The sequence below is a fragment of the Anser brachyrhynchus genome, assembly GCF_964034855.1.
Source record: "Anser brachyrhynchus genome assembly, chromosome: 14".
Taxonomy (NCBI): domain Eukaryota; kingdom Metazoa; phylum Chordata; class Aves; order Anseriformes; family Anatidae; genus Anser; species Anser brachyrhynchus.
Genome location: NC_137709.1, coordinates 3,763,035 through 3,892,152, shown reverse-complemented (window position 1 = coordinate 3,892,152; position 129,118 = coordinate 3,763,035). Strand labels below are relative to the sequence as shown.

Below are 129,118 nucleotides of genomic sequence, written 5' to 3'. Positions count from 1 at the left end.
ATTGCCAAATTAGGAATTGTGTCTGAGCCCTACCGAGGTCTGAGCTAACAGGCTGGCTCCTGAGTCCCAGACAGACCCTTATTATTTTAGCCCCGATGGTACTAAAAAAACACCACCTCAAAAACACAAGGCATCCCACGGCATATTTTAGGACAGCAAGTTAAACACACGGAGCAGCTCTACTCCTTCAGTCCCGTTGTTACATACAGAGAGGTATGGCATGCGTGGGATAATACTCCAAATCTTTTGTGATATTAAGTGAAACAGCGTAAAATATGCAGCTTATCGAAGCTCAGTGTATAGCAGCACGCTGCCTGAGACGCAGGCTACCTCGAGCAGGGCCGAACCAAGGGCCCGAGCAGAGCACACCTCAGCGGTGCGTGTTGTGTTTTCAGCTGGAAGGCTTCCCCGGCCCCGGGCAGGATGAAATCTGGGGCTCCGCCAGAACAACCTGGCAGCCAGGTCATCGAGGAGGTTAGAAAGTTGGGTCACGTCCCTTATTTTGAACCGTTTTGGCTCTGCAGTTTTACGTAAGGCTGAGCAACCCCTGGGAGCCCCCAGCACGGCACAGCCTGCTGCCCCGCGGCCTGCTGCTTCCCGAGAAGGGCATTCGGCCTCCCACGGCCCTGGCACGCCAGCTTTGGCTTTGAGAAATTTTTCCCTTTCTGTGCACAATTTTTTCCACATGCCTCAGTTTTCTGTCACACCAGAACGAAACCAGCAATGAAAACCTCCAGGTTCCCGTGGCTCTCAGCGGCAGAGGACACCCCCGCGTGTCTCAGGTCAGCGCCCTCCTACACGGGCCGCGTTGCTGAGCAGATGCTCGAGGCCGCCAGGCCAAAGGCAGGGGCCCAAATGTACACACAAAATCTGGATGAGAATTTGCACCTGGTGGCGGTCTGGGCGTTAGTCGAGGCTCTGCTCACCACCTCCCCAGGATGAGCACCGCTGAGCCCCAGGCGCTTGTTCCACAAGGGGAAGGGGCCCAAGGGGAGACCTGGAGCCCCAAAACCCTGCAGAATGGGGACCCTGAGGGGCTGAGCACAATCAGCACATTGCAGTCGCCTCCAATAAACAACAGGTGAAAGGAAAAATCAGGAGAAAGCAGTCGATGCTGCAGACCTGGCTTGTTTACTGTCTTTCCTGAGTAGCTCCTTTATTTATTTCACGTGTCGGGAATCAGCCCCCAAATATTCAGTTTTATTTTCTCTTTCTACCTTATTCCCTTTGAATCCATCAGCCAGGGTGATTAGTGGTGTCCCAGGAACCAGACCTTTCTGCTAAATCCCTTCCAGATGTCCAGAGCCACAAACACGTCAATCACTGACAACAGCCTAATGACGAGTTGCTCCCTGTTCGTTAGCGATGGCTACTGTTTCCTGCCAGAAAAGCTTGGGTTTGCCCCCAGCAGGCTCTGAAAGCAGATTTTGCAGGACGGGGTTCTCCTTCCTTCCCCGGACAGACTGCCCGCGAGAGCTGCTCCCAGCACTGCCACCAGGCAGGCAGCACCAGACCGTGGTCGTGGAGGCATTTGGGGATCTGCAGAGAAGAAACGGGCACCAGAGCTGGACACAACCAGGTTCTCCACCAGCCCGGTGGCATTAGGCAATGTTTTTTCTAAGTTGGCACTGCCAGCCCCAAGGGCTGGTTATAACCCCCAGGAGGCAGCAGGGTCGGGATGGCTTTGGAAAAGCCAAGCAGGCAGGTCAGAGGGCTTTTGGGGAGCAGTTCAGGATAGCAGAGGGCAATCATCCAGCTCCTTGCGCCTCAGCAAGGCGAGCCGTGTGGACAAGGCCAGGAGCTGCACATCAAGGAGCTCTCAAGCCTGGGATGCAATGGGCTTTTGGATCCAAGCCTGGAAGCCAAATCGATCCTTTCCTTTCTGCTTTTGCACAGACATCTTGTGATTTTCTCAACCTGTTGCAATACTCACAACATTAAATTTCACCCCAGTCTTCAAGAGCATTTTGAGCAGTCCATGACTGCTGTGTTGGATTTGTCCTGTATCCCCAGCTCCTCACAAGCTCAGGAGGTACTTCTTGGGGCTCAGTCCATCTCAGAAAAATCAATACTATTTATTATGGTGATTCCTGATATTTGTCTTTTCCCCTCCTTTCCATTTTAGTTAACGGATACAATTAAAGTGCAGCAGGCCCAGAAAAACTGTTTCTTTCACAGAAAGTACCAGTATCACTGCTTGGATGGGTAGGCAGGATGGACTGATGCAACATCCTTTGCCTTGCTCCCAACCACCCCACCACAAGGAAATGATATTCAGCAGCTCATCCCACCTTGGCACAGAAGCTGCAGTGAGATGCCAAGCCAAAATTTGTGCTGAAGTCTCCGAGAACTGCTTGTTTAATGTAGCTGCTTATTAACATGACCCCAGTTGGGGAGATTTCTTCCTTTATCCTTTGAATTACAAAAACCATTTCAAAACTTGATCCCCACAAAGTTTGGGCATCGCACCAGCTTTAAGAAGCTGAAAATAGCGATGGGTTCTTTAGAGTGAGCAAAAAAAAAAAAAAAAACCAACAGTCGGAGTCTGTCATTTGGATTTATGAAAGTAAAGTCTGCTCTTTTGACATAATCTTCGTGATTTAAGCTTGTGGTTTCTGCACACAGTTTCCATTAACATTAATGTAAGTCATCTGGGCAAATCTCTCCCAGGTTGACAGGACAGGCGTTTTAGGTTCAACCCATGGAGCTTTGTCTCTTGCTCCTGGGCTCAGGGCTCACCTGTGCAGGATCCAGCCTGGGCTGCAGCCTCCCATCCATGCTCAGTGGGAGCTTCTGTGATGGGGCACGAGGCGCCTGACCCAGCCACCTGAATCGCCACGGAAGGTTTGCAAACGGCTCAGGGACCTGCTAGGTGAAGCACAAAGCTCGCCTCTTGTGCTGCAGGTGCTGGGTTGATGTGTTCTGCCTGGGGTGAGGCCAGCTCCAGCACCAGCATCGCTCCTGCACCAACATACTGCAAACAGGGGAGGTGGGAAATGGAACAACTCGGCTAAACCCCGGTGTGGGAGGTTTGGTTGCAGAAATAGGAATAGGTGCTCCAAGAACCGAGATGTCTCAAAGACATTACAAAGAGATGTCTCAAAGACATTGTCTCATTGTAAGTCAAACAATGTTTTACAGAGGATGGCTCACATCATACCCATGGGAAAAGCAGCTGGAGGCTGCATCCTGCCCACATTCAGGTCATCCACACAGCCACCAGGGCCAGCCCAGGCAGCATTGCTTGAGGACCAGTCCTCCCAATTCCCCCAGACAAAACCACCAGAAGATGTAGCTTTGTGTGACAGCAAGGCCACAAGTGCTGACACAGCTCGTGGCCTCTCACACAGGTCCCAGAGTGGATTTTTTCCCTTTTTCTCCAGTAAAACCACATCCTTGAGTCCGGGAGAGGACCGCTGGCTCTCTCTAAACTGAGAGCTAGCTCTGCTTCCCAGCACGTTACACACAACACTCGCCGGGCACACAGATGTAGGGTGCCTCATATTTCCCTGGAAGTTTGGAGAATCCCATCTCCGGTTCACTCCTCCACCAAGCCCCCAGCCCTGCCCCATGCCCCCCATTCCCTTCCCCAACCCCCATGTCCGGCACCTCTTACGGAAATTGTTCCTTAAAAACAAAAAGATGTAAAAGGAACCCACCAAGCCCCCTCAAACCCACAGCTTGAGGCTCTCGCTGCTGGCTCAGCTACTGCATCTCTTCTCCTTTCCCTCCAGCCCCGTGCATCCCCATGCCTGCACCCAACCCTGTACACCCCAGGCCTCCTCCTCTTCCTCCCACAGCTCTTCTCAGTGATGGCGAGAAATATGGAGCTGTATGGAGACCCAGTTTTATCCTGAGTTGCAGACAAGTATGGTGGAAAACACAAAAGTAACCTCATTCCCCCCACAAGGGACAAAACCATGCAATTCTTCTCCAGTAAGCGATCCCACTGGTCCAGAAAATGCAGCCCTCTCCAGGAGGAGGCTCCAGTTTCAGGAGCAAGATAGGATGGAGGGACAGAAAACCAGGGGGAAAATGAGACAGATGAAACCAGGGAGCAGAGCTCTCTCCAAATGTTTTGGCACTTGTAACAGTGGTTACTCATTTTTCAGTAACTTTATACCGCTCTTAAGCAAAACAGTGCAAAAATGGCATTACAAGTACTCAGGCATGTACATGAAGTACACTTTTAAGAGTGATTAATTAAATGAGGGAATTTTTTAATACATTTTTTTTTAAAAATATTGGAAGGCTTTAAGTTACCTAAAGGAGGAAAAGGGTAGGGGATGAGAGCAGCAATATTGGTTTTACCAGAAGAATAAGTCCAATACTATTAAAGCACAGGAACAGTGGGAGGAGAGAGTGGGCAAAATACCACAGCTGCTTGATCCCTCTGGGAAATGTAATTGTGTTGCATATCTGTGTTGCATCTCCCATTCCAGATCTCGCTGAGATCAGCAGTGTGACATCAAGCATAAGCCTCAGGCTGCCTTTGCTCAGCAGCAGCCTTTACCTGGGGATATGTCCCCATGCAACACCTGGAATTAACACATTATGTCCATCTGTTGCCTGCAAGCTCAGACCAACCCATGCTCTGCCACGAGCAGGTTCACTGCAAAGCAATTGGGCTTCTTCACAGAGGAATTTTCATTTATTTGGAAGAGAACATTGAGCAGAATTTGACTTTCCCTTTTGGTTTGGTCTGTCCACTGGGAAAAGTCTGGTGCTAGCATTAGTCCCTGATGGTATTGCCTCATGTTCTGCTTAGACTATAAAAGCAGAAGAAAAAAAAAATGAAAAAAGGAAATGTGAAGGGGGAAAAGTTGTGTGTGGGGGGAGCAGAGTCAACAGTGTAAAAAGCAATGGGGGGAGAGCATAATGAAGGTGAAACCTAGTCCATAAGACACTCATCAAGAAAATTTCCTGCTAAGTCTTAGCTCAGACTTCTCTTTATCCAGACAAACATTTTCCTTCCTTTCAAGGGCTATCACATTTTTCAGAATAAAAAGCAAATGAAGAGCCTAATGTGAGGAATTTAAGCTACTGTTGTGAGCACTGTAAACTCTTGGAGACATTTGGTGGTATTATGTTAAGGTAAGTGATTCCATGTAGTCCAAAAGTAATCTGTACTCTTAGTTTGGGGGTAACTGTAGGAACAAAGAAATATTGTGCGTAAATCTCTCCATGACCTTTTCATATTAGAAAAATGATGTGCAGTTGGTTTTGAAGATCATTAGAGTTCGTTGTTGTTTTATTATTATTCACGTATGTCATGCAGGAATTTGGACAATAAATGGCTTGTTAAATGTAAGAAATACATTTGTTGGCATTATAGTAATAAGCAGGATTTCTATTCCATTTAGATCAGTGCTAGCTAATGTATTATTCTTTCATGTGTATATATATATACACACACACATACATATATGTTTGCAACATGTTACCATAAATCACATGCAAACGCAGAACAGATGTTTTATAGTAGCTGGGATTATCGTGCCTGGGTTGTGCTTCCATGGAAAACGACCCGCAGCGGGCTCGGCAGAACATGCCTCGTGCATGGAGTAATGGGGCTGCTTGAGAAGGATATTTATACGTGGGGCTAACCTAGGGGTTTTTAAGTCTGAGAGGTGACTCGTCTTATTAGTCTGCTCTCAGATGAGTCAGACTGCATACAGACGGTTTCATTAGAAGAATATTTTCCAGTAAGCGCTCGTTTGTAATTGTCTGCACATCCAGAGCCCCGGCTTTCCCAGCCGTCACGATGAACCTCCAGAGCAGGGCCACGGGGAGAGCTGGCCCTACAGATCCCCGGCGTGCCCCAGCCAAGGGATTTGTCTGCTTCCCCAAAAGGCAGCCTGAGGGAAGATCGAGGTAATTCTTCTGGATAAACTGCTCGCATTGCACTTAGCTGGCTGCCTGGATTTGTAAGGACGGTGCAGCGCTGGCTGTAGAACTGCACCGCTTTGTGATCGGTGTTTTTCTACAAATAAGGGACACAGGAACAGGCTGCCCCGTCCCGGGAGGTGTTCAAGGCCAGATCAGACAAGGCCCTGGGCAACCTGATCTAGTGGGTGGCATCCCTGCCCACGGCAGTAGGTTGGAACTGGGTGATCTTTGAGGTCCCTTCCAACCCGAGCCATTCTATGAAACAGAAGCTGCAGAGACCAAGGTCAGCACAGAGAGTGTAGAAATATATGGCCCTTGGTAAGAAACCGAGGGTTAATGCAGCAACAACCTCAGCCTGTCGCCCTTACCGAACAAAATACAGAAACAAATGCACCTTTCAGCAGCGAGCAGAGCACCTGGGGGGCAATAGCTCCCTGTTTATCACACCCTGAAACCTCTTGCTGATGAGTTCCTCTCAAGCACGAGCACTAAAAAAGATCTAGGAGGAAGGGGAGAGCTGGCGGGCAGCTGCCAGGGGGGCCTTGGGGATGATGGCTGAGGCACAGACCTGCCTGGAGAGCAGGTAAATCTGGGCTGCAAAGAGCATGTTTTTGCAAGAAGCATGGCTGGGAGGTGGCAGAGGGACAGGGACCAAGCTGAGGGACAGGATGGGGAGCAAGCCGAGGGACCCCCGCCTCAGCAGCCCCCACAGTTTGGGCTCTGCAAGGATCGCCCATCTCAGCAAGGTGACGTGGGACCACAAGCGAAACGTGGGAGACATAGCAACGTCCCCACAAATATTTTCCACATCTCAGAGCGGACTGTCAGCGACGACTGAAAAATTACCAATTTCACATGCATACATGTTTTTGTTTTGTTTTAAAGCAAAAATAACACCGCTTTCTATATCGCGCTTGCCAAGGGGCAGCTCTAATTCATTCCTTTGGCCATCTCTGTTGAATTTTCCTCTCTTCAATTTGCTAAACAAACAGATTTCCATGGATACTGCTGCTCGCTACTGATACGCCTCAGGCATACCGCACATTTTTGCTGGGGAGCCACGAACGGGGACACCGCAATGGGGGGGTCCCGCAGCCACGGCCAGCTATGGCAGGGACTGACCCCAGCCCAGGGTGATGGCAGAGATGGCACTTGGTCCTTGCTTCTCCAGGAGGTGCCACGCAGCCATCTGACGTGGCTTTAAGCATTCGGCACTGCCGTGGGATTGTGCCATGGGAGCCCCTGGCTCCCTGCCCCTTGTACGTCCCCCAGAATGGGGCGGCGTGGCCAGATCCCAACCTCCGGATCTTCCTCTGGTTTTGGCACACAAAAAACACACCCAAACACACACACGTCGTGCCTGCGGTGGGCTCATAGGGTAGAATTGCTAAGTTAAATTCAGATTTTTAATAAAATATATAATTTTTATAATTAATTTCCACTAAGATATGTAATATTTTCCTCCTTTTGATGTCTAATAAGCTAATTTCAATCAAGATGTCATATAATTTCCTGCTTTTGAAGTCTAATGAGTAAATTGCATGGAAACCTCCATAAAGCACAGAACTCATTAATAAATGTATAGTCCCTTTGTCCAGGACTTCCAACTTTAAATCAAATGCACAACAACCAGATGTTTTTCACATTACTGCATTTCAAGATTTTACTGGAAGTGATCTCATCATACATACTTAATGTAGGTGTCCAACTGTGCATGTTATTCGTATCACGATTGAGACCTTGCAGCTTTAGGACACTGTGTGGCAAACACAAGTATTGTTTAAAGTGGATAAAATTTAAGCTAAGCTTGCCACTGGGATATGAAGGAGACCAAATTGGACGCTATACACTGATTTTGACGAGTGTCAGAAGTGAGGAAATTATATCACTCAAACATTTGAACTTATTGTTAGGAAACACTGAGCCACTGTTTCTGGGAAAGATATTGAATTTAGCCAATCTAGTAAATCAAAGACTTCTCTGTTTTTCTTTGAAGTAGGCAATTAACTGCAAATGTAAAAAAATTGAGACCAGAGCAGAGAGAGCTGAAACGAGAAGTATGTTTTTCAAAGAAAATGAAAATGATGGCTTGCTCGCAGGGAGGGGTGGAATAATATTTCAGTAGGAAAACATTGCTTCACCACTTTTGAAGAAAATATATACAGTTAAGTTAGGATTTGAACTTTTTGTTAGGAAGCGTGGCGAGACAGCAGTGCGAGGCTTCCTTCCCCAGGGGGATGGAGAGCGCAGGATGCAGCCCGTGCTGCACGCCATGGCTTTTTGATCATTAGGGAAATGCCCACTATGGACTCTGGCCTACAAGTACTAATTAGTCCCCCACTAATTACCAGCAAGGAGCATGCTGAAGGTTACTGTGCCTGTTTTCCATTAGAGCTGAGCAGCGGGCAGCCCCTTGCCAGGGGCAAGCTCACGCCTCCAGTTCGCTACAGGAGAGCCCACCTTCCTACCTGCAGCTCCCCTCCTCTCCCTCCGTGTCTGAACAAGATTTTCAGTTTGCTCAAGAATGTAAGAAACCTTCGTGCTCTTTTGGGTTCTTTCCCCAATGGAAGTGCCATGGGAGCTCAAATTGTGCAGAGGCATTTAAGTACCACCAAACCAAGGGGCCATGAGAGGTGAGGAAGAAGGAAGACAAGCGTTTGCTTAGAGAAATTGGTTGGATAATCTCATCTTGCCCTCCACACCAACTCATCCCAGCCTTCTTTGGAGATCACGTTCCTCTGTGCTGCTTTGGCACAGCTTTCTGGGGTGTCCTCAAAGGCAAAGAGGGCTCACAGCCTTTCCGCAGAGGAACACCCCTCAGAAGCGACAGTGCTGCCCCTTCCCGTGGGGCCAGCCTTGACTCACATCACACGTAACGGTGAAGCAAGAATTTGGTTTCCTGTCTCAGAAATGTGCGATGTCCACCCTATTTCCCAGCCTGCTCACTGTGCAGGAAGAGAGGAAGCAGGAGTGACTCATTTTTTCTTTCTACCACAAGAGGAGCACCAAGGAGCTGCAGAATGTGCGCCTCGTATGTGCAGACAGGTTGTGTGAGCAGGTTCCATAGAAGTTGTCTAAGTCCTGGTGTAAGATCAAGGATCATGTTGGCACATATGAACACAAAATGTCACTTTTAAATGAGTGGGGTTTTTAATTTTTTTTTTTAAAAAAGAGAAATAGGCTTTCCCAACACATTAGCAAGCCCTTTAATGCTATCTGGAGATAGCTCAAAACTCATGGACAATCACAGAGACACGAGCAGAAGAGCAAATGGTCCCCGCTCTTACTCAGACCTGAGCTGAGGTCCTTGGCATGGCCCAAAGACATCAGTGAGAGCAGTGGGTCTGAACACGGGAGCTGAATTGCTCCGTGCAGTTTCTGTAGGACTTCGATCACTTTTTGGCCCTCATCAGGTGAATACACAACAGCAGCTGAGGCAGCAAGGGGTGCTGTGCCCCAGTGCAGACAGCACGCAGCATCACCGAGGGCTTGGCTCTCCTCCTGTGCAAGAGGGATAAATTTGGCACAAGGCTCTCAACCCGCTCACCAACACCCCCTCAATAATCTCGGTAAGCAGCATGCAGCAAGGAGAGGTTGCAAATATTTTTCACAGGGAGCACAATTTAATTTAGATCCGTAGCTCATTATGAAGAGAATATAGACTTAAATTAGGAGACTGCATCCAATTAGGCTGCGCTGAGTTACAATGTTCCAGGCCTTAAAAAGACCATGAAATCCCATTCTCATCTGAGATGTTCTGTTTGCATGCGAGATATTTGGAAAGAGGAGATTTTGCAAGCCATCAGATGATTTTTGCAGTCCTCATTATTCCCATGCCAATTGCTGTCAATCATAACTGGCACCATAAAATGAATAAATCCCCACTCCGCTGCAAAGGGGTCGGGAACCTGCTGGAGCTCTGGCATTTGCATCGCACGGCTCGCCAGCGGGTAAACTCAGCCCAAAGCGCTCACCGCTACGGGAATAACAAGGCCTTGATCCACTCAGCCTTCAGCATCAACCCTGGGTCTGCAATCTGGGGAAAATATCCTCTGCCACTTTTCACAGAGGCAGTAATGTGCCGGGCAAGCATGCCATGAGGCAGCCCAAAACAGACCAGTGGTGCTTCTGCCCAAGAAAGGGCAAAACACCTGCTTTTCTCTTTCTTTTTCTTTCCTTTTTTTTTTTTCCCCTCCCCTGGACCAGCATTTGGGCTTGGAAAAGAGAAAAGAAAAAAAAATAGGGTCAAAAGTGACTTTGCTGGCCAAAGCAACTGCTTGATCCCTGGCAATTCCCCAGCAGTGTTTAGCTGACCCTGGCAGCAGAGGAATTATTCATGGGTGGTTGGTATGAGGATCATAACCAAGCAACTTCTGAACCCGGTCCCACACGGGAGGGCTTCACACCTGCAGCACCAAGTCTCTCCTGCCCGACCCCACGGGCAGCAAGGGCACGGCCTCGGATCCTGCCCAAGCTGCAGACACTGCACAGTGCACCCCAGAAAGCAATGACAGTTTTAAGAACCCCAACACAATTTGATACATAAGGGATTGCTAAAAGCATATCAAAACATAAAAGGACGCACAAGCCTCCTGTCCTCTCCTTGCCCTGTTGCCTATTTATAGATGTTACACATGGTTGTAAATCAAAGAGACCTCAGAAGGAACCGTAATACTGTTATGTTTTTCTCTAAAAGTAACTAGATTGTTTTTGATATGGACATTAAATAATTTTAGTTTTCAGACAGCGAAAGGCCCCTTCAATCCCCCTGCCCCCCTTTTTACTTATTTAAATAAAGGGAGGTGAGGGCTGAAGTCATCCTTTCCCTGAAAATCAGCTGGGCAGACACGAAAAGCTACTGCACCCTCTGCTGGAGCGTGCTGAGAGGAGACATTCAGGCAAGCTTCAGACAGGCTTCATGCAGGACAGGCCTTGTACAAGAGATTTTATTTCCTAAAAATCGTCTTTCCAACGACACAGCACAGATGAAGTCACGACGTGCCTTACGGCATCTCTCATCCCAGCCAGAGACAACCACTGGTGCAAATTGTGCCCTGGCCACCAGGAACAATAAATCCTGCATCAGCCACGACTAGGCGTGAATGGGGCAGCTAGCTCTGTTTCCGGCAATAACTACAAATAATTATCTTTTATCCTATCTTTGAGAGGGGCTCAGGGGACAGCCGGGCAGCAGTATCCAGGAGCAAGGCACTCCTAAAGGTGGGACATGTCCAGGGCCTCTGCTCTGTGCACAGCTGGCTCAGAAGCACCCCAGAGGGGCCAAGGAGCACCCAGCACCCACCCAAGGAGCCCAGGGCTTCCTCCCTCCCCCCACAAAAGTCTGAGGGATCTGAGGTTTTCCACAGCCACAGCACTCCCCCGTTTCACACCACCACCACCATATCTGTGTCCAAGCAGGACCTTGCAAACAAGCAGGAATTCCTTATCAGAGCTGTGGGAGCACACAGACTACCTGCAGACACTCGATTGTTTCCTAAAAGTAAAAAATAAAAAAAAAATCCCTAGCCTTCATTGCATCAAGGCTACAGAGCCTGGGGAAGTTTTAATTAACCCTCACCAGCCAGCGGAAGGAAATTGCACAGCACGACAGACTTTTCCAAGAGAAGCCATACAGGAAACCTATTAGCAGCCCAAGCGATAAGATACGGGGCAGGGAATGAGCTGTGGAGTTAATGGGACAAGAGGGAGCTGTTTGCAAGCCGCCTCTTAGTGGCACAGTAGTTATCATACCATAACACATAGCTATCATACCTGAGGCACACACTCAGCAGAGGGGGCTGACAGGGCTGGAATAGCCAAGGTGTCTCCAAGCAGCAGCCTCACCTCGAATGCACCCGGCAGGACCCCAGACGTGCTCAGGATACCTTCAGCCAGAGGCTGGCTGCCCAGAAGAAAGTCGCAGCCAGATATTCATTGGTGGTGCTTATGCTAAACGTGATGTTCTTTCTAGTTGAAGCGAGAATTAACTTGGGTGGCCTCAGCAGTCAGCTCTGGCCGTGACATTTGTGTCCCCTCACTCCGAGGAGCCCAGGACCTCGTTTTCTGGCCTGTCGAGGCGAGCACATCCCTCCTCTCCCCATTTGTCTCTCCCCTTACCTGTGCTCCAGGCCCAGCGCTCCTCTGTGCAAACCCTGCGCCAGGAGGTTGGGACAGCAGCAAGGAGGGAGGCTCCCCCAGCACACATTTCAGCAAAAGGTTCATTTTCCCTAATTGTGACCACAGCGTTCAGGAGGGATCACTTGGCCTAGAGTCAGCACTTCTATCCACCACCACTAAAATACCTTCGAACGAGCCACGGAAATACAATAGCTTAAACACTTCGCAGCGCTTTAGGCTAGACAGTGGTTTACGATTATCTGGTTTCCATTCTGAGACCTGCCAAGGGGCCATCCCCAACCAGGCGAGGTTATTTCTGCCAGGGCAGGGCTCTGCCAGCCCCAGGGTAACGCCATCAGCCAGAGCCACCCCGGCTCCTGCACCAGGCTGTCCCTGCAGCCTCCCAAAATCTGGTGATCGGCCCTCTTAAAAAGTAAAAGAAAAGCTGCTGGGTACGGGAGAGTAACAGTCACCACAACAGCTGTATCCCTTGGTGGTGGTGGTGGTTTTTTATAGTTGTCATCCTCCTGAGCGGAGGAGACGCCAGGTGCCCCAACAAGGCTTGGTGTTTCAAAGTGAAGGCTTTGTGGTGAGATAAATGGCTGTAAGTGAAAGCAGAGCTGCTGGAGCACAGCCCCATGCTGCAGGGGGCACAGGGACATAGCGATGTGCAGGGGAGGAAAAGCAAAGCGACTTTTCCATTTCTGCCCACGGAGTCACTGCCTGCAAGCTCCTGTTAGCAGCAGCAGCCAGCTCAACCCTTCCCATCAGGTAAAGGGCACTTCCCTGGGGGAGGCAGGGGACTCAGGCTGTGCTGCACAGCCCTTCCTCAGCACGTAGGCAGGGCATGCAAAGATGCAAAATTAAAAAAAATAACTGTAGGGGACCTGTTATTCCCAGTCCCAGAGGGCAGGTGGGCACCCCGTGAACATCAGCACTTGGACCAGGTTTCCCTTCATCGGAAGTGGAGAGCTGGAAAATACCAGAGAGCTGAGACAGTGCTTTGTGGGGTTGGATTGAGCAAAACAAGGAAGAATGCAAAAAAAAATTATATGTATATTATACACACACACCCATTCTTCTATCTCTACACACAGGCACAGAAAGATGCAGGGAGATGAGGGAGGGCTGCTCGGCAGGGCTGCAGTCTCCTGTTTGCCATCAGAGGGCAGAGGCAGCCCCAGCAGCTGCCCATAGCCCCCCCATGAGCTGCCTTCCCTGGTCCTCCCTCCATTTCCTCTCCTAGCCCCGCCAAGGAGATCTCTTGCCCAACATTTTTGGGAGGAAAAAATAATAATAATAAACCCAGGATGCTCCCAGTGTCATCAGTAAGATGAGAGCAGAGGTGATGGAGAAGGGGCAGAGGGCAAGCATCCCCCTGGGGACACAGGGAGCCTGGGGACGATGACCTGATGTCTTTCTGGGGGTCAGACAGCTGTGAGGGATCCAGCGCTTTCAAAGCTTTCAGGGGCTAAATAAAGGCCCAGCACAAATCCTCACGAAGGGCAGGCTGCAGAACAGCTGGAGGCAGCCTGCTGGAAGCCCGCAAAGCTCCAGAGACTCCAGAAAGGAGCAAGGTTTCATGGGGGCACCCGACCTTCGGTTGCTGGCGTTAACCAACAAAAAACCACCGTGCGTTTCCACAGATTGAAGCAAGGCTTCTTGAGGAACCGCAACACCCCTCTCTTCCACAGGCTGAATGTTTCTAAACTGTTTCCCACAAAACTCTGCAATAAAGTCTCTCTAAATTACACTCATTAGTTAACTTGGGTTTCATTACCATCCTTTCCCTCAGTGCCCATTACACCAGCTGCATGGTGCATTTCAGGAATCCGCTACACGTTGGAAACAAAAATGTTTCCCCTAAGAAAAAAAGAGGCTTTTTGGTGACAAGATAATTCTTATTTCTTTAAAGGTCCCAGGGCTCTATCAGAGACAGGAGGCAGATGAAATGACTGCTTCTGGACACCAGAGTGCTCTCTGGCATGCCCTGTTATTCCAATGTCTTTGTTTGCTAAACAGAATTAACAGAAGCAGTAAGTTATCATCATGGACAGCTTTCTAACTCAATCCCTCTTTCCTGTCCTCAGGAGTCCCTGGGAAACTCAGGAGACACCCAGCAAGGGGAAGAGCAGAGCTGACAGGGGGGCACGCAGCTCAGCACCCCTCGGGCAGCTCACACGCAGCATCTGCCTCCACCAAAAATAAAAGGGAAAAAGCCACTGATAACAAACATCTGCAGTTCCATGCCTTGGGGCTTACTTCCCTCAATTCCACATTAGAAATTCAGCTGCAATAGCGCCAAAAAAAATAGATGTTTAGGTAAGGCTGACACCTAGGTAACCAAGGTGCCCTCTCATCTTTACTGCAATCTGCCTCTACCCTGGGATTTAATTGTACTTTGATCTGAAAGTCTTTCAAACATATTTAGGTGTTTCAAGATGTAATAACTGATAACCAGAAGAAAAAGGAAGGCTCCTGTCTGTTAGTTTGATATGCTGAGTAACTCCTGTAAAGCAAAACCCAGTGTGCTTGTGTTAAACCCTCCAAATTGCAGGTTTTAGGGGAGAGGAGCTAAGAGCATTTTTAGTATAAGCTAGTTGGGCTGAGAACTCCTATCCTTCAGAGCATCACCGACAAACTCAGTCATGCCTTGGTACTTGGTAAAGCAGAAATAAAATTATTACAGCTATTTGCATGCCTTCCACAAGGGAAAAAAAACCCTCATCTTGCTAAATGAGGGGCTGAGTCAAACACTTCCTCCTTAATGAAAAGTTTATTAGATCCCAGCAGGGCTACAGCTTTGGAAATTGCTTTTGGTGCATTTGATGAGTTTTGGGGACTAAGATTTAATGTTGCTGCCATTTAAATTTGATCTTACTTGAATTACACATGATTTGATTGTGCTCAGTTGCATGGGGAGCAGATCACCGCTTTGCTACCGATCCTCTCCCCTGCAGGAGAGGCCACCAGCCACTACCCACCCAGCCACCCACCTCACCTTCTTCTCAGCAGCTCCCAGCACTACAGGAGATGAGGAAAAGCCTCACTCACCTGCCACAGGGACTCCTGAATCCTTCCTCCTTCCCCCAGGGAGCTCCTCAGAGCCCCCACAAGCACAACCCCCAGCCCTGCTCCCCCTCTCCTTGCTTTAATTCTTTCACACACCTGCAAGCAATGCAAAATTAACTGCCAACTGCTGCCACTTTTCGGGCTGATTTTATGCAAAATAATAACAGCAATAATAATAATAATAATAAACTTTGGCTACAGCTAGCAAGAAGCAAAACATGAAGAAACTGGCAGCTATTATGCAGTGCTTCGGTCTTCGCAGCGTTGCTCACACGGAGCAAGGCTGCAGTTCCCACCAAAGGCAGTGCTGCAAACGCACGCAAGTCAAGCGAGGCATCAGCTGCTCTTGCACAGCTCACGCCAAACCCAAGTTAGTCATTCTTTACCTCTCTGATCCTTATCTGAGGGAATAACAAAAAATGTCAGCAAATAATTCAGTCTTTGCCGTGTTTAATTCACTCAGTTAGCTCTGCTGAAACTTTCTAACTCAGCAAAACCAAAACAAAGCCAAAGGGTCTCACAGAGGGGCACGGGGAGCCTGCCTTGCAGACCACAGCAGTCTCCCTGGCAGCACGGCAGCAGTTTATTAAGACCCTGGAGGAACAAATATCCCACCCGGGAATCCAGGTTTCCAAAAAGCTCTTTGTGCAAACTGCGTGAAACAAGGGCAGATGCCCGTTTTGTAAGGTCTACGTGCCCAGGCACCGGTGGCCCCCCTACCAGAGGGTAGGTGCGGGAGCCAGCTGCTGCGGCTGCTGCCTTCTGACTGCAGGGCAATGCCAGCAATGGAGCAGGTCAATGGCCAAGAGGGCTCGGGGTTGTGTTTGGAGAAGCTGGTGGGTTCCCCCGCCATGTCTCACCATGGTACGCTTCCTCTGTTGTACTATACTGAGCGTGCAACGTGAAACCAAGGGGGCTGAAAAAGGGTTTGTTATCCCTCAGGATATTTATTAGCAAGAGAATATGGAGGGAAAGCTGGTTTTTAGCTTCTGGGAAAATGCACAACATTGCTTCAGTCATTCTTTTCTCCTCTTTGACGTTGATTGGTAAGTTGCTAACAAAATCAGAAATTAACAATCTGGATTTAAGGTAATACAAGTTTATCTGACATGGTTTAGGTATGATCACATCTCAGCATTCGGGCTGAGAGCCAGCCCTGACCCACAGCCACGTCCAACCTGGGCACGGGGTTATTTCTGCACAGAGAAACCAAAGAGCACGCACCGGGCAGCCAGAGAGCCAAGCAGATAACAACTTCCAGCTCCTGGCTATAAACCAGGTATCCCACTCCCTCCTTTCCCAGAAACAACTCTGGAGCTGGCCTTGTTCATGCTCCGCTGCTCCCTTCTCCTTCCGTTTCCCGTAAATTTGCTCAGCCACGATATCACAGGGTCCTGCACTTTGTCCGTTCAGGAACAGTGAAGGTTGTAAACATCGCCCACGCCGTTAGCGCTGCAGGTTTGTCATCATGGACAAAGCAATATCTGGGATGCATTAACGAAGGAATGGGGATCGGGGGTCCCGTCTCATGGGCTGCCTGACCAGAGTTGGGACACACAGAGTTTTTCCTGCATAAGGCACGGAGCTGTGCCCACCTGCCTGAATTTCCTTCCAAGCCACGGTGGGACGGCAAAGGTATATATATTTTTTATATATTTTTTATATTCGAGTTCTTTTCCCCCTTTCCACCCGTGGCATCTTGCTAAACATCAGGATTGGGCAACAGGCAGGAACGGAGAGAACTAGTTACAAACTGTCTTTAATGTTTGGTTTTAAAATTCTTCTTTTTTGTTGTAAACAAAAGCAAACAAGAACACACAGCTGGTGTTGCTAAACGGGCTGGAGCCTGCACACACCGATCAGCCAGGCTGGGGGTGCAGCCCATGGGCTGCTGGCAACTCTTGCTGCTGGCCCCAATCTGCAAGCAAAAACGCTGATGTCATGTAAATTTTCTGATTGGCTGGAAAAATCGGGATACAGCCTCTGTTGGGATGTATAAATAGAAAGCAAAGTGGTTTGGACCTTTTGCTGTGAAAGCAGAGCTCTCGAGGTACATCAAGATGCACGGAGTCACAGCACTCATCCTGCTGATTGCCATCTCCAGTGGTAAGTTAGCTCAATTGCTGTAAACGCATTTTCTTCTTCTCTCACACTCTCTCTCTTTTCTTTCTTTTTTTTTTGTTTTTGTTTGTTTCTTTATGAAGTCTAGGAGCTGATTTATTCTGTGCCATTTTTTGCTTTTGAAAATCACTTGTCTCACACTGCATTGAAACCTACATCGAAAAATCCTTTTTAGTTATGGTAGAGAGTTGTAGTAAAATTTTGTAGGAGAACTAACACTGCTTGAATAGAACAGAGTCAGCTGAGGCGCACCCGTCGCTAACAGCACGCATTTTTTCTTAAAAGCCTTTAACTCAAAGGTCAGCCTGCTGAGCACAGGGTGTTCCCAGAGGTGTTTGTGCATTTAATGTCATCACCTTTGCTTCTATAAAGAATACGTGATTTGTTAAAATAAATGAAGAACACCTAGAACAAAGGGCTGCTTAGCTTGAGGAAGGCATCAGAGGTTTCCTGCACCTTTTAACACCAGTCCTTCGGCGTATAATTTCCCCATTTGTGTATGCTCCCCGATGCCAGCAGGGCTGGTGCCTGCGAGGTGTTGATGCACACAAACAAACCCCAGCCCGCTGCTTTTTGCTATACCGGCCCTGTTCTCCAGCCCCAAAGAGCTTCACTTGGGCACCCCGTGTGCTTTGGTGGGGGAGGCTGGGGCCCTTCGAGGCTTACAGAAGGTAAAGGAGGGCGCCCCTGTCCCCCCGTTTCCCCTACAAAGCTCTTCCTCTCTCAGGTGAGGCTGGGGCTGTGTTATCAGCAGGGGTTTGGCTGTGGGTGACGACAGCGAAAGCTGGATCCGTTCTCCATCACCTGGGTGGTTGGACTGGGTATTGAAGGTTTTTTCCAGCTTAGGTGGTTCTGCGACTCTGTAACTGTTTGTTCTGCATCTTTGCCTTGAAGTCACTGCTGCAAGTACCCTCAAGTGTCATTGCACAGAGCATAAAACAAAGATATCTCACAGCATCCCTAAAATTAACTTCCATTAAAAGATAACAAATTATCTGGTTCCATGAACCTGAGCCACGCTTACAACAAAGTCCAAAGGGACTTTACTGTTAATTTCAACAGACTTTCAACCAGGCCTTTAGATTTTCAGAGCTCTGCGTGGCACTTAGCAATAGCAGGCGTTAAACAACATGGGTGGGGAAATCTCCTTGCTAGCTGCTGCCTTTCACCTTCTCTTCTCTTCTAGTTGCCGCAGGCCAATGGGGGAAAATCTGCGCAGGTCAACCCTCCAACAAAATCCGAGGCTGTGACAACCACGGCTGCGGCCGCTACGACGCCCCCAGGTCCGGGCCACGAAGACAGGACAGCACTTGAAGCTTTCTTAATAAAAATAAGCACAAAATAGGGGTGGGGGGAGCGGGGTGGGGTGGAGGAGCTTTGAGATTGGAGCTCTGGGGCTGCTTCCCTGGAGCTCGGGGCAGGGCAGGGTGATGGGGGGCAGCAGGAGAACCAACCCGCTGCTTGCTCACGGGGTCTGCTCTTCTGCAGGGGAGGGAAGAAGCACAAAGGGGTGGACGTGGTGTGCACAGACGGCTCGGCGGTGTACGCGCCCTTCGCGGGGAAGATCGACAAACAGGCCAAGCCCTACGGGAACGGCAACGCCATCGACAACGGCGTCCAGCTGTCAGGAGCAGGTAGGCAAGCTGAAGGATGTGCGCTTGCAACCCCTGATCACAAAACGCTCCCGGCTGTTTATCGGATTTTAAGCGGAGCCCCAACGTGTGACCCCTGCCTGAGCTGCAGGGTGTTTGCCTGTTAACGAACCCAAACAAAAAACGCATCTTTGAAAGCCAAGCTCTGTTTATGCAGGAAAATTAGTTGATGCCACGTTATGGCATTTCACATCTGTGAAAAAGGTTAACGGATGGAGCTGGCCCCTTGGCACATTTGGGATGATTAAAGGAAGAGCCTTTTATTGCTGATGCAGTTCTACCCAACTTAATCCCCTTCCAAATCTCCTCCATATTTAATTATCTCTTTTCTTATTCTCTCTTCCTGATGCTCTAGGAACATCACAGCATTTTCTGCAATGTCTCCTGCTGCTGTAACTCAAATCATTTTATTGTCATTTATATTTTGCTACTGAATGTTATGACTTTGCCAGGCTTTTATACCACTGCATAGGAACAACAGTTTCTCCTCTTCTCTCCTCCCTCTTGCCAGGATTCTGCATTAAGATGTTTTACATCAAACCCGTCAAGTACAGCGGCACCATCAAGAAGGGAGAGAAAATCGGCGTCCTGCTGCCCATGCAGAGCGTCTACCCAGGGATCACGTCCCACGTCCACATCCAGAACTGCGACTTAACAAACCCCACTTCCAACCTGTAAAGGGAGGCTGCACGTCCACGCAAAGCTTTCAGCTCCTCCCTTGGCTGCTCATTAAATTGCCTGGGCATTGGTGGCTGCTCTAGCAAAGTGGAAGCCACTGAACCTTCTCCATGGCTCCATAAGTATTCATAAGCAAAATGCTGGTAGTTATCCTAACACAGATACATAACACATGCTTTAAAGCTATTTCTGTACCCTGCACATCGCGGTCGCAGCGTGCAGCGGGAGGCACGGAGCCTCGGGGACCTCGCCGCGCTGTGCCACCAAACACCAGCGGTCCCTCACCAAGCCAGAAACCTCACTTTGCTCACCTATGGGAAAGTCTTATCATTAAAGGGCTGTTTCGCTAGAAATTGCTTTGAATCTCTTCGGTGCCGTCACAGATATGGGTTTGGTTCTGCAGATGGGGGGAAAAAAATGGATAAAGCTGAAACTCAAATCTTTCCTGGGGCCCATCACAAAAAAGTGTAAAACAAGGTTAATGAAGTAACTCTTTCCATTTCCCCAGACTCCTGCTTCGGGACTGCTTTGCCAAGCTTAGGTTTCTTTTTGTCCAAGTGAGGCATTTCTTTCCATTAGCAAATCAGCTGAAGCCTTTCCCAAGAGAACAGAGTCCTGTTAACAGCACAGGGCTTTCCCGGGCAGTGCTACCAACCTGCTCCTGGCACTCAACAGGAGCTGTGGGCACATGGATTTATTAAAGCCACTGCAACCTTAGGTAAGCAAGGGAGCTGCTACAGTGGGAGCTGTGTATGTCCCAGCAGCAGATTTGTTTTTACAAGAAGGTACAGAAAGACATGTGCTACATCTGTGAAAAATTCTGAACCCGCTGTGTCCCATTCCCCTTCCCCAGGAGCCACTTTAGCTTTGCCATGAATAAAACATCAGCACATCCAGATACATGTATAGCCCAAACCTGCAGAGACACTGAGCCACAACACCCAGTTCATATGCCCGAGTCTTCTGTGGAAAAAAAAAAAAAAAAGAAAAAAAAACTTTAAATGAGAGTAGAAACATCCCGGCAAAAGTCCTCAGTGTTCTCCAATTTAGACCAAAATTTCCTTTTTTTTTTTTTTTTTTTTTGGTAGGAAGTTGATTTCCCAGAGAAAGGAAACGTTCCCAGTTAGGTTTCGCTTGGCGAACATCCCATTTTTTAACCCAGTTACCAGCTTCTCCCATTTGCAAAGGGAAGGCCCCCAGCAAGCACCGACTCGCCGTGCTTTGCTTTCTTTCATGCTTTTCTTTCTCCAAGCATCAAGGGACTTTTGGAGGATTCAGCCAGAATGATGTCCTCGAGAGACAGGGCATAGGTAGAAGAAAGGTTTTCTTCTCTGTTCCTCCATTCTCCGTGTCAAAACCTAATTTGGGCTTAGGAAATATACCAATAAAGGCAAAATAAATCTGAGGGGGAGTCTTCAACCGGAGCTGTGCACCAGCTCAGGGCTTTGTCTTCAGCTCAAGCTAGCAAAGAAAGGCGATGTACTCAGATCTCCTACGGCATGACATGGATTTTAAATGCCATGGCCAAACATGCCTTGTGGCTGGCTGATCAACGAGCACAGCCTGCTGATTTTCCAGCAATACTACAATTAAAGCTGTTTAGACAAAGCTTATTTAGTCATTGTGACCAAATCTCTCTTATCTCAGCCTGCTCAAGTGATCAGAAGCCTGATTACACAGTGAGAGCAATTTGGTTCACATTCTGCCAGCTTGATTTTCACCATGAAAGCCCACACTGCTAATTGCACAAGTAAATTCTTCTGTCTAAATTTTAAATTATACTTTGATTGTTAACGATTAGAACAAAGTATATTATTTATTTCCCAAAGAAACAGTCTTTAAGGCTCCTTAATGACACATTGTACAAAGCTGAGCCAGAAGGAAAATGCCCAGCACCAATTTGTTCCTAGGCTCGCCAAGAAGGGCACTGTTTTGTAAAACAGCTCTAGAAAGAGAGCCCTACAGCTGCAACACCCGCACCTAACCAAGAAATAAGACCTGCAGCGCTCCTCGCAGCCCCGCGGGCGGCTTCCCCCCACCTTCGGGCCCGATCCCTGCCGCCGGGAAGGAAGTGGTGCAAGTGCAGCTCCCGGGGCTGTGCAACTCCCTGATTGTTCCATATCCTTCTGTTAGGGTGTGCTAAGTGCCCAGACGGTTGCTTTCACAACTGCACCTACCGACTGTTATATTGACGTCTCTGTTGCCCAACACGGGAATCCCACGGGCTTTGGCTCAGAGCTGCCTCAGGCCCCAGGCGACAGGTCTGCACCTTGCAGCCCACCCAGCAAGGACAGGGAAAGCAGTGAGAAACCTAAACTGCAGCGACACATGCATGACAACTCGTTTTTTTTTAGAAGGATGCTTTACCAGACATCTGATAGACATGTTATTGTAACAAATGGCATTTTGACATGTTTTAGCGAGAGAGAACAAGACACAATGCTGTTAAGATCGCTCGCAAAGAAAATTTAATAAACATACGGAGCTACAAGCAATTTGGAGTAAATTCTGTAAGCAAATGAAATGGGAAAAAAAAAATGCAAAGAACAGGTAGCTGAGAGCAGTTTTATAAAATACCAAAGCAGGACTCGGAGTAAAGCTTCTTCAGTGCCTCTGCTCCGATAGCAGCTGCACCTCTGTGCTCCTGCCTAGCAGTCGGGCTGGCTGGCTTTGCCCCCGGCCTTCCCTTTGCAAGACTTTGTAGAGCAGATTGAGGTGCTGTAAATTCTTCCTTGGGAAAATTAAGAGTTCACAAAACCTTATAAAAATCCTTAGCTTTTCAAAGCAGGTCTGCCGCAGGTGAACTTTGCCTAATGATGTATCTAAAACATGGCGAGTGCAAACTGACACCTGGGAGCCACACCAGGAGTAAGATCTGACACACCACCTTGCTTCCTCATTCATCCTTCTGTCTTCTGAATAGAGCCTGGGGGCCTTCAGGCGTTACACTGCCTTTTTAGAGGGGTTCTTGGCTCTTTTGGCCTCAAAAAGGTGACTGGGGACTGAAATAGGTGACAGGCAGCAGCTGTGGAAGTGAAGTGGCATGCACAAGTGTTTTACATGGACAGTCGTAGCGACTTTAAAGCATGCTGGAAGTTCAGAGTAGTTTAAGAAATATATGCAATCTAAGATCCAAAAACTTTAGATGACATCTCAAAGTGTGCTGAAGTCGAAGAGGAAGTGAGGGACCTGGGTCATGGAAAAACATAATCTGGCTCCTAAATCTCAGGTCATTTCTTCCTGGCAGGATGCAGCTCTCCATCTGTGCAGTGTAAATAGCTTGAGAAATGATGGCGAATAAGCCTGGAAAGCTGGAAATAACGTATTTATATAAATACTTGTTTGGTGGCTCTGAGTGTGAAAAACAGCAGTTCTTTCTGGCAGGATAGGGGAGAAAGCAGCAGGGATAAAATCACTAAAGCCGCTTGTAATAACTCCAGGGAGGCCTAAAATATTGTTTGGGGGTTAAATATTGGCTGTAAAAGAGCTTGGAACCACAAGGCAGGAATTTGTCTCCAGCTGCTTGTTGCAGGGAGTTTCTGAGAAAACACAATTTGCACTCTTTGCAAACCTGCAGTGCAGCAGAGACATCTGTTTCTCCTCCGAAGAAAATGTGCAGGGCTTCCAGAGGTTACTGTAGCTTGGAGTGTTGGATAGCTTATACGAAAGCTCTGTACTTATTTAAATTTCATATTAAATAAGATCTGTTCATAAAGAAAATCTAATGCTTTTCTATAAGTAGTGCAGAAAAACTGGCTGGAAGGAACAATAAGATGTTAACTAGCTTGCTTAACAGCTGAAGTCAAGCAAATGCTAAATGAGCCATTATAAAACCTAGATGATTTTTTTAACTCTGCGTCAGTTATGCAATGCGACTTTGGTTTGCAACTGTTTGCTTCAGAATTTGAAGATGTTTTAACAAGCACTTCATTGTCAAAAAGCAGGGTTTCCGTTAAAAGACTTCATGGATCTATATCCAGACAAGGAGATAATTTCAGATGAACAGGAAAAACAGGCTGCCGTGCAAAAGCATCTGCATTTCTTAGCCTAAGCGAGTATCTGTGCTACACCAAACATTACAGCCTCATGCGTTCAATGTTAGAAAGCTGTAAGGGGCACATAAACCAGGAGAGGAGGTACTGGAGCAAGCAGTGAAGGACACACAGGTTGTGCACACAGAAGACAAGACAAAACATAGACTTTCACCCTTCTTTTCCCACCAGCTGAATCCTCTGGATCATATTCTTGGTTCCCACCATTTTTGGCCTACGTGTGCCCTTACTTGAGGAAGGGGAAGAAAAGGTGTTAAGAAATGGCTCAACCAGAGCTTCCTGAAATGTGGGATTGTTCATTTCCATCTGTTACTGTGTGCTAAGAGACCAGTTATTTTATCTGCCTTTCCCAACCGGCTCTAACTGCTGTATTTTGTGGACATCCTTAGCGCCTAATATGGCAACACCGCCTGCTCCGGGCTGTAATACTTTGCTCAGGGCTGATTGCCCAAGACAACAGATGTATGCCTTCGAAAACACATAAATACTAAAGGCAGCTACCACACGACGTCTTTGATTTGATCGAAGAACACCGGGGAAGCGGCCACACGATGCCAGCTCTCAGCCTGATCGCCCTGGTCAGCGTGCTGTCCGCTGGTGAGTTGAGATCACTCTGCTGCCGCTCGTCTCGAGTTTTTTAGGCAGACACTCATGAATTTTTGAAATTCTCTCCGACATAAATAACGCTAAGCTTTTTCAATCTATTTTTATGAAGAATTATGGTAATGTGTACTAGCATAATTATTATAAAAAGTAGAAAAGGGTGTGCATTTAGAGTTAGAGCTGTACTGAAGTGTTCTGGCTTCACGAAAAAAGTGAGTAGTTGGAATTATTTCAGAAACTAATATTTGAAATGTGTATCTAAATCTTTGCTTTATTTTAGTTTCTGTATGTTATAATAATTAAGACACAAGGCTTCCAGGAAAGGGATCAAAACCTTATATATATATATATACATATATAAAACAGGTTGTACAATGTTCTCATAGATAGAGTTTGTGAAATTACAAATGCTCATGAACCATTCGCACATCTCCCACTTTAAACACTGTGTGTTGCAGCTTCATTCATTCTCTTGCACTGCACTAACAATATGGTTTTTTTGTTTGTTTTGTTTTTTTTTTCTATTTTCCTCTTTTACACGTGAAGTTTTCGCCAAGCAGCTGGACGTCCACCCTCCCCAACAACAGCACAGGCACTGGGCGCAGCTGTGCAGCGGGAATCCTTCCAACAGGATCCGAGGCTGTGACAGATACGGCTGTGGCAATTTCGGCGCTAGCAGGTAACCCCGGCGGGCACCGGGATCGTGGCGCCGTGGAGCTTGTTGTTGCCTACCTAAATCAAATTCTCACAGAGAAAATAGGGTCAAGTTTAAACATATTTCAAAAATCAAAGGCTTGCTACTATTTTGCCTTCTTTCACCAAGACCTAAGCAGTACATAAAATCACTGATAGCATCTTTCTTTTTACCATTTAATATTTCTGCCTTTTTACCATTTATTAATATTTCTTTTACACTTTGAATGAGAGAAAATGGTTTTCTGTGTGATCTCTTACTCATCCTTGGGACATTACTTGGCAATCTCGCTGAAGTACATTATTATTATTTTAACTAACAGACACAGGGATGAAGAAGTAAGACTACTACATTTACTAGCAATAATAGCAGTAACAGTAATGGAAAATATTTCAAGGGCTAGTGTAATTTATTCTTGTTTCTTATAGACCAGATACTTAACTAGCATTCATCAACGGAGTTTATAGGAAGCCATGCAGATTAGATTGCACAAGCAAAAATCTGCAGGCATCGATTTCTCTAAGTAGGCACCTCATAACAGAAAAGGCTACGCTGTCCTAAAAGATGTTCAGGCCCTACAAAAACTGCCCATCTTCAGCATGAAATTTATGAATTTCTAAATGAGAAAATGCCAGACATACAATTCTATTTTACACCGACACAGATGTATTTTGGGGCAGAAGCGGGGTACTTTGCTGTAACAGCTTGAAATGTCCCGTGAGTTTGTTAAAATTAAAAACAGGCTTAAAATTTGAAATTTTGTCCCTCTTTACAGCAGGACAGATTAATACAAATATTTTGCAATTAAAAAAAAAAAAAGATTGAAGCCACTAACGTTTTCCACTTTCACTGCAGATATAACCATTTAAATTTTTAGACATGCTTCATGTATTGTGCAATCCAACCTACCTATACAGAGCCTGACAGATTGCATAATCCCGTATTTACATTTTCAGGCAGGGCGGTAAAGGAGAAAGGCACGTGGGCGTGGATGTCATCTGTGCCGACGGCGCGACAGTGTACGCCCCGTTCAGCGGCCAGCTCTCCGGACCCATCAGATTCTTCCATAACGGAAACGCCATTGACGATGGAGTGCAGATCAGGGGGTCAGGCAAGTAACAGCAGCAAACACATCGGGAGGCAGGCACAGGCAATACTCTTATTTGCTTAAGACATATCTGCGGCTCTTCAAGCCAAGCAGAGTGCTGATTTAGTCTTCTACCCTCTCCAGATCCTATACTGAAGCACAACCACTCTGCTGCTCAGAAATGCCAAGAGCACCAGCAGGATACAGGCCTTTCCCAATGCTTTTTTTGGAGAGGAAGGAAGAAAGGAGTTGAAAAATAGATAACAGAAAAACAATACCAAAATAATAATAATAATAAAATAATAATATTTTAAAAAAAAAAAAAGAGTACAAATAAAGTATCAGAAGCCCTCAATTTTGCTGAGGGGATGTTTTCCTCTCCCTGTTTTCCAACTCCTTCATTTCCCTTTTTCCATAGCAATCTAAATCATTTTTATTTCCGGATCATTGGTACCTTGACTACATTTCTGCCTCACCCTTGCAGTCTCCAGTAGCAGACCAGCACGGAAGATTTCTTACACACCACAAGAGCAGAGGCAGCCGATGTTTCCTGACCTCGCTTCCTCTCCCATCTTTTCCAGGTTACTGTGTAAAACTCGTCTGTATTCATCCCATCAGATACCACGGCCAAATCCAGAGAGGGCAACAACTTGGAAGAATGCTGCCAATGCAAAAAGTATTTCCTGGTATCGTGTCTCACATTCACGTTGAGAACTGCGACCGCTCCGACCCTACTCCTCTCCTTACACCTGGTAAAAGCAACCAACCAAACAGGATAAGTTGTATGATGGATGGAAGGATGTTTAATTGCAAATAAGGATGATACCAAATAGCACGAGTCTCTGCCTAACAGTCGTCCTAAGGGCAGCATCCAAAAGAAAGAAAACTTGTATTATACATATAAACAGGACTGTAGAGCATGTTATAGGAAGGAGAACTATTTTTAGGAGAACTGTTATTTAGTAACTATTATTAAGTTTTATTTCTCACTTCTCATTGCCCCCCCATGACACAGCAGCATCAGGTCCCAGCAACAAACTAAGTCACGCATCTTTTTTAACCTTCCAGCTACCAGCAAGGTTTTCAATATGACATGTCATCTAGCTCAGACTTTAGGTTGATTCATTTCAAGCACAAATTTAAAGATTTTGGTGTTGATGTAGAATAGGAGTTAAGGACTCCAAACCCATCAGCCTGGGCAAAAAAATAAGAAAGAGAGCTGAGTCTTTTCCCAACTCTCAGTTTATACACTAGTTTACAACTGTGATAATCCTTTATTATTTTTTTCCCTTCTCTTTAAAGTATTTTCTTTATATCAGCCAGTCCTGATTAAGAAACATTAAGATGTAGCCTGAGGTGCACGCTGTACCTACATTTCCAAAAGGGTGACAAATTTTGTGGAGGAAACATCAATTGCATGTACGGAATGTAACTCCAGTATGTTCCTACCGAATACGAAAATGTAGTAGTTGCAAATATGAAATACTTAAAAATGAACCTAAAAGTTAACTCTGCTTTCCTGTTTTTGTATCCAGATGTTCCAGATGTTCCACCATTCCCACAACAAGATATTCACTGGGGAACTGTATGTGCTGGGAATCCTACAAATGAGATAAGGGGCTGTGATAACTACGGCTGTGGATACTATGGGGCTCCAAGGTACCCTTAAACACATGGGTTGTTGCTGCTGCTCTGTTGAAATAGAGCTGAACTCTGCTCAAGCTCTTTAAGAAATACAGCTCTGAGGGTTTAGGTTGGTCAGGAAGTGTTTTCATTACAGGGGTAATGCAGCACCAAAACAGGCTGCCCTGGTGCTTCAGAAAACCTCTGTGCTTGGAGGTTTTGTGGCTGAGGCAAAGCCATGCCCGAGCTGGCGTTGGGAATGGCCTTGACTCAAGCTGAAGGTTAGCCTAGGTGTCCTCTCCGGCTCCTTCAAACCAGTACTTCTGTGACTGGACTGTTCTGTTTCAAAGCTAGTGAGAAATACGTTTCCCTCCCCCCCATTTCCAAAGCTACAACTTTAACAGACCATAGATAACAGACCATACATAATCTACCCAATTTTAATAGATCCTTTTGCCACAGTCGACAACATCAATGCTATCTTAGTGCTAATAACCTGCTTTCGGATCTTGCTCAGTGACCTCTCCCTACAAAACGTTAGGCCTGGCAGAGACTTCTCTAATTGTGTGGTCGTTTTCAGACGCGGTGGTAAAGGAGGAAAGCACACGGGCGTGGATGTCATCTGTGCTGACGGAGCAACGGTGTACGCTCCCTTTTCTGGCGAGCTCTCCGGACCCATCAAATTCTTTCATAACGGAAACGCCATTGATGATGGAGTCCAAATTAGGGGATCAGGTAAAGAGCTATTTTTCATTTAGTGTTTCATTTTGTCTTGAGTTCACGTAAGATATGATCCCTGACAGGCAGTCAACTCTTTAAGCAAAGTGCATGTCTCCAGCCATCTTCCATCCATTTACATTCAGAAATTTCTGCTCCTTTGTTCAAATGCAATATAGGACACCCAGTCTCAAGTACAGTGAGGCAAGATCTCAATTCGATGACCCATTATTTAGTTCTCCCTCTACAACTACTGAAGTCAGGGTCCAAATTGCAGGGGAAAAAATAATAATTAAAAATAGGGAGCCTGAGTTCCACAGAATGTCTTTCAAGCTCTTCTCTCTACTAAAGGAAGATTTCCCAACTTCTCCATGCCCCTTCATCCTCCCTTCTCTCACAAGCCAGCAGCTCTGACCACTATCTACATTTTAAGACCATAGTATAGTATCTTTGCTATTTTTGTGTTTCCACTATTGCTGCCTTAGTGAAAAGGATAAGTTTTTTTTTTAAACAGAACAAATTCATGTCATCTGATTTTTTTCTTCCTCTCATTTTCACCAGGGTTCTGCGTAAAACTACTCTGCATCCACCCCATCAGATACCAAGGCAGAATTATCAAGGGACAGGTCCTTGGCAGGATGTTGCCAATGCAGAGAGTATTTCCTGGGATCATATCCCATATTCACGTTGAGAACTGCGATCGCTCCGATCCTACTGGCAATCTGGAAAAGGGGAAAGGGAGAAGAAAGTGAAATGGATATGTAGGAAATTCTGAATAAATACATCTCAGCATTCAGAAGGTGTTTTTGTTCTCACATGGACAGTCTATGTCTGAACAGTAAGGAAAAAGGCACGTTCCATACAGAATAAAAGTTACATAGTGTGCACAACAGCAGCTTACATTGCTGATTCGATGCTTTGGGCCTCACCTAATACTGCAAGGCCCTAACATTACCATCTGTGCCAGCTATTAGCTTGGTACTGTTTATTAAGTACCAGGAGATGTGGGAATATTTTATTTTAGGCTAATTTACAACCTTTACTACACCTTGGCAAACAAGTTACTGAAAGCAAAATTACTTCAGCTTTTAAAGGTGCCTGAACTGAGAGGTTACTGGAACACTCCCAACAGGCCTAAAAGATGCTGTTTGGAGGTGTCGTGCCACTACTGGTTCCTCTACTTGACGGCAAAGGCACACCACAAAAGCAAAGAAAGCAAGTTTTTCTCGGAATTTGCATTTGCGAGACAGTCAGGAAGGTAGCAGCCAGTAATGATAAGCTTTCTCCAGGAGTCAGCCAAATCCACAAGCCTGGAGACCAGCTCACCCCCTCATGCGGTAGAAAAGGTGCATTACTGCAGGCTTCTCACTGAAAGGGGGACTTTCTGGAACGACCCCACAAATCTTTGCCCTTCAGGGGCAGATTCTGTACTTTTCTTTGTGGGTTTAGCTATTCTAACCTCAAACTGTACGCTTGCATTACGCACTGAAAAAATAGGGGTGTAGAAAGCAGAATTAATGCTACTTCATGCAGGCCAGTAGTTTGATACTCTCATACCACATGGACACTAAAATCTAACACAAACTAAAATTCAACATTAACATCAGAAATTAGCTTCCCAATTAGTTAGCTTCCTATGCTTGCAGTGAAGAATCGGTATTTCAAATGGAGAGTAATGAATCATTGTTGATAATTAATTATAAATTCAAATCAGTTGGGTCTTGTTCAGATAATTCACAGCAGAATAAACACACAAAATCACATCAGAACTCCCAGCACTATTAAATGCAGGCCCATTTTTCAAGCAGCTTGGAGCTGGGGTAATCTAAGATCTATAGCTTCACAGAAAGGCTGCTCCAGTAACAGAGGAACAGAGAAAGGAACAAAATTCAAACAAGCATTTTAAAGTTCCTCCCAGATTTCATTTCTGTATGTAGCCACACTGGTGGCCGATTCAATAATTCTGCTAGGTTGACTACAGACAAAGGACTCTAGAACTTGCCAACGCTCTACAAGATTTATCCACTTTGCATTTCACAGTTTGAGGCATGAACATGAAAGGATGATAACTTACTCCCTATAACTCACAACAGTTCCGCTGCCTCTCTCTAGGTTTGTCAAGTTCCTACAGGACAGAACCCTACCTGAAGGGAGGACAAACAGTGACACAGACAGACAGGAGTCTAATATCAGTGCATGTATTAGATCTGTTTATTATGTTTACAGTTACAGCAAATCACACATCTTAAACCAAGTACCATTTGGAAATACCTGTCTTTTGTTCCATCCCCATGATTACAAAGCAGGTGCTTGGGTAATCGGTGTTAGGAACCAGAGCCAGATGCTTCTTTCTTTAATTGTGCAACAAGCAGTAATACATTATTGGTTCAGACAAGCATTATATATCACCTGAATTCCTTTAGCTTATAACTGTGAATGAATCATAAAAACATTCTGATCCATACAATGGAGGCCTTTAGCCTTTTTTTTTTTTTACAGTAAAAAAAAGTATAGCTGTGGAAGAAACTATTTGACTCTTTATCTGATGTGACAAAAAAAAACAGTAAATTAAATTACATTAATGTAGACTTTCATTACAAACAGGAATATAGAACTGCAGCATGAAAACAAGTAGAGAAAAATATATATACAATGCATTTCAGTTCACAAACTGTGCAAAATGTCATCACAAAAATACATACTCTAGTTCACATCAGCTCATCGTTCCTTTCCATGGTGAAAAAAGTAAAGAAAGTCGTCTTCCTCAAAATAAGTATTAAACAGTCTTATAATCCCTCCTGAACCAAAAAAAATCAGTATTACCTCCAGCAACACACATTCTAGAAATCAGGGCTGACAGCACAGCAGGAAAGGTAAGACTACTACAGGCCATTCTGGCCTCTAACTGGCAAATAAGTTTTTGAAATGCTCTAAACCCTTAATTCCAGAAAGTGATTGAAAACAACTGTATTCCACTCAACCCTTCCTTCTCACTAGCCACATTTATGGGATCCTTCTTATTTCTGAATAACGAGAGACGAGAGTCCGGAACAGCCTTCAGACATCAACCTTTGTAATCAAAGATACGAACTCTCAAACCCAGAAGCCATTCCATATACTCTGGCTGTTTCCAACGTGCTTTGCTGTTCTTCCAAGCAATCTACAACTGAACTTTTAAATTCACTAACTTTAACACGATGTCTTTTCCATCCACTTAATATAAAAGATAGAAAAAACACTGTACAACGCTGTCTCTACAGTTTAAGTCGCTCTACCAGTTTACCTAAAGTGCAATTTAAAATCTTCCAGACTTCTTTTTGGTAGCGTAAGCTTATTTACCACAACATTTTAATATACTGGCAGGACTTTATGCTAGACTTGAGTAACCTGGACTAGTGTAAGTATTTTCATGTGCAAGCTTTTTTATGTATAACAAGACTATTTTGAAAAATAGCTGCATAAAACATTGTGGCAAATAAAAAGTCTTCCTGAACTCCAAGTTGTATCCAACTTCCCACAAGATTTGAGTTGCTCAAGGAGAACCATTTGCTCTAGGCCTCTTCTGACTGCTAAAGAAAGACTAACAAAACACATGGAAAAAAAAATCTTAATGTGAATAGAACATCAAAACTGGAGCTCAGAGAAGCCTAAGTTCACTGGAGGATGAAGCACCTGTAAACAACAGGCATACTTTCAGGAGTGTTAAGTACACTTAATCTAGTTTCTATTTCAACATACCATTAACGTTCTTAAATATTTTGCTGTAACGCTACTAAAGGTTCACAAGGTAAAAAACTCAAATCTGAAAATACATTTTCCTATTTCCTTTTTAAGTTCTTTATTTGCATAGAAAGTAACGCCATGTTTCTACTTGTTTATCCAAAGATGAAGAGAGTTCACCACGTTGGCATCATATCAGGAAACCACATTCTTCCAAGGTGTTTGGAGACTTCCAAGTGAAGTCGATCTAAGCTGTAATCATTATCCGGAATCAGTACCTCCTCCATTATAGAGAGCTGGTTAAGCCTGCCTCCACACACCTTTACAAATTCAATAAAACCTCTGCAAGTTACTTCACATTCACCAAGTCCCATCGCTGTTAAGTTCTTACAGCGCTCAGCAATCTGAATAAGTTCATCGTCCAAAGGCTGAAGTCCATTAGCACACACAACCAGCTCAATTAACCTTGGGCAATTCATGCCAATTCGACCCAACATTGCTTTGCTTACTGCACGACCAAAGTAAAGGTGGGTAACAGGAGTTTCCTCTCTGAAGAAAGCATCAAATTCTTCTTCATATAAGAAGAAATACATCACAATGTTGACATTGGGGGAGTGTTTAACAAAAGCATCCCAGCTTTGCTTTTTAATGGTGTGAAATTCAACTTGTCCAGGATTTTCACTCACGATGTCTATGCGAAGGTGTTCAAGGTCAACATGTTTTTCACTTGAAAGAGCCAGCAACAGTTCATCACTTAATATGTAGTAGTTCAAAGCCAGCTCCTTAAGTCCATGACAGTGGTCAGCAACACAAAGAACTCCTGAGAAACGAACAAAAAGAAGTATATTCACTATTCGTTTTACAGAAAACAGTTATTTGCTGCAAAGCTCAAGCAACTACTAAGTCTATTGGCTTGAGTATTCATGTCTGTATCCAAAAAAAAACAAAACGTAATTGAAGTTCTAGGTATCTACATCCTTTTGTGAGATTTTGGACAGAAATACTTAACAGTAATAGAAGCAAACCTAATTAGTTGCGTTTATCTTGGATATGCTTTTTTTTTTTGGTTCCTCTTTGCCTTTCCTTGTCCAGAATTTCCTCAGCAAGAGGAAATTGAGATCAGGTAAGATCCAGCTGAACTTGCCACTGTTCCCTTCCCTTCCCAAATGCTGAAAAAATCAGCATTGATCTGAGTACTCTATTTAAATGGACACCAGCAGCTAAGTTTAACAGGTAAGCTAAAACAAAACTTTGTATCGACTACAACTTAAACAACACACTGCTCTTTATCTGTTGGAACAGAGTACACAGATTAAATCACCTTTTGTGCACTCTGGATAAGAATACAGGACAGAGACTAGACCAGCACTCCCTTCCCCTAGCTCCGGGGGTTTCAGGCAAGGAGTGAGTGAGAAGGGTCTCAAAGGTCCTCTGAGCTTTACAGCAAGCCTGTATTTTCTAGTGCCCTTAGGTGGAGTGAGCCATTCACCAACCAATACTTAAACGAGCAAGTCCATGCTACCAGATCTGGACACAGGAGGGCACTACAGAAACTGAAAGACTCTGCTCTTACACCATCAGCTGTTAAAATTCATATACTCCTTAAGGTGTTTTGTTTTTTTTTTTAAATACAACTTTGAAGTATAACACTTTTGCTCATTAAGTTAAACTAACAAAATTTTGCAAAAACCTTTATGGAGGAACTGCTTTCACATCCTTCATCCCACCAACTAGTAATTGATTCATAGGTCTGGGATTTTACATGTGTATTTCCACAAAATACCAGTTAAGTTTACAAAGCTGCACATATAAACTGCCTGTATATAGTAGATCAATAATTGCTTCAAAAGTAGGTCGTAACTATTGTTTTATACTGCTATTCTACTATGTTTTTCATATATATATATTCACTACTCACCAGCAGGTGATAAATGAGGACAGCTGCTCATTTTTAGCAGTTTTAGAGTATCGCTATTGTTCGCAACAAGAACCTTCAAGGACGGATCATCAAGTGGTGTGTCATCTATCTTGATTGATGATAACGACTTGGAGTTTACAAAAACTACAGTCAGTGCTGAAGCAAAATGAGCCTGTTTGGATAAATTGGAGGGAAAAAAAGTCGTATGAAAGATAGGCAGAACCTCATCTAAACCTCAGGTTTTGCATATGCAGAAAGTACGGTTATCACTTCTCAAGCAACTCCTTTCTTGTGTAAAGCACAAATGCTTATCTTAGTGTTTTTTTTAAATGCCGCTATGTCACAAAAATTAAGTTTATACTCAGTAGTCAACCCATACACTCAATCTTTCCATTGCAATATACCAGTGGAAAATGGACACAGTGACTAGCCTAACATATCTAGAATTTCTCTACAGAAAAAAAGGAAGTTGCGTTTACGTAGTTTTCCAGAAGCACTGCTGTGAACCTACGGAGTCAAAGAAAATCTCGCAAACATCTTACCAATACATCGCAGCATGTGTTTATTATATACTTTAATCTAGAAATGTGAGGACTCAAGCCTTTTAAACAATTTCCCATTTCTGTACTTCTAATTATCAGCACTCCCACTTTTAATGAACGGAATCAACATTCAATTCCTTTCCCAATACTAATGGATTCCACAAAGTAAAGACAATGTAACAATAGATAATTTCACAAAAAACAAGTGAATAACAATTTTCACAAGTCTGTAAAAGCAGTATTAAATATTTTCCTATGAGCAACAGCATAAGAAAAATCCAGAAACACAACGGAAAGGTTAAAGTAATTAACAGTGCGTTACTTTTTCTTGAAAAACATTTAATTCACTCTTGCAAAAAGCAGTTTGTAGAACACTACCTTAGAGACATTCATGAAGCTTGGTTTTGCTGTAGAAATTAAACCCAGTGTCTTGATAGAACAGTTAACCAACTGAGAAAGGATGTCACAGGCTGCTTCTGCTGACTCAGTGCTACTATCAACCTATAAAAGCAAATTAAAAACATTAAGTCATTCTTTATTATATTTTAGAAAACAGTGGTACTGATACTCAAGACTTCACGGTCCACTACCACTTCAAGCTGTACTGCACCAAGTTTCATTTACCACAAAGACAAAAAAAGTAACATTGATTAGAAATTTCAAGACAAGAAATTTCAAGAGTTCAGGCAGGTTACTATTATAAAATATTCTCAAGCATGGTTATTCCCAATATGGACAGACAGCTCAGATCTAGGCCTTCTCTTCAAGTAACCTCATGCCTTCCTAAGAACTTAGTGCTGGTACAACAGACAGTGGTATGTATGTACTTCAAATGCCAATTCCAGAATTTTAGAGCTGAAACAAAAAGACTTGAGAAGGCCTAGACGTACTCCAATGTTGTAATCCATTTTACCTGCAGGGACAACAGCTTTGTGTCTTGAATACTGAACTTATTTCCAATTCATCTGTAAGATCATCTATAAGACTGATGGCTAACTTTGGACAAATCACTATTTCATCTCTCCTTCCTCCTCGCTGACAGCTGAAATGATAGACAGCTTTTCATCAACACTTGAAGATCTATCTTAAGAGCCTAAAAAAGCACACAAGCTGCACAAATAGACATTATATTGCCAATTTATTACCATCAGTTATATTACACGTAGAAGTTACAGGTACTTAATAACTGATTAACCACATGCTGCTACACAACCAAATCACAGTATCTCCAAATGTAAAATTGCTAACTCTGCTGACAAAGGGAAGCTTCAGATTTTAATCCTAGCTTTAGTATCAGTTCTTTCTTTTTCTTTTCCTTCACAGCTTAGAACTATGACCTCTGCTAAGGAGAAGTGACTGTAAAACATTAACAAAGCACCTGCAATTGAAACTAACTTCTCTGATAAACTATTAGTGAACCACACTAAGTATTCAAATGAAAGAAGCCCAAATTTATGCAGTCCTGAGACTACAGACATAGCCTTCATTTAAATCAAGTTTACTGTTACTTCATTACTTCCTGAAGTGTACATGTGCCTGCCTGTACAGCACCTCTCCCCTATTCACGAGTTCTAAAATGTCAAGACATTCTCCACTCACTCTATAATTTTGCAAAATAGGGCTGTGCATGTAAGATTTAAATTCACTTCCTTGAATTCTTCCAGGTGTAAGAAGTGTTTGTCCACACAATAATCTGCTGAGTACTCAGATTGCCACCAACGTTGGTTCACAAAAACTCTGCAGGATATTCTTGAAACGTATCACCCAACCTTCAGTGCTATACCATATAATGTTAGCTCTTTCTTTATTTTTGGGGGAATAAAGTGTAGAATCAGAAAGAAACAGTGTGCATGTGTTGTAAGTTGTTGCATAGCTGCGCTTTTAAATATAAAACTTTCCAGGTACAAGACTTGAGCCAACCAACAGAAAAGCTGCATACATTAGGCACAGCAACACAACAAAACAAGGCTCCTCTCATCAAAGACTTTACCTTGAAGCTGACATACTGCAGATGATCAGCGTGCTTCTTGATAATCTGCTGAATCAGATCAGGATGAGTAGACTTTAAGTAAGAAGTAGCTGGCTGGGTAAGTTCAAATTCAAATCTCCTCCAGAGATCTGGGATGTGAAAAACTTCATTCCACCTTCGGCAAACAGAAGATGCCCTGGCTCGATCTACTAAAGGTAGAAACTGGAAAATGCACAGAATAACATGGTGTGGAAGGCTTCCCCAGTCCACCGAGGCAAGGGGGTCAGATTCACCAAAGCAAGTTTTCTGTTTTTTGTTTTTCTGTGATGTTTGAGGAATTTGATTTTCAGCCACAACCTTCTGCCTAGCTCTCTTCATCATGAAAGTTTCAGGCGCTGGAATAATCCAATGTATTCAAGCTGCACAAATTTCTTCAATGTTCTCACATACAGTAGGTCTCTAGAAAACAGCACAAAAAAAGAGTCAGCAAGTGGAAACAGTAAGAGATAATGGATTAGTAACATGCTATATTTACATTTTGCCATGAAAAAAGTTACATCCATGTGTCTTTATCTACTGCAGAGGCATTACTAGCAAGGACCTTGCTTTGCAATACCATTTATTTTGTACAACTTGGTTTGAATGTGGAGAACCCAGCTTTTTATCTTACCAAGTGCAGATTCATCTGTTAATACCTCATGGTATATCAAGCACTTTGTAGAAAAAAGGTATTTTAACAGCAAGAGAGCAAGTTCTGTACATTTAAGTTTAAACTCGAACTACAAGAATTCTATCAAATACGGAAGCCAATTCATAACAACTCCCTTTAATCAACAATGAACTTTGAACACACGTGTCCAGAAGAATCCAATTCAGAAGTCCTGCCCACCCCCCGCTCCATAAACTTTTTTTAAAGGGTGAAAAAAACCCACACTGGCCAAGCACAGGAAAAGGTATTTGTACAACTAACAGTGAAAACAAACTTCAGGGGCCACTTAGGAAAACAGGGCAAAGTGAGGTTCACATGCTGTTTTTCAGCATGAAACACAGTGACCCAAGAACTTAGCAAATTCCACAACTCTATTGCAATGAACAACCTTTGCCACATGAGTCAGCAGGGAAAAGAGCAGAAAAGCTCTGCATTCTTCAAGAATCACCAGAACACATTGTATATTTTTAATTGAACCGTCTTTCCATGACAACCCTCATGGCACACTTTCTCTGGGATTCAATTTCCTTTAATATTATTTTTCCCTCTGTAAACATTAAATTAGATAAAGAAACATTAAGAAATAAAAGATCTGACATCTAGAATTAAAGTTTTCCATAGCATCTCATTATGGTGGGGGGAGAACACCTGCCAGTACACAGACCACCCTATCAGAAATTAATCTGACAGCTATCTTTCCCTGATACATCCTGATTTGTAGGCTATTGAGGTTTCTGATATGAGTGAAACAATCCATTTTTTATGGAAAAGCCTGTACATCCTTTAAGTGGGAAAGAATCTAGAAAATTAAGTGCTGAACAGCTTCACTTCTGTTTATCCTCCTAACAAATCGTCTCAACTGCCAAAGAATTTATTCCAGCAGTCTTCAGGTATCTTCACCTTAGTCTCTTAAAGCTTCCATTTGTAATAGAGACAAGTCATAGACGCTGAAGGATAACCTAATAACACCCTTCAAGTTATATTTAATAACTGAATCTGTTCTTTCCTGAACAGACACATGCCTTACACACAAGTGGGAAAAGGCTGCAAGTCAGAGAGAACGAAGAGCGTTATGCATGTTTCAACATATTCCACTTCAAAACAAAGCGGTGTTTCTAAATAGTACATTAGTGTTACTTAGGTAGTGAAGATGTTTATTCACGCTGAGCTTGCATTTTGCTCCCAGATCATTTTATCAAATTAACACCTACGTGACCATGTTTTACGGCCTTCAGTGCTTTAACTCACACAATGAACGGGCGTTCCAAAGCATTATGTGTGGATGTAGTAATCAACAATTACATAACTCTCTCTTCTAGTTAATGGTAGCCATGCTAAATTTAGTTTGAGTCAAATACCTGCTAATTTTTCAATCTTCCTCCCTCCCGAGGATGGATTAAAATTTTAGCTGTTACCTAAAACTGAAATCCTGACCAAAAAAAATATAACTAAACAAATGCTGCTGTCTAAGATGCTTCTCTACACTTTTGCTACTGTCATGCCATCTCTGAAAGAAACAAAGTTTTCACTTTCTTATTTGAAACTTATTTTAGCTTTACAGGTGCTACCCTGGCTCCCACAAAGAGGTTTTGGCATCCGAGAAGCACCAGAAAGGGCCTCCCCTAACCCACAGGCCAGGCTATAGGTGAGATTAGATGAGACGCAGCACATCCACTCCAGAACAAAGGGATGTGACAAGGTGTATATGGCATACATAATACATACAATCTCCCTGATGAGAAGCGGCCATAATTTGTTCTTGGTGCTACATCCCTTTAAAACAGATAACCCTAGCAATTCTACTTTTAGTATTCTATTCTGCAGTACTTTTAAAACAGGCAAAATTACATTGTATTACTCACTGTGGGATACGAAGTCAGAAAGAAGTTCCAGAAGTTATATCCCACAAAGTTTTGCCAAACAAAGACCTAATATTCACTGTGAAGGTGTGAATGCTTATTTCATTTTGAATACTTAAACTAGGAAGAGTATGTAGGATTATGTTTGTATCTATTTTAGAACTTAAGTAAATTATACTTCTCTGTGATATAATCAGGGTAGCATTCAATGAGAAGTTTACATGCACACATACCTCCAAAGAATGTGGAAGTTCCCGTCAAGTTACCAGCACCTTTCTGGTATCTGAACATCCATCCCACTGTTGAGTCATCCTGTACGTGTGCTTGGATTCCTTAACCAGAAGGCAGTGACGGGTCCCAAAAGATGAACTGACCTGCAAAGCCATTGGCAAAAAAAATAAATAAATCTGGGAGATCCACAGGAAAAACTAAGTGCAGTTTTGGAAACGATGAACAGTACACTCAATGCTAAGTCAGACACGGAAATAAAACAGTAATTGTGAAAAGGAAATTGGTTCTGCCCAATGTTGTCATCTGAAAGCTATCATTTAACTAATGGAAAGTTGCAAGTGTTGGCACAAATCTAGTTTTGGCATTATCGACAATTTTAGCCACAGTGCTCTGACGCAATGCAGATATACCTTTGAATTCTTTTATGTTATTTAAGAAGTTATGTACCCACATCAGAAATATTTTTTTCAGCTGACTGTATACCCATACATTACTAAAAACATAAGTTAAAAATATGATTTTTTGGTGGCCTATTATACATACAGTTGACAGGTACATGTTCTGCAGTAAAGTGAGCAAAACGTCCTTTGCTAGCTCTGCATGGCACATCAAGAAATCTAAAATCCATTCACAAAACTGCTGTCAGTGTCTAACACACAAAGGGTAGGTTTATAATGACATGTGTCACCAGAGCACATAAATAACACAACTAAGAGTAAAAACAAGATGCAATTTCAAGATTTAACACAGAAGTACAGTAAGTGTATACTTATAACCCACACGGAGTACTCTGAAGAGCTTTCTTACCTAAAGAATGCTTCCAAGTTACAACAGGCAGTAAGTGAATGAACTGAGGCAGCTGAGGCCATGGGGTACTAAGAAGCATCTGTCTGCTTTCCCCTCCTGTCTGGGAAAAATGCACAAAAATCTTTATTAGTTAAAAAAGACTAATAACATTTGCTACACGAAAGTAATAGGAAAACATGGATAGTGATTTACACGTTCTCTTCCTTACATGAACATGCTTGAAGGCATCATAACACAAGGTAGTTTACCCCACATTGCAAATACTGTGTTACTGATAGAATTGTGCGGTCAGGTTAAGTATAAAATAGACGGGAAACAAGTGTTGTAACTGCATTTACCTTGTACTGCTCAGCAGCACAATGTAAACAGCACATTATTCAATATTTGCATTATCGTTAATGTTAGTAGTGAAGTTTGGTAAACAACACTGCCTATAACTACTAACTTACTATAAAAGTAATGGAAAACAGAGTAAGAAAAAAGAAAAATGCACATTTTTCTCCTGCCTTTTCCTGTTCCTTGGCAAGGCTGTCTATCAGCCCACAGATCTATGTGGCAGATGACCTAACACAGACACTCTTTCCTCTGGCACATGGCACAGCTTCCTACCACCAGTCGTGCCAGCAGCCTTAAGTCACCGCCCTAAACACAGTCCCACGTGCGAGGAGCAGGACAGGAGCTGCAGTCCGTCAGTAAGCCAGCCTGCAGCCTCCTCCCTGTTCAAAAGGCTCCCAGAAAGCAAGCGCCAGCCTGTCCAACCTGCCAGCTCTATCACCAACTACCACACCTGGGGTGCTTCGGTGAAAAGCCCCCTACCTCCGTTCGTGCTGTTTTCTTTTAATACCGCAGGACAGACAAGTTTGTTTATGATGAAATACACTGGAATACAATTGCTCAAAGTTTTATGCCCCAGTGTCAATTCCGAAGGGAATTGACACTTTTACTTCACAGGTAAAAGCAGAAAAAAAAGTAGATACCACATTAAAAAAAAATCATGAAAAGTCTTGTTAACAAACAAAAAACAGATGCAGTCTAATGATGTTTCTTCCTTCAAATGTCCAAGGTTGCAAGTACCATTCAAAGCAGCATAAACCATGTTGGCTAATCTAAGCAGGAGCGACAGCAATAAAAAACAAGTAATCAAAGATGCACATGCAAGTTTTTATGTAAGTAACAGGGATGTGTTGGCCCAAGGTAGAGCTGCCCAAATCATTATCGAACGTAAACAGCAGCAGCGCAGTTGCTGAACTTCGATAAACTGACAAATCGATGAGGTCTACTCGTATCCTAATTCATGTAAAGCTGAGTATCAAATATCGGTGCACTAGCGTATACAGCTGTTTTCCTCTACAAACTCTTTGACTTTAAAATACTGTGATCAAGTACGTTGCACAGCTGCACGTTAATCCAACTAAAACAAATCCATATCCACACATTCAACAGGGATCCAGAAAAGTTCAAGTTAAATCACCGTTTCTTCAGCTTATCCTGGTAACAGGACCACAAACTTCTGCTAAAATTAAGACTTTCAAATCTCTCCCACGATACGGGGTCTCAGCAGGGGATTCCCAGAAGCGGTCAGCAGTGGCTCAGTTAAGCTAACAGCTGTTCGCTATTTCCCATGCTAAAACAGCAGTCACAAAAAAAAAAAAGCCCAACATATCAAAGATTCAGGCCACAAAGAAGTAACAGCTTTCATGTATTTCTGCATTCTACCTGCAGTTCTCAACACCAGGGGGCTCAACAGGAATTAAGAAAATACGATTTAAAAAGTTGTTTTTTTTTTTAATAAGAGACTGTAAAAAAATGGAAATTTATGGATCTGCCCTTAACAGTTGAAATATGTGTCAAACTAATCATAACGTCTTCAGGAAGCCCCATTTCAGAGCCAGTAACAAGGCCATCCTCTCAGGAGGGTGCAGAAGTCGGCATCTGTCTGGGCAAGGAGAGGCAGACACCGCGCCCAAGGCGGGCAGCGCTGGGAGGCTGCTGGCACAGCCTCACACCCACCTGCTGAGCATCAGCATTTCAAAACAGAGCTCAAATACACGTTTTAAGCCTCACTTTCATAAAGTCTAGTCATTCAGTGCAATCAAGTCCCAGACTAAGCTTTCTTCTTCGTTTAGGACACGGCAATCTTTTTATGGGTGTGTGTGGGAAGCAGCTGTGCTTCTGAGCAAGATTTTTATTTAATCGATCCTTATCTTTCTCAAACTGAGCTTTCTCAAACTCAAGGCATTTACCACTTTTGAATTATGTTTATGGCAAAACCTCAGAGACCTACAAGTAACAGCGTTCGGCCGAACATCTTTATTTACTGTTTGCATTAGCTTTAACTGAAGAAATACAATCGTATCGTCATTTTTAGTGCTATTTAGGTGACAAAAGTTAGCTATTCAAGTTCTCCTAATGAATTTTTTTAAAATAAAACCACCCACATTTGAGCAGCTTTTTCCCCAGCGCTGGCATTACAAACAGACCCCAAGCTTTCCCTTGCTTTACGGAACAACATGCCTGAAGCTCCCAGCTCTTTAAATAAGGAGCTCTCCGTGTCATTACACAGCAGCAACAAATGTTCTTCCCCAGGTTTTGCTGCAGATGTTTCGTGCTGACTTTAACACCCCTTTAGGTGGGACCAAGCCCCTCCGGGCGCCCAGCCCCGAGACCCCCGCGGTGCCCCCAGCCCAGCCCCAGCTCCCAAGGCAGGGCTCCCCCTCGGGCAGGCGCCAACCCAGCAGACATCTCCCCCTTTATTTCCCCACTTATTTTCCCTATGCAATATTCAGATAATTTATGAGCAGATCCTAAAAAAACCGCACCACCACCACGGCAACCCTTTGCTGCAGCGGTGCCCAGGGACGCGCACAGGGGCTCCGAGCCCCTGCTTCACCCGGACCCACAGCCTGAGGCTACCCGGAGGGGGCTCCACAGCTGAACCCCGTTGTCCCGGGCCACCCTTCCCGGAGGTGCCCCCGCAGCCCCCCGCCGCCAGCCCTCACTGCTCGGGGGCCGTCAGAGCCCCCGGAGGCGGCGTGCGGCTGCCCGGCCCCCGCCGCCCCCCCTCGCCCCGCAGCTCACCGCCGCCTCCCTCGCACGGGCAGGGCCGGGCCGAGGCAAGGCGCAGCGCAGCAGAGCCCCGAAGCCTCCCGGCCGGCCGAGCGCCCCGGGCACGCCGCCGCCCGAGCAGGGGAGGGACCGGCGGCGGCCCTGCCCCGCTCCTTGTCCCGTCCCCCGTTCCAAGACGCATGCGCGGGGGGGCAGGCACATGGAGGCGGCCGCCATTTCGTGCCCGGGCGGGCCTCGTCCCGCGGCTAAAATGGGGTGGGGTGGTGTTTGGGGTGTTTACCCCTCGATTTTTGCGTTCTTTCCCGGCTTGAAGTACAAGTATCGTCGTCTCTTTGTTCAGCCAGAACGGTCCTGGCCCTCAGTACCCCACAGGCCTTTTCAGGTGGCTGTTGCATCCAGGCACAGCCTTCCCCTGCTCCATTGACAGCGAGCCTCATGGAAGTGGCACTGTGGTGCCATAGTGAGGGGCTTGTCTGTGGGCACGAAGGCCCAGAACTGGCCCAGGAGTGACAGACACCCATTACATGGCCTTCTATTTCTGCCACCTACAGAAATGCTTTGGCTCATAGGTACAAAGTTAAATAACTACACCTCAACAGGAGGTTGAGTGCAGGCACATTTCACAGACTACTCCTCTGATAACCAGTAGACAAAAAGGGTCAGTCTATGAACAGCATGGCTTTTTGCTGCTTGCTACATGAATCCCCACATCCTGCCTCTTCAAGCCACCCTGGCAGGGCCCAGAGGTTTGGTGGGTCATGTCTGAACTGGAGATGCCAAAAACAGACCTTTTGTTAAGACCTAAGTCATAATAAACAGCAGATTTTATCTGTACAAACACAGCTTTGTACTAATCAGTGTTCCTTTGTGATCCTAATTATATCAACCATGCAAAGTTTATTACCAACCACTACAAAACTCTGCAAGAACAGATTTCCTGGCTCTTGCATAGAGCAATAATTAACCAATAACAAACCTTTCTAGCATTTTATGAAGAGATAATGCTAAACATACATGAAACATTTCAGTGGTAGATTTTATCTGCTTATGTAACAGCAGAGCTGTCAAAGTGCAACTGTTTGTGATATCAAAACATGATTTCTTCCAGCCAGTCTGAAAAAGTAGAAAAAACATGTTAAAGGGCTAGTGAAAAAATTCATCATGCAGTGATTGTGATGTCTTCAAAGTACAGAATAAATTCATTGAATAGAATGCCAAAACCCACCACACATTTAAAAATCAGATGAATATAGAAAAACTACCAGAAACCCCCCCCACACACACATATATGGTTCTTGACTGTTATATTCAGACCCTAGGGGAATTCAGATTGAGTTCCAGATAATTAAGTCTTTTCTTCTTAGTATATTTTTATAAACCAATTTTTCATTGAAACCTGCTACCAAAAAGCAAATAGTTCCCAAGGTACTACCCGTAGACAGTAAAAGAGGATAGATTGTAAACAGAGATTAATGGGGATTTGTAGCTAGTATCTAAATCCAACAGTCATGGGTTTCGTGGTGCATTGCCAATAGTCTTTGGGCTGCTGTACAGGAACAGGTTCAAATGTACGTAAGATTGATATAGACTGATCTTTGAGACTTTCTTTGTAGACGAGTTTCCTCTTCTGATCTGAGATATCTGACTTAAAAAAAAGTATAGAATAGTTTAGAAACCTGTGCACTTTGTTATACATGATTGCAGTAAAATTCTTGCAGTTACATATGGAAAAAAAATCTGGTCTGGATCTGTCAGTGTTGGACAAACATGAGCAAACACCGGCAGTGTCAACATCCTACTCGCCTTCCAGATACCAAGTAGGGCCTAGTGCAGAGCTGCTGCTTGGATCTCCAGACCCCTCACCTCATACATAAAATGCAAAGAGCTGGAGGCAAACTGCATCTTTGGATATATGCCCTCCTTCTCTGAACGCGTAACTATGGGTTGCCCACATCATCCAACCACTCAAAGTCAAGCTTAGCCTTTCTTCTGTGGTTGTGTCTCCTGGAGAAGGATTCACAGAAAGTTATTCTGCTCTCATCTCAAGCTTATGGTGGTTACAGGAATACTTCTCATAGTATTTCACACAGATTTCATAATGTACTCTTTCTGTACTTTGATCATCAGTGATATTCCAGCTGGCGACCGGTCACCAATGGTGTTCCCCAGGGGTCAGTGTTGGGGCCCATCCTCTCTAATATCTTTATTGATGATTTGTATGAGGGAATTTAGCTAGTTATATGGACTTCAACATAACAGAATTTCATAGCAGAACTTCCTTGTTTTAATACCAGTACTGCTTCATTTTCATTACGACCATGATTCAGACAAATCCACGTAAACAAAGAATACTCCTGGTTGCACACTCACTGCCTTGAATTCTTGAAAGACCACATTCAAGGGAGAATGCTAGTGGTGCCCGGCTCTCAATGAAGTTTTGCCAAACCAGCACAATTGCCATACTGACAGATACTCAGAGTCAGTCAAGCTTTCCTCTGAAAGTAGTTGCCTTTCTGTCAGTGTGCTAAGCCAAATACTATGCTGTAGCTCCACTTTGAAAAGCTTAACTTTAAGAGCCATGTATTGAAAACAGTCACTTTAACATCATTCTTAATTTAAAATGCAAATAGTCAAACTTTGTACAATCAAACAATGCAGTTCTGATGATTTAAAACCCAATTGAGCAAACTGAAGTAGCAACTGACAATCATACTCAAAAAGTAGGTTAGTATGTCATGTTTGCTGGAGGCTTGTGAGCAATTACAGGACACCAGCTGTTCACAGACAGGCAACAAAAGACAACCTGCTACAAGAACAGAAATCACCCAAATTCTTCTATAGGAGTATCCACAATGAATCTGAAATAAAAGTAAAAATGATTGCTTATTTACAAATGCATTCCTTTGTAAGGAAAGGGTAAAACATGGTTTTATATTGACAAATCTTTATGTTAATGTATTTCTAAAAGTTTAGTATTCTCAGTCTCTTGTCTTCCAAGAAATAAGTACAAATTACTATTAGAAGCAATCCCAACTGTGTTGTAATTTTGTCATTTTATATTTTGAATATATTGGCAATTTTATATTGGCTGTCTTTGCACATGTCCTACCCAAACATAAATCCTTCAATGCTGATAATAGGTACAATTAAAATTGTCCATTGAACTGCAAACCAGGCACCAGAAAAATATCACCACAGATACTCCCACTACTTTTTCTGCAGAGAGCCATGCCAAAGGCATATTATATTATTAGTTTTTAGCTTGTCTGCAAATAAATTAAGTAGAGCGGAGATGCTAAATTCCTTTGGTATACCACTGGTCCAAAGGTGGTTTAATCTCTTAAAAAAAAAACCTATCTAGCAGAGACCAGGTTTTCTATTGTTAACTTTAGAACACGTTTTCAGTCACACCATTGCAAGGGATCGCTGGGAAGATGTCACAGGCCTTTGGGCAGGGACCTTACCTGCAGCACAGGAAGGTAGCAGCCACGTTCGACCATGAACCCACACCATCAGACACCCGGTGATGAGACAGATCCAATATATCCAACACCAAGAACAAGACAGATCCAATACCAAGCCACAAAGCCAGGCCGTGCATCAGGACCCAAGGCCAGGCAGAAGCATGGCAGTGCCATGGCCGCAGACTACTCCTGCTCCTCTAACAAGACTGAAAAACCTCCCTCAGCAAGGGGCTGAGCTTAAATGGGGTCTGGGATAAGGGTGGGGTGAGCCCCAGGTGAGGCTGCTCAGAACAATTTATACCTATTACTTATATATTAGGGTCCTGGCACTTTTGATAGGAAAATACTCCCTAATCCATAAAACACAGGTTATTTGAGTCTCAGCTTGAATATTATCCAAGAAGCTTTAAAAAGGTAAAGTCAGCTAATGTAATGCCCCCTAATTGAATTTCTTTTTTCTGGTGTTGATATAGAGCTGTAACTTTTAAAAGAATAATGAGGTTTTGTCATTATGAGATTCAGATCTCTTATGTCATTAGCTGTTGGGTAAATACCGCAGTATGGCTGACATAAATGGCTTTACCCACTTACGGTCTGTTAAATACATTTGAGGTGAATGCACAATAAATTGTTTTTAAGATGCGTCATCTGTAATTGCTACAGATCTGATCAGCCGCTCTAACAAACAGGTGCCCTCCACACTGGGGGAAAGACAAACCTTGGAGAGCTAAGGCTGTCCAAAGTAGGCAGCTGAAGATTTGGTTTGATCAAAAAAAAAAAAAAAAAAAAAAAAAAGTGACAATAAGTTATCAGCTGAAGGAACAGCAAACCTTTTGAATTTCAATATTTGGAAAATCTTTGTAATTTTATAACTAGCAAAAGCTGAGGCAAGCTATGTACACCAGCTGCAAAATTCCCTTTGGAAGCTTTCAGAGCAGGCAAGCAAAAGTTTGGTCAAGGATGGTTGAGATATAAAAAGACTGCTTCCTAGCAGAGGACCTCCCAAGTTCCCCTTCAATCCCGTGTTTCCATCATTCATGTTCTCTTTATGCCCATATCTCCTTTTTCTGCTACTGGCAAGTGTTCATTTTTTTCACAGATCTGAGAAAATCTGTTCACCCAGTTGACAGAAGAAGGAAGTATGTTGCAGTTCTTCTGCCAGGAAGGAAAACTATAATAAAGATAAAACTTAAAACGGTTTTCACCAGTTTCCTTCACCTTCTTTAGTTTTTGTTTCTCGGGGCTAGGATTCGTGCATGGATGAAGTAGTTTTGCCATTAGCAACCTTATCTTTTTGTTAATTCTTTTTTTTCTGTACTCTATGCAAGTGGTGTAAACATCTGAAAAATGTTAGATCAATGGCCAGTGTACAAAAAAAAAAAGAAAAAAAAAGGCTTACTCATCGTTCTGTTCGTTTGTTCTTTTTTTTTCAAGAGTTGCTGTAGCATCACTTGGTCACAAGAGGGAACTAGCGTATAAGTCTGTATAGTTCATTTTTCATATTAATTCTGAGGATTCTGCAGCCTAATAAAGATAATGTGTTAGGATATGCACACGTGTGAGACACGAAAGTGTGTGTATATTAATGTATATTTAAATACGCACACCTTTTGGTTACCAAAGAAGGGAAATCATTCCCAGAAATAAGGAGCAATAACCCTAGCTCATAGGACAGCAGAAATTAGCTTTAGAAAGGCCCAGAAATAACTTTCTAACGCTCCTGAGTTTGCACGTCTGTGGCTTGTCTCTGTAACTCTCCAAGCTACGATTAACGGGTGGTGTCGGGACACGCACCGAGCAGCTTGTGCTCCTTGCCAGCAGTGCCTGACCAGCAGGGACTCCTCTAACCAAGTTTTGAGCAGCCCTTGGTTTTAACTTTCTGTTTTGAGCGCAGGATCATCTTTCACCTTTGCTGGGAGTCCTTTGCTAGCCAAAGCTTGACTCTACTCAGAATTGACCCTAGAATTCATGGTACTGAATGTACATGCATTTGCTTTGATCGGTAACTGTGTGCATTTAAGATGAAGACTCAAGTATGAATTATTTTCCAGCTTCTGCTAGATGTCAGCAACATTGCTTGTACCCAGTCTGCTGAAGGCTCCCTCTTCTAAAGCAAATAACCCTATGAATTCAGAGCTTTCTAAAACAAGAATTACCATTGTCCTCCAAACTTTGTGTCACACCTCATGCCCAGTCTTCCCACACTGATGTTCCTACTGGTCAAGCAAGTGGCCAGCAGTCCTGTTCATGTATTTGCAGGCTCCTTCAAGAACACACAAAATAAACGAATTGACCACAGTATGGAATTTTTTCTTGGAAATCTGGCTTCTGTTCCTGGCCCTGCTGCTAGCAAAGACAGCCTGTTGCAAGATGAGCTGGATTTGGATCTGGATGTGTTGACATCTGGATTGTAGCTTTCGGGGTGTTTGGTTTCCTAGGAATTCACAGCAACCTTTCTGTGAAGGTGAACTACCTTGCCTGACCCCTAGGGTATGCCGGGTCCTTCACACAGGTTCCTTAAGCTCTGCTGTCTCCAGCACATGTTCTGGTTGCTCTTCAGCCTGTCCCACGGCCATGCACCAGCACAAACCCACTGTGCCATGCCAGCAGGGGTATGTACCGCAGGAATTAATAGTTGCATCGTGCAGTCCTGGTTGGTTTGGCTTTGGGATTTATCGTGTCTCTTTTGCACATTTTCCTTTTTTTCCTCTGCCCTTGTGAGTTCCTTAGCTCTCTTCAGTTTTTCTTTCTGTACAACTGCTACCCTTCACACACCGCACCGTGAAGAACATCCCCGCCGTACCTGTGGCTGGTGGCACCACTACGGATGCAGTCGATACTGGGCCACACATCAGTGATGTATTGCAATGAATTTGGGGCCCATGAGAAAAGAGGAGGCATCCCGCACCATAGGGCTGGTTCCTAGAACTGTCACGGATTGCGTTTGGGATTGTTGATTCTGTTAAACCGATTCTTGGAATATCCAATAAAGCCAGTGTAGACAGGAGAAAGCAGCTTTCCTAATCTGAGTTTTCTTAATGAACCATGAATCGCATGGGTATCTGTCAGCTCTAATAGATGTTAAGGCTGCTGGTCTTGAAACTTGTAAGAGAAGGATACACGTAACTAATCATTATCTGTAATCTGCACATCTGACTTATTAAACAACCTAATTATTAATTTAATCGCACCACACCTGCATATCGTTGTTCTGTTTGCTCAACTTAATGGGATAAGAAAGTTTGCACAATCTACTTTTGAAGATCTTAAAAGTCTGGGATTAATCCAAGAAAACCACAAATAATGAGGCTCGACCTCAGGCCAGGTGTACAGTCATGAGCATGTCTCACACTGTTAGGTCGTAGCACATGGTGCAGCAGCCTGGGTGTAAGCACAAACACCGTCAGAAAGGCACCGAGGTGAAGACCCTCCCAAGGCGCTATCGTTTCAGTATTGCAGTATTTTTTTGTGCTGTTGCTGGTTCTGGACTTGATTTGAGACTTGGTGTACTTGTAGATGGCCTTTACTAGTGTTTGTGTGGGTTTTTTATAAATTTAGCCAACTTACAGGACTGGATGGCCCTTCTTGGGGAGTTATTCTCTGAGTCGGGTTTGGCCACGCTAATCTACATGGATTAATCTGCAATAACTGGTCTTCCCAGCATTCTCAATAAAGCTTGATCAGGAGTTTTGGTAGGGATGACTGCAGATGTGCAGCTACCAAAGTCTGAGATTATACCAACACATGGCAAAAACTGCACTTCATTTCATAACGCAGCTAGAAGAGTGCCAACTGTAGAATCACGTGGCAGCGTTTTGTTGTTTCCAAGAAACTTCGAGGAAGAATTTATGTGAACAAAAAACATGTAGTCTTCATCGTTAATTCTCCTAAAGTTTTCTCAGAACCACTCTTTCAAAAATAGTTCTTCCTTAGTTTTCTATTGCTGAAAATGAAAAGCATTTCCATAAATATTCCAGTATCACAGTATCACAGTATCACAGATTTCTAGGTTGGAAGAGACCTCAAGATCATCAAGTCCAACCTCCGACCTAACACTAAGTACTCCACTAAACCATATCGCTAAGCTCTACATCTAAACGTCTTTTAAAGACCTCCAGGGATGGTGACTCCACCACCTCCCTGGGCAGCCCATTCCAATGCTTAATAACCCTTTCGGTAAAGAAGTACTTCCTAACATCCAACCTAAAACTCCCCTGTCGCAACTTTCGCCCATTCCCCCTCGTCCTGTCACCAGGCACGTAGGAGAACAGACCAACCCCCACCTCTTTACAGCCTCCTTTAAGGTAACTGTACAGAGCGATAAGGTCGCCCCTGAGCCTCCTCTTCTCCAGGCTCAACAAGCCCAGCTCCCTCAGCCGCTCCTCATAAGACTTGTTCTCCAGACCCCTCACCAGCTTGGTCGCCCTTCTCTGGACTCGCTCGAGCACGTCCATGTCCTTCCTGTAGCGAGGGGCCCAAAACTGAACACAGTACTGGAGGTGAAAATATGAATAGTACTCCAGTGAAAATATGAATAGAAAGATACTCCTTGAAAATATTTCTACTTTGAAGACACAACCATTTATATCACACATTTAATGAGAAAAATATTCAATTCTAAGAACTCATTACAGATCCAACTATTATATTTTTCATGTCAGACAAGACTTCTAAAGACTCACAGTTATGCCAGGTTTTCTTTCATTATTGATAAATCTTAAGAGGATAAAACGTGTTGCCACAAGTGCCTACCGGGGTGCTGATTGAAAAGGTACCTTCAATGAAGTCACTTAAAATTGCTCTTTGTGAACTGAAAATCTGACAACTTGACAAAATGCAATTTCATGGTATGCCTCGATGTACTTAACTGAGGGCACCCAGTGCTGGTACAGTCATGTTCTTCTTGCCCCTCGCTCAGCTGTATGAAGCGTCAGATGGAAAACAAAGGTTTATTTTTTTTTTTTGGTTGGACATCTTTCTATCCTGCACGGTCATGTGATTGCTGGAGGTATTTGTATTTAAGAGAATGGTCTCTGCTAGGACATGTCATTGTGATAAAACATTTCTAGTATCAAAAATGTCAGACCAGGCTTCAGTATACTTCTGCTGAATACTTTCTGATGCATTTCTCATGTATACATTCAGATGGAGGTTTTCTTCTTTCACTGTTTCATAGTTTCTTGTATCAGATTAGTATAAATTGGGTGCATGATAAAATTCTCTCATTTCATAACTGGTGCTTGTTGACTTGCTCTCTGCAGTGCTGGGGCCAGCAGCAGAGCATTCCTGCAATGCGTACGCGCCTCGTGCCCCTGCTTCACCCACACTGCCCCACTTCACTGGTAGTTTCCTCTCTTGCACGGGGATTTTTCAGTTTGCTACCTGGGAATCTCTGGTTCCAAGCAGTTCCCCATAACCAGATTGTTCCAATGCCCAAGTTTTCTCCAGCTCCTGGACTCCTCCCAGAGGCAATTAGCAGTGAAAGCAATGTTCAGCAGTCATCAGGATCTTCTGGTCTTCTGGGCTGTCCCCAGGCTTGACCCAAGGCTCAGCTGGTGGCAAGAACAGCTACAAACAACACCAAGCATCAGCTCCCATCTAAGCCAAGAAGTCTGCCAGATTCTTGACTTTGTTTTAACATATTTGTGCCCCGTGTAAAAGGGGATATTATATTGAAATATGAAGTCTGTGTGCTATTTATATATCTTTTCTTAATTGCATGTACATGAGTAAGTGGATCATTGGAATGGTGAAAGCTGCATAAAATTACCCTTCATCTGCACATTTTGTCTTCCATGGCCAGTCAATATCAGAGACTATGCAAGGAGCAGGGAAGCCATGCTTTAAAACACTGAAATTTCCCTTCCCTGTTCCCCCAAACTGTTCTGCAGTGTTTGCTGCTTCAGTCAGCTTCTGATGAAGGGAATCATTTGGTCCTAAATACCCGTTTTCTTAAATCATCATGAGATTTACTAAAGCAACGGGTCTTAGGGATGTTGGCCTCTAAGTATCTGATAATGATCAAATGCATTTTGCACTTTTCCTTCCTTGCAAACACCACAGTCTTTATTTCTAATTGCACTTTGGTTCAACATGCGTGGTGAAATACTTCGTAGTAAACAGGAATCTTTTAATTCTTCGTGTTTTCCTTTCTATTGCATTTTACATAATAATATGTCAAATGTATGGGAGTGCAGCAAGATGAGAGTGAGAAACTTTTTCTGCCACCATGGAACATTCTTGTATCTCAATGGCTGATTTATATCCTGCCTGAAGTCAATGTCAGACAGAAAATCTTTCTCTCCCACAGGCTGCTTGCAAAGTCAGAAGTAGGCTGATCATTATCTGCGTGTCTTAGGTCATGATTTCCCTCTTAAATTGTTCTTTTACAATTCCAATTTTGTGGGGAGTCAGGGGAAACCCCTCACTCCTGGACTTTTCATTGACCTATTACCTCTGGAAAATATTTATTTAGTCTGAATGTTATCAAATGAAAAACTAATAATGTGAACGCAATAAACAAATCTAAGTCATCTGTTTTCTTGTGAAGCCTCTTGATGATGCTACTTCTGACATGACTAAAAAGAAATCTCACACATTTTACACAGAATATCTTTTTTATCTTTTTTTTTTGATAGTTTCTTACTTACTGTCACTTTTTCTAGATTATAGCCTGTTTTAAGCAAGAGATTGTTTCATGTATTACTACACTACTAGATTTAAGATAACAGAAATAATTCACATACATTGGTCCTTTGTCAGCATCTTTGATTTTTAAGGCCACTATTTGAATCAGGAAAAAAAGACCATTGGGGCAATCCAGGTGTTGTGTTAGTGAAGCATTTTGTCTTCTCTTTCCAGCCCTTTCACTCCTTTGGGTGCTGAGCCGTGCAGATGATGAGCTGCAGTCCGTTCTGTGTCCCAGCAGGATGAAGACATCATTTGTCTAGTATCTCGGAGCAGTAGTATTATAAATCAGGAATGTCTACAGAAGTTCATCTAAGACGACAAAAGGTTTTTTTTCAAACTGGCTTGTGATGTGCAACTTATACCACAGAGTGTGTGCCCAGGAAGATGCTGTGCTTCGTAGATCACGATTGTGGTTGCCTCCATGAGAGATGCACATTAAAGCCCTGGAAATTTTCAATTCTAACTTCTGGAGATTTTTTTATTTGGTTGTATCAAAAGTGGAAAACCAGATGGGAAGGGAGCTGCGAGCAGGTGTAGGCTTATCTGGGGTGGGATGGAGAGGAGATGGTAGTTACTTGACTTCTGCCTTCTCAGTAGGACCACCTGATATTATATGTGCTGTCATTTGTGTCCTTGCTTAAACCCTGGTGTGTGTTGAGATCAGCAAGCAAACACTGTCAGTCTTCAGATGATTGTAAAATGCAGTGCTGGGGAGAAAAGAATTCTCTGTCCCACCAGACTCTCGTTTCCATACTTTTCTGTAAAACTAGAAGAGTGAGGCTTGTCCACATGCCTCAGGAGGGTGTTGTGAGGATTAGTCAGATAAGATCAGCTTTCTTACACAAATATGTAAAAGTGCTTTCTAAATGCTCTATGATTTATGGCAGGAAATCACTTGAATGGCAGCCCAGTGCCTCTCCTTCCCATAGTACAGCATATGCCAGGCTTGTTCCTACAGGGGTGCAAGAGGCTCAGGGAAAAAAAAAAAAAAAAAAAAAAGGAATGGACCAGGTACACCAAGTCAGTCATTGTCCCTCCGAAAATATCTTATAAACCAGTGATCTCCTATATGTCATTGGAGAACGCTTCTTGCTTATTAGATCTTAGACTTTGACTCTGCATTGGGCTTGGGCTTGTCCAGCAGTGGGTCATGGAGTTCTGCAGCGAGTTAGGTTTCTGAAGACAACGCTAGAAGTTTTGAAATAACCGTGCTACTAAGTTGACGCCTGAAAAGACAGAAATTACATCTGTGAGACTGCAGATCTCGTGAGTGGTTTCTGGCTGACCACTGTCAGCAACAAAGCCTTTCAAAGAAAGGGTTGTGCACCGGCTGGTGTCACAGGACTTGGGGATTTCCTCCTTGGTGGGGACTAAAGTAGCTTTTCAAGTGCCTTCAGGTGACACATGGCACACAATTTAGCAATACTTAATGCTAACAGGCAAAAAATCACATAGTTGTGGCACTGTGTAGTATGGAATTGGTCTGTACATTCCCAACACAACTCTGGTACGGCAGACATTGCGGAAGAAAGATATACTATGTACAGAGATGGGAGGTTCTTTCCACTTTGCTGAAAGCAGCCACACCTGGCCCTGAATCCCCAGATATGTAGGGTTTCTGTCCCAGGGACCATAAAGCAAAGTGTTCAGAGCCTCCTTTTCCTGAGGTGAGCCGTAGAAGGAAGGCAAGGGCTGGACTGTACAGGTTTGAAAACAAGTGTGCACCTTGCCACGGACACCTGGACAGATTTGAATAGTTGGATGAAGGGCTATTTACTTGTGCAGACAAGTCAACTAGTATGCCAAACACCTGGCCTGCCTCACCTCTTCTGCCCCCCCTGCCCTGTGCCACTTCCTCTCCATCAGAGAGCATAGTATGACATGGCCTGCTGATGATAATTGAGACAACAGAAAAAGCTATTTGTTACAGTAATTAAATATCTCAGTGGATTTGTTTTCCTTTGTTTTCATCTGGCAGTTTCACAAGCCTATCGGGAGCCAAAAAGGAAAGAGAGTGAGAAGAGGCCTGCAGGCGTCCGCCAGCTCCCATGTCTGCTCGGGGCCTGGCCTGGGCACGGAGCGGGCCTGCAGGGAGCTGGGCCCTGCCAACAGGCCCTGCCGTTCCCATAGGGCTGCCCTGGGGCTTGCAAAGCCTCTCAGAGCGTTTGAATCCCACAGAGAAGATCTGAATATGCCTGTGGGGAGGCAGAGGGCAAAACAGCTGGAGGACAAGGCCTGGCACAGTTCCTGGAACCCAGATTGTGGCAGGCTGGGGGAGGTCACCGGTACAAGTGAACAGTTAGCATCAGCTCGAGCAGCCCTTTCCTAAATTTACAGCAGTCTTTAAGGAACTGCTGGAGCAGTTGCTGTTACCCAGGAGTGCTGCAGCAGTAATTCTTTGCTGATGATCCCCACGACTCCCTTTGTGGTCTTTCCCCTGGCACTTCAGTGGGTACAGTGCCGCAGAGTCTCCACAGCCCGGATCAGCATGGAGGCCCCAAAGGAAAGAAAGAAACCACATAAAACAGCAGTTCTGCCTTTGAACAAACTGATATTTGCACTGCAGAGGGGTTTCTATACTTTTCTCAACCCAGTATGAAGATACAGCACTGGATAGCTTCATGGGCAGAAGTACTGCATGCCAAGTGTCAGGGAGTTCTGAGTACGACCCAGGCTTACGGCTGGATTTTAAATCCTCCTCTCATAAAGTCCAGGCTCACAGATGCACGGGCTACGTGCACGCCTGAAGGCAGTGGAGGCACTTTGTTCGGGTTGCAATTCTGCACTGAATGCTTTAAGCACATGATGAACGTTTCTTTCGGGCAGATTGCAAACCGAGACATCAGATGAGTAGATATCTTGCAGATGCATCCTCTGATATTTAGTAAGTTTACTTGGTTTTAAAAATTATGTGCAAGAGTTTCCTCTTAACTGTGTTGCAGAAGTGATTTGACTGGAAGCTGACTACATATGACTGTTGCCAGCTTGTGAAGGAATGTGATGGGTAGAAGAAAATGTATTAAATGACTTCTGTCTGTAACATGATTTCACAATTACTTGTTCTATTTGTTAAATCTAATGAAGTTGTTTTGCAAGTAAATGTATGAAACAAAGAATTTTCTTTTTCCTTGCAATTGCTGAAAACACAGGTTAGAACAGTTATCTGTAGCCCCAGGGCCTGGGAAATCTTTTTATTGTCTATAAAAATGAATCATATTTTTCAGATTTTGTGTTTGCTACAGATTATGACTAGACACAATGTTAGCGAACTACATACAAAAAGGTACAAAAATCAAAAGCATCAGAAACTCAAAGAACTTGGACTTGGAAAATATTAACAAGAGTGAATGCCATTATTTGCTCAAGCAAATCTTCTAAGACACTATACCAAGCACTAGGTTCAAGAACTACTGAATGCATAAGCATTCTGCTGATTAGTCAGTTGAGTCTTCGTCAGAAAAGTGCATGATTTTTTACAGACTAGAATTAAAAAAAAAAAAAAAAAGGTTATTTAGAGGAAAGCTGTCTGCTCTGAACTTGGAGTAGAAAATGTAGATATGAAAATGTGAGAAAGATTAAATAATTGTTTTATTTCTCAGTTTCATCTGTGTAGGGGTTACCACAGTAACAATCTTTTTGCATTTTAGTATTTATTACCTTTATATATGAACCAGGTGGCAGAAAACATATCGGGAAACACATTTGGTCTGCGTATTACATAAGTTTAACCTCTTCATATAGATGCTTCAAATGCATTTTCTATAATCTAGTTCTCATTTGCTCATTTTTAAATTGGAAGTAACTTTGGGGCTGTACCTGCTTTCACAGAAGAGTCGCACAGGATGATCTCCAGAAGTCCCTTCCAAAGGTTCAGTCATTACTGGACTGCTCTGTTTTAACCCCAAGCCCATAGTAGTGGAAACCATAATAATGATAATTATTATTCAATTATTATCAACAAGTAGTTGATGACTGTTCCCATGCAGCTTTTGTTCCTAGAAACATGTTCATCCTATCAAAACTCGACTTTACACTGAAAGGAGAAAGGGAATTACATGCTTATGTCTATTCCTTGAATTTTGAAAAATCCAATGTATTTCAGTCAAGGTGGTGAAGAAATGACATCTTTGAAAGTCTTTTATGATCTTCTCCAGCCCTGGTACAATGCTTTGTCTGTTTTGTTCCTCTCTGAGGCACAAGTGAGGTGAAATCTGACCTTCTTGCACTTGGTTGGGATTTCCCCTTGTGTGAAGAGATCTAAGAAACTATTAGTAAGTCTGGAATAGGCATCTGAGACAAGCATCTCTCCTTATCTGCTTTATTTCCAGCAAAGTTCTCTTTCTGTCTCTTTTGTTTCTGTTGAGCTGAATGGCAGAGAAGCATATCTGAGCTCATGGCACTAAAGGATGTTCTCCTTCAGGCCAGCATTAAGTATGTCCTGAGAAAGAAACAGTGAGCCACAAGTTCCCAACACATAAGCTCATTAAGTACTTGTAATTAACCATGGATAATGATCTTACTATGTATGTCAAGATGTTCATGAGCACTCCACTACTAAAAAAATTAAAAAAAAAAAAAAAAGTAGGCAGGAAAATCTGCAACCTTGCAAGAAAGAAGCTAAGCAGCTTACTCATGGTGCATAGAATATCAAAAAGTAAAACTGATGCAGAAAGAAAACACAGAATTTCTGTTACAATTGGAAGCCCTCAAATATTTCTGATGCTATACAGTGGTCAGGGTGAAATAAAAAGAGGTCAAGAAAATGTTAACATACGCAAATAGAAGCCTTGGAGTTCACCAATAATGTACTTGAGACAGGGAGGGGAATGGGCAGCAAGTTCTTCAGAAGCACAAGTGCATTTTGCAGTAGGATCTCATCAGTGAAATTGTTGGACTGGACCCTTGCAGAAGTGTTGTAGTACCCACTGGTACAAACACAGAGTGTTCAAACCTCTCACCAAGGATAAAACATATCAAATGAAGACTCTTGAATACTGTTGTTGCTCATGTAAATTACCATTTTATTGGTTTTAACACTCATTATTTCCACCTTTTTATATTTCAGATGGACAATAAATACAATAAATAACTTTTCCCCTTCCCCCTACTTATTGCAGTTTCATTTTTTAACCTTCTTTAAAAAAAAAAAAAAAATTTAAACGCTTTGTTTCTTGATTGCTTGATAGGTTTTCAGGATTTCATTCAAAAATGTCCTCACGTTTCCCTTGGTCTTGTACTGGCATTTTTGTCCACGTGCCAGGCTCTGTGATGGAAGGAAGAATAAAGATTAGGTTATGAAAAGCTTTACAAAAAACAGAAGTCTTAGATGAAACAGTTAAGATACACAATCTTTGGAGCAGATGAAGGATTTCAAAAACAATTCTGAAAGAACTGTTCTTTGAGCAGGGCATGTGAGAATGGCTTTTCATGTTGACAAGGAAGTCATGTGTACGCTGCTGCAGCCGGACCATAATGCAGTGAAAGCTAGGGTAATTTCAGCTGAGCTCTTTTGGCCCAGCGAAGAGGACAGCTCCAGCAGTGTACAAACCTGGGGGCCAGCAGGGCACTGAGCCCGCTCGCTGGTGCAGCACCGTTCTGGCAATATCCACCCTTGCGGGTTTAAAGCAAGCTTAAAGTAGTTCGAAACTGCAGCCTCAGCATCTTCCCTGTCTGATTGAATTACACAACGCTTTTGCTCAGTATGTAAATAAGGGGTGCTTCACTGCCTCAGAAAGGGCATCTGGGGATCCGTGAGTCTTTCTGAGCATCATCACAAGCTCAAAGATGCTGCAGGTCACAGCAGTACTTCATGCCCAAGCATCCTGCAGCTTAGGCAGAAGTAATGCTCCAGGGAAGGACACCTCTGCCTGCCTGTCCCCAGCCACGCTGCTCTGTGCGTCTACACCATTATTAGTTAGTGCAGGAACACCTTCTGAGAAAGGGAAACAGAAAAGCAATTTGAAGAAAGCTCCTCTCCCAGAGTTCTGTGGTTAATGGTCCTGATGCTAATGGGATTTGGAGGAGGGAAAGGGCACAGTGCTGTAGGACCCATCTCCTTGTTTCCCATGTCAATTTTAACAACTTTCTATCACATCGTGTATGTTCTCGCTACCATATCTACCTCCTGCATAAAGCAAGTATTGGTTTATGCGTTTTATAAAACACATTTGAATTTAATCAAACAGTTGCAAAAATAAAAAATAAAAAACTATAAAAATCCTTTCTTTTGTAGAATATAGACAAAGATGTACAGAAAAATAGGAATGTCTTACTTCACAGAGGTTTCTATCCAGCTGAGTCTGAAAGGATCGATTAATCATTCTAAGTACTCTGTTTGAAGCCAGGTTTTTTTCCAGCATGTATCCAGTTCCGTCCACAAAGCATGCCAGTTCATGGCCAGGCTGTTAAATGACAAAGGTGTTAGAAAAAGTGAAGTGACTAGAATGCATTTTGTGCTTACCTACAGAAAGAAATGTGCATTCCGTTATGTGGCAGCACATCGCAGCGAAAGGTAACATATTCTGCATTATTGAAAATGATACAAGAACTTTGGGTGGTTTTTAAATGTCTGCAGTAAGAAACATCTGCCACGTCTCATAAAACCTCAGACTGCTACAGTAAACTCTTTGAAGCAGAGTTTCAGCTAATGCTGGCTTTCACCATGTTTCAGGAGACTTGCAGGAGTGAAATGTTGTGTGGAGACACCTAGAGCTGACACCTGTGGCCTGGCATCTCTGGTCCAAGTTTGCAAAGAACTTGGCCACCTAATCACAAAACAAGGTCCTGGGGAGATTTTCAAAGCAGGCACCTATATCTTTTGGTTGTAAGCCCACAGAGAACTTTTGCATGACGCTTGGTTCTGGTTGCAGCGACACTGAAAGGACTTGTGCTAGCCTCCCCACCGCTGTGCGGCAAGCACTGTTTTCAGTTGCAACTAACATACTGAAAATCTTCCTCGTTAACGAAAGTAAACGTTATACAAGAGCAAAGTGGACGACTTCATAAACTGAGTAGTAATATGAGTTAATACTGAACTTTTTAACTGCTACAGTAGCTTAGAAATAGACTTACCTCAGGGATGGGAAGACACGAACAGGGCTGAAACTGAAAAGATTGAGCGTTAAAATTCTGCATTCAGAAAACAAGTAAATTTTTGTTTAGTTTCATGATATTCTCAAATCCAATGGACTTACACTGGCAGCCGTCTCACTGCATGGGCAACTTAGAGGACTTTCCTTCTGAAAGAATAGCAAGTGAGAAGTCAGTATTTAATATCACATACTATACAAGCATGCATTTTTACAGAATTAAGGAGCTAAACAGCCACTTACAAGCAGATGATTTGTATAGCGGATAATTTCACTGACTTGGCATTTCTGTGCTTGCACAGAGAGCAGCACACAAGAGAGGAGAATGTATGACAGCATGCTGGCATTCATGTGCAACTCAGTCTGATGGGTGACAGAAGAATAGGAGGACACTCCTTTTAATTGAGTCTTCACAAAATTCCCATTCTCATATGGAAAAACCCAATTATAAAACTGATACCAGGTGCCCACTATTTTTTCCCACTAGCTTGGACAGCATTTTAGAAAACTCAAACGTGGAATTGAGTCACCTACTGTTAGTGACTCTTCTTCAGTACTGTGGAAATTCACAAATGCTCCTCAGAAGTGATTAATTTGAACATTATGATATCACACCCCAACAGGAAACAATGGTTAAAAATCTACGAAAGCATTTTTTTTTCAGATGTGGGTTTTGCCTCTTATGTTTATGTAAATTACAGTTCCATGAAAGCGAAGAGACAATAATGTTCAGCATTGCCGAAGTTCCTGAGAAGACGAATGGGCAGTCTGCAAGCTGGCTCTCCCCTGGATTCGAAGCAGGACCGTTTCTAAAGGAAGCTCCTAATGCTGCAGGAGTCTGATGACCAGACAAACAAACCACCGGGGTTGTGCAATGGTGCCGGCAGAAGCTGTCATGCCGAATTACAGCTGCTGCATCCGACAGTCCTTGACCGGGGTCCCACCTCGGTGGGTGCGAGCGCACCGATGTGCCAATAAGGATCGGGCCCTCAGAGCACAGAGCCTCACTGCGCTGACTCCTTCCCTTTCCCTTTTAAGCAGAAAGGAGCGAATCCAAAAACATCCCTGGGTGACAGATGATAGTAACTTGGAAAGCCTTTCAGACGTAGTCTCCAAATCAGGTTGAACACCTGCAACAGCTTTTTGTCAGAAAGAAGTCTTCTTTGTCCAAGAACGTGTGGCAGCCCCTTGGATTTCTCGTAGACCTCTGACTGCGAAACCTCCCTCCTGTTACACCTCCAGGATCTTCTCCAAAAGCCTCAGCCTTGCGCTGGCCGGCCAGGCTGAAAGATGAGCACCACTCTGCCTGGAAAACATCCTAGAAAGATCAAAAAGAAAAGCAAAACAAAACCAAACAAGCCATCGGGTTCCAGTTTGCTGCCTTTTCTCTGGCGTTTGCCCACCAGCGAGGGATTTGCCGGCGGAGCGCGGCTCTGCTCAGCGTGCCAGCAGCCAGCGCCGCCTCTGCCCTGCCCCGCTGCCAGCCCGAGTTGGGGCGGCTGCTCCCTGCCTTCGCTTTGAAGTTCGTCCTTAGGTGATGGAGGGTGGGAAGGGTTCATCCCATCAGGCAGCTCCGGCTTTCAAACAGGCCCTGCGGAATGCCTAGCGAACGGCGGGGGCCCTGCCTTGGTGACTTACAGCTGGCAGGGGCCTATGTTAGGCGCTAAAGTGCATAGCAGGGACAGAGGGCTTGGGAGGGGGGTCTGTCAAGGCAATGGGGTGCTTGAGCAGGGCTGAAATCATTAATTAGTGACCTAGAGCACGTCAGTCCCTGAAAAGCAGCAAAAAGCCTTCCCTGACGGGTAGGCCTCACTTGAGGCCTGGGCTCAAGTGAAGCAATGGCCATGCGGCTCTCTGATTCTTTGGCCTGTAAAACCCTACAGCAAAAGCTAGGACAACTGGTTCAAAGCATAAATCCCTGCACAATATAAATTGCTGCATAACATTTCTGGGACACTTGGTTTCTCAGATGGCTGGTAACGCTATTTCACGTGGGTTTAAAGGACAGAATTCACAAGCATCTTTGATTCAGCCAAAGTTGTTCAAGGGATATGGGGATAGGGTGGGAAGGTCTCTGTAAAAGCCAGGCATTTCTACTGCTTCTTTTTTGTACGGAAAATATGTCCATTAGCAAAACATTTTCCAAAACTCTCATGCCCTGTCTTTGCAAGGATTTTATAAAAAATTATATACTTAGCAGGGTCCCCTGCTGGGGCTTTTTACCCAGGGAACGATATCGCAATACAGCTGCCATGCTCTGTGATTACAAATAATTGGTGGCATACATGATATGCAAGATACATAATTAGTGCCTTTCCTTCCAAGAGATGTAATTATGTTCACTAGACAGCCAATAGGTCGGACAGGTTCTTCCCAGGCAATACAGCCCAGAAGGCCAAGACATGTGTTTGTGGCTCATTCAAAACCAGAACTTCCAGGGGAGGAAAGGAAATGGTTGGGATTCGTCTCCTTAATCTAGGAGAAAATAAAGGAGAAAATGTAGGCATTTCTCTATCCACACTTCACTAAACCTAATGAATTCTCTATGTTTGAAACTTCCACACAGTGGGGAAGGTCCCAGCTATGTTCTGTTTGAATTTGCTGCCAGGTCAAACCTCGTCTATAAAAAAAGCCGCACTTTGGTCATGCTGAGCAGTGTGGCCACGTGGAAGAACTGGTAACAGAGGTAATTTTGAACAGAGAGGAAAACTCCAATTCCCTCTATCTGTTTGTATTATGTGAAATGCACTCTGGAGCTGCTAACTGAGCCTAGTGATCTCTCCTTGCGGTCTGCCTCTGCCAGTGGTGCCAGCGCTATCTCTCCATCTCTGCATTTCGGTTTGAGCACCTAGTGAGAGCCGACCAGCTGCTGGTGCTCCAGGGCAAATAGGTCACCAGTGCAGGTGTGAATCTGCAGTGAATCAGAAATCACCAGGAGTCAAACTGGCACAGAAAGGACTTCCATGTACTGACCACAACGGTAGAAGGTTGGGCACATGAGTGGGTGGCACCAGTTATGGCTTCTCTTTGGAGAGTTCAGGCTCTGTTCCAGTGTTTACGGGATGATCCAAAGCCCCTGGCGCTGTGGTTGAACCCTGCAGGCAGCTCAGCACCACATAGACTCTTGCTCACTCTCCCCAGGTGAAACGGGGGACAGAATCGTTAAGGTAGAAGCACAAGAGCTCATGGGTTGAATTAAAGACAATTTACTAGGTTTTATGGAAAACAAAAGCTGTGCAAGCAAAGCAAACCAAGGAATTCACTCGCTGCTTCCCATCGGCAGGCAGGTGTTCAGCCACATCCACGAGAGCAGGGCTCATCACACACAATGGTTTCTTGGGAAGACAAATGCCATCACTCCAAACATCCCCCCTTTCTCCTTCTTTACCCCAGCTGTTATTGCTGAGCGTGATGCCACATGGCATGGGACACCCCTTTGGTCCATATGGTGGTGTCCCCTCCCACCTCCTGGTGCACCCCCAGCCTGCTTGCTGCAGGGCAGCAGGAGAAGCACAAAAGGCCTTGGCTCTGTGTATGCACGGCTCTGCAACAACTAAAACATTGGTGTGTTATCAGCATTTTTATCAAAAATCCAAAACACAGCATCATATGAGCCTGCAGGAAAAAAAAATAATCTAGCCAGAATCATGACACGTAGAAATTAATATTTGCTGCCATCCCAGCAAAAAGACAAGGTTGGTAATACAGAATCTTTAAACATTATGTCCTCATATTTTAAAAATCTTCAGATGTTTCAGAAGTCTTCAGCCACAGCAACATATTTTCATATATATGTTGCCATTTCTGTATTAAATACAATCATTAGATGAGTTTTCGTCCTCATGTCTGGATATCTGATCTCCCTCCATTCCTCTCCCCTAATCTTTCTTTAAGCAAAACAGGCCAAAATGTAGAGAGGAAGAAGAGGGATTTTTTTGACCATAGCTCAAAAAAAAATGAAACAAATTAGTAATCAATTCAGTAGCCAAAGTGCTAACCTCAAATTGCAGTAGGTAGGAAGGTGACTGCAGAGCCCACTTCCCTGTGAGGTCACAAAACCACAGACTCTATGCCTCAAAAGACCTGTTGTCAAAATGGGAGCCACCAATGTTAAGTATGGTCTTTCCGAAACTTTTTTTTTTTTTTCTCATTGAAGCTTTCTGGCTGAAAAAATTGGAAACAAAATGAAGAACTGAAACCCAGGAGCTTTAATCAAGGTCACTGAGGTCAAAAGTAGCGGGTGCATTAACCCTTAAAAATATCTCCTACATCGCCACTGGGAAACCAGAGCGGGGAACTCGCTGTGGTCAGGCTGGGGCAGGGAACATGCATTAACAGATCAGATATCCACATTTCAGGTAAGTTCCCTATACACTACGGGGTGCAGTGACTGAGCAGAGCAATGAGGGAGGGGGCAGAGAGCTTCCTAACCCGTGTGCTGCCAGCGCCAATGCAGCACATCGGCTGGGTGAGCCTGGCCCGAGGTCACGCCAAGTGACAGAATTATAAGCTTTCAGGCCAGAAGAGACATTTAGAAAACGTGAACACACAAAATTCTCCGCTATATTTCTGTGCTCCCTTATAGTCTGCTCCCCTTGGCTCCTTTGGAAATCCTCTTCCGATGTCCCGTAAACTCCTTGTTTATGTGCAAATACCTCGGGATATATTCTCTTCGTAATTCTCTGCACATGTTTTGACGGTGGGTTGACTGATTGAAAATACCACACAAGTCTCCAATTTCACATCAGTATTTTAGCCTGGTCAGCATAAACGTCCAGATCTTCTGAGTTCTCATAAAAGAATTTGCAGCCCACTCTAGTGTTTCCAAGAAACTCTGTGCAGGTGTTTTTTGGTGGCTGTTGTTTTTTTTCTTTTTTTTTTTTTTTGGTTAGTTAGTTTGTTTTTTAAATGTGGAAAAGATTCTCTGTAAATGACAAGCACCGCGATAAAATAACAGCTTATTTTACATTTGCTGTGCACACTGATCAAGATGAAAGATCTTGAAAAAACCACCCATTAAAAGATGCTGTGGATAGTTTCGTTTTCCAGACATAAGGTGACTTAGAGTATCTGACTTGGAGTTTTTTTTTTTTTTACTTTCTTTTTGATAAAGATGACATATGCTGCTTTAGGGAAAAAAAAAAAAAAAAGGAAATAGAACTCTTTCTAATTCCTCTATGCAAGTATAAGCCATAGCGTAGTAACACCAAGATTGTCTATGGCAGAAAGATGTAAATGCCAGATAAACTCAGGGAGCACTTCAAGTGTCAGCTTGAGGAAGGCAGTGGCACCTCCTGAGAGCCTCATGCTCTGCTGTGACCCAGGAGATGGACCGTGGGATGTCCTCAGGACCCTCGTTAGCTTCTGTGGGTAATGGAGCCCCTATTACTTTTGAAAGAGTTTTAATTAATTTGAAACTGTTTAAACTAACTACCCAAAACAACCGAGGGTGCTCAGGAGCTGTGAGGGCAGGAAGCTAACACAGCGGGGCACACCCGAGAGGGACCTTCAGAGCTGTAAGTCATCCCTGTTTCGTGCAGTAGTACAGACACCAAAGCTTTCCAGGGTTTTCTAGCAAGTAGAGCCAAGCTTTCCATGCTGCAATAATGTTTACCAAGAACTGAGGCATCTGAAAGCAGAAAGCCCTGACAGCAGCATGTCAGCTGTGCTGGGCGTTGCACTTACTGCAACTGCATCTCACAACCCACAGCCTCCAGAAGTAAGCAGAAGAAAGCAGGAATTGTCGACAAAGGTCACCAATTCTTTTGTATTTTAAAGTTTTCCAGATGCCATTACCCTTCTTTCAGCATCCCCTTTTGAGGGCCCGACTGCTTTCACACCAGGACAAAGAAACATTGCAGAGCTCTCGTATCATGAGTCCACTCACCCTTCCTTGCTTGGCCCGCTGCTGGGTTTTGCCTGGAGCGCAGCATGCAGGGGAAGGTCAGACATGCAGGACACCCAGACAGCACGGGGCTTTCGCTCCGTTAGAGCCCTCCACCAGCTCTACCCACGTTGCAGCTTGCTTGCCACACTGGCAGCACTGAAAAAACACCTGCAGAGTGCTTGATGGAAAGGCGGCAATCGCAACTTGATAAAGTAATAAGCTTGGATGTTGTTTCACACCTACTTGCATGAGTAAGAATAGGCTGGCCCTCTTCCATAAGAGTTGGCAGGATTTTCTGTACTACGTGCAAAGTAGGATATATTTGTGCTAAAATGTTTTGAAATGTGGGGGAATAGATGATGAGGCAGCCCAGTTATCCACTGCTTTCACCATAACTCAAGAGGAGCTTCATATTCTTTTGAGAGACTTGGTGATTTACCATCCTCTAGCCTTAGCATTTCAGCTATACTAAGAAAGGATTTCTTGATTTATTTTACATCAGTTTCACATCTTTTGTGAAGAAACCTCATATAGGACCTCTGGGACTTCCTTAAAAAGATATTCTCATTCTGTAGCATATGTATGGCTCTGAGCGGGTTGGTTGTTCTCCTAATGCCTGACTCTGGAGATAGACAAAGCTGGAGGGGGAGAATAAGCTGTTACCTTTCTTCGGTCGCATTGGGTACTGTAGGAACTGGGAAAAACAGCTAACCAGCCCGCACCTCATTAAGTAATATCGGGTGTTGTAAGAGCTGGAACACCACCAGCAACAAGAAAATTGGGCAATTACAGACTCATTTAAGGCATGACAGGCCTGAGTACGCTTTTGCATTCCAGGGAGGAAAAGCATAGATGTAGGCACCCCTGTTCCTTCTGGTCTTACTTCTCTTTTTTTTTTTTTTACCAAGATCAGGATTTACTGCATTTATAATAGAAATCTGGGGCTCTGGGAGGGTTTGCAAACAAGCTGTCATGCAGCTGGGCTGGGGAAGGTGCCACCAATGCTGGCAGAGCAGCAGGTCCAGATGCAGGGTTGTGCTGACGGGCGATTTTTTGCTTGTGTGATTCAGGAACAAACCCACCAATGTATGCAACTGGTACTTTATATATTCAGACTGTCTGTACGGCCGCTTGTCTGGCAGGCAAGGTATTGTTTTAGAATGTAATCAGCAGGTTCCCGAAAGGATTCCTTAGAAATCCTGCTGTCTATCAATGAATAATATCAATACAATCTCTAAAATAACAACGCATTTGAGATATCACAAAGAAAAGCAATTGCAAGACCTGTCAAGTCTCCGCGCACATAAATTGCAATTGCCATCCCTCTCCTTTGCGACGTGGGGCTGAACCCTCCGGTGTCACCCTACCTGCCACTGGACGCCCTTCCTCAGTGACAGCCGGGTGCTCACTACCCCAAAAGCAAGACTAAATTATTTATGGGCACCATGCTCAGAGGTGTGCAAGGACCTGCCATGCTCCAGTGCAGCACTGGGTACAACGGCTTGTCCCCACCTTGCTGCACCTGACCCAGCATCGGGATGACCTCTGTGCGGTGATGGGGTCTGCCATCACCCCAAAACCCTCCCGACCCATCCCGCTGCTGCTTTGGGTGAACGCCAAAGGGATGACACGCTTCTCAAATCGTGGGTCCAGCAGGCATCGGGTGGGCAGGGACCCCCGGAATCAGCCCTGCGTGTGCCGGCCTGGCAGCAAGCCCGGGCTCGGGACTAAGTTGAGCACGACAGACGGACAGACGGACAGACAGAGGCAGCCCGTGTCCGCCGGTCGTGCCCCACGCAGCGGACGAGGATGCCATCGTGTGGCCGACCCGTGTCGCTCGCTTCCCACATGCTTTCCCGACGTCTGCACGGAAAGCTTTCTGCCCCTCTTTCAACATCAGCTCTCCCTGGCAGCTCCTGAGAGTTTTGCCTGGGTAAATCCTGGGCATCCATCGCGATATTTGTTTCTCTGGATGACGAATAACAGGAAAAATCATCATGCGGCTCCAAGACGGGGCTCGTACCCCAAGGGCACCAAACACCGAACCTGGGCACCTCGAGGACGTTATTCAGATTCACAGCCCGTTGCAAACCTCACCAGTTTAATTCATTCACGGTCCATTTCACATAATGCAGGCAGATAACCAACAGTTTATTTGCATTGAAAAGCCAGTTTCCCCACGTATTATCCCTGGGGACACAAGACATTACGCATCTAGAGAACATGTTTTACGCATACGTATTAAAATAGGTAACATGGAAAGGATGACTCCATAAATGTAGCCAGCAACAAATACTTGAGTGAAGGCTCATCAATTTTATACATAGTTTGTCAAAAACAGTTCCTTGTGTTCTTGCCAAGCTCAAAGGCTATGAGCCTCCTTGCCTACAAGTCCTGAGATGAAGCAACACCAGCTGTTTCTCCCACTTTTTAGGGCCATTTTGGGGGGAAGCCATCCTTCTGATTTTAATTCAGGCCCCAGCAAAGAGGAGCCTACACTGGTTTGGGAGGTCTGGGAGCCCATTTCTGAGCACTGCTCCAGGCCCAAGTTTTTAGGCAATTTCTGCTGAGCTCTCCAAGTCTTGCAGCCAATTCTTCCATTCATCAAGGAATAAGGATGTACAAGTTTCTCCTTCTTTCTTCTCCTTTTATGGAGGAAAGCTGGATGGCTGCTCCAGGCTGTCTTCTCCAGGCTGTCTTCAGAAACATCTGCTAAAACTGCCATTGCTGAGCTTTATCCCCAGGGTCTCCTTCTCCAGAAGAGGATGGAGGGAACCAAACATTTCCCAGAGGACGGTGTGGTCCCAGACCAATTCCTCCTCACTGCACGTCCCTTGATGTGCAAGGCTGTTACCCCTCAGCCTTTCCTGCCAGTGCCACCAGAGTCCTCTTGTCACTGCAGCGCTGGTTCTTCTTGTTTTTTGGCATCAGAAGCTCCACACTTAGAAAATAAAGCATGGAGATATTTAACAGAATAAACAGAAATAATCATGATGTAAAAAGTCTTGAGATTAATTGAAAAACTGAGGTAGACCAAAGAGAGACCTGGGTGCCCCAGTCATCTCTGTAAGATTGCAGCAGAGCTGGAGGTCTGAAGGCAGCTGGTGTATTTTAGAGGACACAGTTTGGGACAGACTCTGCATGCCTTAGGGACTTCTTTTGATGGCATCTGCTCAAGGCTGCAAAGCAATGTCTGCAGGATTTGGCAGTTGGCAGGCTGGATTGTGACAGCAGAGAAATCAGATGGGCTAGCAGACGCCGGCATGTACTGCTACCAGGTCACTGGAGAGCTACACAGGGCAAGTCAGCTAAGTCAATAGGCAGCCATCTATATGAATCGTGGGCTTGTTTTATTATCTTCTGAGGTAAAAGAGCGGCTTAGAATCTGAATTTATATCATCCTTATGTTTCCCAGTTTAATTTAGACCTTGGATAAAAAACTGAAGTTGTTGAAGACCTTCACATCTGTTCATGATAATGTATTAAACTGTGGCAAAGTGGGGAATTCTATAATGCAAAATAAAAGTATTCATTCATACAGATGGAATCATCCAGTTCTTCAATCCTGAAAGCGAGTTAGGATTTGGTAGGAATCCAGACGTTCCTACACAAAAAGCACCCGCACACCCACAATGCTTTCCCTTTTTCTTTCCAGAGCAGGAGATCCTTGTTCACAAAAATGAGCATTATACATGGTATTGTACAAAAAAAACACTCACTCGGATGATGTTATGTGGGCTGGCTTTGGGTGTATCTCACTCGTGTAGGAAAGGGAAGTTGTTCCATTGTTTCAATGAGCAAAATGCCATTAGTGAAAAAGTGCAACACCACAATGAAAATTAGTAAGGTGCTCCTAGACAACAGAGTGAAAGCTTTGAAAAGAAAATAGTCTTTGGACTTGAGCGGGCTGGTGCAGGTTTGGAGCCCTCCAGGGACTATGTCCATGGCAGAAGAGAAAGCAGATGCCTTAGCTGTGGGCTTCTGCAGTGCCGGGAGTCTTCGATCAGATCAGTGAGCCCTCACCACCACCATACTGCTCAGGAAAGTAGGAGACTGATCAGGTCTTCTTGGCAATGCTTTTGAAATAAGAAAGAAGGAGGTTTATAAAGTACCACACAAAACAGCAGACTGCCATGAATGATTTTGGGTATTTAGCTGTTAAAATTTTCCATAATCAGATATTTTTAATGATGCTCCTTTATTCAACCCTAAATTTATGAAGAAAAGAGTAAAACTGTTAGTTGATAGTCAACACACTTTGTCAGGGCTTAATTTCAGGTCTGTGTGGTAGATCAAGAGAGGAAAGGATACCGTGCAGAGACTTTAGTCAGAATATTTCAAAATTTATGTTAGAAAATACTCTCCTTTCAGATTTTCTTTTCTGAATCACATTAATCAAGACAATCCCAACAATCAAAATGGATTGCAATGAAATTCCAGGAGGTCTGGAATGAAACGAAAATCCATCGGTATGTCTCTTTTGTGCTGCAAATCCCAGACCCATATTTGAAAAGTGTTTGCCCCTCCAGATGTAGGTACCCATGTAAGTTACCTGATTTTCAGAGAACCTCTACAATTGCAACTCCATTTGATTCAAAGGTTAATTCTCTAATTTTAATAAAGCTAGAGGGTCTTTATGCGCTGACCTGGAAGTTAAGGATTGGTCTCAGTTTGGTCTCTTTTCATTGCTTTGAGAGAAAGTTCATAGCCAAGAAACATGGCTGAACTCATTGGGAATCCTCGCACTGCATTGACCGTGATGCCCCTAAAAAAGACCTGTTGGGGATGGAGAAAGGTTAGAGCACAGGAATATACTGGCTGTTTCAAGAAGACGAAAACGTTGAACTAAGTCATGGTGGGGTTCTGGAGAACCCAACCTTGGTTTGCTCAGGAGGGTTTGCTCAGGCTCCCACTGATGGTCTTTGCTGAAGTGTGCGATGGAGAATGTAAATGTAATGGCTAAAGTGGCTGGTTTGGCATCGGTCTGCTCTGTGTTCCCTATAGACCTTTTTATGTAACTGCCAGCAAGAACCAGAAGCAGTAGAGGGCCTCATGCTACTGGTGGACATCAGAAACCAAGAAATCTAAACCTTCTTCCAGTGCTGTCCTACCTGGCTAGGGTTTTTCCTTCCCTTTGCGTACATGAGTGTTTGAGCATCATGAAAATGCCGAGGTACAACAACAAAGCTGTTGCTTTCACACAGCTAATGTTTCAATTTCTGGGCTAGCTCTATGGTGGCAAACGACAGTTGGGAACAAGAGAGGGAACATTTTTTATGTGTTTCATTTCTGAGTATAGCAACCATTTCTCAATCAGTAGAAATCTGGACTTAATCTGTACCTTGCTGAGCACTAGCTCTCACATGCTGGCTTTGGAAAAGATATTCGATATCAGCTGATAGTTTCACATTTAGGTTCCTAAGGTTAAACTTCAGTGCCCACCCACTTAAGTGCTTTCTGGATTGTGGAGAAGGGGCCCTGGTCGCTCCCCACGCCAGGCCTAGGCCTGTCTCCCTCCGCAGCGCCTTCACCTACAAGCGCTACTGCCAGGCCTGCGCTAGGCCGAGCACAAACCACTGGGGGGCCAGGAGAGCCAATTTACAGAATAAGGATTGCTGGCCTGAAAAATCACCCCGTTAACCTCCCCGGCTAACCACTGTGGTCACTAATCTAACCACCAGAATTTCAGAGTAGAAAAGAGAAGTAACATCAGGAAGGCAGGGCCTGTCCAGGCCTTAGGCAAAACTCCCATAGCTACTGTAAGACTGAATTGGAGATCTTGGTAACAAGACTGGAAGCCTGTGGTTTTAAATGTCTAACCAGTGTTCTTCCCCTGAAATCCTGAGCTCAGCTAAACAAGCCTTCTCTTGTATCCAATAAATCCAGTTCTGCGTGGAGTTGACTCGTACGAGACAGAATCAAAACATGTTCACATTGTTTAGGATGGCGTTTGCAATGTGAAGCTGTGGTATTGGGCTATTTGGGATATTACTTGATTTACCTGGGGTATTTTATTCTGTCTGAAACGACGGAGTTTTCTGGGAGTAAATTCAAGTTTTTCTAGTATCCATAAGGTAACATGATAGATCCAAGTTAAATAATAATGAAGATTTATAAAGAAAAGCCCAGAGGCATATTTCTTTTCTCACCAGAGTGAGCACACCTGACTATGGAGAAAGAGGGATACATATATATATGTATATGTATATATGTGTTATATATATATATATATATATATACACATTGGTTTTTTTTATATGCCACTGAAAATGCTGTTCCATTGTCCCAGCATGAAAACATCCAGATCTGGGCTTGCCTTCTATCAGTTCTGTGTCTCCAAACATACAAAACAATTTTTCCTGTGACAGAAGGGTCTGGTCTTATCGCTCAGCTATTACTCAACTCTACCGCAGGCTCTGTCCAGGCGCCAGGAATGACAACAAACAAACCACAAGCAGCTCAGACCCCAGGCAACAAAACTGAGTGCCTGAATTAATATTCAGGCAGGCCAAGGAGGGTACTGGGTGAGGGCGACCGAGAACTCTCCTTAGTATTTCTCTGGGTGCTTCATAGCAATGTGATTTTCTTCACTCAACAGCCAAAACCCAACCAGACTGCAAGCTCCTATGACAGCTGGCATAATATAGTGGCATGTTGTCAAATATTTAAATCCCACTGACTTGTGATTTTGTAGGTTATTTTTCTTGTTGCTTCAACTTGCTACTTTTCCCTCAGAATGTGAAAATTAACACTTTTGAGCTAGGAGCCCACATGATGTTTTGATGACAACTGAAATACAGATTTAATTCAATATCAGAAGACATCACTTCCCATAAGCATATATTGGTGGTGCAATAAACCTGCAAACCCTGGTTTTCTGCCATTCACATTTAACTGAGACAAGGTTTGCAGACAGAAAAAAAAAAAGAAAAAAAAAACAACTTTTATTACACTAATAAATAAAGTCAGAAAAAGGAGGGTGTTTTTTGGCACACAGTCCTTCTTCACAATGAAAACTGATGCAATTCTGATTTAAAACAGCAATTTCCATCACTAATTTATGATATGTCAAATTATATCCACAGTTAAGCACACTGACACAAAGTGTTATTTTAAGTTAATAACACAAGCAGACTATGACCCTCAGTCACTCATTTTTTCATTTCTGCAAGGCACATTATTACTCTCACAATTATGAACTAGAATCTGTACTATAATTACCTACTGTAATTATTACAATTTATAGCTAACTGGCTTTAGTTGTCTCTCAACTCTGCAGATGGGTTTGTAACAGCCACTGTATTTCCCAATTAAAAAATCAGATGCCTGACACGCAGATTTTACTTCAAATACCACTTACTTTTAGGCCCTCATTCTGGTAGCTCTGCAGGATACAGTCAAGGATCCCCTTGTACTTGTTTAAGTAAACTCCATCTGCCTGAAGTCGACTTTTCACAACATCCATTGGAGTAGCAGTCCCCCAGGAAATTACTCCTAAAAAAAAAATGCAGGAGAGAATCCCTTCCTTATCCCAACACACACCTGGGCTTTGACCATGACGAGGTATTTGAACAACTTCTCTGTGTTTTCTTGGCTGCAGGCCAGTGAACTGGGAACATCGTGTCTCACCCACCGCATCATACTCACTGGATATGCATCTCAGGGCATTCACCCTGCTCAGGCACAGAAACGGTATTTGTGGGAGCAAAGTTCCCTGTTTCAGGAAGAAGCACTGAGATTTTGGGGGTTACGCCAGTAAACAAATGCAGGCAGCCCAGGAGGTGCTCACCCAGGTAAAAATCCTACTTCTGCGGTGCTTCTGGTGGACATGGACATGCTCTGGTGGACATGGACATGCCCAAACTGCCAGGAGCTGCCACATTTCAGAAAAACTGGAGTCATCCGACAGTATTACTGAAAAGCAAATTTTGAGCTGAGAATGCGAAGAAGAGGCTGTTCGCCTGGAACCAAATTTAGGCTCCCCACAGCTGAGATGCATTGTCATTCCTACACAGAAACTCTCCATTTACACCAGTTAGCCCACAGCTGGCTAGAACATTTTGTCTCTGAAAATGTCAGTGTTGCTTCCAACACAACCAAGAGCACCCATGTATCAGTCTTGTGAACGTGTAGCAAATACCATCTTCAGCCGTTCCCACTTTCCCAGACACATCGTGTTGGTTCCATACAGAAGAGATTTACTGGGTTATGAAATTTCCCTGCACGTGGCCGCAATACATGGCACACACAGCTGGACTGACAAGAGCATGTCTGGACCTACGTGAGTGTTGGGGCATACTAGAGAAGCTGTTCAGATAAACCACAGCTCTGTTTATTTGCAGGAGAAACAGAGAAAGTGCTGTTTAATCATTACCTGACCTAAAAATTGTTCTGTATTTAGGGATCTGCAATTTAAAAATGGCCAATAAATGGGTAGGGAGCAAACGGGTGGACTTGCACACGTAAGCATGGGGGTGCACATGCCAGCCTTCCTGGCAGGTGTACACAGGAAAAATAAAAGGTGGGGGAGGGAGGAGAAAGGGAAAGAAAATCAGTAAGTCAACTCTGCTGATCTGTGGTTTCTGCAGCATGCGGGGAGGGTGCACACCCTCCTGGTGGGCAGCCAACAGGTTGAAGTCCTCTTCTGGAGGCATTTTGGCTGCTGTGCGACATCCGGGGAGAAGGCAGCACCGCCTGGTTTCCTTCTCACTGCCACTGAGCCTGGTGAAGAGCTGACAGCGCAGCTTCCATACAGTCTGTCAAGTCATAAAGTGCAGCCTTGGGGCCAGGGGGCCTGGCCCTGAGGGAGATGCTTGCTCAGCCCCATGTCCGCTGCTGGTGAGCAGGAGAATGGGGCAGCCCCTGAGCCAGCCCCAGACATCTGCCCTGGGACCCTTCCTGTCCTTGTTTTGCCAGTGTTGTGGGGAAAAAGGTGCTTACCTGCTACACCCCCTGCAAGCCACACGGAAGAGGGATTCGGGGAAATGCATCCGTCAGGGGTAATCCATCCACAGAAAAATGTGTAAGGGATGAAATACAGGCAGTACCCGGGAACATCCCTCAGAAGCATTGCTCCCACACCTCGGTATATTCCTGCTATCCCTTCTTTCTGTAGGACTGTCCTAAAGCAGTGAATCGGGCCGCGGTACATAGGAGATCCAGGAACTGTGGGCTTTAGTTTATTGTTGGCTTAAAAAAAAAAAAAGGAAAAAAAAAAAAGATACAAGTGTTATGATAGCTATATAGCTACAGGTCCTTGCAAAAGCCCACCACCATCCATCCAAGAGACAGAAATCACTGCCATGCTTTTTCTTTTGCTGGGATCAATACATAGTGAGGGAAAAACATTTTTAAAAAGAGGACTTAGGTCTACTTTTAACGGATGTTTGGACACTTCAGGGCATGCTTTCTTAGTTGCAATACATACCTTCCAATAGGTATGTGTTCAGTGGGTTCTCCAAATAAGTTTAAGGCTATGTGCCCAATTTTCATAGATTTGACCACATCTGGTGGCAAGCTATATCTCTGAAAGCCTCAACGTCTTCAGAGTCTCGCCCTTCTGAGGCAGAGGACTGGGGTTTGCTCTGCGCTGGCAACCTGTGATGAAGTCCAGCCACTGCCTGGGCAGAGCAGCTCTTTTGGACGGCAGTTTCTGCAGAGGTGGCAGTTCTGCAGAGCCAACGGTTTGCAAATGCATTTTAGAAATTTTTGCTTTGAACAGAGAAGGGTGAAGTATGTAAATCTGTGTGAGACTGAGAGTTTGCGATGGCAGCTGCGGTGCTGCTGGCGGGATCTCCAGGAGACCCAGAGCTCAGTGCGTTAGGAGCAGCCACAGAGGCAACAAGGGTAAAATGGGAGAAATACAGATGGAAGAGAATGTCTGCTGAAATACTGACAGGAGATCTCTGCCAGCCTGGGAACCCAGCCTGGGAACCAGAAGCATCCTTGAAAAGTGCAGCTGGCATCCCTGAAGTGCAGCTGGGTGCCTGAGAACCAGAGACATCCTGAGATACCTTCAATAGGCATAAAGCCAAGAAACCGCAACAACAAACTTATCGCCTGCAAAGGTGAGAAATAGTCTAAAAAGTTGGAAAACATCCTGAGAAGTAGCAGTTGGCAATAGGTACTGGTTGCCACCATCGTGATCCTCACACAGCCATGTGCCAGGTAGCTCCGTACGCCAGGACCAGCAGAGCAAGCAAGAATAAACTTTTGCTTTCCTACCTGTGATGTATGGCTGTGTTTGCATCTGCAGCCTTATCTTCACCAGGTCAACAGGAGTGCCGATCCCGACGGAGACGAACCCCGCCACCATGCTGGCGAGTGCCACGTCGGCCAGCGCCGGCGCATGGGAGGCATCTCCGTGCCGGAGCTGGCTGAGGAGCCGCTGCGTGTTGCTGAAGACACCGAACACCACCGAGCTGTAGACAGCAATGCTGGCCAGCGGGAAGGACATGCCTTTGAAGAAGCCAGCCACCTACATGGGAAAGGAGCAGGAGTTACTAGAGCAGCTTGGCACAGCTGCTCTTATCTGTCTGGCTCGCAAACCGTGGCAAATTCCTCCTCACTGTTCTGCTTGCTCTGTGCATCTGCCTTCCTACTCCGTCCCCAAGGAATGATGAATTGGCTTTCATGTGATGCAAGACAATGATCACTGGATCTTCCTCTTGTCCCTGTTTTCAGGGTTTGGTTGCTCCCATCCCTCAGGCAGGGACGGCAGCACCGGGAACGCTGCCTGCAGGGAGAGGGGAGTGGGGCTGAGCCGCGCAACCACCCGCTGCTCTGTCAGCCAGAGCTGCAAATCCGAGTAGCAGATGCCTCTTGGAAGCAACCGCATGCACATGCTGAGCACATGAAAATTAATTCATAGTGCTAAGGAGAAGATCGTGCCGGATGCGGGAGTACTCTGAAAGCACAAGAAATCACGGAAAAGTCTCTCCTATGGTCAGCTTCTTTCCTGGCATCACCAAAGACAGCAAAATACCTCCGGTAAAGAGTTTTGCTGGCAGGTACAGGCAAAACAGCCGATGTGGGTGTAACAGCCTGACCCATGGGGGCACACGGGCAGTGTCATTTATCATGTCTTTTCCCTATAGGGGTTACCAAGGGAGCTGGCAAGAGTTAGCAAGAGGAGGCTGCAAGGATTCGCAGTCTTTAGTCCTTCTTTAGGCATTGAATGGAATTGCACCAACTTTGGTGTCAACACTGATTTTATATAATTGCTTCATGCATTTATTTATTTATCTTCCTGCATTTTCTACCAGCATATTTGTAAGTATGATAAAGTACTTACAGACTCATTTCTGTACACAGTAAGAACACAGTTGAGTGTATTTCCATATCCTTGTCCAGCTTGCAAACGGGTCTGCAAAACACATTCGTGAAATGTGATTAAAACCCCACACTTCCAGACGGGTGAAAGCTCATGCTATGTAAACAACACGTACTTTGCTTTGAGAGTGAATCCTTGCTTAGCTGTAAAGAAAACAGAGCAATAAAGTAAGATATATATGCATCCACTCCCCTTGAACTTTGCCAGAAGCAGGGCTAAGCAGGACCTCAGGGCTCTGAAGCTGTTCTGCAACATCTGGAACCGATGACTGTCAAATCGCTCTCGAGAGCAGACCAGCTACCCTGTCCCAGCAGATCGCTGGTGTGCAATACCATCACTTGCACGTTCATGATTTATGTAGAAACCGGAGGGTGATGCGGTCTGCTCCGTTCAGAGGCTTTCCGTGGAGGCTGGGAGGCATTGCTGGAGGATGGGGAAAGAGCTCCCCTGGGAGGCTTCCAGGACCCTTCTGCTTCAAGGTGGATTGTAAAGACATACAAATACTAAACAGGACGAAAATAATTCAGCTCTAACTCAGAAATTCTCCGTGCTTCCCTCAAAGATACAGTTTTACATCATTTCCAACAAAGGCATTTTGTTTCTGGAAAGCAATGGCTATTCACCTTCCAAAAAGTGCCTACAACAACTGTAAGAAATGGCCGGTAAATCATGACAAGGTCTGCATTATTCGACATACTTCCCCTCTCACATATATATTTATACACACACATACACTTAGATCATCTTTCACTCCAGCTGTTCACAAGTTTGCAGTAAAATAATCCTTACAAGTAGGTGATGCGTTTTGGGGCTTAGAGGTGGGCGAGGAAATGGAAGCCCCGCTCTGTACACAGGATCTCTTTTTTAAAGAGCGATTTTTTTCTGTAGGAAGACCCTTGCACACGCTCTGTCGGGGATGTTTTTAAGGAAGCTGGGCGGCATTTCTAGCCGTATCCACCAGCACTGCTGCCGGCAGGACACTGGCGTGGTGAAAAGAAGGCTGTAGGGACGGCGCCACCCTGCAATGCTTTTCTTGGTGGCACGGCCCAGGCTTGCAGCAGGGTGAGGCAGGAACCCAATTTAGGTATTTAAAACCCAAAAGAGTGAGTGCCCTCTGGAGTTCGTGCCTGGGGAGAACAGGTGGAATGACCCAACCGTTTGGTCCTGCGCCCTGCCAAGGGCGGAGTCCCGCCCTGGCCAAGCGGTGCCTTTAGCCACCAAGCATCTCCAGCCCAGCACATGGTTCCTCATCTCCCGGGTTGGGAACGCCGCTTTCCTCACCTTGGGCTCCTTCCCCCAGTGCCATTTGGGGCTGTTTTGGCCTCCTTCCATGAAGATGGCCTGCTCTGAACCCCCGGGCACTGCAACCATGGAGAAGCTGAAAGTGGAAGATTTACCGAGCGCTTCCAGAAAGCTCGGACGTGGCACTGCAGCTCCGGCTCCTGCAGAGCATGTTGCTCAAGGTGCCCAGCACCATCCTGCTCTGGGCGCACAGCCCCCTGCTCCCTAGGACGAGCACCGACGTTACCAGGACGCGGCTGGGTGGCTGCAGCACACAGCTCTGCATTCCCCCCTGGCTTGATTTGCACGCATAGCCCACAGGTTCCCATTTGGCCTCCATGGGCTTGTTGTTCTTTCTTTTACACAGTAACCAGGTATTTAGAGGTTCAAGTTAATACATTTTTTGAATAACTGAGAGCAATCGAGTACCCTCACAAGCTGCTCGGTGCAGACCTGCCTCGTAGATAAGCTGAAATCCTTCAGCCCTGTCTCCTCCAGCCGGGGAGCCCCCCGGCCCCAGGGGCTGCCAGTGCCGCCCAGCTGCCCCTCACAGGTCTGCTGCTGCACAAAACCTCTCCTTTCCACTTCCCGACCCCTGAATTTGGACAGACAACAAGTCTGCCTGCTTGATATTCCCCAGCACCGTCCAGCCCCCAGCGCAGCAGCTTCAGGCTGACACTTGCCTTTATAAGCATGAAGGATGGGCTCTCCTGGCACCCAGAAGCTTGGCACAGCCCAGCAGGATCCTCCAGCAGCTATTGCCAAACTCTCCAAACCCAGCAGTGGCATCCCCGAGCTCCATCCTGAGACAGGGATGCCAGCACGGGTCCTCGGCAAGCTGGGACAGAGCCTGCACTGCCGGAGTCCTGCCCGAGCCTTGCTGCTCCTGCTGGGGGCCTGCACCCTTCCCATGCTGTGATGCTCCCGGGGCCGATAGCAGCAGCTTAGCCACAGACAACGGGGCTGGAGAGCTGGCTGTGTGCGGGGGGATGGCTGTGGTGGCCGGGGAAGGATGTGATGTGGGCCCTGCTGGTCCCTGCACCCTCCCCGTGGCCCTCCATGGCTCCTTCAGGTGCAATAGGACCTTTTGGTCTTCGGGTCTGCCACACCTGGCAGCCCCGCCTGGTGCCAGCAGCTTGTGCTAGGTCAGGGCACGTGGGCAGAGCAGCTGAACCAGGAAAGGTGGCCCGAGATGTCGGGCTGTGCGAAAGGAGAAGGGAAGACAAGGGCTTCCCCCATAGCTCTGCACCGGTGGGGATGCTCAGCCCGGCGGGGCTGTGTTAACGTCTGCAGAGGTTGGTGAACCTGCTAGTGAACACCTCCTTGTATCTCTCAGTCCTTCCTTCTGAGGAGTATTTTTCTTACAGGAATAGTAAATATCGCCTGTCATAGCCCTGGGATAACAATTTCAACACTCTGCCCCTACAGGACTGCCGACACTAGGAAAACACACAAAAATGCGCCTGGAGCAAAACAAATACAGTTCTCCCACTGCCCTTTGAATACTTTTTTGTAGCAAAGTTCAATAAAACACCGGCAGAACTGTTCAGTAAGCCCAGCATTACGTAAGGCCAGTTTTGATTTTCAGTATTAATCCTCACCAGAGGAGCTCACACGTATCTGCCAGGTATTTTGGTTTCCCATTCAAAATGAACGCTGGAGAGGGAGAAAGACTAAAGCCTATGAAAACATTTCTAAATTCCCCCTTGGGATGAAAAGAAGGTTTTCTGCAGAGTCATCTCAAGAGAGGCTGCCCCCCTGCCCGCGGGTTTTTTGGGTGGTGCCATGAGAGCGCGGATCAAGGGGTTTTACCTTGATGGTGTCCAGCGGGTGGCCCACAACCACGCTCGCGGCTCCTGGGGAGGAAAACAAAGTTTTACAAAAAATGCTGAAGAAGCTTTTCGGACAGGACAGGAGGCAATGCGTTTGCAGGGGAAGAGGAGGGATTTCCGGGAAAACAGCCATCCTGAGCCAAGCCAGGGTGACACCGCACGGTGCCGCTTCTCTGGCAAGAGGCAGGAGCCAGGCAGACACACCTGAGCTTCTTCCCTGCGTGTCCTCTTGAACTCCAACACCCTTAAAGGTGTCTGAGCGGTAGGAGGGGTGTTAGATGTTAATGTCCTGCCCATTAATGACCCGTTTCCCTTGCACTCCTGTAAACACATTCAACTTTTAGCCTTGACATGGCGAGATTCAGATTAGACGTGAGGAAATACCGTCTGGCTCAGCAAGTGAGCCACTAGAGCCAACTGCAGATGGGGACTGCAAACCCCCATCCTCTGCTGGTTTACAAGCAGCTTACAGGGATACCCACCAGGGGTGATTCGGATAAAGGGGGTCCTGCTCAGTACCAGTCTCTGGAGTCCCATCCAACCACGTTACCTGCACTTTCCCTAGGAGAAACCGTCCCATCCGTCCCATTCCCTGACACCGTCCTGCCCACCTACCCACACCACTTGCTGCCAGGAGCCCCCCCAGCAGGACCGTGTGCTTTCCCCCTGCTCCTGGAGGGCCAAGTGACCCGCGCACCACGGCCAGGACACGAGTTTGTGTGCTTGTTGCAAACAACCCCCGCGGTTTTCAAGGTGTTTGTGGAGATGGTGGATAGTTTGTGCTGCCTCCACGTCTCAGTGTCCCCTTTGCTGGGTTTACACAAGTATTTTTGAGACTATATGAAATTTCACACTCCTAGTAGGTTCAGGCTGCAAAGAGCATCATGTCCTTGGTCAACACCTTATGACTTTACTCAAAATGCATTATTAAAGTGTCCCCGCTTGTCCTGGACGTTAACCTGCAACCGTCTGCGGTCCAGCACTATAAATGAAACCTGGCTGCTGCCACCCAGGCCTGAGGCTGTGTGCTGGTGGCTGGTCACCCCGGTTCCTGCCCCACTCCTGGGGATGTGTGGGGGATATCCTGGGGGATAGCACGGGGCCAGCGCGGCTGACGGAGCGCCTGAGTGCCGCACAGCCTCCGCGGGCTGCATCGATCCGCAAGTCAGTTGCTCGCGTAAGCTTTTGGCGGAGTTTCTGGATTTTTGTCAGTTCAGCTAACCTATTAACCTCGTCTGGCCAGTCAGGATCCCTGAGCACCCCACACCTCCTTCCTCCGCCTGGCATCGGCATGAGCCTGGACAGAGCTCTGGCATGTGGGCACCACGCTCGCCCCGTGCGCTGCGTGTCCCACGGCTGTGCCCCTTCTCACCTGGTCCACCCAGCGGGAACTTTCCCTTCTGTAAGACACCACACCGCTGCTGGCCCTGCACACCTTCACCTTGCCTTTCCTTTCTCTGAGTTATTTTCCCGACGGTTTCCAGCAGCATTTCCAGCAGACCAGCCTGAGCCCCTTCCGTCCCAGCGGCACCCTTTGCTTTAGTGGGGCCGGGGGGGGGGGGGAACAGGAGGGCTGTGGGGGTCCCGGCGCTCCCCTCCCAGCCCCACTACGGAGCAGGGAACCCGGACAAGGGTGCTCGGGGGGGTGTGGGGGGGCAGCGTGGCACTGACACCCGTGGGTGTCCCACCTGCGTGTGCGCAGAGCCCACCGCTGTGCCAACGAGATGCTGCTGCCGTTGCTTAGACCGAAACGACCTCACCTCCAGAAACTGCTTAACCTGCGCTATTTCTACCCAAAACCCCCCCAAAAACCCACGCGTACCCCCCAAAACCCTCCCCTCGCCCCCCCCTGCCCCGCTCCACCGCCGACCCCCGCGGCACCTTACCGCCCACCCAGCCGGCGGCGAAGTCCTGCAGCTGGACGCTGCCCCTGCCCGTGCCCGTGCCCATGCCGGGGGGCCGGGGGGGTGCGGGGGGGGCGCGGAGCGGCGCAGCGCGGAGCCCGGCGGCGCTGCCGGCAGCAGCCGGGGCTTAAAAGCGCAGCGCGGCCGCGCCCGCCCTGCCCAGAGCCCGGCCCGGCGGGGAGCGGCCGCGCAGGGGCCGGGGGGGGGCCGGGGCTGGGGCTGGGGACTGGGACAGGGACAGGGACAGGACCGGGGGTCCCCGGGCTGGAGGTGTCCCCCGGCACCCGGAGCATCCATCCCGGGGGGGCGGCTGCCGCGGCCAGGTAAGGCTGCTGCGCACGCCGGGGCTGGTAGAGGTGGGGGGGGGAGGTGGGAAAGCAGAACTGCTCCCTCTCTGCTCGGGCGGTTGGGGAAAGGATTTATTTACTGGAGGGAGAAGCCAGGGATTGCAAGGAGTTGTTTATAAATTCTCAAAGTGGAGGAGTCCGGAGATAAAGTTGTCTCACGCCGCTTTGCACAAGCGGCAAACATCGCCGCGTGCCGCTGAAATCCCACCGCAGCAGTGAAGGATCGCTCCCTGTCCCCTTCCTTCCCCAGAGCACCCACAGCTCGCTTACACCCCTGTTGCCTGCTTGTCCCCCAGCCCTGCCGTTCCCTGGCTCAGGAGCCCAGCCCTGTTTGGTTTCGCTCTGGTGCCAGCTGTGCGCCCGCAGCCCGCTTGCCGAGCGCTGCGACAGAACCGCAGGAGGGACGCGCCAGGTGCCCAGCGCGTTGCTCCCCAACCCTTCTCCGGTAACTCCTCACATACCCGTCTGATCCACGCTGCAGACTGGACTCAGTTCCTTGTGTGGATAATACCCGACTTTAAGCCCTGCCTGGCTCTTTTGCCCCCTGCGTTAGCAAAATCTGATGCCTTATGTCTGAATTGAATTGAAATGTGTCTGAATTATGTCTGCATCCGGCCATGGAGCACGTCCTTTAGCTCCTTAACCGGATCGCTTCAAGCTCTCTCCCTTGCTCTGACTTCAGGGGCACGACTTTGCTCTGCGCAAGACGTGTTGGCCCTTCCACACCATACATCTGCCCATCGGCATCGGTTTCCTGCAGCCCGAAGCGAGCCCCATGCTGCAGAGGTCAGACTGCTGCAGGCAGCAGCTCCTCGGATCCATTTGGGATGCCTTCTGAAAGGGTTGGCATCGGGCTTGGTACATCGCCTTCCCGGAATACCACGTTGGTTTTGTTGAAACCTATTTTGTCTGCGTATTCTGGCAAGTGCAGAACATGTTGGTAGCTCGTAAACAAGAACTCCTGAACACCAAAATACTAGATTAAAATATAAATATTTAAAATTTTGGCTTAAATGATTGGTATTTGAATTTCCATTGGAAAAAAAATCGACATTTTCCACAAAAAGAGACATGATTTTTCAAACTGACCCTAAAACAATGTCTCCTTATGTGCGCGCACACATACACAAGAAATGTTATCACTAAGTTGGCTGAAGGGAGCTTTTATCTGCTTCTGGAAATTTGATATTAGGTGTGTGGTTATCAGCTCAGATCATCCACGGCTGAAACCCGAGATTTTTCGATGTATATAACCGAGCACCTTCTCCATGCAGAGGCTGCTCCCCAGCCACCAGGTCTCTAACAGCGGGCTGGGGGGGCTGTGCTCCTGCGTCAGTGCTGGAGACAGGACGCGTGCACAGGCGCCTTGTAAGCTTGTCAGCTGTTTGTTTTCCCAAATATATTTGTATCCCTCCTTTTAGAAAAATTCCATATAGGCAGTAATACAGAAAGAGGATATTCTCCTCATTTTCCATGCATATTTTCTCGCAAAGCCAGGAGGAAAGCTGGCTGACTGAGGTAATTATTCAGATAGCAGCATCAATCATTAATCACGGGAATTCTCTCTAACTCCAAGCAAGGCATTTCCATGCCAAATTCAGAACATCTGCTCACTCAGGGAAACGGTCTTTGTGCAGTGCTGGACGGAGGGCTGGAAGCAAGTGGTGTGGAGACTTGTTAGCAAGCGCTCCCAGCCTGGAAGAGCGGCGTAGAGGAGCCAGGGTGGGTGCAAAAAGGAGCTGAGCTGCTCTTGATGGTGCTCCTGTGTCAGGACAGCTCCCCGCTTTGGGCAGGGGCACTAGCAGGAACATTTTTGCACTGAAAAATACTTGCCAGCCTGCTGCCGAGTCCCGCCAGCGGGCTGAGCATCTCCTGTCTCCAACCAGACGGCATCAGGTGTGCTTCTGCGTGCTCAGACCTGTACGGCTCCAGCTCCCAGGTCTGCTCTTACTGACAGCAGCGGCAGTGTCCTGTGGAGAGCTGGAAAGGGATCCAACCCTGCTGCTGCTCTCGGTCCCAGCCTGGGTCTGCAGCCGCTCACAGGAAGCACTGGCTTGGGGGGGATGAGCGTGGTTTTGATTAGGGACGAGGAATCTGCTGCCTCCTGCCAAGAGGGGGAACGGGGAGGTTGTGTCCTCCTGAACGTTGCTGTTTCTTCTTCCTCCTCAGCACAAAGCCGTTGCTTTTCACGCCACGGCACTCCCCTGTCCAGCAGGTGCCAGTGCTAGAGGTGCAAGGCAAGGAGCTTCCCACACCTTCCGGGGGGCCCTGCGGTTCCTGTGGGCGAGGGACTTGGTAACTCGTGGCCGATTCGCACGTGACCACGCTGGCAAATAAAAGAACGACTCAGCAGAGAGGGTATGTGAGAGATGAAAAGGGATTACGCATTTCTCATCCAACTGCAAAGGATCTGCGGACTGTGATGCGTTTTACTGCAAATCCTGCTGATCCAGGGATAAATTGCCTTTAAATATTAACCTTTTAATAACATATTGTGGCTTCAACTGCTGGGCAAGATACAAGCAAAACAGCATTAAACTTTGCTGCTGTGGCCAGAGTCACAGGGCACTGGGGTCTAATGCCTGGGGTCTCTTCAAGGGGCTGCGTCCCATGAGCAGAAGCCAGCAGGTTACAGTACAGCCCCCCCCCCCCCCCCCCCCGAGCAATGTGCAAGCTGTGATAAGGGGGCAGCTCCACGGGCTGCATCTGCCAGGCAAATCCAGGCAGCGGGAAGTCAGGGGCCACATGGCAGAAATAGCTGTCCCCTCCAGGAGCTACCCACCAAGCTCCTTTTTGCGGGCAGGGAGACATAAGTGCTTTCTGCAGGAATGTGTAGAAGGTGGATTAAGGACTACGAAGACTGGGAGCACACACAGAGTCCCCACTATCAATGGCTGCAAAGCTCTTCTCTGCCCTTCCCTGCCCTCAGCCTGGTTACATCTTGCTGGAGAAATCCTTTCCCAGGAAGAATTAGGCAGTGAGGGGAATCCCCTGCTCTTTTCATCCCCCTTTTTCTTATTCTACTCTATAGGGAACATCTCTGCAAGATGTCTGGAGTAACTGGTGTCCCATGAGGACAAGATATGTCTTTAGACCCACAGGCAAGACTCAGCTGGGACTGCAGATTCACAAAATACCTCTTTGCCATCTCCCTCATTACTCAGCAGCCCTTTTTGTCAGGCATCCCAAAACCCCGTTTGCCTGTCCGACCACCACGTAGTGCCCAGAGCTGGGCAAGTTCAACCGAGCTTCCCAAAGGTTTTGAGCAACACAAGAATCTACCTAACCCCACGGTTGGATGGACACTGCTGTTGTAAAAGTGATGTTAATTATTAAAATAGACAGCACATAGGGATGAAGTCTTCCAGAAACATTCTCACCTCTCCTCGCCCCAAATTGTCAGTGCAAATGCTGAAGCAGACCTGAGAGGAGGTGCTGGGGATGGGGAGATCTCAGGGGTACATCCAACGCGTCCCCCAGACCCTCGAGCACCAGCCAGCGCTCAGGGCAGTGCCCATCAGCCGTCCCCAGGCTCCTGCCAGCAGGAGGGCCACGAAGAGCCCTCTCCCACGTCCTGATGTCTTCCTCTGCCACAGCTCCTGGCAAGCAGGAGACACGGCCACATCTGGAGTCTGGAGCTGCAGCCGTGCTCCTGCACAGGAACCATCCCCACGAGCCACAGGGGTTTTGGCTGGGGTGAGCTGGCTCGGTGCAGACATGCTCGAAGCAGGGAGCAGAGCAATATTGCAACAGGCGGCCGCAGCACGGATGGAGAGGCACTTTTCCCCGCCGTGCAGGGACTAGACAGCCAGCTGTGACTCACGCTCCCTGCTCCCATCCCCCAGGTCCGTTTGCCACACTGCAGCCATTGATAAGACCTTGAAAGAGCAGGAAGTTTCCCTGGCAGAGGCGCCTGGGCGGGCATCGTGTGGTTGTACTGCTAATGAGCCTAAGTGGAGCACTTTGCCCAAAGCATTTACGAGTTTCCAAGCTTTGACTGTAACACCAACAGCCGCCTGCTTGGCCGCTACCATGCTCCGTATGCAAAGGGACACTGCCACCAGCACCACCGCCGTGCCAGCTTTATTAAGGCAGAGAAGACAGGGAGCCGCCGACGAGAAGATCGAGGGACGGGTTTGTGTTCAACCAGTGCACATTGAGCAACGCGGGCCGTGCAGCCTGCGATAGCAAGGTGACAGTCGTGGAGATAACGCTTCCCCAGCTCTCTCAAGGGAATGGGGGCTGTGACCTGCTCTCCTCTGTGTTAGACCCTCCACGCTCACACAGAGAGAACTGGGGCATGTAGAAAGAGCAGCGGAGCAGGGAGGAGGTTTACTCTGAGGTTGGAGGCAGGAGTGTCTCTGGAAGCTACAAGCAAGCTGCAAGCCTGGGGAGCTTCATGCTCCATCAGCCAAGCATCTGCAACAGCCACCCTGAAGTCCTGGAAATAGCTGCAGGGAGGATTGTGCGTTTGCCACCCTCTGACTGCCCAGGGCTGGGGGACAAAGCCTTGCCCAGGCTCTCCCAGCCCTCCTCCTAAACCCCAACGATGTTAAACGTGACCGTCAGGTGTTACCTCCCCGGCAGTGACCTCCCGATGGACAAAACGTCCTTGAAAGTGCCCCTGGCAGTTAACCAGGTCCTCTGGGGTTTTCATCCCTTGGACGGTGGTTGGTGCTTTCAGCAGAAAACCGAGTCATTTTGTTCAAAGAGCTGAATGAGAAAAGCTGAGCCTCAGCCAGTTTCTATTGGAAAACAACAGTGAAAACATGGAGGAAAAAAAAGCTTTGAAAGAAGCGTGGAGCCCTAAGAGAGGTTTGTCAGCTGCGGTGGCTGTCCTGCCCTCTCTGATGCTGGAGGGAAACGGAGAGGACAGGAGCCAAGGGGGAGGGGGAGGAGGTGTCTTCTTTGGACGGGTTTTGTCCCTACAAACTTTACATTTCCCTCCCTCAGCTGTCAGTGCCCGAGTCTTTGCAGTCAAAGTGGGACCATTTGCAGACAAAGCGGGACGCACTACAGTGCATTTTGTCTGCCCTGTTTCAGGTACCTGCCCGAGGATGAGCTGTGACTTGTGACCCGATGGGAACCTAAGCCCAGCTGTACACATCTGCACCCCAGAGATCCGCGTTTAGGTAAAATAATCCCCACTCCTGGCTTTCAGGTCTCATCTCATGCCAGACAAGAGCCAAGGACTCAGCAGGTGAGAGGAGCTCCCTTTGAGCTCCGGCTTCATGAGATCACTCCCCTCCTGCTAACACAGATGCGGTGTTTGGCATGTGCACTAACAGCACGTGAGTGCACAGCTTCCCACGCAGACCCCGTTGGCAAATGGAAATGCGAAGAAAACATTCTTTTCTGCTTATGGAAGCTGGATATCTAACTCTTTGGAAAAACTAATGGCAATTTGGAGCTTGGCTTTTGTAAATTGCCCTGAAATTCTCACTAATTGCGAGCAATTATTTAGTCCTCAAATTTAGTGTTGTGGGTTTGTGTGCGTGTGTGTGCGCATGTATGATTGTCTTCAGCTAAATATAGTTTCCTCCATGTTTACCCCTCCGAGCATCCTTCCACCCTTCTGCTTCTATTATTCTCTTGGAGGAAAGGGATTTTGTTATGCTGCCAAGCCCAGCTGGGCTGGGGTAGCAGCTCATCATCAGGGAACGAGGAGCAGGCTAATTTTAAAAGGTGAGCACTGCTATTTGCACGGAAACATCTCTGCAATCAATAACACCAGGAGGAAGAATGGCAAACAGAGTTAAACCGAGATCTTTGAAGTTGCAAATCCTAATCAGAACACTTGAAATCTGCAGGAAAATTTACTCGAGAGATGCAAACACCACTTCTTTGCGGGCAACAATTTGACTAAACAAGCACAGTGAGACAGTTTCTCATTTATGTTAATGGAGAAGCGTCTTTTGTTCGTGTTCAGTCCCACTGATTCCCTGCACACAATGTCCTATTTAAGCTCCATTAATTCACTGCAGAGACTGTAGGAAGAATTCGTGTTCATCCTTGTTGGGAGGACTCACAAGTTCACCACTAGTGAAAGAAAAAAAACTGAAGATAGCAGCAGTGAAGGGCTCAAACTAGAAAATAAAAATAAAAATAAAAGAGAAAGAGAAAATTGGAAAATTAGAAGTGGAGCCTTGTCTCCGCTGAAGACATCCTGGTTGTGCCTAAGGCAGGAATTCACCCTTCAACTTCTTTATGGCAAGTATCCGACTTGCCTTTGTCAGATACTTTGTCGGAAATGTGATCAGAACCGTGCCTTTGGGACTTTTATCCAAAGTTGAAGGAAATTCTGATTCTTCAGAATGTGCTATTTTTGCAAAAGGCTCATCACTCTGAGTCCTTATTTCAGAGTGCCCCTCGGCGTGACCACTACCAAAAGGAAGTTACGCACGAAAACTTCGGGTCGAGCCTGGAGCAGCGATAGGAGTGGCTCTCTGGTTTTCCCAGCGGATATTTATTGCTGTTGCGGTGATAGCTAATTGCCTGATTGTAATTTGTACCTGATCGACACCTTTCCTCCAAAACCTGGGGAAACAAATAGAAAAATTTGCTGTGATACATTTCTACAAGCCACAAGGGCCCCATTTCGGTACCCGGCAGAAGCCAAACCCACAGGAGGGATTTCCACCTGCTCCAGCAGCTGGTGGTTTGATAATATTTGGGCAGACAGTGCCACCAAAAGGAAACGTAATAAACTACCCAGCCAAAAAAAGCTTTTTTTTCGGTGCTTTCCGAGCAGTTGCCATGACAACTGTCCCTCCACAGGCCTTTGCTTTGTTCCCCCATCAGCTCCTCAGACCAGCTTTGGTGCATCCGTCTCTATCAGATATGCGGGCCCAAAGTACCAGGGATGAAAAATTAATGGTTTTGGTCATTCAGCTAAAAACTTCCTTCTTAGCCTAGCGGCTAAAGATTTTTCAGCCCTATGCAACAGTCTCTTAAAATTGCTTGGATACTAAATCGCAACACGTGGAGAAACTTTATTCCTTGAGGGTTTTTAAATAACCTGTTCCCCCATCTCCTGCAAGGCAACACTTTACTCGTGCCTCTGATGAACTGGCATGCTTCCTCATTTTTCTTCAAAGCAGGCATTGCAGGGGGAAATTAGAAATACGGGAGTTTGCCTGGATCCCTAAAGCACCCGCTGGTGTAGGTGACATGGCTCGTGGATGCAGCTGAGGGGCTGAGCACGGCTCTGTCCCACGGGACCCCCGGAGCATCGGTGCCGGCCCTTCCCCAGGCGGTGCAGATGATGCGCTGGGTGCTAGAGGGGCCGTACAACAAGCCGAGAGCACAACGGCACGTTTGTTTCATTATATGAGAATATTCTCATTTATTTGGGAAGATGGTGACAGTGATTTTGTGGTGCTGGGTTTGTCTGGGCTGCTCGGTGACTGCAGGGGGAGCTCCTCAGCTGCGCACCGGGGTGGTCCCAGGTGGTGCCTGGGCTCAGGGGTTTCACCCACCGGGGATCCAGCATCACCTTTCAGGAGGCACTAACAAGTGTTTCCCTCCTTCCGTGTAATTCAAACCTTCATTTTCTGTTTCCAAAGGCACCTTCTTGCCCTAACTAATGATAAAACCAGACTGTGCTTTCCTTTGATTTTTCCGTAATTCAGGAAAAATTGCCACCAGGCTGAAGGTGCCACTATGAGGCTTGCAGGGAGCCTACAGGGACGGGGACAGGGACACGAGTGGCAGGCAGTGGCCGGGGCAGTGAGACTTCTCCGACCGATGACATCCTGGAGGTGCTTTCACAGGACTCAGCCACTGAGATCGTTTTTTTTTTTTAAACAACAGCTTTTAAATCCATTTCATTTCAACATTAAATGCATATGCCATGCTCATCGACAGCTATGGGATGGTTTAAAAAGCTGTTTTCTTCCCTTAAAAATCCTGCCACGGTTTTACTCCTGATTGCTCTCGGGTTCCCTCTAATCCTGCTGTCCAGCAGAGGCTGCAGCAGTTCTTCCATGCCTCTGCTCTGATGCAGACCACCTCTAGGACCGTGATTTGCAGCATTTGGTTTGTCACACAAGCAATTATTTTCCGTTCAGTGAGTACATGCAGGTGCCAACTAGCAGATGCAGCCAACAGACTGGTTTGAAAGGGCTAAGGGTGGCAAATGCCCTTTCCAGTCTGGACTGTGACATTTATATATACGGAATAAAGTTATTTGCCCAGGTTGTTTTTTGTTTGTTTGTTGTTTGTCTGTTTGGTTTATTTGCTTGATATTAGTTTCAGCATCTTTTCTCTGGCTTTCTGCCTATCCCTGTCAGAAAGAGTAGTGCCAGAGGAATAAATCCAAAGCTGATTCAATTTTTGTCGCTGCTGCTGCATGAGGATTGGGGCAGACATGGGTGAGTGAGGACCCTCCCAAAGGCAGGCTGGGGCTGTGCGGGGAGGTGGGGTGGGAAGGAGGGGAAGCTCCTATTTCAGCACTGCTTGGACGGGGCATGAGGTACCCTGTGTTCCAATGGCAAGGGCAATGTGATTGCAAAAAGGCTGAGACGAAAGACAAGAGTGAGAAAAATGCTCCTGGTGAGAGACTTGAAGGAAGCACCAGATGACCGTTTGCTGAACTACCCCAGAATCTTCCCACTCCATCTGCTGTTGCTGCTTAGTGGAAAAAGGATGAAAATCATGCAAATCATACCAAAAACTAGATGTACGGAACTGCTGTGCATGAAGGCAAACAGAAACACTCAGCTTGTTTTATCACCCACTAGCTGCTTGCTACTGCACAGCGCTTCCTCCAGCCTGTGCGACCCAAACCTCAGAGCTGCACCTGGAGGTGCTTTGGCTGGACGTGCTTTGTTCACCCCCATCACTCAGCACCCCGGCTCTGTCTGCAGAGCTGCCCTGGCTGTGTGGGCACTGGGAAATCTGAAGGAAATGAGCTGCAATTAGTGCCAGCAGCACCAGTGGTGCTGTTAGCACCCCTGGCAGTGCCTCTCCAGCTGCCAGGCTCCCCGCTGCCTTCTCTCCTCTTTGTTGTAGGAGTTTTCATGTTTTATTAAACCTCAGAATTCCTTGATTATCCGTGAGCAGTATCATCCTATTTTCTGGCCTTTTTTTTTTCCCCATGAGACAGCAGTACTGATTTTTGAGGGGGAGAAAAAAAAAGAAAAAAGAAAAAAAAAAAAGAGCTCATTAGCTATTTCCTTGCTAGTGATTCAAGAGTGCCGTGGTTTCCCTTCAGCTCCTCCAGAGTTTTCAGTAGTTCCTTCTCCTGTCCATTTTCCGTGATAACTGAGTATGAGAAACATCTGCACCCCATTAGGAGCAGCTTTGGGTACATAAAACTGAATACAAAGGGTAAAAAAATGTTTGATGGCCGAGTCACGCTCTCATCCAGGAAGCAATCTGGCAATCAGCACAGGGTCCCTGGAGTATCCAAGCTGAAAAACAGGCTCGACCCTCATTTCTAGCACATCAGTGAAGCTACTTATTCTGTTAAAACACTAAATCTGCTATGAATCATACCTAGAGCATGAGGAAGCTGATGTCTTCTGTGTCACTTAACGCTGTAGTCCTCCTTTTTGGTACAAACTATCCAGTGAAGTGCTGTCACCGTGTTACCACCCAGAGAGAGGGGCTTTTACCCACTTTCTGGCTGCTACAGAAATCGCCTTCATGTATTCTTTTCTCAGAAGGTGGCACTCAGTGCTAGAAACCCGACCCATCAAGAAGCTTCAGGTAGATCTGATTTTGGTAAACTGGGGGCTGTTTGGCTAACCTGCCAGACAGCAGGGATGTGTGGTTAATGTGGACACCTCCGTGGGATATGTCCCTGCTGGACTCGGGCCCTGAGCCAACCACTCCCATGGGCTGGCTGTACACCCCAAATGCCTGCCTGGTCGCACAGACGCACCCTCTGCGACCTTTTTTTGGGAAATTCGGAGGCCGAGCAGGCCAGCCGGAATGCCCAGGCCGCTCGACTTAAGGCACAGCCATTAGTGCCACCAAGAAGACCAAGTACAGCCCTGAAATGAGCTCCTGGTGCTGCTGAGGGAAGCAGGGGCCCTGCCTGGGCCCTGCGGGGCTCGGCCTGCCTCAGCGGGCCTCAGGCCCCGGGCCTGCTCCTTCTGGCGGCCAGCACACGGCTGGACACCGTTACCACACTTTCACAGCTGCGAGGACGTTTCTGTCAGTCCCTGAAGACGACTCAGAAACATTCACCTGGCTTTTATTTTATTTTATTTTTACATACAACCTGTTCGCGTTTTCTCTGCGCCCACGTGATCTAAAAGCTATTTTGCGCAGTCTGACTCCCAAGCTGAAGTCTTTGCAGGCTGAGGACTGTTTCAGGCACAAAGGCTGACCGCATTTCATATCCTCATCTGCTGATTTTCTTAGTCTTTATGTGGATGTAATCACAAGATTCATGTTCCTACTTTCAAGTGAGAGCACAATCAAAGAAATAATATCCACCTAGTCAGGGTTCAGACATGCCTGGGGAAGGTAATAAAATATTAAAAAAATGGAAAATGGTTTTCGTGCTGTCTATTGCTGCAGCTGAGAGAGCATTGCTGAGAGCCGGGAGGAGATTCCTCCAAATTTAATAGCCAAGACTTAGATGGATAACTAGAAATAAATTAAGACAATCTTAGACCGGAGCCAAATGGCCTGCTACAGTGTAGACAGAGGATCATGGCTTGGGAAGCATGGTGATTAATTTGTTTTCATAGAGTAATTACCAATTAATCATTTGGCTAATGATGTTGTATTATGAATTAGTTATAAACAGACTTCATCCCAATTATAAGGACTCAACTAGATCATTTAATTGAATGTTTATTCTTCCAAAAGTGCTTCACAAGACTTTTTTAGCAGCTGAACACATACATCTAACCGGAAAAAGGCACACGTTTTAAATCACCGGCTGCTAAAGATGCCTTAAATTACACCCTGTTGTAATTAGGAGGCTCAGTGGTGTATCTGTAGCTGAGCTTGACCTCTGTAATAATGCTAGTTGTTTAAGCATGCATTCATTCTTTTACATCAGATCCTTTTCCCTGAAAATGTTGGTATTCAGTGTTGTTGTTTTTTTAACTTCATCAGATAAGTGGGACTAAAATAAACATTCTTCTCTAGTCTGACACGTGGCAGCATTAACAACGAGTTGAAAATAAAATTGCACATAATAAGTTGTTTAGAAGAATGTCCTCGAAGTTGCTGCATAAAATACCAGCTGTACATAGCAGTATAATACTTAGCAATTCAAGCTCCCCCCTGGGGGTACATCTGCCAGATATAAATATTAATGAAAGGGAATTGTGACAGAAAGATTAAGATTCATTAATCATTATTATTATCCAGCATCAGGTGCTAACAGGGCAGCTGCTTGGAGGGAGGCGCTGTCACCTTGACCTCGCACACACATTTGTGAGGATGCCGTAAGAAAGTGAGGTCTTCAAAGGAGGAAACAAACACACTGCTGCTCGATGTGGAGGACTTCGGGAGCAAACCCAAAGGTCTGTGGCCGTGTGTGGAGTCCCCAGGAGGATGCGGTGGGACAGGTGAGGACGTGGAGCACAGCCTCTGGTGTAAGCAGACAGCATAGCATCCTCATTCTTTGCATTGCCGGGTCGATTCCTCCGGTTGATTTCCCCTCTCCTTGGGATCCACATGCAGCCCATATGCTGACAGCATTGCAGCTATGGGGAAAATATGGTCAGAGAAACCAGGAAAAGCTGCAGCTCACATGCTCCGGTGGGATACAGGAGATTTCATAAACTTTCCCATCTGACATGTTGTTCAAACACTTTGCAGCTGTCAGAGCCCTATTGTTCAGGTTTATATTGTGCTGGCTTTATATTTTGTTGTTGTTGTTTTGTTTTGTTTTCATTTTGTTTTGTTTTGTTTTTGATGTCTCAGCCATTGCAGAGCTTCAGAGTGGGAAAGAGAGGGAACTGCAGCCTTCACACTGATCCTTGCCTCCCAGCCATTTTGGTGTCTATTTTCACAGCCAGGTGAGCTGAACTCCTCACTCTCTGCCACACTCCCTTTGTCCTGCACATACTGCCAGCTGCCTTCAAACCTTGTTCCAGCAAGAGTTTCCATTTTAACTGCTTGCATTTGGCTTTACTTCTTAGTATTACCCAGCAAGAAACGTGCTTGCTCCTTGGTCCAATTGCAACAGAAGCAATTTCACACCTACCCCAGACTTTGCATTCTTTTTTTCTAAATTAATAACATGAGAAGGTGCCACAGTTTTTCCCCGGACTACAGGCAACCACCATGCAGGCTGCTGCGCTCCATGCAATAGTACAAGAACGCCATACGCTGGGTGTACATGCTGAGAAATGCAGCACTAGAAACACAGCCATTCCCTGGACCTCTCAACAAGGCAATGTTTCAAATATTGGCTTGGAGGAGCCCAACAGATCAGGTGATCCTGTCGTAAGACTGTCCTGGGAAATACATGTCCCCATTGAAATCCACCAGTAGCAGAAACTAGCCCAAGGACACCGCCCTCGATAAAACACCGTTAACTAAAATACATAGCTCGTGCTTTTTTTTCCACGTGTGAGACTCTAATGGCTGCTGCAGAAGCCAAAATAAAGACTGCATAACTTGTATCAGGTGCTAGCATTGCTGCCTTATCCACACCTGCAAACCTCATCAGCTCGCATTCCTGGGAAAGGCGAAAGTGCCCTGAGCAGCCTGGGAGTCTGGCGGGAGTTAATGAGAACTGGTAGCACTGGGGTAGGGACAGGTAGATTTATGGGGGATTGCGTAGGTCAGGGGGCTTATTTGTTCTCTCCTCATCTGTTCCCACCTGTATCATTATCCAGGAAAGGATTACAGGCAGAAACAGCCTGCGCCTTCATCCCAGCACAGCTTTTCTCTTCATTTTTTAGGGAACAGTTGCTCTGGGCAGAAACCACACTTGGATTCCTCACACGTTCATTCTGGTGAAAATTAAGAGAGATAAAATCTACCTAGATAGATGGATATCTGTCTATCGAGACAGATATAGATATATACTTGTATGTCAGGACAGACTAACCAAATCTGCTTCAGGGGCCAGGTGTGACTGGGAGCACAGCTGCTTCCTCTCCTGAGGCACCAGCTCCCATTCACATCGCTGGAGCTTGCATCTCTTCCTTCCCCATCCATCCATATGTCTGTTTATTCCTGGGGGTTATTAGCCCTCAGCACAGCCCTTGGGCACTACATTCAACTTATTCCTGTTCAGCAAAACGTAGTTTATAATGTTCAATGTGGTTCCTAAATTGCAATGGCAAAACAAAGAAGGACAGGATCAGCCTGTCTCAGCCATGTTGTTCACCCAGCTAGAGGGCTTGCCAGCGATGTTTTTGTGCTGCTGTCTATACAGGAGGTATATATTCCTTCACCACTTCAAGGTGTCCTCTCATCACTCACGGTAAATGCCATTCTGAATGGGAGCCAACTTGTTTCATGTTAATGAATCACTTCCACTCCCCCGATCACTTTGCTGGGAGGGGACCTGTTTAAGCTTCTTTGTTTAATGCTGGGTTCTGCTTCTCTCTGATAAGTGCTACTTGCCAAAAGCTTCCTTTCTAACGGAGTTCAAAGTGAAGTTATTAAGTCATATACGTCGACGTAATCAGGGTTTTGGAGAGGAAAGAGAGCTTAGCTAATCGCAGTCCTTGGGGCAGGATGCACCACTGATACTGTTAAATGTTGGTGAGCTAATTTTCTCCCTAAAACGGCATCTGCTGGGGTTCAAGTCACAGAAGTGAACATTTCAGCCTGTCGCTTTGCACCAGATGGGGGAACTGTGGGCCCAAGACCAATGTAGCTAAGGCTGAAGGAGTTTTCTTATAGATTTTAGGACACTGTGTCAAGATCTAAGGCCTGAAGTGCTCTAAAAGAAAAACTCCCTTTTTGCTGATTTCAGAGACAAATTCCACACCCTGCAATGTCTATGTGAACCATTATACTGACTTTGAAGTAGACTTTTCCCTAGGGGTATGCAGATTAACAAACCTTGTGACTATGTCCTTTTTCCCCCTTTCCAAATGAAATCTAACATCAGCTATTGAGAAAGAAGAACCTGCGTTAGAGCAAATCCCCAAAGACAGTTATGGTCATCACCACTTTTGTTATTAAAGGGCATATTTTGCTGTGGTTTGTTTGGTTTGCTTTATGAATTAACTTTGTGAATTCATGAGATTAAAAGCTTAAATGGGATCAATGAAGACTACACAGCATGCATCAAAGTAATTGCGGATTGTTTTTCCAGACTCCAGAAGACCAGTAATATTGAAGTACTAAGGGTTTAGAGCAATAATTATGAATTTTTCAAATAGAGAGATGAAAGGAAATACATTATCAGTACACTCAGCTGAACTCAACGGTTTGTTATTTCCAGCTGACTGGGACCTCTCTTGGGGCAAAGGTACATGATGTCCTCTCGAAGGTAGCAATCTGATCCACTGAGCAGTTTGAGAAAAATCATTTGCTGTCTGTGTACAGGATGTTAACTATGTGGAAAAGTAATAAAGCAGCGTAAGCCTTAGAGAGAATCACAGAAACTTCCAACGCTGCCTCCCATCCTTTCCTTTTTACTTCAGAGAAAAGCTGGATGGAAAATATATTAAAATCATGAGGTTTGTTCAGCTCCAGTTTCCAGATGGCAACATACGATATATTTGCTGGCATTTGCTTAAAACTAGGCTTTTCTGATCCAAAAGGGTAAAGCATGTAATATTCTCATCTCCCAAATCCTTGATTTCAGATGTTTGTAGTTCCCATAAATTATCAAGTACAGCCAATAGAAAGTAGTTTTTATGTAATGGAAGTAAGAGAGATTTGTGGATTTGATATTACATAGTGTGAACTATTTTAATATGTTGAATTTATAGAAAGGCTAAATTTAATATTCTCATAACAAATCACACCCAATTTTCAGACAGAATTGCCTCCCTCCTCTACCCAATCCCTTGAATTGAGATGATCCCACAGTATTTTGTATGGCCCCCTTTCAAAATTCCCAACACGTACGCCTTTGTGCTTAAAACCAGAAGCTATTTCATACAGCCTGACTCAGTTCAACCAGAGCCTGATTCTTCTTGTTATTTGGTGAGAAGGCGATGACTGAAGAGGATGAGTGGCAGGACAATGTTGCTGTATCCACCAGGTCGGGATGCAGGTGGGAAAAGCATGCTGGCTGCTCTACTTGCATTCCACTTCCAAGCCAGGCAGCTGCGTGTGGACGTTGGGATGAATTGTCACCGATCCGGCTGACCCCAGGTTTCCTGTAACAGCACCAAGCTCATGTCCACTGTGGGACATATGAGCTGCTGCCTAGCGGTGGTGCTTTGGGGTTTATACTGAGCGGTGCAGAGCAGGAAGACTAGGGTCAAAGTTCCTGTCCTCTGTTGGGTCCCAGCACCCAGCCAAAATCCCTTCCCTGCCTGTCAAAAACACCCAAGTGCAGAAATCATTACCCAAATGGTCAGGTGGCTTACAAGGCTGTAGCCTTTCTGGTCTCAGTGCCACATGCACCCGTGGGAAAAAGTGGTCTAACTATGGAGATGTGAAATAGCCAAAAACGATGTGTTTTACCTCTTGGATCACTGAGAGAAAATAGGTAACATCGGTACATTTAGCTGCAGGCTGCAGACCTCTAAAGAGAGGTATTTAAGTTTACTGCAACAAGCATGGAATCGTTACAGAAGCACTCAAAGATGCACTAAATTTCATGGTTGGAGTAAATGTGTCTATTTTGAAGAGAAACTGCCTACACACATAGCAGGAATAGGAAAAAGACGTGTTTCATCAACTTGTGTGGTGTCTCAAAGAGGTGACATAGTTGGCAGTACGGGCAGTATGTTGCAACATTTCACAATTGCGAAGAAAACACTAAGTTGAGCTTTTCTGGACAGATCCTCATCTGGTGTAAATCAGTGAAGCTTCACCAAAGTCAAGTTGCTCCTGGATGCCGTTGTCCAGTCTTCCAGAGTCAAAACTGATGTTTCATAGAAGCCCGTGGTTGCACATATTAAAGTAATCAAGAGCATTTTCATTACAGACTGTGCAAGTGAAATGAAGACAGACATAATGGAAATGTGTTCAAAAAGTTTTATTGACAAAGATTTTAAATAAAAATGCTTTTTTTCTCCTGTGTATGACTGTTGTCTAACAGATGCCATTAATACAATGGGAGGATTGTAGTGGAGGGGAGAGGAAATGTATTTCCCAATCCCTACTGGAAATTATGTCTCCGCTTAATTCCTCCAAGCAGCTTAGATTTAAATAATTCTTATTTTTTCCCATTGGCCATTTCCCATGGCTGCACATCCCTTCTGCACTGGCACTGTCATTTCACTCGTTTCACAGCTGTCAGGGGTTCCCATGAACAGGTCACCATTGGCCCTGGCAAAAGTATAGTTCATACTGGGCAATCTGACGGTACAGGTGAAAAATAAAAGGGACATTTTTCATTTGCAAATCATTTAATGTCTTTGTAGGTGGGTTTACTTTCTTTCCTCTTTGTAAATACAGGCATTTGCTCTTGTTCATCTGCATGGTCACCTCTGTCATTTGGTCTTGAGTGCAGTTGCACAAAATGTGTATTCGTACCCCATCCAGCACGGCAGGAGCCGGGTGCTGCAGGGGGATCAGGGATCTCCATGCCCAGCACAGCGAATGGAGTGCTACCAGGAGGGGTCAGCCTGGCTGAGACATACCCAGCTCTCCACCGTGCTCTTGGGAGGGAAGAAGTTCTCAAGTGAGCCTCTAGCCTTTGGGATCAGCCACAATAAAACATAGTTCTGATCTTCACCCTCCTCCTCTGCCGTGTTTTGCAGAGCAAGTTGATCTGGATTCCCCCAAGCAAGGCATTTCCCTGTCTGTTGCTATCTGCTGTCATTTCACAGCCCAGCTTCTCACTTGCTGTCTTTTTCAAAAGGAGGAGCATTTTTATTCTGTACTCATGCAGATGTTCATGTGGTTGTAGTTTTCAAGAACTTCTCACTCATGCCCGCGTTGAATCAGTCTCTGCCTTTTGCTGACAAAGACAAACTCGCTGCTTTGTTCTCAACACACCAAGCAGCTGGCACCAAAATTCCAGATTCTGGTTTCTCCCTCTTGTCCTCCCTCCTCGTTCTCCAAAATTTCTATCCTGGTGAGAAACCTGTCACACAGAGCCGGGCCGATGCAGAGCTCTCCTTCTGTCCTGTAGTAAGGGAAGTACCTGCCAGAAGAAAAGGGCTGGTCCAGGCCCAGCAGCCGGCTGGGGAAGGAGGTTGCTGACAGGCACTTTTCAGAGGAGCTGTCTCTTAGGAGCTCATGGGGTGTTGGCTCTGCAATGCTCATGGAGGAAAGTGCCCTCTTGTCTGTCTCCAGACTTGGTGGGGTGGTCTGAAAGAAACACATATAGGACCAAGAGCTAAGGTTGTGAATATGTGGAAGAGCAAGGACAACACTTTGGAAAGATCATTAGTTATGCGTCCTCCAAGTGGGGAGGTGAACATCTATTCAATGGGAAAGTTAATCAATAAAAATCCACAAGATTTTTCTGAGTGAGAAGGGGGTAGGTTGGCTGCCCCAAGGGCTAAGACCTCCCAGAACACCTTGGAAAGTCCTGCATTGATTTTCTTCTGGCTTCAAGGAGGTGGCAGAGGGCACTGCACTGCCTGTGGGGATTCAGCAATGGGACAGTTCTCATCCAGAGCCAACAGAGTCCCCGGAGAGCTGGTGTGGGGTCCATGGGGTTGTTTCAGGGGGTTACTTGAACAGGAACCTTTCCAGGGCTGGGTCATGTCTCTCCCCTGTCAGATATCTATTCTTGTTTTATGTTTTCAGAACACAATTCACTATTTTGTTCTGAAGGGCCTAGCTTTAGGAGGCCGTATGGTGTGAGATGTGATGACCTCTTTTTCTCCTTCCCCACTCCTTTCAGAAACACTAAACTTTTCATATCACCTCATTAGCAGATATTTAACACAATTTAATCACTTAGACATTGAAAGAGTCTGTGGAGAGGGACAAGCACCCCTCAGAGGCAGCTCACTGGATGAGGGAGCGGAGGGGCCTTGCCCAGGCACTGACACGGGCGCCATGGGAAAGGCCAGCTAGGCCCGGGGCGAGCAGGAGGCACCAAGGCCAGCCACGTGGGTGCTCCCACTCATGGAGGACGGAGCATTCCTTCACTGCACAATCTCTGGGAAGGATTTTCCCCCCAGTTCACCTTCTCAACATCTCCACCATCCTCTGCACATCCACCTTCTCTTTCATCTTTCCAGTCCTTATCAGGCTTCTCGCCCTCTGCGTTTAGGCCACGTGTGACGGGCTGGAAAATATGCTTCTCGCATGATCTATAATATGGAAAATATCCCATGGAGATGGCTGAATAATCCTCATTCTCCTCCTGCTCGTGATCAACCTTACCATCGTCGAAGCTTACTTCTGTTTCTGTGTTGATCTGCAAGGCAAGGAAGGAAGATGGGCCCATAAAGACCTGAGATGGTCTGTAGAAGGGCAGATATTCAAGACAAAGCACCACGTAATCTGGGGGTGGCTGCTCATTGCAAAGTGAGAGTTTGGTATTCAAATCTTCAGGACTGTCCTGAGCTGGCAAGACATTGTCAAGGACAGTTGGGCCGGGCAGTGAGGGAGTGTTTTCATCCCCTGTCTCCAAATCTCCTGGAAGTCCCTAAAAGGTATTTGTTTTTGATCAAACATGCTAAAATTAAGCTATTGATGGGCGAGTCACTAACAAAATTCATCAACAACATTTATCTGTTCTGCTGTCCACCCAGGACATGGCACATCAGCCACTACAAAATGATAATGAGGCCTACTATAGGACTGGCAAAACTAGCCCTGAGGATTATAAGGATTTGATTGATTATCTGAAATTTCTGCTAGCTTCTGTACCTGATCTCATCTCCCTGCCACAAACTGCTTAAGATTAACAGAGTGGTGGGCAGAAATTTCCCATCAAGGCCACTTCGTGATGGAAAATTGGATCTTCAGCTAAAACATTTGAACACCTGCAAACATTAGGATTTTCTTAAAAAGCTTACGTGTCAAAAAGTAGTTAGGATGTAAAAAATATTTCAGCTTTCTTTTTGACTCTTGAAACTGTTTCTCATGTAGATTTTTCAATTAAATACCAAGTTATCTCCTACACTCTCAAGCAGTCTTCAGCACTTGACACAGGCTGTTTCATGTTTTCCCTGTGCTGACGAAGGTTAGCAATAAACAGGCTCCAGAAATTAAAACCCAATGTTCAACCTCTGTCATCTCATTTTTTACAGACTACTGTTTGGCATGGTCCAAAACCGTGGCCTGTGGAGACAGCGTTTGTACCTGATTTGAGGTTAAACTTACATCCAACTGCATGAGTTTCCTTGACAGATTCCAAACCAAAGAAATGGGGCTCTCACGGGCTATTTAGTCTGATTTATGGTCTCCTAAAAATCTTGGTAGATCAGCAGTGTTTGTGAGCATTCTGGAAATGGAAGAACATTAAAATCTGGGTAGAGCCTAAAAAAAAAAATACAGCCCTTTTCTCCCTCAGATATTTTCTTTTTGATTTTTCTATGTAACCCAAACTGGCATATACAATTCAATGCTTTGAAAGAGTTTGAGCTTGATATTTAAATTCAGCTTCAGTTCTATCAACTGAGAAGTCTATTTATCATGTCATTACTATTATAAGAACCTATTTCATTGAAAAAAAATCATCTTGCTGTTATAGATAAACATATACAAACATTTTGCTTCCAGAAGAATTGTCTGCACTTAGCTGTTTGCTACTCTGGTGTTATAAATTCCCCATCTGCGCTGACTTTCTTCAGATTTGCTTCTTATCAAAAAGATCTGCCTCTAAGTTTTTTAGTATTTTAAACATCTTTTACAAAGGTCTCATTCAAATGGACCTGAATCTGCACATTTGGGTAACCTAACTGCAACCCAAGGGTTCCCAAGGGAGAGATAAATATTTTTTTTATGGTTACCAGTTATCCAAGAAGCACTGGAGAAGGGAAAGCCTGTGGGGAGAGCATCATCCCACTCTGCTTGGTTCCTGTGGTGATGGGATTCCAGGGCAGCATCACAAAGGGGGGACAACGTCCCCCCACTCCCTGCTGGCAGAACTGACCTCCTTCTCCGTGCCAGTACGTTTTTGTGGGTATCCTGCGTTTACTGAGATGCTCGCAGGTGGGCTGGCTTCCTTCTAAAGAAGCTTTTATCCCTGTCAGAGAGAAAAAAAACTACTGAGATAACCCCTGATAAATTATCTCTTCTTTGATTTGTGGTTATATTACTTCCATCGTACATAGAAATCCCTCCTTTTGGAAACAAATCAGTTCTTGTTTTGTTTTGTTTTGTTTGTTTGTTTTCCCATGGCTGTTAGTTTGGTGAGTGTTATTACATATAACCAGAAAGAGGGGACAGGAGGCCCAGGACACCCACTTTTACCCAGCCGGCACACCATTATAAGACATCGTTTAGTCTGGAAAACTCTTTTAACTTTTCTGCTACTTGCTGTTCATATTCTTACATAAGCAGTCCTAGTTCCCAGTTTCATAGCTAAGATGATATCCTGAAGGAGAAAAATTAAGAAAAAGTCCACTTGAAGCCTCCCAGCTAACAATGTGTTGCAATCCGCTGGTAATGATGACAGTCTAGACATTTCTTTACTTGGCCCAAGGATGAAATCTCTTGGTGAAACTCATCAGTTCTTAGTTGGCTAGGGGCAGATGAGGTTGATGAGGGGTTTCCTCCTGCTTGCATTTCTGATGTTTCTCCACACACTCACTCAAAATGAAAAGGGCATCTTTTTCCAGGTTCCAGGAATGGTGAGTCAGGGCGAGTTCATCAGCAAAGACCACAGAAATCATAGGTCTGATCTGGGAGGAAGTTTTTATTATGAAAATACATGTATGGATTTTATCCAGGGACAACTCCCATTTTCCAAGAGATTTCAAAAGAAGGATTTCTTTTGTTTTCAATTCCCTCAGGATATGTAAATTTTCCTCTCCATCCCTTTAGTGACTGAAGGCATCAGGCTCTGGTGTGACAGAAAGGCAGCACAAGAATACTGCACAGCACCACAAGCACAGAGGAGATCACAACGGGACAAACCCTGTAACACAGTGCAGGAATTGCAAATGGGCACAGCATTAAGGCAAGGTTGAGTACCTACAGAAGCTCATTTTGTTTTGATGTTAATTCGATGCTTAAAGCAGGCCAGAAATACCTCTTTTATTATTTCTTACACTTTACAGTCCTCACATCACCAAAAGCCACACGTGTCCGGTCCTCCACCTTCTTCACCAGTGCTACAGAGCCCGTTTGAGGGACTCCCAGCCAGCAACCACCAGCCAGAGCAACTCATTTGGAAGGATAAATTACAACAGAAATAGCAACAGATTCATGCATTTTTTTTCATTGTCATACTAATCACTGCAAGACAGTGATAAGTATAAATTTCACTTTGCTGTGACTGAATAATGCTGCTTTCTTTGTTTTATAAATGTAGAAGGAAGCAGGGGAATGCTTCAGTTGTACCTTTCAAGGCACTTTCAAAAGCCATATATTTCCATACTTTAAATATATATATATATATATGCTGTAAATATACAGAAACAGACATAGACTTCCTGATACTTCACATTGAAATAGTTATCATCTTTTTTTTTCTCCATTAAGTTTTAAGATTTTTTTTGCTAAATGACAGATGCCTTTTCTTATTACTGTATCAGCGTGTACGTATTTCAGTGTTTAAATGGCAAGTGTAATAGAGTGGAGCACTTTCTCTGGCAATACATTAAAAATTCTCATAAATACCTGAGCAACTGAGAAATTCAGAATGAGATTCATTCCCGTATAGTGTTTGATCTATTTACCAAAATTCCAGAGCTCTAAAGCACGGAGACGATTTTGAATGGGCTATATTATTATTCATCCCATTTATTATCCTTGTTGCTGCCTGCAGGAAAATGTGGTTTATTATAATGTGATTTCTCAACTGCATCAGGATGATATACCAGCAGCTAATGAAGTGTTCAGGCACCCAAAATCCCAGCTTCATTGAAATTCATTACCACAAAAATTCTGCCAGAACTAATTGCTGTCGGGGCTGCTTATGCATATGTCTTAGTTCCATTTCACAAAATGACAGACCTCATGCTGGTACAAGCCAACACAAAAAATCATCAAAGGGGAGAGGAGCGGTCCCTCGGCTCCTGTGCCCACAGCTGCCCCATTTGCAGCATGCACCCGTGCGTGGTGTGGCCAGAGCATGGCAGGTTTCCCCAGTGAGCTGGAAATACTGTGCTGAGGATAGCCTGAGGACTTTTGTTAATTGAAATACAGCACCTAAATGCAGAGGAAATTAAGAGAGAATATTGAGCATAGAAAAGGTGGAGAAGTGTCTGCTGCCTCCAGCGCACCCCGAATTGCCAGGCTGTGGGTAAGGCATGGTTTGGGCCAGAGAAGGACTCAAGGGCCGGGGATGTGAAGGCAGAAGGCAGGGTGAGCACTGGCCCCTGGCTGCAGGGTGTCCTGGCCCCCTGCTCTACTTCCCTCACCCCCCCCATACAAGGCACAGATCCTCCCTACGCCCCCAAACTGATGCCCACGCCCTGAAAAGCAGCCCCTCTGTCTGCGCTGGGAATGCTCCTTTGCAAACTTGCCAGGAAGGAAGGGAGAGGAATCTGCGAGCACGGCTGAAGTCTGTGAACCCTGGGGCTGCTGGAGGAGTTGCTGCACAACTCAATTTACATGATGTTGGAGCATTCCAGTTTCAAAAGTCAGCCTAGGCGGATCGCTCCAGATTCGCCTTGCCAAAATCCTTGGGACGGGGCCAAGGGAATGACCTTGACTGCTGCAGGTGGGTTATCGACCCCCTGAGAGGTGCCTGAGGTGTCGGGGAGTTCACTAATTACAGCTCATTACGGCTTTTAGGGGAAGGATGCTCTCAGCACGGCGAGGCACAGTGCTTGTGGCAGGACACCTTTTCAGATGCCTCCTGATGTGAGCAAGGTGAACGGGGTCATTTTGCCTTGCATTTTTGCTTTCTCGAGTCACATTTTGCTCCTGAGATCAGTGGGAGCAAAGCTGCCCTTTTGTGGAGCCTTTCAGCGTTTTCCGTAATGATTTCCCTCCAACTTCAGACCTCTGTGACTTGGCCAGTTTGTTTCAACAAAGACAACTTTTATTATCTTACTGAAAAGCCTGGATGTGCTGCTATGTTGTGCTTGCTACATACACATTTTTAAGCATTAGTCATGCCATAACATCTGCTTTTTATTGGTAATTACACTATCCACATTTTAATAAGAGGTAATTCTTAAATTTCTCATAAAATATATATGACTCCAGGGAAAGAAGGTGAAAGGTTTTGCAAGCCTCTCACAGCCACAAGACCAAAATGAGTGGAAATAAATCCTTTCTGAGCAGAACTTGTACAGCCACTCATGACAGCACGTCCAGGGATGCTTGTGACTCGCCGTCCCCGTTTCTCCTAATTGTTCATGCTCTGCAGAGCAGACCTGCAAAGTCTGAGCTCCGCGGCCCTTCTGGGTGCTATTAATGTGCTCAAAACCAGGGACCCGGTCCTAAAACTGCACGTCCACGGATACCCCCTCCTGGGTGTGACTTGACTGGAATTAGCGTGAAGGGGGTTCTGCAAGATCAGGTCCAAACTGGGGGCCAGTAAAAGTTTTAAGTCTGTTTCCAAGTGTTTTAGGCACTTCAGAATTGCAAATAGGTGTCCAGATTAATGGACCGTAGCTTGTTTTCCTTCTTATTTATTGTAGATTCAGTATAAATTGAGTCAAAATGGTGTGCCTGAAAAATGAATCACAGCTAAAACGGAAGACCGATATCCAGATAAAACACGAAAAAACCTTTCAGGGTCCATTAAAACTTCCCCGTTTCCTATTTCCTACTCTCTCCCTGCAGGTAAGTGCTGCTGTGCTGCTCTGCCCATGTGAAATTTTGTCTCTGTGATTCCACAACATGTTTCCAGGGATTTTTTCCAGTGATTCTGGAAAATTTGACATCTGACAAATTACACTTTTGCAAGTCCATCGTTAAACCTTTGAAAAATGGGGAGCTTTTTCAGTTGCCCCTGCCCTTCGCTGAATGCCAGCAACCAAGCCCATATGGAGCATTGTGGTGCAAATGCACACAACTAGTTTTGATTAAAAGCAAAACGCAGAATTGACTCAAACTGCCTTTTTGTTTGAAAAGCTCGAAGCCTCTCATTATCATCAGGGTTTCTTTCAGGAAAGGAAATTGGGATTTCCATAAAATAATGCTGAAAGGCACAGGGCAAAGTCAAAGAACGGTTATGTTCCAAACAAATGGAAGGATAAACAAGCAAAACAAATTTGGGGACACTCAACTAAGCATTTGGGAGCACGTTATGGCATGTGGATTGTTTAAATTATCCAATATATATTAAGCAGCCACATACACCAGCAGGACAAAGCGGTGGCTTTGAGAGGCCTTTTCCATGCACGCAGAAAATCACAGCTCTGCAGGATGTGATCATTGCGCTGAATAGCCAAGAAGGGTTCGTAACGTGGTGTGCCTGGACCGCACAGATTTCATGCGAAAAAGGAGCTCGTTCCAGAGAGCAAAGAGACTTTGTGCAACCTCGGGGCTGCTCTGCGGTGTTTGGAAACAGGGGTGCCAGGAGGGACTCGCCGAGCACGGCCAGCACGCAGGTGGTCCGGCGCTGACCTTCCCGTCCCTGCGATGGCCAGGCTGGTCGGAAAATCCCTGCGCCAAGGGAAACTGGAAAGCCGCAACTGCTTTCTTCCCTCTTTCAGCACCAGGATGATCCTGGCCAGAAAGTGTCTTCATTTTTATGGGGGTTTAATTACAGCCAGGGCTGGCAGTGCTCCTCGCAGCGCTCGGTGTTTCCCGGTATAAGACCTCGTGCATGATGCTACAGGGTTTTTTTTCAGTTTCTGCAAGGAAGGAAATAAAGGGAAGCACATTTTTGCCAAGAGCTATATTAAAACGATGTATTGCAGTTACAAAGACAAGATCTCTGGAATTAGACAACTGGGGAATTTAAGTTGCTTTGTCCCTATTTCTCTGCATCCTTTTAGTGCAGATTTTAATGACAAAACCAGATATTTGCTTGTGTTTTCTGCCTGCCTTCCCAAGTCTGCAGCAAGCTCGTGGCACTCAGAGTTCAGGTGTATTCGGTGGGGCTGGGGAGAAGGAGAAGGGGTGGTAAGGTGCTGTTTTGCAGAGGTTAAAATGCCCGTGAGTAGGTGAGAGTCTGGCAGGCTTGTGGCCACTGCTTCACTCTGCTCACAGGTGGCATTACTGGAAAAGAAGTTGCATTGAGACAGATACTTGGGAGCTGGTGGCATGGTGCTGGGGAAGCTTTGTAGAGGAAAGAAAGGACAGGACAGGAAAAAATAAATCAGATTTCATTGTGATTTGGGAAAAAAAAAAAAAAAAAACTTCTGGTGGATTGGAAAAATACTGGAAAAAATATTTTCTACTGGTTGTTGCACTGCAAATGAAAATGAAATATCACCATATCTGTGCAGGACAACCCCAAAAGAGGGAAAAGTATTACATCTGGCAACATCTAGGAAGTGTAAGAAGCCTAAAGCAGAGAGAAGAGAAGGAGGATGTGTTGGGGATTGGCGCTGTGAGGTTTTCTTAAAACAAGCCTGACTCTGCCTTCACGCTTGTAGGTGACAGCAGAAAGAAAACTCCATTTGTGTTTAAAAAACAGGTCATCTTCAAGAAACGTCATGGAAACTTTGGGTAGACATGAGCAAACAGCCCTGGGGGGGTCATTTGTCTTTGTTGTCAAGAGGAAAATTAAGACTCCAGGGGACTCGGAGGCTGGGTTTGATGGATGCTTGCAGCAGGAGACAAGTGGGTCAGCATTCCTGCCTGCCATGAAGTCACGTTCTTTCCCAGGAGAAAAGCGACTGCACAAAGTATATACCTGGAGGGAGGAGAGAGGGGATGGGAAGATAAATGGTTAAAAGTCCCTAAAATTAAAAAAAAAAAAAATATATCAGTATAGTATTGACAGGAATGACCTTGCTTCGGAAAGGAGAACTGGCTCACCTTGAGCTGGGTGCTTTTTATAGCTGGGTGAGCATGTTCGTGGTTACTGACTACAACTGCATCTGTCCGTGCTACATATTTTCAGGGGTTACCCGTCCCAGTACCAAGCATTTAGGTGAGCTGGAGCACATCATCTGGTCCAGTGTCTTCCAAAAGCCATCCAGTTCAACTCCATGGCACAAGCCAAATTGCTGCAAGTGGAGCTGATTAGGATGTTTGCTTCAAAAGTCCTGATCCCAATGACAACTACAACGTATACAATCCTGGATACAGTACCTGTGGGCTAGGAGAACATTCCTCAGCCTAGAGGAAAAAAACAGACGGTAAGATCGTGAAAGCCAGATGGTGGGTGGCTTTCACTGGTGTCCAGAGGGACCTCTCCTGTCCTCTCCATCCTCTTGCCACCTATGAAAGTCCATGTCCCATGATGGATGACACTATGCAGCTGCGCAACCCCCAAAACATCCTGTATGAGACCCAGACCTCCAAAGGGAAATGAAAATGCAATTTCTGTTACAATTAAAATACAAGAAAATATTGTCCCTTGTATATCTTCGTAGCTTTTCTGTATCCAGTACCTTGCCATCCTTTCAACACATACACACACACACACGCACACACACAAAGGATATCTGCTAATTAATTAATAGCCTGGATCCATTTGAAATGGCACACACAAAATAATCATCTCTGCAATATTTCTACTTGAAAACAACACTTGACTCCTGTAAGCATCCTATTTCAGCCGGTGAAGATGTGGCCATTCATGCTGCTAGTTTTACTGACTTTTTCTTTCTGTTTTCTAATCAGATTTATTTCAGCCATAAAACACAGATCCTGATGCTTAATGCTCAGCAGATTTCAGCTGAGCAATACATGGTCTTGGAATACTAATATAAAAAGTAAAGAATCAATTATTTTCTGATAATATCTCAATCTTGATAACGGCCAATGCTGGAAAAAAAGTCATAGACAGGCTCAAAATCTTGAGAATACCTTAAATGTTACTAAAGGCTTTCAACTTTCTAATTCAATTAGAGTTTCTTCATCTACTCTTTCTGCTTCAGCATTGAGGCTGGACTGAGGTCTTTAAACTGACTTTTCCGGCAGTTCTCACATAATCACGGGCTGCGGGAGGGGGGCTGTACGGAAAGCACAACGTATAATGAGACGTGCTAGTAAGCTGCAGAGTTTGGCAGGCACGGAGCTCTCCAGAGAGACTCAAGGTGTTTATAGACATTTCAGCCATGGTAGATCAGAAGGACTCGGCTTTACATTCTCAGCATCTGCACCTGTTTCTGAGCAGGTAGAGAAGGAGAGGTGCCGGTACGCAGGGGTAGGACCGGACCTGAGAGCAGACCCTAAACACAGCATCGCCTCCACCAGCTGCTCCCCAGGGAGGGTCGAGCTCCTGCCCGGCCGCAAGCCTCCTCACTACAGCATCCCTGGAAACACGTTCAACTTCTGCCGCGTCCTCTGGCCTTGAAAGGGGAGAAAAAAGGCGAAACATGTTTTGGGTGTCCAGCCCCACCGCTGCCTCCATGCGCTCGTGGTGGCAGCCCGCAGTTTGTGCTGATGGTCCAGTTAGCCGTTCCATTTATTTTAGGGAATAAATTCCTCACTTGGCATCTCCAACCAGTTCTGAACATCAGTAAAGAATGGAACAACTCATGGGCGCAGCAGTTCTGTAGCTTTGCATTCACTTGAAGCTTTGGCTCTTTTGCCTCTGCCAAACTTGACGATGGAGCTGAAAAGCAGGTCCACAACTGCCTTGGTGCCTCTGGGATCATCTCGTGCTGTAGTTTTATAACACCTGTGCCCAGTTCCTGCTCACTATTTACTGCAGCAGTGTCTGCAAGCAGCTCAGCTGTTCCAAAAACTGGGTGAAAATGTCTTTGCCCTCTGGTGCTGGTGCTTCTGCAGGCACCCCGTCCCCCTCGTGCCTCCCGTGGAGTGCAGGCGGTGGATGCGGGGTGTGCAGGAAGCACATTCCCGGCCCCTGACGGCACCTCCCGGGGGCCGGGGGCTGTGCGGGGAGGGAAGGACTGGGCTGGCTTTCAGGCTCCCCTCCTCGCTTGGGAGCCCAGCTCCAAATACATTTCCTAAAGCCACTTTGGTGTTTTTCCCAAATTCCCTGCTTAATACTTCCAGTATGATTCAGGAGGAAAATTAATGTTTAAGCAAGGGCTAGCGTGCAAACTGCTGGGAGATCGTGGCCTGCCCCCCATCCATGTGTGCCCCCAGGTGTCCCTGGTCATGGTCACAGCAAGGGCAGGTGCAGCAGGACCAGAACACCCAGCATCATCTTAGCTGGATGGGCTCTGCCCAAAGTTGTTCTCAATTTTGATGGGATTAAGTTCGCCTGAAGAGGTGGCTTAAGGGAAAAAAAAAAAAATGAGTTCACCCACACAATGCTCAAGTGAAATTTGAATTCGTTTTTCACAGTCTCCTTGATCCAGAAACCTGATTTCAATATTCGCACTTATCTGATCCAGGACTAGGAAAATCTGCCATTTGCTTTTCTCCAGTGAGCCGCGCAGGGCAACAAAACCAAACTCCTGAGTATTATGAAAAGGAGATTAATTGTTCTTAAGTCTCAGATACATTTGAATCCATATTAAAAGCAAATGACAAAATCGCATGCTGTTGGAGGGAGCCAAGGCAGACCTTGATCATGCTGGAATTAAGGTTTGGACGCACACCTTCTGAATAGAGGCAGGCTCCCCCGTGATGAAGGGCTTGCAAGCCTGCAGCAGTGCTCCAAGCCTGGAATTTGCTCTGAGGGAGCTGTGGTTGGGTTTCTTTTTGTCCCGGTTGTTTTGCAATGCCATAATAAGTGTTGGTGAATTTGCAAACCATAAAAGCTTGAACCACGGGTGGGTGCCTTCATCTAAGCACTAGAACAAACATTTTTGGTGTCAGCCCATTCCAGAGAGATTTTCAGTGTTATAAATTAAAAAAAATAATAATAAAAAATACAAAAATTAAAAAAATAAAAAATAAACAAGCAACAGCTGTTTGGAACTGGGCCCAAAACCCAAAGCATATAAATGGTGTTCAGACAAATGTTCAGAGACAGTGACAAGAAAATGCTCAACGCAAGATCTGCAGGGAGATTTCTGGCTATTTTTCTCACATGCAGCCACAAGAAATTAACTATTCTCAGTGATGAGAGACACTTAATTTACATACCTGCTGCCACATCGACCTGGTGGGCTGAAGCTCTCCGAGACCCCAGTGACGATGGGTGGCGGCTTTGGGACCCCAGTGACTGCACAGGGATGCAGCGCAGCAGGTTAGGAAACCTTTAAAATCGCTGAATTAGGAAACCGTACATAGAAATTCTAACATTGGTAATAATAAAGAAGAGATGATAAGAAAATAAATACCAAAAGAAACCACAGTGATGCTAGGCAGCCACTGATAGCACCCTATCAAGGAGCTGTAGACACACACGGTCCTCCAGCTGAATTATGCGTTAGCATGTTAGGCAAGGTATTTGCCCTTTGGACAGCCATATTTTTGTTTTGAGCTTCAGAAACATAAATTACAGTCATTTAAAGCCCAGGCTTACATTTTATTTCAATGACGTAAATGAGTTCCCAACTTTCAAAGGCCAGCTGTCCCTTACAGCAAGAGGTAGCAATTATATAAAATTCTTTTATTGCGCGGAGGTATTTTCAGTCCTTTAAGTTTATGTGCCCCAGGTGAAGCAATATAAACAAACTATAGCTGTCACAATTGTGTTAATAATGGAAACTGCATTTGGGAAGTTTTAGGGATAAAACCTATAACTTTATACTGCTAAGGTGTCAAACCTTTCAAATGTAAACCAGAAGTGCAGCTGTGGAAGGCTCCGGGAAGGGTTTCTGAAAAGCCAACGCTCACAGCCTCTTCAGATACACAAAGGCAGCAGCTTCCAAGCTGCAGTCATTAATAAGAATTGCTGGAAAAAAAAAATAAGGTTAAGAATACATTTAAATGGCTCTGGGTTTTTGGTAAACTTCAGATACGAGGTTAAATCCGCCCCTGATCCAGCCCCACCGAAGTCCAGCCCTTACAGATGTGCACGTGTGCACCAGCTCGGGTGCTGGAGCTTTCCACTGAGGATTTCTCATCCTTTGGCTTAAACTTCAAAAACCAACCAGGCAAAGCAAATGTTTGCAATAGCGCAGGTTTGCTTTGTCCGTGCAGGGTTTGCTTTGTGTTTTTTTTTTTTTTCCGCTCCAACCCCAGTAAATGAATGCCCTGCCCCTACCTTAACAGGGCTGTTTGAAGGTTGAACACCAACAAACCACATCAAAACGTGCCGGTGTGCCTACGGGAGGCTTTGGTTCAGTGCCCTGCCCACCCTGCGAGCAAAGGGAAGGGAAGGGAAGGGAAGGGAAGGGAAGGGAAGGGAAGGGAAGGGAAGGGAAGGGAAGGGAAGGGAAGGGAAGGGAAGGGAAGGGAAGGGAAGGGAAGGGAAGGGAAGGGAAGGGAAGGGAAGGGAAGGGAAGGGAAGGGAAGGGAAGGGAAGGGAAGGGAAGGGAAGGGAAGGGAAGGGAAGGGAAGGGAAGGGAAGGGAAGGGAAGGGAAGGGAAGGGAAGGGAAGGGAAGGGAAGGGAAGGGAAGGGAAGGGAAGGGAAGGGAAGGGAAGGGAAGGGAAGGGAAGGGAAGGGAAGGGAAGGGAAGGGAAGGGAAGGGAAGGGAAGGGAAGGGAAGGGAAGGGAAGGGAAGGGAAGGGAAGGGAAGGGAAGGGAAGGGAAGGGAAGGGAAGGGAAGGGAAGGGAAGGGAAGGGAAGGGAAGGGAAGGGAAGGGAAGGGAAGGGAATTCAAATTCACGCCACATTCAAATCTCAAGAACTGGGTTCGCATCGGGATGGTGATCCAAGCTCTTCTCTTCTGCTACCTTCCTGTACTTTCAGCTGCCACACAGAGCAGCTATTTTTTAGCATTCAACATTTTCTGACCCCAAACCTTATCTCATCAAAAGGTCGGGGCTTTTACTGTTGCCTGTACTCTACCAGCTCAGGATTCAGCACGCTAGTGCCGCTGTTGGCTGATCACAGCTCTCAGAGGTGCTGGGAAAGGACGAGGCGGAAATGCTGCAGAGCATTTGGGCAGCTGCTGGTGGGGCCGGGGCAGCGAGGTAAGGCGAGCTCTGCAAGGCAGGGCAAAGGCTTTGAGGCAGAAAAGGAAGGCTTGGATGCAGCGCACGTCTCGTGCCTGGTGAGCTGACAAGGGGGAGAATCGAACTTCAAAGGCCCCCATTGCACAGCTGATGACATTTAGGAAGAAAAGGAAAATTGTTGCTGTTCTAAGAGATTTACAAATGCCATCCGTGTCCATGGGTGTAATTTTCCATTAAGGAAAAAGAAGCAACATATGGACCATGCAGTAAAGATGTTACCATAGCAACTGGCCTCCTAAAAATCCCTATATATGTATACCAAAATCAAATGCATGTAATAATTATGGTTGCATGTCTAAAGTCATTTATAAGTCTCATCTTCCCGACGTTATTTTGTCCATTAAAAGTCTAATTCATGCTTCATGCAGCAGCTTACTATGCTGCCTCTTGAACCCACAAAGTCGAAAACATCATGAGCGACAGTCGGTGACAACAGCCCAAAATCTAATTTAGCTAATTCAAAATATATGCTTTGTGCTTTAAGCCAAAAGAATGGTTATGGGGCCAGAATGAACTGAGCTCTGGGAATACAGCTGAGATGACATTTAAGTTCAGAAAAATGTTAGATTATAAAAATAGATGAAAGGGTGTGAACCTCAGAAAAAATATTATTAAAAAAAAAAAAAAAAAGGGTGATTTACCCAGGCACCCTGGCAATTTAGCAAAGATGGATTTGCTATTTGTGGGGTCAGTGCAAGGAAAGTACCTTCTCCTGACACAGCTGGCTGTGGGATGGAGGCCGTGAGGTGCCCCGGTGTTGTCTTCCAGATCCTGCTCTGAAGGATGCTGCAAGGAGACATTTCACCCCTGTCCCTGGGGCACTATCACATCGTCTTGGCTGGCCAGAAGTGGGGAGCATCCATCATTAATTACAGGTAACTTTGGCAGGCTGGTGTCACAGTCTGACAATCCCTGTCAGTTGTAAATGGGCGGTGATGAACGTCTGGCTGCAGCACCCCAAGCCCCAGGTGGGGCTCTGGTCCCACTTTGATTTATCTGCAGCCAGGAAACAAATCAATTGAATGCTAACAAATGGGTGGGCTCTCCCTGCCTCCCGGTGTTACTGAAAGACCCTCAGTGAGGTCCGGCATGTGCTCTAACCCGGCAGAGCTGAGTCTGTTCTGTTCAAACCGTCCCCTTCCATCACACCTCGCAGGTGGCAGCCGGCTCTGTGCGAGCTGTGCCAAAATCTACGCTCCTGTTCGGGGGATGCTGCCTCCCTGGAGTGCAAACAAGGCTCCTGCCACAACAAGAGCAGCCGGTTCCTTGGAAGACGCTGACATCCTTCTCAAAACAAATCATTTCAGGTGTCAGGCAAGTACCTGCTCGGTGCTGGGACATTTCGCAGCCCCTCCGTCCTCCAGCTGCTGCTCCTTTTCCTGCTCTGAGCACCGGCTGCTGCACACGCCGTGCACAAGGAGCTGAAACACAGCCTGTGGCAGGTTTTGTGTGCGTTGCCTCCACATGCATCCCTTTAAAGCACTTCCAACTGCTCATTCCTTCACCATCTCAAGGCGAGTTGAGCAGTTGGAGAGAAGACTGAGGAGGGAGAGGTCCAGAAATGTCTCTTCAGAGGGAACGCATGGCTAATGCTCTTAAACAGACATTTATCCGGCACCGAACAGTGACAGAAAGTTAATAAAAATCACATTCCTAATTCCCCAGAGCACTCATTCTTGACGAGAGCTATTTCCATCACAAGCTTCAGCTCTCTCCCTCTGGCTAATTTGTGGCAAAGGCACTCAAGACGAGACACAGCCACGATTCCTCTTACATGTGCAGAGCTTTATTTGCTCTCCCTGAGTGGGAAGCTGTGCTCTCAGAGACCCCGCAGGAGACCTGGCTGAACTTAAATCCCTTCTGCAGTGTGGACGGGTACCCAGCTAGCTTGCTCTCAGGTATCACGTGGATATACACGATATATGGGTTCCACTAAATGTTTGCTTGTCACTCACAAGGGGACCACAATTCCACCCTCGCCTCACGGGGAATGTGTGGTTTTATGATGGCACGAAGTTACGCAAACGCTGCTTTGAAATGGCCGTTCTTGCTCCTTGAGGGCATGCAAGCTTCCCGGTGTCTGGACACATAATACTTTTTCTTAATTATTCCTCTATAAAAATAAAAAAAATAAAATCACTTAACACAGAGAAGTCCACATGTCTTTAGGACTCAAAGTGAGGAATCCCAGTTCAAACAGGGCAGAAGCACAGCAGCGTTTTGACATCTGGCAACAAGAGCAAAGAGCCAGCAAGAGGAAAGGGGCAGCGAGCAGTGCCCTGGGGCTGGGCGTTTGATGTCTCTCACTGCAGCAGGTTCCCTGCTTGATCTCGTATGAGATCCTTCTCTCTCGGGTCCTCAGTTTGGCACCTGCAAAAAGTTAAGATAAAAATACGTATATCGCTGCACCCCCTGCTTTATTGTGAGAGAGGAACCGTTTAAAGGCACAAAGGTGCAGGAGTTGCTCAGATCCCTGTGGCACGGAGCATATGGACTGAAACAGGAGGGACCTTCTGCTCCTCAGGGAAATTGCTGCACGCGTGGAGATGATGGGTTTTGTAAGACCAGCTGCCTAAAGACGAGCTCCTCCATCTGCACGTAGGCTGCCAAAAGTGAGGCTTGAACATTTCGGTCCCGTCTGCTCTGCGTAGCCCACTTTCTCTCGCTGACGGGGAGCTTGCCAAGGCTGATGCTGTGACCCGCAGGTTGCACGCCTGGAGGGCAGCGCTCAAAACCTGCCTCCTCGTCCCGTCCTGCTGGGCAGAGTCTGTCCAGCCCCGAAGCAGAGGAGCCTGAGGCTACCACCAGGCTCCCTGCAGCACACGCCGTGCTCCTGCTCACCTCCCCACCCAGGTCAGCGCAGCAATGCACGACGCCGCGCCTGGCCCCGCTCAGGGAAGAGCTCACGCTCCTCCAAAACAAGATTTAAACATGTGCCCAGGTGCCTATCCTTGAGCAAAGACGTCTGTGCCCGCGGAGATGGAGAGGAGGTGGTACGGCTCCCTTGGCACAGACCCCGGTAGGCAGGTTTCCGACAAGCTGCCATCGCGTCCTCCTGGGGCCAGCGTCGCGCTGCCCCAGATCCACAGATTTACCCCTCAGGCTGGAAGACAGGCCATTCGTGGGACACATTTCGGTGACCTTTTCAAAGCTTTCCCCAAGCTACAGAAGCCAGGCTTGAAAAAAGAAGAAAAAAAAAAAAAAAGTCATTTGCCAAATGATTTCTTAATGTTTTTGTCTTTGGGTGAAATTTGTCACGCTTTTAATCTATTGCAGAAGAAAAGTGGTAACACAACATGTTTTATGATTTTTTAAACGTTCTAACACTTATTTCAGTGCCTCAGTTTTTATTACAATTCTGTTTGTGGCAGAGGAAATTTTTCAGGGCCAACAGCTAACATTGCTTTCAGCCTCTAACACATTTTATACATAACTAGTGTCAGGGAGCATTAAAACCGTCCTGTTGCTGCTTCAGCAGTGAAGAAAATCTTCTGGTACCTGAATGTGCAGCACTTCCACTCCCTTTGGAAGCGAATGGTGGTGAGATACACCTTCTTTTTGTTATCTGTTTCCCTTTACATGGTTGTGATTTTTCTCAATTGTTTTTCTCTCGGGCTTACTTTCTCTCTGCAGGCTTCTTGGTGAGCGTTCTGCAAAAGCCACTTAATTCTTTTCAGGCTGGCGGGTAAGAAAAATCTGCTCTTTTCTAACCAGAAATGTTGGATATGCATCTCTTGCAACAGCCAGTGTAAGATCCATTTCTTCAAGCACATCTCTAAAAGTCAGGTTCTCCACCAGCGTACATCAGTGTACCTCCAGTGTCGTCGGGTGGACTGGATCTCGTTTCAAGGCTGCAAGTCCTTTCATATGACAAATGAACCTCAAATAAAAAAATTTAATACAGCCTCTTAATTCCTGAACCTGGATGTCCCACCTCAGCATTGCTAACAGCTTACAGCCCCTCCTGGCAGTATGTGGCACGGGTCTCGCCACCCAGTGGGTTGGGTCATGCTGTGACCTCCTCGACTTTGATGGCAGAGCGAGCAGGATTGACCATTCAGGTGCTGTCCCTTAACTGCTGTGTTTCAAGCAGGAAATTTTGCATGAATTTCCTGCTTGCGGAATAAGGTGAAATGTAAGCGCTGAGAGAGGAAAGGCACCTCTTTGTGTTTTGAAATTTCAATTCCTAATCCTTCCCCGGTGAGCACCGGTTAGGTAATTGTTACGTTCTCCATCCCTAACAGCTCTTCCTGATGCCTGGAGCGGGCGGCTGGTTCCCCTTCCTGGCAGACAGAGCTCACGCCCCGGCTGAGGATGCTCCGGCACATCTGTGGGGCTTTCATCCCACCGGGGCCGGGTCGGGCAGCCCTGCCCTCCCCTTTCATCTGCTGAGGGGAGGCTCCAGAGAGCACGGATGTCGGCCTGGCCGCACAACAGTCGGCACAGGGAAGGGAAACCCGCCAGTAAACAGCCTCTTCGTGCTCTGTGATTACCTAGCAGGGGAGTATTTTGGTCGCCGATACCACAAATGGAGATGCGGCCGTGTAAAAGGAAGCCAACGCATGTGGTGTTCTCAGAGATGCATAACGCAGACGCCACATCTTGATCGCATTAGGTAAGGCTCCGTGTCCGTACGGGGTGCAGTCATTCACAAGCAGAAAGCTGGGAAGAAGCCTCCTGGACCAGGATGTGAGCTTTGCTACGAGCCTCTCTCGTGGTGCGGAGATGCTATGTGTGTCCGGATGTGCTGGACTTGCTAAAGAAGTGTTTTTTTTTCCCCAGGCATGAGTATTGGGATGGATGGTGGGAGGTGAAAACACCAAAAATCTTGCATGGTAAACTTGTCTTATCATATAGGTCAGGAAACTAGCGACTGAGAGGGGGATAAAAACAGCAAGGCTCTGAAGACTAAACAGACAGGATGAGGAAAATGTATCTCATCCTGGCAGTGAGACAAACAGATTAATGTAAAAATGTAAGAAAGGCTGCAGTGGGCCAGACTGAAGGTGGAACTGTCCCAGGAGCCTGTGGCCAGCTGCAGCCAACACCACACATCTGAGGACCACAGGGACCAGACTACAGGGACAAGGCAAACCCATGCCCCCTGGTTTCTTTTCCCAGTTTGAAGGTGGTTTATTTTTATTTTAAAACTCCGCATTTATTGTTCTGCTTTGTTCCTTTGCTCCCTAAAACCATCTAATCTCCTTCGTTCCCTAAAAACAAGTGACGTTTCGGGTCGCTTCACACACGGTGGCCCAAAAGGGAGAACCCCAGGTTGGTTATCAGGCTGAGCTGGTAAAAAAACCCTGCCCAGGGCAGCACATCGCATCCTTGCGGCGTCCCCCGTGGTCGGTCACAGAGGGAGGGAGCTGTGGGACTCGGGGATGGCAGCATTAGTCACCTCCATACCAAGGCCCCTGGAGCCGCTCTGTGTTTGTGAAATGTTTTGATGAGTGTTTGGTTTCTATTGGTGACATAAATCAATCTCCCTGCCATGGCGCTGCTTTTCCAGAACAAAGAATTCCCAGAAAAGGGGAACCCTGCTGCTGGGTTGTATAATACAAATGTAGGATCCTGCTGGCCACATGGTATTTCCTACACTGGATATTTTTTTTTTCTCCAGGATGCAACCAGGATGCTAATGAAAACAACACATGGAAGACCTCAGGATAAGCCCCAGTGTCTGCTGAAGAGTGCTTTGCTCTGGTCTGGAGCCTAAAGCAAACACAGATGCATCTAAGACAATCATCAAAGATAAACAACATGTGCCTCGAGAAGGAAAGGAAGGTCTATACGTGTCTGCAGACCGATTGCTGGCTGATCTGGTCTGCTGAACTAACTTTCAGACTTCACATACGAAGAAGTAAAGTCTAGCAAGAGGAACAGGAGCTGAACGTGCAAATGGCCACAAAGGGGACGTAGGGAACGAGCCGACTGCTCCTGAGATGCTGTGTGGCTCAGCTCCGTGCTGTGCTCCTCTAGCCGGGGAGGGCTCCCCGCATCCTGCCCCTGTCTCGCTGCATGCCAAAACTCCCAGCCAACAGGTGAACTCTGAGCACCACAATCAAAACCAAGTCAAGCCTCTGTTCCTCAGACCGGACCTCTTTTGACCGGAGGCAATTAGGGAGCAGCCTGTTAGCGCTGCGGGCAGCCCTGGGCTGAAGCCTCCACAAACACCATCAAAAGGTTTTGACAACCTTTAAAGTGCAGTTTCTGTAGGGAAAAATTCCCTCTTCCAGGTTTTACTATAACAAATGACCAACATTTTTCTCAGCTACAAAGGTGAATATTTTATGTAGCTCTTTGATGGGCAAATTTTGTTCTGGCTTTTTTTTTTTTTTTCCAGCAATTCACTCAGTGGAGGAACAGATGACTGAGCATGAGAAAACTGCAAGAAGAAGCTGTAAAAGCAGGTCTGCAGCCTAGCAGAAACCTTTTAGAGCAGCTTCAGGCTACTCAGTGTGCTGGATGGTACACCTACTGTTTGCTACGTGCTCTAGAACAGTTTTCCCGAATAACTAGTATGGGTCTAATTATATTTGTTGGGTTTGATTCCTGTAGTTTTTCAGTGGAAAGTACTAAGAAGCTATAAGTGAATAGGAAATTATTTGGCTGGATGGCTGGGATCTTTTTTTTTTTCTTTATTTCTGTCTCAAAATATCTCTGGCAACATATAAAGGACTTTTCCAATGATATTGGCCATTCAGTAGGTTCTTATGAAATTTTGGTTTGCCTTGTGATATTTGTCAGCTTGCTCCATGGAAAAGTATATTTTTGGAAAAGCTGTAGAAATACCCAAGAATTCAGAGCATAAATTTCAACATCCCCCCAGCTGGAGGAATTTCGGATTGACAGCAGATCTGTCCTCCCGTCTGCTCAGCGAGCTGAATCACCACCCTGCAGCTGGCATCCCCCTACCTCCGCTCGTGTTTCTGACACAGGAAGCTATTTAGCAGAATTAAACTTCTGAAAAGAAATTAAGTGCTGGATTAATTGCTAGCACACTGGTGCCCAATTCACCGGACTTCCCCGAGCCCAGACCTGCTGTGGCAGTGGCTGTGCTTTAAGGGCAATCAGTTATCTTCGCTTGTCACACCAAAACAAGTTTTGGGTGCTGCACATCGTTCATCCAAATGCCATGACCCTGCCACTTGTCCAGGCAGCTTCCCTCACCAAATGAAACTCTTCTCCTCAAAGGACAGGGCAGGTGAGGAGCTTGCTGCGCGTCTGCATTTACCTGGGTTATGGCAGCCAAGAGTGATGGCAAAATCCCTGCTTCCTCCCTTCCCATCTGCTCACCAGGAGACAGGTCTGGTGAGGAAATACTGAGGTGCTCGAGCAGCTACAGGTGGGTTTGGGATGAAGAGAGCTGAGGCTTTGGTTAACTCGGTCTTGGCAACTTGTTAGCCAACGTGTTGAAAAGCTTTCTCATTATTAAGGGAGAAGACCAGAAATTCCTCCATGGGGTTTTACCGCATGCCAAGAACTTATAACTGTGCAAAACAAACTGATGTAAAACTCTGTTTAGGAATAAAATTTACCGATTCTTCCCTACAGATCCCTGCGGCCAGGCTGTCTCCTCTCCAGCTGCCCACCTACAGGTGCAATTAGTGACTAAGGAACGGGAAGGGGAGAAATTCATAATTAAGCCTGGATTATCAGATAGCAGCCCCTAAAATTATTTGTCCAAGTGGCTGCACTCAGCAAAAACTTTGTCTTGGGTGATTTTTTTATTGAAGAAACAATATAATGCATCTTGCCAGGAATTTACTCCCTGAACCAAAGTCCACAGATTTCAGGAGAAAACTGCCATGGGATTTCTTTATTTAGGCGGCAATGGGAAGACCCTGTCCTTTCTGTGTAATCACATATCCTGCATATGTTCCCAGCCTAGCCTGGTCACTCAATTTCCATCCCACTGAGAGCTGCAGATATTTATATCAGTTATTGTTGTTTGTTTGTTTGTTAGTCTTGTTTTGTTTTTGTTTTGAAAGCAGGAAAAGCTATGGTGCCTTCAGAAAACCCCCTGTATCTCTGATCTGTGGTGCCAGAGCTTTACACATCTGTTTACTCTCCTATTCCATGAAAACAGTGACCCCATCACATCTCACGGGGACTCTCGTTTTCTTCAGAACTCAAAAAGAAACGAGTGGTTCTTCAAGAAGGCTGTAAACATACTGAATTAACAACATGCTTCAGAGTTTTTTTCTGCTGCAGAAAGCTCTGAGTACTCCTGAATTAGCAAACCTGCAATAATTCATACCAAGGGTCATCTTATTTCCAAAGGGAAATCTGAAAAACATGTACAAGCTCGTTCAAGTGGCATGTCAGATGCATACCCTTGAAATGATAAATTCTCATGAGTTGCCTGCTTTCTGCATTGTATATTATTGCTGGATTTTATATGGAATGCAAAAAAAATAAAAATAAATAATAAATAATAATAATAATAAAGAAATCATAATCACAACAGTGAGTGGAAAGAATATCTACAATATCTATTTGTTTTTGTTGCTGGTTTTTATAGGCAAAACAGAGAACAGTGTGGGTAAAGACCCCCTCCAGCCTCCATGGCCATGCTCTTTGTTGGTTGTTTGTAAGATTCCAAAGCCTCAGTTTTTGTGTTGAACATTTTCTGCATGGTGTGCCTGAGCTTTGGGGATGCTTTTCAGTTTCAGCAGAAATGGTTCAGCCATGGGGCAGGACAAGGGCTCTGCTGCTGGTGGGCAACACCTTCTTGTGGAAAAAAGTGGATCTTTTGAGGCTTCCAAAAGAACCACTCTATCTAAATTCATGAGACTTAAGTATCCAAATCCCTAGGATTTGTTAATGCCTCAAGTGAAGACAATTTTTTCTGATGAGACTTTGAATATCTGAAATAACTAAACATGAAAGCAGGAAAGTGGATTGAATAGACACATCCTAGCCTCATAAAAAATCCCCCCTGTGTCTTTTCTACACATGAGCTTTAGCACTATATAGCTTTTCTTTTCTATATATATATAAATATATATATATCTGTTCCCATATTTAGGTTCCTCTCCTCCAGTGAATCATGCTCAGATGATTTTCAAGGACCTTTCATTCTCTCTCTGCCTCACACGTTAATCCAAATCTCCTTTCTTAATTAAACTTTTACTCTACAAGAGTTTGTAACCTCCGTTTCCAAGTGGCAAAATCAATTCCAGCTCCTCTTGATAAGGAAAACTCATTTCTGGTTGATTGACAAGTTTAATTAAATGCCAATATTTTCTTTTAATTGCTAGATTATTAGGAAGACAGCCACTTCAAGGATTATTGCGTGTGCATGGGGAATGATACCTAAAGGCTGAGCTGCACAGGTTTTTCCCATTCCCTGCTTTCCCTTCCCAGCAGGGGCTGTCCTGTTGGGCACGGTGTGGAGCAGCAGGGTATGGGCATGCTCCGACCTCAGATCACACTGGAGAAGCCTCAGCCCATAGACCTTCCTGGGCATCCCTCCGAAGGAGACTAGGTAGTAAGAGAGGCATGTCCAGAAGGTGATTCACATCTCTGATGTCCTAAACTGCATTTGGAAGTGCCCATCTTTCTCCATATAGCACCTCAAGGTAAACGTGGCTTTGAATTTCTGTGCTTCCACTAAATGCATAAAGTCGAGCAGGAAGAAGCTGAATTCTTATTTATTTCCCCACAAGGCTGCTGAAGCTAACAGTTAACCTCACACTGAATTCAACAGCCTCCAGCTTAGGCATGGATGGGGGAGTGTTTGCAGAAGTGCAGAACAAATCCTTGGCTGGTGCCAGGCAAGGACCTGCTCCCCCTCTCCTATTCTCCAAGCCAGCTGAAGGAATAATCCTCACCTGGAAAAAGAGTAAATGTATACATATAGGATGCCCAGAAACATCCCTCTCTGTCCATCTGCCCACTCATCCATCCATCCATCCATCCATCCATCCATCCATCCATCCATCCATCCATCCATCCCTCCCTCCCTCCCTCCCTCCATCCCTCCATCCATCCATCCCCTGCTGCCTGCTGTTGGCAAGGTCAGGGACACGAACAGCCCCTTCAGCTCACCACTGCCCTCAACCCCATCAGGCCTGCTGGTCATGGGGGTTTTAATTTGCTGAGGCAAAAGATGTAAGCAGCCAAGCCGTGCCAAGCCTTTTTCCAGATATATCTCTGTTTATGCTGAAAATCGCAATTAATAACCAAAAGATGGCAAGATGGAAACTACATTATGAAAAACATCCCATCCACATTCCTGGGGCTTCTCCATATTACAACACTCTGTGGTGTTGCAACACAGCATGCGTCGCTGGAGAAAGTGGAAAAACCTGGTTATGGGTCTATTGCACCACTGAATGTGCCAATAGCCATTATCTTTCCAAAACCATCGAATGCCTGGAGAAAACAGGGTGGCCATCACAAACCAGGGACTCTCTAATTAATTCAGACTTTAGTTGTGATGAATCACTGCTCATTTCAGTTGCAGTCTGCAAACAGGCCTAGGAATAACCATGTGCATATGCAAAACCACATTTTCAAGAATTTATTCTTGACGCTGATTTTAACAAATAGTTGGTGAACAGTAAGCAATTGCAACTGTGTGGTTTTTGTCGGTGGTGTTTGCTGTTTGTGCTTTTGTTTTTTTCCAGGTAGGTCCATTTTCCTTTGTTAGATTGCTACTACAGAAAACAACCAAACTATAACAGAACGTGGTGAATAGGTCTTTCCTCCACCACACAACTAAGCCCCTCTCCTGCTATAATAACGTTACCTGTGGGATATGAGTCAGACATTGGCCTTGCATGAAGAATAGAGAAAAGGAGCTGAATCCCATGAAAGGTATCATGGTAATGATCTTGGTGACAGGATAGAGGTCCAAAGCCAAGCCTGATAAACTTACCTAAGCAGACCTTCCACGGTCCTCCCTAAACTGTATAAAGCAGCTTCAGACAGCAGAGCTACTAAATAACTCCCTCAAAGAGCAATTACATCCTACGGCTCCCTATCTTGACAAAGACGTTGTCACGATGCCAAACTATTCATCATACCCTATTAAGATGTCAAAGCTGGAAATTCTTTTTAATTTGTTTATGCATCTTAGGAATCTGTTTATCATTTCCCATCTATTGAAGGAGCAGTATTTACTATGTATTAACTGGGCTCTGGTTCTCATATGTTTTTACTGTAACTTTGATGGTATACGGAAATGAGGGATCCTGATCACTGATCAAAGAGACAGAGGGCCCTTGCTACCTTCCCTAGGCTCGTTTCTGACAGACATGCCGAAGTTAAATCATCAGGCCACAAGTTCACCAAAGCAGGACCTGAGTGGTGAGTTCAAAATGACTTATCAGTAAAACCAGAAGAGCTGCTCACCTTGTTCACCCTGACGTGGGCTGGCAGAGAAAGGCAATATCAAGTCCAGAAATATCATTTGGAGAGCCCGAGGAACATTTCCAAGGCAAAATAGGGGATTTCCGGTATAACAGTCCCATTAAAATTAACAAAAACTAAGAGACCCCTACATACATACATCATCATGTCAGACTTCAAGATGATCCAGAGGCTCAAAATTCAGCTTTCAGTTTGGGTGATTTATTTTTTGACATATTCCCCCATCCCCTAACTCCACTAACGTGCTGTTGGCTCTCTGTTTAACACGCACCCTGGGCTGAGCCATTCAGTATTTTAGAGCAAGAGCATACACGACATGAAATAGGGCGAAAGGAGTTATCCGCTCCGCGTCAGAGCAAACCCCGAGCTCTTGCTCAATACTGCAAGCGATGAGTTGTGTGAGAGTGGTATCGGATACACTAATTAGTGAAAATTGTTTCCTTTCCAACATCCTGTTATTTTACCCACGCGGTGATTTACTGATGTTAGAAATTGGGTTTGGCAGGTGGAGTCCTCCTCGCTGCTGGTAACTGCCAGACAAGCAGGTGTCTTGTTTCAGGTTTTAAGAGGCCTTTTGTTTTCCTTTGCCTGGATACATTTTTCTTTTTGAATATACCTTCCCCTCCTTCAAGGATTCTTTCTCTTCTTTGCAATGCATATCTTTTTTTTTATCTTTTTTTTTTTCTTTTTTTTTCCTAATCTCTGATTTTGGACCATTTCCATGTTCGACTGTCACTGGTATTTAAACAACTTTCTAATCTCGAGGATTTCCTTTCCTCTGTAAATCACCTTTAAAAACCCAGCAATCCCTTATTATTTCCTCTTTCAATTTCATTGTCTCATCTGTAATAAGCAACATTAAATCCAGAGAGCATTTAAGACTAATTTCAATTTCTCTACGAAAAAAAAAAAGTCTGAAGAAGGATTTTTGCCAGCGCAAATATTTGTTCTCTCTCTAGTAACAAGGTGACATGGTGCCAGTTCAGTCTGATTTCACATGGGGCCAGGAAAGATTCATTTAAATGACTGTAATATCCATTCAGTGCTTCTTCCAGAGTGGCCTAAATAATCTAAGAGCTGCGTGATGTCTGCTGAGTTGCTTCCTTCCTCCCAGGGAAATCGGAGGGCTGTGCTTATTTCCACAGGTAGCAACAAAAGAGGCCATCTGCTTGGCTATTTTATAAGCAGATTATTTATCTGCATGCGGCCACTACAGGAGGCTCCGAGCATGCCCCCAAAGCCGATGGCCAGAGGGGAGCACTGGTGTCTGCATACGTGTTGGGAAGGGACCAAAGTCCGCCCCTGCGTTTTCTGCCCCATCGGTAGTGAGTCCCTTTGGCTACGTCTGCGTTTGATGGTATTTGCACACAACGTTATCTGCAGAAGTTGGGCTGAGACTCAGAGCTACAACAGGTGGGGAGAAATCAGCCAAGTGGACATGGCAAGGGGGATAGAAGGGGCAAGAAGGGGGTGGCAATTAGCTGCATGCAGCCTTCCTAGATGTAAGGAGCCCAGCAGTGTCAATAATGGCAGTAATCAAAGTGAATCACATCTTGCCACTTGCCTTCATGACATTTTTCTCTCTGTACATGACAACAGAGATGAATTTTCCGGTTGCGTTTGAAGATGACGATTTCAGAGATTTTGCAAGAAGATTAGTTACACATTTCAGCTGGAAAAAGAGCTCATATGGAAAAGAGGAATTCAGAGCTTTTAGTAAGATTTTGAAGAGCGCTACGGAGATCTAGACATAAGTCAGAGCAAAAAATGAACCTCGTGACTGCATATCGGATTGTGGATATCCTTAAAAGAGCAATTGTGCTTTGAAGTACAATAGGAAAATAGTGATCTTTATCTCAATGAGGTATGATGATAATTACACTCAGAAGCTTTAATCAGCATGCTTCAGATTTAGGCAGATGGATACGGAGGACAAATCTGTGAAGGATGAATTATTTATTTTGGGCACACTAAAACTTTCTCTCTTAAAGGTCATCAAACTTTCAACAGAATTGACAAAGTCTGCTGCATAAGTGAATACGATTAATCTTCTCATTAGCGAGAGGCAACATTTTCTTTTGAACTTGATATGCCTGGTAGGGGAACAAAAAAAAAAAAAATCAGAACAAAATCATTTATGGAAAAGTACAGCTGAAGAGCATCTGTTTGTCTTACATCAGTGGTCCTGCTCAATTGCTTACCAAAAAATTAAACTAGAAACCTTAGGGCAGAATAATATGTTCTGTCCAGTAGGCATAATATTTGACGGATGTTTCATTTTTAATAGGATTATAAAATTAAAAGCCCCAAATCAAACAGCGTTTATCAGCTAGCATGATACATCTTTAGTGGCTGGCTAAGGGACTTCAGTGTCAAAGGCAATAGAAGTCATTTACACTCTGTACCAGAAATCAGCAGTGAATAAAGGAGAAAGCAATCCTATTGTTCATAATTGACTTTGAGACTGCTCGCATGGGTAAGCTTAAACACATGTGGGAATGGCTTTAAACGATTTACAATACTTTGCATTTAAATCAGGCATGGGTCAAAATCAGGCCCCCAGCTTGAGTTTGTCCATCTGGACCCTGAGCAGTGGGGGCAAATGTTTATTTTGGGGGTTGCGCTGCATTTGAGACAACGTGGGGTCAATGTCTGCAGCAGGCAGGGGGCATGGTGAGGGAGCCAGCCCCAGCCCTCTTGTGTTTCTGGGGACCCCAGCGTGAACGGAGGAGCCCCCAGCTGCCAGTGGGGTGCAGGCAGCGCCTCCGAACCTGGTGCACACCGCAGTGCTCAGGATCTGTTCCCTGTCCTGTCAGTGTCCCAATGATGGGGCAAATATTGCTACCTTTCCCCATGTGAAAAATAGGAAAATAGTAATCTTTTCTTTTTTACAAAGCACTTTGAAGGTGCGGGTGGTAAATGCTGAAGGTAAGTTATATGGCATGAGCTGTTCACATCACAAAAACAGTCTCTATTATTTTTATTTTAAAAACAACTAATTTTTGAACAGACACTATTTCAAAAGCATTCTATATGATTCCTTTTGCATAAAACCCCTTTAATTCATTTGCAGCAGGCAGAGAGCCCTCCAATTTTTCAATCAAGCATCTCGATGAGCTAATTAGGGACAGCACAGGTATTATTCCATCAGGCTTCTGAGCGCATTATAATAATCCCGACACTCAGGACATCTGACATTAACAAATGCCTTAAGGAATCCTTCACGGAGGGATGGAGGGCTGACAAAGGAGAGCTGCACAGCTGTGGCCATGGCTCTGCGTGGAGTCTGGGGACTGGGAATTTGTTGTCCTGCCCCATGAAGTCCCAGCCGAGTGCCCTTGTGCCCCATGTGCCTCAGGCAGTGCCACAACCTGGCAGAGTGCATCACTTGGTACCCCAAGACGTCCCCCTGCCATGTCCTGCAGCAGAACCAGCCTCACTGCAGGAAGAACCAAGTTGTCTTTTATGGAAAGATATTATTCATTAAAAAACAAAATCAGTGAACGAACAGGAGTGTGAATTTAAATTTTATTTTCCTG

The 129,118-nt window shown here is 45.6% G+C and overlaps 5 protein-coding genes and 2 long non-coding RNA genes across 12 annotated transcripts; 3 read left to right on the top strand and 4 right to left on the bottom strand.

Annotated features, from left to right (window-relative positions):
* Positions 1 to 7,930: 7,930 nt before the first annotated feature.
* On the bottom strand, positions 7,931 to 15,133 carry LOC308177725. The gene is made up of 3 exons (XR_013939363.1): positions 15,061 to 15,133; positions 9,183 to 9,390; positions 7,931 to 8,970 (listed from the first exon to the last, which is right to left on the bottom strand). It is a non-coding gene; the product is annotated as an uncharacterized lncRNA (long non-coding RNA).
* A 1,890-nt stretch (positions 15,134 to 17,023) lies between these two features.
* On the top strand, positions 17,024 to 19,882 carry LOC308177551 (leukocyte cell-derived chemotaxin-2-like). Its single transcript, XM_080555023.1, has 4 exons — positions 17,024 to 17,184; positions 18,386 to 18,482; positions 18,688 to 18,833; positions 19,363 to 19,882. The coding sequence occupies exons 1-4, from the start codon at positions 17,139 to 17,141 to the stop codon at positions 19,527 to 19,529; spliced, it is 456 nt and encodes a 151-aa protein (XP_080411149.1). The 5' UTR covers positions 17,024 to 17,138; the 3' UTR covers positions 19,530 to 19,882.
* A 4,139-nt stretch (positions 19,883 to 24,021) lies between these two features.
* Positions 24,022 to 29,104, top strand: LOC308177494 (myeloid protein 1). The gene is made up of 7 exons (XM_080554859.1): positions 24,022 to 24,178; positions 24,731 to 24,863; positions 25,835 to 25,989; positions 26,547 to 26,717; positions 27,501 to 27,624; positions 28,169 to 28,323; positions 28,867 to 29,104. The coding sequence occupies exons 1-7, from the start codon at positions 24,133 to 24,135 to the stop codon at positions 29,055 to 29,057; spliced, it is 975 nt and encodes a 324-aa protein (XP_080410985.1). The 5' UTR covers positions 24,022 to 24,132; the 3' UTR covers positions 29,058 to 29,104.
* A 1,390-nt stretch (positions 29,105 to 30,494) lies between these two features.
* LOC308177492 (F-box/LRR-repeat protein 21-like) lies at positions 30,495 to 46,808 on the bottom strand. Of its 3 annotated transcripts, none has more exons than XM_080554858.1 (7): positions 46,591 to 46,808; positions 40,061 to 40,160; positions 39,256 to 39,396; positions 36,476 to 36,913; positions 34,864 to 34,986; positions 33,944 to 34,115; positions 30,495 to 32,845 (listed from the first exon to the last, which is right to left on the bottom strand). In XM_080554858.1, the coding sequence occupies exons 4-7, from the start codon at positions 36,833 to 36,835 to the stop codon at positions 32,202 to 32,204; spliced, it is 1,299 nt and encodes a 432-aa protein (XP_080410984.1). In that variant the 5' UTR covers positions 36,836 to 36,913; positions 39,256 to 39,396; positions 40,061 to 40,160; positions 46,591 to 46,808; the 3' UTR covers positions 30,495 to 32,201. The 3 variants fall into 3 exon arrangements, with proteins under 3 accessions (XP_080410984.1, XP_080410982.1, XP_080410983.1); XM_080554856.1 differs by lacking the exon at positions 46,591 to 46,808 and adding an exon at positions 43,139 to 43,291; XM_080554857.1 differs by lacking the exon at positions 46,591 to 46,808 and adding an exon at positions 43,139 to 43,281 and having other exon boundaries at positions 40,061 to 40,156.
* Positions 46,809 to 58,009: 11,201 nt separating this feature from the next.
* Positions 58,010 to 65,237, bottom strand: LOC308177799 (uncharacterized protein). Its single transcript, XM_080555596.1, has 5 exons — positions 60,612 to 65,237; positions 60,474 to 60,518; positions 60,352 to 60,378; positions 59,553 to 59,681; positions 58,010 to 58,543 (listed from the first exon to the last, which is right to left on the bottom strand). The coding sequence occupies exons 1-5, from the start codon at positions 60,717 to 60,719 to the stop codon at positions 58,436 to 58,438; spliced, it is 417 nt and encodes a 138-aa protein (XP_080411722.1). The 5' UTR covers positions 60,720 to 65,237; the 3' UTR covers positions 58,010 to 58,435.
* A 3,105-nt stretch (positions 65,238 to 68,342) lies between these two features.
* Positions 68,343 to 82,746, bottom strand: SLC25A48 (solute carrier family 25 member 48). The gene is made up of 8 exons (XM_080555595.1): positions 82,587 to 82,746; positions 80,681 to 80,724; positions 77,549 to 77,620; positions 76,480 to 76,732; positions 75,196 to 75,444; positions 73,616 to 73,749; positions 70,902 to 71,031; positions 68,343 to 70,331 (listed from the first exon to the last, which is right to left on the bottom strand). The coding sequence occupies exons 1-7, from the start codon at positions 82,648 to 82,650 to the stop codon at positions 70,909 to 70,911; spliced, it is 939 nt and encodes a 312-aa protein (XP_080411721.1). The 5' UTR covers positions 82,651 to 82,746; the 3' UTR covers positions 68,343 to 70,331; positions 70,902 to 70,908.
* LOC308177800 lies at positions 82,738 to 99,371 on the top strand. Of its 4 annotated transcripts, none has more exons than XR_013939410.1 (5): positions 82,738 to 82,927; positions 87,995 to 88,151; positions 94,286 to 94,485; positions 94,844 to 94,938; positions 98,845 to 99,371. It is a non-coding gene; the product is annotated as an uncharacterized lncRNA (long non-coding RNA). The 4 variants fall into 4 exon arrangements; XR_013939411.1 differs by having other exon boundaries at positions 82,740 to 82,927; positions 87,995 to 88,083; XR_013939412.1 differs by having other exon boundaries at positions 82,803 to 82,927; positions 87,995 to 94,485.
* Positions 99,372 to 129,118: the final 29,747 nt, after the last annotated feature.

What these genes read in the sequence shown, in the direction of transcription:
- LOC308177551 (XM_080555023.1), top strand. Translation starts at nt 17,139, where the DNA reads ATGCACGGAGTCACAGCACTCATCCTGCTGATTGCCATCTCCAGTG. An exon ending in GGCCGCTACGACGCCCCCAG is followed by an intron (nt 18,483 to 18,687) that starts GTCCGGGCCACG and finishes GCTCTTCTGCAG; the next exon opens with GGGAGGGAAGAAGCACAAAG. An exon ending in CGTCCAGCTGTCAGGAGCAG is followed by an intron (nt 18,834 to 19,362) that starts GTAGGCAAGCTG and finishes CCCTCTTGCCAG; the next exon opens with GATTCTGCATTAAGATGTTT.
- LOC308177494 (XM_080554859.1), top strand. Translation starts at nt 24,133, where the DNA reads ATGCCAGCTCTCAGCCTGATCGCCCTGGTCAGCGTGCTGTCCGCTG. An exon ending in GGTCAGCGTGCTGTCCGCTG is followed by an intron (nt 24,179 to 24,730) that starts GTGAGTTGAGAT and finishes TTACACGTGAAG; the next exon opens with TTTTCGCCAAGCAGCTGGAC. An exon ending in TACTCCTCTCCTTACACCTG is followed by an intron (nt 26,718 to 27,500) that starts GTAAAAGCAACC and finishes TTTTGTATCCAG; the next exon opens with ATGTTCCAGATGTTCCACCA.
- LOC308177492 (XM_080554858.1), bottom strand. Translation starts at nt 36,835, where the DNA reads ATGATGAAGAGAGCTAGGCAGAAGGTTGTGGCTGAAAATCAAATTCCT. An exon ending in TGCAGTATGTCAGCTTCAAG is followed by an intron (nt 34,987 to 36,475) that starts GTAAAGTCTTTG and finishes TTGCTTTTATAG; the next exon opens with GTTGATAGTAGCACTGAGTC. An exon ending in GCTTCATGAATGTCTCTAAG is followed by an intron (nt 34,116 to 34,863) that starts GTAGTGTTCTAC and finishes TTATCCAAACAG; the next exon opens with GCTCATTTTGCTTCAGCACT.
- LOC308177799 (XM_080555596.1), bottom strand. Translation starts at nt 60,719, where the DNA reads ATGAATGCCAGCATGCTGTCATACATTCTCCTCTCTTGTGTGCTGCTC. An exon ending in GCAGTGAGACGGCTGCCAGT is followed by an intron (nt 60,379 to 60,473) that starts GTAAGTCCATTG and finishes TTTCAGTTTCAG; the next exon opens with CCCTGTTCGTGTCTTCCCAT. An exon ending in TGGATAGAAACCTCTGTGAA is followed by an intron (nt 58,544 to 59,552) that starts GTAAGACATTCC and finishes CTTCCATCACAG; the next exon opens with AGCCTGGCACGTGGACAAAA.
- SLC25A48 (XM_080555595.1), bottom strand. Translation starts at nt 82,650, where the DNA reads ATGGGCACGGGCACGGGCAGGGGCAGCGTCCAGCTGCAGGACTTCGCC. An exon ending in CGCCGCCGGCTGGGTGGGCG is followed by an intron (nt 80,725 to 82,586) that starts GTAAGGTGCCGC and finishes TTTCCTCCCCAG; the next exon opens with GAGCCGCGAGCGTGGTTGTG. An exon ending in CTGTGTACAGAAATGAGTCT is followed by an intron (nt 76,733 to 77,548) that starts GTAAGTACTTTA and finishes TTTCCCATGTAG; the next exon opens with GTGGCTGGCTTCTTCAAAGG.